This window comes from Manacus candei, unplaced genomic scaffold (genome assembly GCF_025592945.1).
Source record: "Manacus candei isolate 608988 ecotype Guabito, Panama unplaced genomic scaffold, ASM2559294v1 h1tg000069l, whole genome shotgun sequence".
Classification (NCBI taxonomy): domain Eukaryota; kingdom Metazoa; phylum Chordata; class Aves; order Passeriformes; family Pipridae; genus Manacus; species Manacus candei.
In genome coordinates this window covers 5,304,896-5,449,074 of record NW_026138117.1, presented here as the reverse complement: position 1 = coordinate 5,449,074, position 144,179 = coordinate 5,304,896, and the positions used below count along the sequence as shown (strand labels likewise).

The following is a 144,179-nucleotide window of genomic DNA, read 5'->3' as shown; positions in this document are numbered from 1 at the left end:
TTTGTGAGGAATAGAACTTTACAGCCTATTTCAGGTCAGCCAACACCAATTCCATTTTTCACAGCCTGACAACTTTCACCTTCACCCACACTCCAGATGGATATTAAAAACTACTTTCCAAACAAAGCTGAGGTTTGGCTGTACCCATGCTCTACATCTGGGGAGAGCCCTTTGATACTTAAAATCAGTATATAATATAAAATAAAAACAGGGAGCCTGCAGCAGCTGCATGCCACTGACTTGTTTGGTGAACTTCCCAGGTAGTCAAAGAGCAAAGCAAGCTGCTCAGGTCTTACCAGAGGGGTCATAGCAGGAGAATTTCTGCAACTGCAATACTTGCATGTTGAAATTCTGCAGAGAGAACTTGGCATTAGTAAAAATTTAGCACCTGCTTTGTGGGAAATGTGAGGTGTGTGCTAGCTGTACCACAGCAGCTCCATATAGCACCACCAAGAAGGTTTGTTAGGGTTTCCAGGCCACCAGCACTTTTCACTGAACACAGATCAAGACAGCTGGGAACACAGCTGACTACCCTGAGTTGGTCATACTCCCACTTTTATCTGTAAGCATTGGTCCTGAATATACCTGTTTATTTAAAAATAAAAAAATAAATAAAGGAAAACAATACAAAAGGCACTGGGTGACTAAAATGACTACAATGTGTTCTCACCCATACATGTATACGTTGTCTGCACTGCAGGGCTTTCCCCCAGCATCCTCAGCTTCACCACAGATGTACAAGGCCAGTGATACAGCAAGCACACTGCTCACATCAGAACCAACACAGCCTAAGGTAGTTTTAAGCTGCCCCTCTTCTCCTCAGAAGGCAAATTTCCAGCCTTTCAAAGGTAAAGGCATCTCATCATCTGAGCAGCTCTGTTCTTTGCTGCCAGTACATAGGAAGTCTACCTGTCATGCTGGAGAGATGACTTATATGAGACAAAGACTGAGATGGGCAAGAAAGCCTCTCCACTGGAGAAGGGAATTCTTTCTGCCTGCTGCAGTGGAGTCTGAAATGTTCCCAAGTAGCAAAGCCCCAGGGGTAAATGAGATGTCTGCATAGCAAATCACACAGGTTTCCCCAGCACACTGTGAGTTGCTGCACATTGTTGTATATCCCTTGGCACTATGAGACTCTGTACTGTGTGTGAGATGAAGAATAACACAGTGTATCTTGAAATCTTAGGAATGGGGTGGGGTTTGTTGGAGATGTGATATAGTTTCATCAGTGTCATGGTGTCAGGAAATGGCAGATACTACAGGTAACAGCTCACTGGAATCAAATGTATTGCACTCACCCTTCTTTCTACAGGAGCAAGATAAACTTTCCAACCTTTTAGGCAGGCATGAGAAAAAGTTCTTTCTCATCTAGAGCAACATCTTGACTGTTTGCAAATATGTCTCTTTGTAAACATGGATGGGACACACCAGGAAGATACACTGAAATGGGTTAGTTTCCTTTGCTGTTCCCTTAAGATGGAGTACAGACATTTTACCTCTACTCTTTCCCAGTATTCATGTTTCTGTAATGGTAGAAGACACTGAAGACCAGATTATACATTTCACCTTAGCATGACAGACTAATCAGAAAGTGACTTTCAACTGGCCTGAGTCTCCGCAGGAATCCCTGTGGCTGAACCTTTCCCAAGAATGCTGCCAAGAAAGAGGCCTGCAGCTAGTATATCCCCACATGGCACAGATATTCCCAGAAGTGTCATCGCCCACTCCCTTTTCTTCTGCTTGAGGAGCATGCAGGGACAGGGATGCCACAGACAGAAACACTGAATCCCCTGAGGAAAATGAAGTGGAATCATTACAAAAAGAAAGGTTCAAGTTTATATATCTGCAGAAAAATTCAAATTAAGCATGTGAATTTTAATTTTCACATGCTTAAATTTTTATTTCTGAGAAGGTCAGCTAATAAACAAAGTCACCTATTACAGTTGTACAAATGTGGCATCCCCACTGTTTAATATTGTCAGGAAATAAAGTTAAACTAATAAAAATTCAGTATCCCTGGCAAATATCTGAAACTCTTTTATGTGGAATGAGGATACAGCTAGGGCTCAAAAAACATATGTTTTCAGTCCCACTGAAAATTTCACTGTCTTCATATTTGCTTTTATCCCAATTTGGAACAGAAAGTCAAACATTGACTACTGAAACTTCTGAAAATCACAAAGTTCAGAAGTGTCAAAACATGCCACTTTAGTATTTCTGATCTAAAGGAAATGCTGAATATAACAAAACTGCAATACTGAATAACATTTTTTGAATGAAACCAAAGCATTTCGTTTTAGCTAAGTTCAATACCAGTGTATGTCTCCCTGACATGATCTTGATACCTCACAAAAGCTAGAGTTTAGATGCCTTGCATTATTAATTTTTTGCTACGGACAGATTTGCTGAGTGTGCCACAAGGTACATATCACCCGTCATACGAATCACCAGATAAGACCTCCAGTTGCATCTGATGAAGTGTAATCCACTGATGAGATGTTTCTATACGAATCTTGGTCACCAGGGTGTAAGGACAGCTACAGTGCAGGGCAACAGAGAAAAATGTTGAACAAATCTGAAACAAAATATTTAGTTTAGTTCAACAAGATAAAGGGTTTTGAATCACGTTGATCCAACCGCGAGCAAGACAGACTTTCGCAGATTTCTAAAGGTGATGAAGTAGTTGTTGAATGTTATACTGAATGTCGTGTATTTGTACAGTGGTCATTCCTAAAGACACTCTGGACCCCACTGGGCAAAATAATGTGCATTACTAAATAGTTATACTGATGACCAGAGCCACTTTATCATTACAAATTAGAATACTGTAAGTTATTTGACTGAGATAAAGTTAGCTAAGATAATGACAAGTTTTCTGACCACTATAAATACATATTGCTGTCACATTTAAACTAGTAGATAATTAATGCAGAGCCAGCTGCTACTAATATATTGCACTAAGACTTGTTAATACAAGGCTATAATAAAGCTGTTAATACTGCTAATACCATATAGCATTTAAAAACTGTTGCAAAATTTTCCTTAGAATTGTTTCCTTGCTCTGGAGGGTTTCATTACATTTTGGGGGTTTTTTCATAATTAATCTCCAACAGCATGTATCATGTTATCTTTCATAAATTAAGTCAGCCCTTGCCCCAAGGGTCCTGCAGTTTAAAAGGCAACAACAAGTCAAGATGTTTTAGAAATATAAACCAAGTAGGATTCATTATTTGCCTTATAACAGAAGCTGTAGACCCCAACTAGCACAGGACTTCACTGTTTGTACATACATTTCAGACAGATAAGGAAAGATAGTCTTTGTCCTGAAGAGCTTGAATTAAATCAATATAAATCTAGAGGAAAGTATAGCTTAACAAAATTGCTTTTTGCTTGTAAGAGTCTCTTCTTTCTCCTTTTCACTCAAACCCATGAAAATCAGCAGTGGTGGATAGGCATTTAAAGGCACAATCAAAACCTCTTGAAATCTGTGGAAGTTTTGGAGCATGCTTTTAAAAATTCAGCTTCAGTTATCCAGATGTCTAAGAAATATTCTACCATAAGTGAAAGGAAGGCATTCTCTGCTAATTCACTCACTCTTACAATAAAGCTAACTGAAAATGAGAATAGTTCTGATCACCAGTCAGAAATTGGTATTCCAACAGTTTCATAACAGAAATCAGTTTGCCTCCATTTTACTAAATTATACTGTTCAGTAGTTAGAAACTCATTTTATAAGCAAAAACGTACTTACCTATTTTTTAAGGCTCTGACCCACTGCTCATCTTAATGGCTTATAACTAAGAGTGTTCCAACTGGTTGATACCATCTGTCTGAGTCTGCTAGACAAAAGGGTAGCAGACTAGATGTGTGGCTCTAGTTCATTTAGTTTATATTCAAGAAACTGTGACATTAGGCTTTAGTATGGAACTCTGATGAAATATTATGGAAGCCAAATGACTGTTTTTCTTTAACGGGAAAAAAAAGGTAGTGACTAATTAAACAGCAATAAAAAAGAATGACATGGCAGCTGTGGACTGTGTTATTCTCTGGTCCCTAGATGGGCACTGAAATAGCCCGTCTTCTGAGAATTCGGAAGGAGACACAGAAGGGAAAATGTAGGTTTCTGCGTGCCCAAAGTTAAAACTATCTCACTAAAAGAAAGACAAGAAGGAAGGGGAGTAGATGGGTGCTCTGAATTGTGTCTGGGGACCAGATCTGTGGGCTTGTGTACGGGATCTGTGGATGGTCCTGTGGATGATTCCCATGTGAATTCAAGGAATACAGTCACCTCCAATAAGCGGAAAAGACTGTCAGTGATAGATGGAAAAATCCTCTCTGCCGCAGGAGGTGTCAGGAGACTGTTCAGCACGTGGATGCTAACTGCCTTCAGGCATAAGCAAAAGGCAAGTTTGTGTCAATGACCAACACAGTTTCTGACATGCAATGCCCGTGACATTGAATATTAGAAGCAAGAGAGATCAATGCCTGATTTTATCGAACTCAAGGTTTATGTTCTAAACGCCTGCTTAGAACATGATTTTCACCCTAAGAGTTAAACAGCGACTAGAACCTTTGTAACATAAAGGCTCCAATTTGCTAATGATCTGAGTCCATGCACAAATCAACTTAATAGCACTATTTCTGGAAATATTACAAGCAGAGAGTTAAGTTTCACATTCGTCAAAGCTGTTTAAAACCATTAAACCATTTGGAACTGCTTTTTTTTTCTTTTTTTTTTTTTGAGAAGCATTAAAAAGATTTAGCAGTTTAAGGAGAGATGAAGGCTATTTTCACACACTTATTTGAAGTTGTTAAAAACTGCTTCTGCTTTTTCTAAAATGCACATTGTGATGCCATTAGGGTAGCTCTAACAGGAGTGTAGACAATGGATTTTTTTTTCCCTTCCTTCTTTTCTTTTTAATATTGTTTGGAGTTGCTTTAGGAACTCTACTGTGGTCATTTGGATCCACAGTTGTCTTGTTCCTTTGAGAACTGTTAGTAGCAATTTGCGAAGAATAGTATGAAGACACTGGTGGCTATATTTACATTGCAAAATCTTACCAACAAAAAGTTGTCTTTAGAAAAACTTGCTGTTAGCAAGATTTTTTTTCTCTTCAGCAGGAGGAATGATCACAAAGTTCAGATCAGGGTAAAAAACAAAAATTTATTTCTGCCCCCCCCAATTAATTAAATGTATAGTTGTTGCATAACATAGTTTATCTATGTTTTATATGGTTTATCAACACCCTGTGGCAGTTCTGAGTACCTTTGCTCAAAAATACCTATACAATAATGTTTTCCCCCAAATCTCCTCTGTCCTGAATCAGGGAACATAGTTAAAATACAAAGAACAAAGTTTCCATTAATTACATCAAAATTAAAATTTCCTTTTACTCTAATCTAATTAAAATTAATTGAAAGCATATGCTTTAAGCCAGCTTGCCAAACTGTCAATGTAATCAGTTTGTCTTACTGTAGATAAAGCTATACCTGCTTGGTAAAAGTACACACATTCTGGCTTCTTCACTTGCCTTTGAATATTAATAAGCTACTGAGAAGGCAGGTGAGAACAGTTTTCTCACTCATTGCTTTGGCTTTTGGTGAAAAATGCTTTCGGGAGATAAAACAGTGGTCATACTACCCAGAAATCCCAACCAGGTCATGAAATGAAGCTGAAATGATCTTTTGAGGGACTCCTCCTTTAGTGTCTTGAGAGATACACAGTCAGGGTGATTTAACAAAGTGAGTGTTGGAAAACAGATGGGGGAGACAGAGGCAGGAGTGAGGAATGCACAGTGGAAATGTTTAGCTTGCACAGATAGACAACCAACATCCAATGGCATCATAAATCACAAGACAAAACTCCTTTCCTTATCCGGCACAATGACTTCCAGGTAATACTACAGGATTCTGGTTGTACATAATATATGGCTGCTTATTGAATTAAATGAGAGAGTTAAAAATAATGATCTGAAAAATGTTTCTAAAGTATTCAAAAAAGCAAGGAGCCTTCTTTTTTTCCTGCATGTCTAGTCCTTTCCTTTCCCTGCTTATATTCTCCTTTTAATTGACAAATACATCTTTATAGGTGAGATACAGATACAAGTATGCATGCACATACAAACCAATACACATGCGTGCGTGTATGCACACATGTTTTTATTTGATATTTGTTTTAAAGGCTGCTGTGCAAAGTCTGGTGGACTCATAATGTGCATCTCTAGGATAAACACACACAGTGTGTTTTGGAGGCATCACTTTGTCTCAGAAGCAATTCCACCTTTCCCAGCTTCCAATAAGCATGGTAACTAGGGAAAAAACGCAGCGTAAAAATCAAAGACCATTTCTTCCTGGCACTGCCAGATACAGAAGGTATACGATGGGTAAAAAGGAAAATCAGCTTCTCTTATGCCTCTTTCTGGTTTTTTCCTTTTATAAAAGTGGATACTTTTATGAAGAGTTAGTCACTTTGCACATCTTACAACCAGCATTAAGTGTGTAGAATCAATCTGCTAATGCCCTCCATCTAGAGATGTCAGAGGATGCTACTACAACATATAATCCCCACAATGCCAACCTGAGTATTATCTGCTCTTTTTTACAAGTAAAATCACAACTGGCTTTTGGCAGCAGTGCCAATATAATTAACCCCTTTGCTTTCCCCTTCTCCCTTTCCAAGGCCTTAAACATGTTTGTTTGTTCTGACCCCCCACATCTTGCACAAATGCTGGTGAGCCATGTGGTAGACAGGATCAGAGAACTAAATACGCTGAAAAAATACCTTTCTTTAGGCACAAAGGAACCTCTGTTTCAGCCAAGTCAGTCCCCAGCTGTGACTCACCATGTACGTGTTTGTGCCAGTACAGCATCAGGGAAGAAATAAGTGGCCAAGAGAGCAGAAGGGCAGTACTGTGCCTACTAAAGTGACCACTGCCATTGAATACCTACCTAAAATCTAAAAAAAAAGTAATTCAGATATAGTGTTCTGCCTCTTCTAGAATCAGGGTCAAAAATCAAATCTCTAGTTACCCACTCAAGGTTACAGAGAAAGTAAGCAGAGACAGGATACAGAAGTTTGTTTACTGAGTCTGCATCGCCCTGATAGAGAAACACTTTCAAATAGCTCTTAAAAACTTTTCACTTACTTGCTTCTCATGATATATAATTGCACATTGCTGTGGCATTTTAATCACTTCTGAAAGTACTGACTGGAATTGTAAAGTTATTTCAAGACAAAGCAATCTCCAGCAGGCATAGTTTAAAATGGGCTAGAGTTAGAAGTCTGCGTTGTTCATGGGCACATTAGCGAGGCCTTTTTCCCTCTCCTCCCCTAAACTGCATGCCAAAAGATGTATGATCCACTTTCTGAGCCAGGTCACCTTTAAGAGCACAGTGACACGCCACAGAATTATTTGCCCGTCCTCACCAGACATGTCTGCAAGTGCAAAGCCTGTGACAAAGGACTGAAATGACAGCACTTTGACTCACTTCTACATTGTGTTTGTTTAGGAAGGTCCTAGAAATTGTATTTCACCAACCACATTCGCTATCAACACACAATTATCTGGCTTAATCATGTGGAACAGTGGCAAATTCACCTGGGGCTTAGGAACTAATGACATTCTCGTCTGAGCTGCTTTAGTGAAATGGCCTAGCACCTGAAGCAGGAACAGCAAGATTGCTCAAGAAAATTTGGTTTTCTTTTTTCATTTCACAGCATAGGGGCTCTGCTCAAATCAACAAACGCTCCTGATTAAATAGCTGTGGTAGTTGACTTATTTGCACTTGTGTGTATGGCTCTGAATGTACATTGAGGATCCCTAACCTTTACAGGAAAAGAATTGTCTGTGACTTGTTTTTAACACATTCTCTTTTTGACATAGAAAATAGTCAAATAATTTTGCATTTTATAATTTTGGTATGATGAGATCTGTAAGTGTGGGTAACCCCAAAATTCCAAAACTAGCATGGGGCAATAGCAAAAAAACCCCTACCTTTTCTCACACTGAATGTATATGTATCTATTTTTGTCTGCAACCGGGGCAGGGCCATTTAAATTCTGCTTGCTCAACAGATTCTCAGACTCTTATGTTGGCCTCCCGCCTAGTATACCAGAGATGAGTTGGGTTGCTGCTGACTATGCCACTCAATCTCAAAAGTTTAGAGGCTTGCAAAGATGAGAAATTGAATGTTCAGGCTTCTGAATGCTTCAGAAAAAGGAAAAGGAACTCCTCCTGTTTTGGCCAAGGGAAAGAAACTAGCCCCATTTTCCCTGAAAAAGTCTGTAAAAAAAAAACATTCAAAAAGGTACAGTAGGTGAGATTTTCATACTCACCTTTCATAGCTACCTTTAGCACTTCATGCTCAAGGACTTCTCTTCTGAGCAAAACACCCACAGTCTTGCACAGACAACCCCCAAACAAGGCAGCCCTGTGTTACACTTGGTGTGACCCCCTTGCCTGCTATGAAAATCAAGTAGCATTAACTACAATGCAAATATCAGCTCAGACTTATATACAGATGAAAACAAGTTCACATGGATGAGCAGCAAAGCCACCCACTCAAAGTTAATTCTGCTTTTGATTACTACTAATACTGTATCCTACTAATGCAACACAAAACTAGATTTGTAGCAGAAGACCCCCACACAGCCTCTATACCCTGATTACTCCCACATCAGAATGAGAAGCACTCATATAGGATTGTGCAGAAAGCAGATTTTGCTAGACCATCCTATGCAGCCCACATTTGGGAGGCCCAATCACAGGTTGCCTGGCTCATGGTAACAAAACTCTAGCAGCAAAATCTTTGGCAATTTCTGGAGGAGTCAGTGATTCAGGATCCTCTTAGTAAGTGGCGCTGTTGCAGATAATACTGCTGGGTTATGTGAAAATTTAAATTTCCCCTTTTTGGGTCAATGCCTCAACATAGGCAGAAATCTGGCCAAAAGAGTCCCTGAAAGATTGCAAAAGCAAGTCCAGGTTTTTAAATACAGGCATAGAAAACATCCATAGCCTCAGGAGACCAAAGGTAGCTATTCAATATGGTCGCAAATGAAGGGAGTTTGATTTGAGGTTGATCTCCAGAGGAAGTGATTGCTGATATGCCATGTCATTTAGCTGGAAAGAGTTGAAGTTCTGCAGCAGGTGAACTGAGGTGGGAAAGAGTAGAGGGGTAGAATTATTCAGACTGACTTTAATGTAATATGGAAGCATCTCAGGAGGAGCCCAGAGTATTCTCTTGTTTGCTGAGCTACCTCAACATAAAACTAGGTAAAACAAGAATAATTTTGGAGGCTATGAGAGAAATCAGTTCTTCATAGCAAGCCTTCTGTGCTACAAGATGCTGAGGCTTACCTGTTCACTACAGAACAGTCACCAGAATAAGCTGTCACCAGTACCACTTTTGAAGCCCTCAGCATCTTGCATTGTCCCTAGAATTTCTCAATCATCCGAACACACAATTTCTGACATATACCTCAACATCACTACTATCGATCTCACGGGGAATTTGGGATTTCTAGGACCCCTAAAGACATTCACCTATTTACTTAGTAAGCACTGGGCTCAGCACTGCCTCAGTAAATGCATGACAGCCTGCCCTTGGTCTCTACACTGGGCTTTGGTTGATTGCAGGGATTATTTCCCCTTGATGTCTCACTCTGTCATAACTGTAGTTTTGTTAGCACTCCAGATCACGGTGCTTTTTAAATCTTAACTCACCGCTATTATAAATCAGTTATAGCTAGACTGAAGTCTAGCAAATAATATTGACAGAGAATCCAGACAGTAAATCCAACTCACTGACATGAAGACAGTGCTTTTCCAATATATATGTGTCACCGCCTCCATAAGACCCCTATGTGCTCTAAGGCTGTGCTTTAACACCAGAATATCTAACATCTCAGGGGAAAGATCACAGCTACCAAAATTGCTGCATTTTGGTGACAGATAGGGGGATAAATGCAGTCAGCATGGATTTGTATGGCTTCTATGACACAAGTGTGTTGCCATCAAGAGCAGTTTAGTCAGTGAGTTCAACAGTTGGAAGGCACAATAAATTCACCATATGTCAGCAAAAGAATGTCACTGATAATGGGGAAAACTTGCTTCCAATTGGTCTTACCCTATGGTCATTTTGGATATTTTGCTGTTAAGGCTGTAGTAGAGGTTAAATAACGGAGAAGAAGAAAATGTGAGACCAGGTGCATTAATGCAGGTATGTACATGAATCCTATCATTAAAGCATTTCATTCCAGTCCCTACACAGAAGTTACTATACGTACAGTCACTTATCACTAATACTAAGTTTCGTCAGGCATATCTGAATCAGGAAATAATATGGTAATTTTCACAGTCACCAAGTGGAAAATATTTATGGTGCAGAAGTTTAATATATCTGTATTTTATATTTCTAAGATTGTACCTGATGACATAATAAGAGTTTGAGTTTAAATAACAGCTGGATGATTTCAGGAAAAAAAAATCCACGCTGGTAGACAGCTTACTCCTTTATAAAAAATCTTTTCCACGTTCATCAGGATTGCCAGCCTGGGGCAAACTTAATTAAAGTCAATGGAGAAAAAAATTGAATACTTAAAAGTGCTATTTGGGGCTCATACAGCTTGAATGACTCAAAATATGAAATATTCAATTACTAATAATTGTGGGGTTTTGTTTGGTAAGCGTTTTGTCACTCACTCTACACTTCACATCCTCCTCCTTTCTTTTTCTTCTAGACAGAATGGTTAAAAGAGAAGAACATTAGCAGCTCAAGTTCCAGTTCCAGGAGTGAAGAGGAACCCACATTTCACCAACCCTTTGCTCTTCATCATCCTGGTCTCTCCCTTGGATTCAGACCTTATGCTTGCTGCTTGCTCGCTGGCTCCTTCCCTGAAACATGTTCTTTTTCCTCTCAGTTTTTTTTTTTTTTAACTTGTTCTGGGTGTGATCATGATTCATGAGGCAATGATCTGACTTTGAACATGTCCTTACATTTAGCAGCTCCCTGGCTTAGATGCCAGACAGAGTCTGAATTTCTTATTGACTTGAGCGTACCATTTAATAAACCCAAATGCTTCGAATGACAGTTCGGGGGAAATTATACCAGGAGATACTTTTCAAAACAAACTCAGCAGGCCTTGTCAAGGGAAATCTATTGGGCAGGGGCAATGAAACTTGAAATGGTTTTGTTTACTGAGTTGCAATATTAGAGGAGGTGAGCTCAACTTTAAGTATAAAGGTGCATCTGATTCCAAATACTGAGTTTTATATCATGGGAGGCAGAGCTCATTGGGACCAATCCTTCAGTAAAAGAGAAAGTGCTGTGCCAGAGGTCAAGCAATTTTCTCAGCTTTGGAATTAAAATCAAAACAAACCAATATTTAGATAAAGGTATTAAAATAGGACACGAAAGACCTGAAGTCAGTCTGCTAGACCAATCTTAAATGTTTCCTAATTTCAAACACACCCCAAGAACTATGAAAAAAAGACAGTTTGGGTTCAGTTTTGTGCTATTCAAAAATCCCAGAATTACTGAAAGAAATAAGAGTAAGGTTCATTAAGTGACTGATGAGGACAGGCTTTTAAGTGAAAATTTTTTAGAATATTTTGCTTTCTTATAATAAAAGAATATTCTAACCTGGAGAAATGACAAATTAATTAACATATTCTACAGTACTTAATGACACCTCAGTAGAAGGCAACTCTTAAAATTCGAAACCCTTGACATTGCCAGCATAGAAAAATAAAGTGCATGTCTCTCAGTGGGTACCAGAGACCTATATTATGTCCTACTGTTGGTTACAGAATTTTCAATATTTTCTTATCCTTTTTCACTCATATGAACTGCAGCTTATAGCACTGGTAATCATTTCCTGTGTTTGAAAAAGAGATGAAAGCATTCATGGATGAAAGCAAGTTGGATTTAATCTCCTTCTCTCTCATCCAGTGCACTGTACTGATCATTTTCCAAAAAAACAAGACTTAAGCTCATTTTTGTCATGACAAAACTAGTTTCATAATAATCAGATGGCAATTCCTAGTGTACACAATTCTAATATAATTACCAGGAGGAAATGTAGAGGGAGTTGCAGGTTTGAGATAAAGAAAAGCCTGTGAATTTTGTATTAATGTCTCAGACTCTCTTATTTGTGCAAGTAATCAATCTTTCGGGGAGTAGAATAGTAATTCTTTGTGAAAAAATGACAAGAGTCTGAGGAAGAAAGAAGATAATCTGAGTTTCATTCTGTACACAGCAGGTCAGCTGTGATTGACAAAGCTCATCACAAAACTATAGCTCCCGGAATAATCCCAATAGCAGAGTTTCATTTGCAGCCGAAGCAGTGTTAATGACATGTTTAACAGCTGCTTGTTGAAGTTTGGAATCTGCATTAACCTGCAGAGCAGTGAACAGAGAAATGAGGGGAAGTATTGAAATCAAGCCTTCATTATGCCGACAGCCCAGGGTAAGGGGTAGTGAGGGCTTCGTGGAGCGGGAGGGCGGAGAGGCGCAGGTTTGGAGGGTTCAGTGGCAGATAGGGATAGTCAAGGAGATGATCAATGTACAAAAAGGGCTGCAAAAGGGAACTTATGTGATTGACTCTAGACACTGAGGAAGGGGAAAATTAGACGACTGGAATGAACAAAAAGGAAGAGGTGGAAAACGAAGAACTGACAGCATGGCTTGTGAAGAGGGGAACCAATGGCACAGTTCCTTGTAGGCCATCATACTCCTCAGTCAACCCGCTCTCCAGTCTGTAGCTGTTCTCTTTAAACCAAAGGCCTTTGTCTATCCTATAAAGGGAACTAACTTCACAGCGTTCAGTCTCCTGCTGATATTACTTCTAAGATCAAAGGCTATTCCCTAATGAAGAAAAAAAGACAAGACACTGAATGCCTTTCCACACCACACTGATATTCAGCAATCAGAAATTTAGAAATCCTGGTCTGACTTCAATCTTCCTACACCAAAGCAAATATTAGGAGCCTAAGTGTGTGCTTGAGTTGACCACACACTGTACTGTTCTACCCCAACCCCACCTTTCATACTGCTAATACTAACATCAGTGTCACACAGGCAAAAGGTGAAGGCCTGAAGTGTCTGATCCCTATGTGCATGCTTCAAAATGCTGGCAGTGCCAGCAGGCATCTTTTGATGGAGATGACAATTAAATCAGACACATATATACAGTACCTTAGTAGGTTAAATAAAATGGCTTATGCTGTGCTTCGTTACTCCTAGTACTGGATCAGCCATGGGTTTCATGAAAAATCATTGGAAGGCCATCACTCACACCAATTCTACTGACTTTGTTGAGGGGCTTCTTAGTCAGTGTTTTTCATTGGAGTTGCTCTATGTTGCTTCCTGATATAGGTGGGACACCTTTAATCCTTTTGAAAATCATATCACTTAGACCATAAATTGTAGGGGGGAAGGCACTGAACTTCCACCTAAGTCCCAGACTTTCTTAAGGTTTCCAAGCATGTAAATCCAAGAACATTACAGCTTGAACTGAAGAGTTCCTCAAGCGCCTGACATAATGTCGTTTCAAAGACAGGTATTTGAAAATATAGACACATTTATGGTTAAGTTAGGTGTAGCTGGGCTAGATTCAGTAGACCCATCACAGAATCTGCTACTATAGGGGCCTTTACCACTAACCCAAGTGAACATTCCTGGGAAGCTGGAAAAGATTTTTGTCTTTAAGAATATTTGGTATTCAAAGCCAATACATCCCAAGACTAAGCACAAGCCATGAAAAGTAAATCCAAGTTTGGAAGTGTGCAAGTCTGACCCAAGTTTAGACGTCATACTAATGGTAAGGTCTACCATTCAAACCACTTACGATTTTCCTATCATGCCTTCATCTCCAGAGTTCTACTTGCTACCTCTTTTTAATTTTTATTTTTATTTCATATGTCTGTTTCTCTAGTGAGGGTCAAAATCTCTGCTCTGGAACAACATTGCCTGGGAAGCAAGCCAAAACACAGTTGATGCTCTCTGAAAACAACAGGAGAAAGCAGAACAACATTGAATTGTCATAGTCCAGAGGCTAGAGCAGGAGTCAGGGACCAGCGTTATATAAATACCTTCAGAGTGACTTAGGATCAATGGCAATATTTCTTGACACTCTTAGTCAGAAGAGGGTTTGTTTACAGAATAATCAAAATTAGGCTAAATATTGACTGTTCCTGTGGTCATTTTCTCTTAGTTGATTGGTTTCATGTGGTGAACATATTTGAAAGCATTTTTGGGGGGAGACTTTTCACAAGCTTTGCAGACAACCTTCAGATATCTTAAGGCACAGAGCAACTAAAAATCTGCATTAGGGCAAAACTAAAGATAGATACATATGTAAGGTAGAAGTAATATACATCATCTCTCCCACTAAAAATCTTCCACGATCACAGAAAATATATGTGTTCTGTCATTCTAACCTCTTGCCCAGAAAAATCTTCGCATCCTGTGAAAAATTTCACTTGCTCTCTCAGCTGTTCTGTGGACTTAAATTTTAAATCGGCATTTAAAATCAACCAAACTTTGGTATCATTTTCTTATGTTTAAACAACCATTTTCTGATTCACTACATTTACTGAATAGCGTCAGATAGTGCTTGTGGTTTTCTTTATGCATACCTGCTAGCTATTGCATTATCAAAAGACTTAGATAGTATTGTTAAGTTGTCCCCTAAAACATATGCAATGGATTTACACAGATTCTGACGGTTTTGACAGTAAAATCTACTCCTGGGACAGTCTTCTTAATCTGTGTTCCCAAACAAACCTGAGGGCAAAGACTGAATGGTAGTAAGCTATTGAACACGAAAATAAATAACAAACAAAAGGAAATGAGATATATCTACGGAACAATTTGACAGTGTGTTTAAACACTTCTGTTGTGATTTTCAGAGCTACTTTTTAAATAAGATAACTATGCTAGATAAAGAATTTTCTCAGAAACAGCTTAGGAAGCCTTAAGATTTTCAGCTCAGCCTTTAATTTCACAGCAGCCAGGAAGTTTATTATAGAGAATATAAAGTCAGAAGAAGAGTTAGTCTTTGAATCTAAATACACAAAATTTACAGTCACTATAATTAACCACCAGTTCAGTTGCCACTGAGTGGGGAGGGGCATTGGTAGCATCATGTATTGCTTGTGCTCTCCATATTTGACTTTGTCAAGTACTCTGTCTTCTCCCATTTGGTTTCTCTGCAATGAAGTTACTTAATACATGCTAGTATTACACTTCTAACAATAAAAACTCAATTCCATCTTCCTGTACAGAGGTTGGAAGACTGGAATTTGCTGAAACTTGAAGATAGAGTATGTAGAAGTCCCAGCCTCTGGGAGTTTCATTGGAAATATATATTTCCTGCTGTAAGCACTACAACTTTGTTTGAGGATACCCTTTGGGAAACAATACTGCTATTGCCATCTGTAATGACCATGACTTTATATGAAGTCTACTTAATGTTCTCCATTAATATTATCCAGCTTTGCAAGTGTTTTAGAGTATCACAGTATCTGAAGCACAGAGTTGGAGGGATTTACCTGAGACCCCTCATCAGACCTGAGGGATACTCTTTCCTATTTCTTCTGCCACATAGCTTCTCTAATCACAGTATTCTGCAGCCTGACAGTTGAACTAGCAAGTCTTTCAGTCTTGTCAAGGTAAATTGTCACCACTATTCCAGGAAACTGGGGATAAACATGTAGAGATAATGATGAAGATACTGAAACATCTTCAAAGCCAGAAGTAGGTCTTAGAAGTAAAGAATAAATACATAATTTTTGTTGGGTTTACTGACCAACGAGCATCCTTACCAAAAACCCCTTTAAAACTAAAGATATAAATCTGTGGCTGTATTTATGTTTCACCATGAAAAAGTCTCTCCACAGGCAGTGGGATCAAGCCTTTGCACAATAAGGAATTGTCAAAACAGGGATTTCCCTGTAGGAAAAGGAGAGTATGCACAAGTTAGAGAATACATTGATTTTCATTCTCTTTCACCGAAAAAATACTGCAATCAGCTTGTGGCTTTTCTACAACTGTTTAATTTCAGACCAAGGAAAATAACAATAAAATAAAATTTTTTTAAAAAATATACTCAGCTTTTGCCCAAATACATGCGCATTACACACACACACACACACACACTAATTTGGTACAGAAACAAGAAGATTTGACACCTTTTATTGGGAGCATATGCTATATTTACAATTAGCATTTCAGGACCTGTTTTTAATAGCCAGATAAGAATGGGATGGCAGCAACATAAATGAGAATCAAACTCCATACCTGTCTGAACAAATTTCTTGCACTAATGGGTTGAATTACAGGAGATGATCTTGTTGCCATATGCGCATTTTGCTCCTCTTAACCATATGGCTTTACTGTTAAGAAAAATATTTCTAGATTTCTATTTTTTTCATCCTCAAGCTGGGACAAATGTCAGCTTTTTGAAATTTTTCCCACATTGAGAATCAGGGGATAAAATTGTATTAAAGCAGTTAAAATTTTTCCTTTACATTTCAGACTTTCACAAAAGTTTACAGTAAATTACTCTAGCTTACTAAGCAATCACTTATTTTGTGCTGGAAATAGGGATCTTCTTAAGACAGGTAAGGTCAGAATAGACTGATAATCTACCAGGCTTTTGAAAAGTTTAAATTTGAATTAATCAGCATATTTAGCAAATAAATGCTGTTTCAGTTGAAAACTTGTTCAAGTCATGTCAAATAAACATAATGCATGCTTTTTGACTGGAGGTTTTTTTTAGTACAGGAAGTGACTTAGGGAAGTGTGAAAGTGGGAGAGGGAAGGTAGACAGAGGTAAGTTTTGTATAAGATCAGAGGTTTCAAATCAGGCATAGAACAGAACACAGGAAGAAGTAAAATAAGCAAACAGGGAATGTCAAAGCACAGAACACAAAAGAAAAGGAGCTTTGGTAAGGACTCTGACTTCACCCGTGACAAAGAGAGAAAATATGAAGTCCGTACTTTGTCATGACTTAAGCAAATCTCTGCCCTTGTTTTGTATTTGGGTCTGTGATTTCAAACCCGTTACCACATATAATGCACTAGGTCATTCCTTGAGTGCGTCTCCTGGTTTAGTTTTAACCAAAAGGATCAGTTTCACAGACCCTACCCCATGACGTGAACCCAAATCTGCTCTAAGAAAAGCCAGGGACAGATTTGCTTCAGCAGCACACTCCAAGCAGTGAATCAAATGATAATGCACCAAATCCTTGGCTAGCTTTGTGGAGAATGATGGAACCAGTCAGAGCATCTTCCCATTGATACGGCTTACTAACCGGAGGGACAGCTGGTGGAGAGCTATACAGACATTTTAGATTTTCCCACCAATGTCCATCTCTCATTACAATAAGAAAATATAAGTGATCTGTCATCTTTCTCTTGATCATAGGCGTGAAAAGAAATCAAGACCACAGATTGCCTGAAGAGTGAGGATGAGGAGAAAAACAGAAAAATTATGTCCACCACATACCAAGGCAGAGATACTGGTTCTCTGCCAAATTTTGGGGCAGAACACAGCAAGAAATCCTTCTCTCCAGTGCCCATGGCTAGGAAGCCTATTCTCCAGCTACATGATCCAACACTGTGAACAGTTTTCCCAGTTATCTATTCCAAGACAGGGTTATACCATGTTAAGAAAGAAGGCAGCTGGGATGTTCACCTTGCCACAGTTAAAGGGGCAGAGAGGGCATGTTCTTTTTTTAACAAAATCTTCCCATTTCTGATGTGTACTTAGATAACTCATAAAGGGAGACCTTATTCTGTTTAAATTTGCAACATTAATCTAAAAGTAGATGCACTCTCTGTATTAGTGGAAGCAACGATATGGGCAATTTTTTCTTATTTCATAATAATTTTGGGTTTTAAGAAATCAATTAATGCAAAGCTAATGCATGTTTTCCCTGGTATTTTTAAAGGTCATGCACCCTTTTCTTTAAAAGATCAAAAGCATGAACTAATACCATAGTAAATGTTCAAGCCTGTAAAGTGTCCCTCCTCCATGACATGACTTAGGTGTTTGTTCCTTTCCCTTCTTTGATCTTTTCCCAGTAGCATGCAGGTACTGTAAGCTTTAAGTCTGAATTGAACTTGCAAACTCCTAATGACTGAGCAGGTTCAAAACTGAACAGAAATACTCTTTTCCATTTGTTGCTAGTATAGCAATAGAAGAATAGAGAGATCTTCCAGTCTTTACACTGTCAGCATGAAAGAAGATGCCCATGAATGTTTACCTTCAAGTTAAAGAAGAGATTTTCTACAGCTTCTGCTAAAACTAAATTTTACCCAGTTTCCCCATGAGGCTGCTCTCACAGAAAACACAGTTTTTGTCACTATCTGTCTGGAAAAACAAATACTAGGTGAATCCTTCAATGGCAAAAGGAATTGACCCCCTTTTTCTGCCTAGCATGGCAGGAAAACTGCTTGGGAACCACGTTTAAAAAAAAAACCTCTCTTCCAAAACCATAAACTAAGAACTTAGGAGAGAAATCAAAAGATAATTCTGGAAGATAGGACCTGATATAATTTGACCACTACTATCTCTGCTGGATTTTGGAGAATTATAATCTCTAGTGCTGCTCTTGTGTCAGAATCAGCTGCCACTTGCAATGGTAACTATCAGTAAAGGGCAGTTGGTCTCCTTCTACACAAATTGTCTCAGATTAATCACTCCATTTCAAAATCAAGATTTTAAGTAACTGGAAAAAAAAACATTAATATTAGATTTTTTTTGTAATCAGTTTATTTTACTGCCGGGGTGGACTAAGACAGGTTTTATCCTTGCTTGGGATGCAGAGTTATTGAATGGTGAAAACCTGAATATCAATCTGGTCAAGTCACACTTTTAGAACGTGCTAACACCTGTTAGAGGGTATACAAATGTACCAGCACTTTCTTCTTGAATTTAGAAGTATGATTTATAGTTCTGTGCAAAAACAGTCACTCATTACCTAAGTTCTTGTTTATTCGTGGGTAGAAGGTTAGGAACTACATATTCTTGTTTATTATAAAGTGTACAAATTTAGTTATTTAAGAGCCAAATAATGAGCAATTGAAAAATTGATCTTTGGGAGACTGGAATGAGCAGTAAATTGCTCTGTTAAATTTAGCTTTCTTTTTCACAATTCTACCCATTATTAAAATCTCATTTAAAGTATGTGAATTGATTTGAAGTAGAGCTCTGTGGATATCCGACACACTCTCTCCAGGGGAATTTAGAGATTGAAGCATGTTCTGAAAGAGCAATGAATTTACTGTCCCTTTCCACGATGTCAACATGAACTCCTGCCCTAGACACATAACAGACGTATCCCAGTAAGTAAAAGGTATGAGAGCTGTTGTTTTGTTCTGGGGTAGTTAATTTGGGTTTCTTATCCAATTGCCTTTTTGGTAGGGATGGACTCTGATTCCAGTTAAATTTTACATGCAAACTTGGAAAACAGTATTTTACTTTTTGCATATATGTTTCTGTATTTGAAATCCACTTCCCATTAAATTTGTACATGAAATATCAGAGAAAAAGAACACCCAGACTGCAAGAAATAGATTTCTTGGCATATGATCACATCACTGTGCAGGAAGTGGTTTTGGCATGGTTCTTTTTCTTCTTGCTTTGTTTCAATCTGTTATTTTTGGGGTTTGTACTATTCAGACACCTCCAATTTAAGAAATAGTAACTTTTTAAAAATGTTACCCAGCAAAAGCCACCAACTTTGCCACCAACCAGAATTTGCCCAGGAACAATCCTATCAAAAGTGACTGATAACCACAAGTTGTTTTTCTGACTCTGCAATATCATGAAATAAATAACAGTCTTCTTCTTGCTCAGGCAGCCAACATTCTGAGCTAAAGCTAAAATCTTACTTGAGGTTCGGTTATCAGAAAGGAGAAAACTTTGATTCTCAAAGTCAGGAGTAGATGAGTGCACATCATAGCAATGTTATGACCATTTAATTGTTTTTCCATAAGAATAGATTAAAATGCCTTAGTTATGCTAGATTAAATGCTCATTCAATAATTGCAATGGACAGTATGCTTTCAGAGTAGGAGAATTAAATTAAAAGAAAGACAACTAAAGAAAATGTACTAGTAGTAGAATTAGACAATGTTTCATCAGTCCCTGATGTCTCTACAGTAATGAACCTGTCAAAAGATAATAATATTTTAGTGAAGGGTGTGATTGGATAAGTCACGTTATTTATTAACTGTTACCCTAAAATATCACTTTTGTCTTATTATTAAAGAATGGTTAGAGGGTAGCAGAGAAGCCTGACATAAAGCATTAAAATATGGATTATGGCTATAACAGGCCATGAAGTCTATATGCTGTGCTGTAAACTCTGTAGCATAACTGGCTAATACCTGATGACTAGGAGCATTCAAGAAACCATAAACCAGCAGAATTGGTGCAAATTCTTTGGGTTGATCTGCTAATTCAGTAGTGTATTTAGCCACTATTTCTGGAGCTATGTTTGTCAAAACATCTTTACCATCCCATGGCTACATCCTTAGATTCTAAACTTTGATTTTCAAAGCATTGCAGTGAAATATTTTCTTCCTTTGTTTTTTGTTTGCTTTTTATATTTCTGTTAGGGGTTTTATATTATGGTGGTAATGGTAGTAGGCAGAGTGTGTTATGGAAAAATGGACTATACAGCAGCAAACAGCAGAAAAACATTGGAGAAAGGTCACAGCTAAACTCTCCAGTATTTGCATAGCACATGCTCTTTATGGGAAGTCCAGGCCAGGTCATCTAGTTATATGGTAAAGAAGGGATCTCTCTAAGTCCACTACACAAGATAATGAAGAGGGAGGAAATAAGCAGTGATGCAGATGTTATGGATGTGAGCAAAAGAGTATTATGAGAAGGGAAGGATGTGGCTACTATAATGAGGAGACCATATCTAAACCACAGATAGTATGTACACAGAAAGCATCATTCAAAAAAAGCGACAGAACTGAAAAATCAGGAGTCCAGACTTCTCTAGCAATGCCTGACATTTTTACCAAAAAAAAAAAAAAAAAGCAAGGCACAAATAATTTTCTATTTTTTTTTTCTATTCATATTTCCTCAGGTCAGGATCAGCAATTATTACAAGTAGGACTCTGCCAAATCATACCGCCCTGTAGCAGTTGCTGCTTGCTCAGGATATTCTGTCATTCCTGTGGCTGTTAGATCACGTCACACTGATAAAATGCAAGATATGACATTGTATACAGTAGAAACTTTTAAACAGCAAATATAGAACCCTTAACTAACCCTATGAGATTGCCTAAAACTGTACCTCAACTTCATTCTCAGGAAAAATGCATCTTGCATTTCCAGAAACTGTTTTAAAAGAAGATGAAAAGTTACAAATTATATACCAAGAAAAAGCTAGCCTTGTGGAAAGGGAAAAATCTATTTAAAGTGAACCCATTCACTGATAAAAACACAATTACTTCTGTTAGATGCAACCTGACCCAAAGTGCTAAATGTGGGGTTACAATCCCTCCTGCTTCTTGAACTACAAAACCTTCAATAAGTCAGAGGCAGCAGCAAGGTTTTGACTTTTCCCATCATTGCCAGAAAAACTGTGAAATGCACTAATTCAGGAAAAAACAGTGCAATGCTGAGCAACACCAAACTGTCAAAGTCCTGCAAGTACAACTTAACTTTCAAGCCTTGAAAGAAAGGTTACACATGAAACAAACAGGACTTTTATAGTAGGAAACATAAAGGATGAATGACACACCGGGACAAATAGCAGGAGTGTGCACATCACCTTAGCTTCATCAGCATCATTGCACCCTCAGCACACCCTCTTGCCTGCAGATGGGGCATTCAGGGTTCTTTGAGACACACAACACACAGGTGCACACATACACACCCATGGGGAAAGATAAAATCCCACAGAGTATGTATTTACATATATAATTCTCATGCTTTAATACTGAGCAAATTCCATCAGCTTTTTTGAAATTAATTAATGTTATCAAGACCAAAGCAGATGCTAAGTTGCTGAGAAAACCCAAATCCCGGAGATGAAGCTACGTTCCTGTTTGGCTAAATACACCAACCTTGTCCCAGTTTCCTTTCTGTGAAAAACTGAAATACGGAAAGGCTTCCTGACCTGGTTTACATTTACGAAATTGTAGCTGAATTAGTACTCTGGTACCAGATTCCTGCCCTAGTCAGAATGATCATGAAGATCTTTCTCATGGCAAACCAAGGTTCATATCTGCTGGAGAAATGATGTAAAATATTTTTTAATGTTTGACTCTTCTAAAGATTACTGCCAACCTGATATGTCAGTGGGAGTATCAGAAATATGCAGATTATGCATATTTAAACTATAATATAGGATTATATGAGAGCACCTACTATTGCAGTGTTTGCCATTGACACAACTTTATTAAGAAAACATGGCTGTAGCAACCAAGGACAACACACATACCATGATACCCAGTTTCATAGGAGAGGAGGAGTATGGACACAAGTAAAGCTTTGTCCAGAACAAACACACACATCAAAACACAAAGACAGTCAGCATACCCTCTAATTTGGAGACCTCCCAAAATAAACTGCAAATCATGACAGGAACTGAAGAATAGGTTTCTGAGGTGGTTTATGCAAGGGCTGTTAAACAGCTTATTTGCACCTTTATGGTTGGCAATTAGGTGTTGTAAATACCTATCTAATACCCCTACACATACCTCTACACAGTTACATGAATGCTCTTGCCCCAAGGAAGCCCTGGACCACATCATACCCTTTGGAAGAAGCTGCTTCAATGGGATGATAGCCCACAGTTCAGGTTTCTAGAAAAGCATGTATAAAAAAAAAAAGGCAGAGGAAAGATTTGGTTTCATCTTACAGTAGACGGATACTATTTCTAAAGAGGCAAAGCAAGAGTTAATTTAATTCCCTAAAGCTTCTTAAAAAATGACAGTTCTTAAAAGGGCTGTACCTACACTTATAGCTAATGATGCAAGTTGCAAGGAAGTGGAGAATCAGGCCCACTTGACTCTAATCCTACTGAGTAAAATATATATTTGTACATTAATCAGAGTGTGCACAGAAATACCTATATAACAATACATAAGGAAATGAACAGATTAAAGCACAGAAAACTCCAGATGCTGGAAAAGATTTTGTGTCCTTATTTTTAGCAGTCAGCATCAGCAAGATTGTCTTTCAAAGGAAGGAGAGAAACTGACTTCACAAAGACACTTGCGTTTCAGGTCAGCGGTACTTAGAGAGTATTTCTGTTCCCAGATGGCTTCCTGAGTATATTTATAAGATGCAAAAAAAAAAAAAAAAAAAGAAAAAGGACCTGCGAATATTTCCGCACTCACTGCGTTTTAATCTGGACAAGGGATTAAAGGGAGTTGCTTCCCATTGCTTGCATAATAGTCAATAACCCACTTCACATACCGATGCCTGTCTGAACAATTTCCATGCCAAAAGGACAGAAGATACTTGGCCCTTGAAGCCCTGCTGGAAGAGCCACAGAAAACTAAAGGATGTACATGTACATCAGCATCAAGGATCAGACACGAGTTATTGCCACTCTCTGTTATTTACCCTGAAATTCTTTGCACAAGCAACAACAATATACAATGATCTGATAAACAGTACCACTTTTTTTTTTCTTTCAAGGTCAGTTCCAAGAAACCCCTGCTAGAATCAGCTAATTAATTTTTGGCCTCTTTAACTACAGGGTATTTGAAGCCACATGTTATGAATCATTTTCAGTTGAGATATTAAAATCAGATTAAAAGAGAAAAGCCTTGTAAATATTTGCCTTCAAATGAGGCTAAGAATAAATATATATTCAGTAATTCATCCATATTTAGCAGATATTAAAGAGACAAAGCATAGCTTTAAATTCACTTATCATTTTATACAAAGAGAGGAAATATGAAACTTGGCTTGATTAGCTTGTTTCTTCCTATGCTTTGTAATACCTTATTAAAATTTGAACTTTGAAATTGATATTATCAGTCAAATAATGTCAGCAGAAATATTTAATCTGTGGTTAGAGCTTTATTAATAGAACTTTTATTTGAAGTGTTTTATGTCAAAAGAGAAAAAAATAATAAAAAAGAAAACCTGAAATGGACTTGGAAGGCTTATTTGACTTCACTGATTCCATTTTGAAACTCTACACTACGTGCTGCTAAAGAAAAATCCCTAAATCTAGATTCTAGATACACACACTTCAGACTTTCAAGACTACGGTGCTCCCTAAAGGAAACTCTTCCTTTTTGACTGCAAGGTATTCAGATCTTCATGAGGCACAGGGTTCAACTGGCCTTCCACACCAGGCAAACAAAGACTGTTGTGTTCACTGGGAAAGACTCATAGAAGAGGTTTTCTCTTTTCTTCCCCTACTGATAACATTTTAACCATTAAGGAATGTCCATACAGGATAGAAGGGAAACAGGGAAGTGATTGCTCCTTGCCAGGTTTTGACAAATGAGTTGTGTTAACTGATGAAACAAATTTGTAGACCTCTGGCAGACCAAACCCCAAAATTAAATATAATTATTCTGACAAGAATGAGAATGACATTGCAGAGCCTCCAAGGGTGACATTACAATAAAAATCACTTCAGACTTGTGCTTATAGAAGAGCCACATTTATGGAAATCTGAGTGACTGTCATACATAGTATTCCATTTTGTGCTATAGCAATGATATTGGAAATAGATTTCAGTTTCCCTGTAAAGTATCTTTTCATCTCCACTGACACATGTACCAAATACTGCAAAATATACCCTATAAAGAAATATATATGAGAAAGAGAATCATGAAGTCTTGCTGTGCATTCTTGTTTTTCCAGTAAATATTCTAGTTGTCAGCCCTGTCAGTCATGAATTTGTAAGGATAGGGTTTACCTTGAAAATAGGTGAAGGACAGAGGGGAGAGGAAGAGACAGAAGGAAACGGAAAAGAAAGGGGAAGGGGAAAGGGAAAAATAGAAAACCAGAAAGAAAAGTGTGAGAGGAAAGAAATTAAAATAAATGGGAAAAAAAATAAGAAACAGAAAATGAGAAAGGAAAAATGTGTCTAACTGGACTAATTCTGAGACTCCAAGTTTGTTGTGTGAGCAAGCAATAAAATGTTGATTTCACAGTGAATCTAATTTCAAAAGTGTTCAATAATCTTAAACTCTCTTTTAAAAATCCAGTGCCTCTATTCATTACTTTATGACTACTGAAGTATTCCTTATGCAAGGACAAAATAGAAGAATTCTGCATATAGTCAAAAAAATCCCCACTAATGTACCAGACTTTCTCTTTTTCACACATATATAGATCCAGATATTTGATTCATGCAAAAACTACAGGTCACAATTTTTAGGAATAAAGAGGAAAAAGATAATGCTCACCACTTCACCATGGTTTTAGTCAAGCCAAAATCAGTACAAGCCTAAAACCTAGAGAAACGTGCAAACAGCTTAGTTTAACTCTTAGTTAAACCTAAAAACAAAACAAAAAGCCTTCCAAGTCTCTACTTCCCTGATGATTTGCTAATACCTGCCTTTGATAATGTTCCATTTTACCAGTAGAGCTTATGGCATTATCCACTGTGGGAAGTTCATGAAGACAGACACTAAAAGGAGGACTTTGAATTCTCTACCTGACATTTTCTTTCATAATGAAGTTTATGAAATATGTTAGAAATCACTCTATAGTAGCAGGGTGAAACACATTGAAAAACTTGATTAAAACCACACAGCCACAATTGAAGTTTCTGTACATAGCAAAGGACACTAAACAAATTGGTTTCCCAGGACTATGGAAGTAAGGATGAGAAGGGAGAAGAAGGGTGCTTATTACAAGCATGAAGTATTAAAAGACATGATGAAATCACCTAAGTTTGTAACAGGGAAGTTTTACTTTGCTACTGGTGCTGTTTTATAACCAGTCTGTAGGAAAAAAAACTCTCTCTGTCCGATGCTTTTCCTGGCACTTCTCCTTTCACCCCTCAGCCCCATCCACAGGTGCCTGCTGGGTGCCATCCAACGCAGGAGGATCACATGCCATCTGTAGCATCCCTAGGGAGACTCCAGAAGATCACTGCAGAAATTCATTTGGATTTTTATTTCAAGAAGCATTAACCCTTACTTCCCTTCGTAACCTTCCCACTCAGTGACAAAATCTCTATTTAGGCATGGACAAAAAAATAATAACAATCAAAATCAAGGAGAACATAGTTCCTGCCAAACAAACACTGATCAGAGGCAGAAGCTTTGGGTCCAACTGCCCTTCAGTTTACAGAGATGACTTTTCATGCCAAACAGGAAAAAAGTAGAAAATTCTGAGTGAAGGTTTCTGCTTGGTGCCCCTTTAGACCCAACCTGTTTTCCTTTTGGTTTGGGGATTTTTTAATTTATTTTTTTTTTTCATAGCAATAGGCATTGCTTGGTGTGTATAGATAGATGCTACTCTTTGTATCTTTTAGCCTGCTGAGCTTACTTTGTCAGGATGATGTTAGCACTCACACTTTCTTAGTAGACCTTAACCACATGACATTACTAAGTATACTAAAACAAGCCTTGAAATTTTAGCACTTTATAACTAAAAAAAGGCTACCAGATTTGAGATTGGTCACAACAATTAAGATGAGTGCTGATAACTGTGACATGAGATCGACTTTTTTAAAAAACATTCATTACTAATGAACACAGCCTAAATATTTAGATATTATTTGGTTTAATTTACTTCCAAATGCCAAAGAGCTACTAAAAAAACCTGGTTTGTTTAGTCCTGTTTATCTTAATATAGTCTTAATATTCACAATTTTTATGTTATTGCAGGAGAATTTGAAAACAACAGTGACATTAAATGAGAGATTGTCAGAAGGAACCAAGAAATTCAGATCTCAGGTGTCACTGCTCTGCAGAGGAGATTCTTCCCCAAAGAGTAATAGGAGTTTTTCAGAGTGCTGCACCAAATTAACAATAATATTAATGGCAAGTGTTGCATGATTACATCAGCACTTCTTGTATTTTCTCTCCAGCACCCCAGTATACTGCATTAATTCAATTCTTCCCTTGGGATGGAGGCATAAAATGCCATGAAAAGATAAAAATAACAGGTTACCATTTTTAGTAAGTGGACTTATTTGTGTTGTTTTCTTCAGGAGTGCAATCTCCTTAAAAGCCAGAGGGCACAGTTAGTTTAACAGGGTTTGTATGAGACAATGGCTTCAGTATGCATCCTTTGGGTAAATCCACAGGACATAGCAACCAGCTGGTATTATCAGGCTGAAGTGTGCCTAGGCATCTCCCCTGAAAGGTAGCTAAGTTCAGAAAAGCCCACTTTATCAGGAACACAGGGCTGGCTGAGAATCATTTCCCACTGGCAGAGAAGCAGCAGCCCAGTCACGGACCTGACTTGAGTTACCTTACTTCCCCTTCATTGAGCCCGTGGCAGGAGTCAAAGCAGGCACACAGAAGACATGGAGCTGGAGGTTTGGAAATGTGTAAGGAATGGCAAGCAAACCTGAATTATGAAGGAGACATGAGGCTGCTCAGGAAGGGAGGGAGAAAGGCAATGGCTCACCAGGTGAAGCCTTCTGTGCTGCAGAAGAGGAGCAGAGGAGGCTGTGTGTGTACTCTTCCAGGAGATAGGCCAAGCATATGATTACTGCTGATGGGGAAAGAGTTTCAGTGAACAAGCACATTCTTTGTAATGCAAAGGAGACATTTCATTACAAACTGGTTGAGGAGTGTTACTCTGGCTCCGTGGATGCGTGAAACAGAGACACAGCATCCTGACCCATGTGGCATGAGTCAGCTGTTGAGGCACCATGGCTGCATGGGCCAGAAAGCTGGTTTTATGAAAATATTGCACAGAGTCAGAGGCTAGGTTTTTATATTTAAAACCTTGAATTTAAGTGTGAGGCCATTCCTAGAAAGAGTATATCATACAGTTGCTCAGTGGGCAAGAATAGCTATGACCTCAGCATTTAAAACAATATCTGAAATACATTTTAAACAAGAAAGTAGCAAAGTCAGTATATGGTTTAGACAAAAATACAGACTAGGTGGTGTCTTTTTGGCTTATAATACCACCTACATGGCTGCAGTGTGAAATTTGCCCTGGAAAAACCCTGCAATGCTCAGGTTGCAAATGTTAAGAAATCTTTAACCTCCCTGAGGGGACTTTTGTTTTTAACCAGTTAAAAATATTTATATCCAGCATCAGTTCTGCAGTTTTCCCCTTTAACGAATGAAATCAATGCGTGGGGTCTAACTTTTCTGCTGCTCTCCTACCATACAAAAATGATGCTGGTGTGTGCTTCGTGATGCCTTTCCCCATCACCCAGTGGGTGAATTTTGTAGCCTGCCTTGTTAGTGGCACAGCAGGCCGCCAAAAAGAAACCAAGTTGTTTGTATGAGATGAGATGTTGGGCTGCCAACTGTTATAAATCTTGTGCTACTTACAGCTTCGGCTTTTCTTCAAGCCTACTCCACCCCCTGCTGTGGTTTTGACTGTTGGAGCAACATTAGGAGGCACAACTGAAAGCAGTAATATTGACATTTGTGGGGAAAATAAGAGAAAATGCAAGGCACAAATGTTTCATTGCTAGAACTGCATGTATAAGACCTGTAGCCGCAGAGATCTGGGCTCTTTGACAGTGGAAAGGGGATTTGCCCCCTGCAATATTTACCTGTAGCTGTACACATTTCCACCAGCTTGTTTTCTAAGTGTAACTGCTTGTAACCTCACACGTGCTTCCCCACTGTCATATCATATTAAATGAGCTATAATTGTAGTCTATTAGAGTGCAATAACCTAAAAGTGATAGTGCATGACAGCACCTGTCAACACGTCATGGAGGATTGTATGGAATGCTGAATTATACCCATTTTATACCACATTAATGAGGCAGCTCATTCTTATCCAGTCATAAATAAACAGGTTTCAATTTCTTTATACACCATGAGAAGCTGTTTTTCTCCTTCTACACAGAGAGCCACAGAAGTCATGATAAAGTGATCTATTGCCTGAAAAGGAATATCACAGTATGGTCATTAATGACAGTGAGGATGCTATTTTTACAATTATTAATTGTTCTATGAATACATCTTGGTATGACTGCTTCTTTCCATTTTTTTCTGGAGAAGAAAATAGAGAAACACATAAAGAAAAACGAGTGGTTGTTCCTAATAAACTTTTAATATAAAATAAATTACTTGTCTGATTGCTTCAGCAGCACCCATAGACAGAGTGATACAGGCAGAAACCTGATCCCCTTTAAGATCAATGGCTGTGCTGGGGCCTAGTTCTCCTTCATAAACTCTTAAAGTCAGTTTTGAAATGGGAACCAGAAGAGAAAAAAGGAAAATGACAGTAGGGAGAAGAAAAGAAGAGAGTGAGAGGCTTTCAGACTAATCAAAAGAAAAGCAAATGTATCAAAGCACATGTATAGTGCCCATTATTTTCTGTAACCTAACTAGATCAAGGTGTCTTCATTTCGAATAGCTGCTTAGGCTTCAGAGCCATAAATAATCGCCTGTGCTCTTCTGCTGAGCCCACGTGAGGAGAGGTTGATACAGTCCCCTGCGAGCAAAGATCTCACCTCCCTGACCCAGACAGAGGCCCAGAGCACCGAATACACCAGGTCAGTAATTCTGAGAGACAGATGTGGGTAGGGTGTCAGCCAAGTTCTTTCCCTTTCTTGCTCAAAGTTACTGCACTAATGTAAGAAAAAGTGACAAATTTAGGAGCTTTTAAGCGTATATAAAGTATAATGTGAAGAAATAAAGCACACTTAAGAGAGGACCAATAAAGAGTAGATGGTATTTATAACAGAAACTATTTTCAATATAATGAATCTTAAGGGACTGGGAGAAACTAGCTACTAAACAAAATGATTGCTAAATTCTGATCCTTTGCCAGCCATCTCCCGCAGAGTCTGTGCAATGGGTGTCTTTTGGGATCCTGGGAAATAGCGTCTGCTCTTTCTTTGATCTTTGAACTGTTGCAGGAAGAAGAGCCAGCTTGAAAGCACAGCCCACAGGAGGCATGCCAGCTTTTCCTTACAGAGTGAAAAACAGAGATCCAGCCTTGGGACCTGACACCTGGACAGTCAGCATGACCAGACAATGGTCTCACTCATCTTTGACTCCACACAGGAACCCCCATTTTGCCCTCTGCACCTAGGGTAACCACCAGCATGCCAAAGGAATGATGACTTTGGAACTACAGGGAAAACCCATGATGTTTACCTGAATACTCTGACACCACAGGCTATTTTATTCTGATTTATTTCTCAGGACTGGTGTTTAGTAATTTTACCAGTAGTGGTTTTTATGTACTGCTTAAGAATAATTTCCTTCATTTGTCAAGTCTTATTTATGCTCTTTACATATTACTTAAAAATAAAAAACTAAACAATTTCAAAAATAAATAAAAAATTTCTTCACTTGAATATTTTCTATGTAATCTTAGCTTTATAAGAGAGGAATGGATTTAGAATTTTGTTGTTTATCTCCAACAAAAGTGAGTTAAAAATCCTCATTTAAAAATCAAATCATAATTTCCCTCAGAAGTTGTTTGCAACCTATCTTCCAACAAATGCACTGGTCTGTGAAAGAAAGGTGGAAGGACAGAGGGAACCAGTGTTCTTAGGTACTAGGTAAACAGGTCAGGTCAAAATTGAATCTGAATTTTATTTGATTTGGCTAATAATTTGATTTTTTGGCTAATAATTTTGATTGAAAAAACCATTATTTCAAAAAAGATAAATTATTTTCATATTTTCACAATATTTAAACTTTTTGTTTAAAAGTTATTGTTTCGAAACTTCTCTAAATTTAAAATTCACTTAATGAGCATTTCAATTCATCCAAATAAATGAATCATTAACTTTGACTTCAACCCCAAGTCATTTTTCTTAATTTTTTTCCTTTTTCTCATTTTGCCAAGAAAGCCAGTAAAAGTTTATGCTTCAGGTCCATCCAAAATGAATGTTTTTTTCTTCAATTTGACTACTGAACTGAAAAATCAATTATTCACACAACTCCTCTTTAAAATGGCTTGGAACTGTCTAATTGTGCATGTAGGCAGTTACTTACTGTGTGATCTTATTATTGCTCTCCTAATTCTTTCTATTTTCCCACCTAACTTTCTTGTGTCTTGTTCTAAGTCAAACTATAGACTGCTACGATCAGATACTTTGCCTTCCTGACATATGGAACACTAGTCTGACATATATCCTGAGATATATGTGTAGGGCAATTATTCCTATACCAGTGGTATATAAGTGGTACAGGGCTGTGTCCTTCACGTGTCCCTCAGCGTGGACCATCAGCTCTAGATGCCATCCTCATCACTGCAAGTGACATCCGCAGTACACAGGATTCATTCTATTTTCTCAAGAAAGTAATAATTCAATTTTACAGACTAATCTTCTAACATTTCCTATCTGGCATCTCCACTGATGTTTGAACTGGAAGCCAACTCAAGGAAGGAAACACCACAGAAACATTACAAATGTCCATAGCAGAGGGAGAGCTAAGTGTTTGGTTTCAAAACTGGAAAGCAGATGAAAAAAGCAGCAAATGACAGAGAAGGTTGGAAGAGTTTCTTTTCTGCCTTCTCGTCATTGTGAAGAGAACAGATAAACAGATAAGTGGTTCTTGGTGTAGATATAACTACGAGATCATTCAATTATATCTTTATCTTTCACTATCTTTCCCAACTTTTTTGTTGTTTGGTCTGTTTGTTGAATTTTAATTTCTTTCTTTTTAAAAGAAATATGTAGCATTGTTTTCTGGTCTCTGCTTAAACTGCTCTGAGTTTATTTCAGTGGACTTACACCTCATTTACAGTGTGCTAGTAAATGTTTCTTTGCAACCCAAGGATAACACTTTAACTAAGATGATATGCGCTGTAGAAATGTTTGATACTCCCTCAAAACCAAATGAGTATTCTACCTTTACCCGGACAGATGACAGATGCTGCCAAACACTGTAGCAAGCAGAGACAGAGAAGAAAGCAAGGTTTGCTCATACGCTAGCTCCCAGATGACTCTCAATCATTTATAAATAACTCCTGTGTTGTTTTGATTTTGTCTTTTCTTTAATGATTTTTAGTGTCCTTATAAAGTGCCATTGCATCCTTCTTCACCCCATAACTAACAATGCAGTTGTAACAAATCTGCCTTCAAACCTGATGCACAGTCTGAAAAACATGTTTCTCTCTGAAAGGAAACTCACTAGAAGCTTATAAAATAATAACCTTTCTATTTGTAAAGTGTTTCCCATATATCCTCTGGACATACAGCTCTCTGCCTCTGTGAATGACGGAAGCCAACCAAGAATCTCTGCATTAGGTTACTGTGTGCTGTTTCAGTGCATTGAGAGAGTACTGGCGGGGATGACCATGAGTGATGGTCATGAAGCTTTCACAGAAATCCTAATGCTAGCCTAGAAAAGTGACCTTTCTCATCCTATACATTTGTTATTTTCCAACAGCAAAGAACTACCATTGTAGATCTTTAGGATCCTAGTTTAGAAGGTAAGAGCTTGCAAAGACAATGAAAGAAACCCACAAGCCATCACAAGTCCACACCCAAGGTTTTAGTACAAAAGAAGACTTTACATTTTTAGTGCTAGCCACAGCCTCCACAACCCCGGGTGCAAAACAGTCTTGCACAGAGCAGAGAGAAGGAATCAGCACTTTAGATCAGGTTTACAAGGGACAGCTCTGGGAGCAAGAACCTACGTCACTAGCAGAAAACCACACACCATTTTGTACGTAGGGAACATACTATGGAATAAATTGTACCTACTTAATTAACTGTACTTTGCAGTTCTATATTATTAGCTACTGAGGGCAACTGGTGCCTTGGCACTGCAGTCAGTGTGGATTACATACACAGTCTGAACCTGCTAATTGAGTATGAGTGACTGTACGCAGATCAGCTGGCTGGTGTCCCAGACTGTACCACACTGCTCGCAAAGTGTCTCAGGGTCTTCTGCTGGACACCCTGTAGAACTACGTGTGTTAAAGTAGCATCACCTCTGTAACCTATGCACAAGGAACAACTTGCCAAGCAATTGATATCAAATTTGAGCCCTGATTCACAGGGGCTGTCCTGAGTACAGGAGGAGGCTTTCTTTTCCTCTGCTGCATTTCTAAATGAATCTTTATCTGACACCCAAGTACCACTCACATTTGCCAGATGACATTGTGCGTCAGGCTCTGCTCCTGATTTTGTAAATTCCACAGAAACCCCAGGGACAGCCAAAGTGTAACAGTAAATAGATCTGGCGGCTTTGTTTTGGGGTTTAGTGGTGATTTTTTGCTACTCCTCTATGCCAGTGGAACTTAAAAAGATCAGTGCAAATGATACAGACTTGTGTAATGCTTGACATCGATTTCAGCAACATCTGAGCTCTCTACAAAAGAAGTTTGCAGTTTAATTGGAATGGCTTACATCCAGCAACTGTGTTCAGAAGAAACAAAAATTAGAGCACGAGGATATTTTTTTTCCTAATAGAAGCACACTGCTAGGGCAGATGCTTGTTGTTGGAGGCCAAGGGGAGACCTTGCAGGCTGTTAGATGGGACCAATATTAGGCCTCTGCTCAGAACCCTTCTTTTTATGGTTCCAACTCTACATAAAGTACAGGAAAGCGTATGTGAAGCCCAATCGTCTTCATAGATTAATTCCTATCTTTTGAACTCCTCTTGTTGCTGAAAGTATCATGGATAAATCACATTAGCTTTGATCTGAGTCTTCCCCAACACCCCATAAAACACAGCTTTGCACACCAGGGCATAAACAACAGCAATAAAAGGGGTGCACTTAACTGTAGGATTTTATGGATCCATCTGCCAAACATTTCTTCACAAGAGTAGAAACGCACCATGAGTTTAAGCAAGTGCCAGGCCTAACCAAAGTGTTCACTGGCAGCAAAACACCAAGCCATACCCATAATTGCCTGACCTGGTTGCTACACTTTGGAGATAAATCTGAAGAAATTACTGCTGCACTGATTCTGAGGGAGCACTTTGGGGAATGGAGTATGGCAGGAGATGATGCTGAGGGCACTCGAGTCCTTTTCTATTTACTCTTGATCAATCATGGTCCCCAACTGCAGAGTTATCTGAGTTCCTCTCAGATGCAGAAGAAGGAAAGATGTACACAATATTTATAATCAGTTGAGGAGATGTCACAGTCATCCTGATCACAAATCTGATCTCTGAGACTGGCAGAGCAGAACAGGCATTGACACTGCTTAAAACTGGTAAATGGCATGCAGGAAAAATAAGGGCACTGTTCAAGGACATAGATAAGTAAATGTGACCCCACATTAATAGAATTATGGAGTTATTTTAGTTGTAAGGGACATTTGGAGATTACCTGGTCTGATCACCTTCTCAAGTCAGACCTATCATAGCAAGGGGATTCAACCAGTCATGAAGGAGAACATGTTTTTTAGAGCCTTGGCAACACCCTCCAATACTCTTCATCTCCCAGAACAGAAAGATGTTGTCCAAGTTCCTGATGAGGAACCTGGGAGGGACAAGCGGTCCATGTAGTGTTTAAGCTGCCACATAGCGCTCATTTAGGATTACCATCTGGCTGGGACAAAACTTTTAGGAACTGGGTCCACCCCAGTTTTCCAAGCAAGTGAGGCAATCCAAACCAGGTCTAACATTCATGGCACCAGTGTGTTCAGAGCATGCATTCTGTGAGATGCTGAATTCCTCTCTACTTCTTCACATAGACTGTGCTTACTGTCACAGAAGACATACTGTACAAGGGTACTCTGGTGTCAAAACACAAGTGAAATATCTCCAGATGAGTGTCCTTCCCACTCTCTCCCATTCCTCCTTTTCCTCTCTTCTCTCTTACCCCATTGCTCTTGATGTATAGACTCCTGGTATTGCGTGGGAGAGGTGACCAGTTATCTTCTACCTTCCCAGGCCTACAAACACCTTCCCAGCTGCAAACACAAGGGCAGAGCATGGGCAAGCACTTGACAGAAGGGCCCATGCCTAGGAGAGATGTATTATTTGCACAGACAAAAGCTCCCCCTGCACACCTAGGTGCCAGAAAAACCTGACCACCCAAATGTTTGTGCAAAGGGAATAAAAGGAGCAGGAACGTGATCAGATGGAATCGCTAACCGGCTTTAGCAAACACGGGCTCTAATTAATTTTTTCCTCCCATTGTTTACCCAGCTTTGTATGTAACTGAGAGCTGAACTGGGCTTATCAGTAATTACCAACAGTTCTGGAAACTTTATACGTTATTGTGCTGTGTTACTACACAGGGTAGTGATCCATGAAGATGGGTGTCTCTTCATTCATTGCTAAGCAATGCTTTAAAAAAATCCAAAAACTCCTCCGCCCCGCTATTGTGATTACTGCGATGGAAGGGAAAAAGGGAGGAAAAGCAGAGGGTGGCAGCACATCTCTTTCAGATCTAATTGTGAAAGTTTCCCGGACACAGTGACATGCTACCTCGGCGACAGTGTCAGAGGATGCTCTGTCTGCAGCCACACTTCTTTCCCAGCCCTGGAAATGCATTTTCCCATTCCATAGTGACACCTGCTGGGAGCAACTGAGCGGAGTCTCCCCTGCTGCTCTGCTTGGCAAGGGGCTGAGCAGTGCAAAATGAAGGGTCTACGGCAATCAGGCAGATTGATTCCCCTCCTTTCCTTGCAGATTGAGCCAGGCTCTTATCAGAGAGAAAACGGATGTCTGTGGTGTGATTAATGCTCAGAAACACCCCACATGAGCAGCCCCTGAGATGAGACACTGGTACATCAGCTGGAGGCCTGAGAAAGAAAGGAATGAAGGAGATTAAAGGATTGTTTGCATGCAGAGGGCCAAATTTAGCCCATGTAGCAAGGAGGTGAAAGCAGGGTTGAATTTGTCCCCTTTGCAAAAGCTGAGAGGTCATACAAAAGGAAAGGTCATGTTCCACTATCTATTTGCCGACAGTCTTTCTGTAAATATTGCCCACTGTAGGAAGAAAAGCTCCTGGGCCAGTTCCTTTGGTCTGATTCGATACGGTCATTCTGATGGCAGCCCAAACTGTGGCTTCTCTGTGCTTTCTATTCTCCTTTCCTCCTGAGGATTTCACTGCTCCTGCTCAGCATATAGATCCCATCATGTCTGGCATGTGGCTGCAGTGCATGCATGCAATAACCAGGGAAATGGAAAAATCTTGCCCTAACCCTGCAGTTTCCTTTCCCTGACTCAAAGAAGAAGGGAAAAGACAACTCCGGAGGAAAAGTGCCAAAATGTTTTAGAAATAAACGACAGACACCAGAGTCATCACACATTTTCCTAGGCAGGATAGTAATTTCTGTAATGTATTTTTAACTGTGAGGAGTGATGGGAGGGAAGCCACTTAAATCTAATGCAAATGAAGGATTTGTCAGTTACGCAGTTCGTATAATGTCATACGTAGAAAATGTTATAAAAGTGGAGGGATTATGGTGAGGAGAGACATTTCTAAAATTGGAGGCCTCCTTTCAGGTCTTTAGCCCCCTCACTCTTTCAGATCACCAAGGAAGGGCAGAAGACTATCTCAAAAATTGTGACAGCTCTCTAAGCTACACATCATTCAAGAAACTTAGCTTTCTTCACTGCTACCTCTTCCAGTTTTTGCCAACTGCTGCTTCTCCTCATTTCAGCTCTTCAGTGATCCCTAACCACTTTAACCACAGTGGGGCAGTTTCCAAATTCTTCCAGGCTATTTTCTTCCTCCCTTCCAGGCAGTGGCTGCTTCTCTGAGCAGAAACCTTATCTAATATGGAGGCTTCCTGCTGTTTTGGTTTTGGTTCCAGATTGGATTAAAGGTGTTAGAAACGGGACCATTTGTCCGGCTGATGCACAGTGACAGCATCAGTTATGAGCACATCTGGAAATTCCTCACAGCAGTGGTTCGATAGGGTTAATTGCACTGACCTCATTTATAAAACACTTTGAGATCTTATGAATGAATATAAGTGTTTAAAAAAATCCCAATGTATTATAGTTATTAATATGTATTACTCTCACGGCTAATTATTTAAGCAAGACATTATTGAAGCACCCGTTTACAGCAAAAAAGTAGAGCAGCACCGCAGGAACAGGAGCCTGGCAGGCTGAAAAGAGAGTTTAGCCCAGCATTTGGGGCTGTCCTGTCCCATAAATGGGTTTGATTGTAATTATGCAAGAGTCCCGCGAAGGATAAAACGTGCTTAAGTGTATCAGCCTCTACTAGGTGAAGGATGACAGATGTGAGACCCTCAAACTAGGCAGGGAGACCGGGATACCTTTAAATGGCTAAAACCTGAGCTAACAGCAAAAGCTCCGCCGCGGGAGCACAACAGCCGGGCTCTCATTAGCGCTAACAAGCCGCTTTCTCGGGAAGCGACTCCCGGCGGAGCTCCTTTCGAGGGGAAAGGAAGCCCCCCGGTGGCCGCCGGACGCCTTGCAGCCCCCGCCCTCCCCGCACAGCCCGCACCGCACCCAAGGTCCGCACCGCTCCCGCAGCCCGCATCGCTCCCGGGCCCCTGCGCTTCGGTCCCCCTGCCCCGCGGCTCTGCTGGAAAGCCCGCGGTTTTGCCGCGGCCTGGCCGGCCCCTTAGCGCGGGGCAGGCGTCGCCACAGCAGCACACCCCTGGACCACTCATCCCCTCGCCAAAAATTTGGTCGCCGTCTTCCTCCAGCCTGCCTTTATGACTGGCTAAGTGAGAGTAAGTACCCCTTCGGCCGAGGGGATTTCCATCCTGTCTACAGCAGGTTGCACAGGGGTGACATGAATGTCACTCATGTTCCCTCTTACCTAAACAACAAATACAATTTTTGACAAAACATACACAGAGAAAGAAATTGGTGGGCATCCCCGTCTCATGAGGGGAGAGTTTAGTTTTGCCAACCACTTCTCTTACACTGAAGTAGTTCAGAACTCATGTAGTACAAATGTTCTTTCCAAACTTAAAGCCACACCTTTGGCATTCTTCACAGGCAGAATCCAGGTACATGAAAAAACTGATGTGGGCCAAACGCTTTTTTTGTCAAATTGCTCTCTCAAGGCCCTATCTTTTTCTATTTTTGAGCAGTTTTTAGACACTCTTGCATCCACAGATATTCCTGCATCTAGACATACAGGCAATAACTGAACAGGCAGTTTGTTTCTGCTGGAATAAGGATCTGACCCACACATATGGTTGATCAAGGAGTTTCAGATGCCAAGATGTAGGGCATTAACTTCTAACTGGGGCTTCCACTTTGGTCTCTCTAGTTCATGAATTTCCTTCCATTCTGAGTGCAGAAGCTCTTTATTAAATTAAAGAGCCCATAGCTGATTCATGCAGAGTCTTCACAGGATGTATTCATTTCACCAGAGCAGTGGAGATATGGGGACAGATTACCAAGGGCAATCTGAAGAGTATTTCACTGCCATTGAAATATGCATAGAATTTGTTTCGGTTCTTTTCTGCAGAGAGAAAAAAGTCAGACATGCTTTTTTATAGCAATTTATAATTGGAATATACTTACTTCATATTCCCATACATCTGAATTACAAGTAATGCTCCTTAGTGCAGAAAGGTTATCCAAATATTCACTGGATGAATCACAGGTTAGACTTATAAGAGGGTCTCACGTATTAGAACCAGTTGTCACCATCTTGTCTTTGCGTGTGTACATCATGCTTTTGAGTGTGTACATCACAATTTGCCTTGTGACAAATTTCTAGGACTTTGTACAATAAGGTACTACTACGTTTTCATTAGAGCTAGAAAAACTAAGCTGATAGGAGGTAGCTTCTTTTTATCAGGCTGGAACTTCTTTTTCCTGATAGTGACTAGAAGCAGGTACCTTCTGTGGATTGCATTCTCTGTAAGTACAGAGTTGTCTATCAGAAACATCTTCCAAGAAAATATGAAGCTTTGCACAGCTTTTACGTAGTACTGTATCAATCCAGCTGAAGAACTACAACCTACACATACCACATTCTGTTCTGAATCCCACCAGGCTCATTTCCTCAGGCACAACTAACACTGGAGAAACCCACAAATTAATGGTGTATTGTGCAACTTCAAGAACAAAACAAGCATTTGGAGCTATAATGATGGGACCACAGTACTGGTACACTGGGCCTTGTTTCTGCAGGGAAGGCAAAGAGCATAATCCAGTTATTGTTCCACCTCTCTCTTCTACCCTCTCTTTGTCTTGCACATCACAACATAGTCACCATCAGCTGGCACAATATAGTACTTAAGCTAACTTTTTCAAGCTAGTTGTCCACACTACATTACTCATAGACATCTCGTGGGGACTGCATTTAAAGCTGTATCCTCCCACATCTGGACCCTAGTGTGGGTTCATGTAGCTGTGCAGGCTCATCTCATCACCAGGCATGTGCAGGACTGTTGTGTGCATGGCAGGAGCACACCAGTGCCTCAAAGCATGTGGTGCTTCAAGGGAGGCTTAACAGTTCCCTCTCTAAAGCCTGCTCCTAAGGGAAGGCTGAAAGGGTGCTTTTGTACCGGATCATGTGATGCACATGCCAAAGAAACGAGCTACTTAGCACTAGTCCCAGCATATACAGGAATATGCTGATCATATTGCTTTGGCTAGCAACTTCTTATTTAAGTTCAGGGCTAAGATTTAAACCCTGAAAAGGTTTTGTCATAACTGTTGGGAGGGGGGAGGATGATGATGAACAACATGAGCAGGACTTACGAAAATAGGAGTAAAAGAAGGATTACATACAAAACTTCAGCTTCCTTCTTTGAAGGCACTATCCCATATTTCTTGAGAGACGTTAAATGCAAGCTGATCACCTCAGCTTCTGAATTTAATACATCCATCAGAGTTAACAGTGACCTGGGTATGCGATCAGTCACTTTATTTCCTATGAAAAATTCTCCTATTCTCCATTAAATAACTAAATAAAATAACTAAATTCCTTACAGTGTATTTATTAGTTAATTCTTCTTGGGAGTACCTTGTCTTGACTGTGTTCAGTGCTTTGTAAAATTCAAGATTAGGCTCATGATATTAAAAGCAGGATTCAAATCTATGTCAAATCTCATAATGGTATCCTCTCCTGCTACAAAATCTCACTCTGGACTAAATATGGGAAGAAAATATTAGTCCTTTTAAATGGGCAATCATCAAAGATCAATGACCATCAAAGTGCTTTACTTGGGGGGAAAAAAGAAAGAGACCAAATTTCAAGGTAGTGCAGACAGTCAGTGACAATGGAGTGCTTGAAGCTGCTGGAAGTTTTTTAAGTCATTCACAAATACTACATCTACCCATGACAGGTCATTTCATTCTATTTAGCACTTTTTATTCTCTGTGGTTTATAAGCTCTTAAGCAAATGTAAGAGGGAGGAAAAGCTAATGTGTCTGATAATACACTATATCAGGCTGACAACCTAGCCGAATTTCCCCTGTGGTGCTAGCAAAATGCTGTTCCAAAAAGCAATAATGCATACAAAAAAAAAAGAAAAAAAAAAGGAAAGAGAAAAGGGGGAAAAAGGATCATAGAGATCATGCCGTCACATTTAATTTCAGAGAACAAAACCTGAAGCTGATTTCTCTTTAGATCAGTTGTATACCAGTTGGAACATGGGTGCCTAGCACTGCGACAGAGTAATATGATCTGAGCTTTAAATAGCTGCCAAATAACCATGTGGTGGCTGGCAGCATTAAACGTGTTGCAACGAGAATGATCTGTTTCAAAGTAAAGCCACATAACAGAGGATTAGTCAATCTGATGTGGTATAGAAAAGGAGGGGGGAATGTTTTTCATTACCCTTCTGGGTTTCTTTCTGGTTTAAATGTGTTTCCATCTAAAAGATGCATTAATTTAAGCTCTTTTTCTTAACCAGTTTAAAACCTGAATTATATGCAGGTCATTTCAGATAACATCTCCTTGCATACCCGGCTACAAGGTGGGGGGGATAAGAGTGTGACAAATGTGAAGCACCGGCACTGAGACCATTCTCTTGAATTAGCCCAGTACATAGTGACTGCCTCTCATCATGAAAGGCACCTTTCCTATGCAGAGCCCCCCCTTCACCTCCATAGTTGGTACCAAATGCATCCTTGCCAGATTTTAGGAACAGATAAGGAATAGATCTATAGCAAATAACACGGGGTGACTCATGCTCCAAGCCCTGTCCTTATCCTCACAGCAAAATGTGGGGCCTCTCTCCATGAGACCTCATCCTCTCTCCATGAGACCCCTCCGGGTTCTTTGGGATGTAGGGAAAAAAACAGGTGCAGTTTGGAGATGTCTAATATAGGAGACACTGCCAACCCTCCATTCCTTCTTACCTTCATGTCAAATGGCTCTCCTGATCACTACTGTAAATGTGCCCCCTGGGTAGATAAGGCACATAAGGACTGGAAAGATAGACCAGGAATGATCTTAAACTGGTAATGTGAGCAAGAGACATAGAGGGAAAAGTGGTGCTGTAAACACTTGTGATTCTTCATCCCTTCTGTCACTGTTGATTATAGATGACTGACTTCTGTTTTCAATTTCAGTGTCTCCACCAACTTTAGCTGCATCAGTCAAGACTTACTGTAAGTCAACACAGCAGAATTTCATGTGAACATTCTTTATCTACTCTTCATTGCCTGGAAATCACTCTGCCAAAAGGACAGATAGCCAGAGGAGAGCCAGCTGCTTCATCAGAAGGTAAATAGCTTATTTAAGAGGTTCAATATGACTTCTTAAAAGATAATAAGCACAACATACTTTGTAGCCAAGATTTTGCAAGAATGGAGACAGCATTAAATACTACTTACAATTTTCCTACTAGCAGTTGACTAGCACGCTATAGAGCACAGTCTCAGTTGCTGCAGCTAGGCACCCTGAGGAGAAATAAAGCAGGCTTTTTTTGCACTTCCTCAGAGGAGAACATTGCTTTACCTCACCATTGTAAATGCCAATAAACAGCCACATATTTCACGAAGGTCAGCTCCAGTGAAAACTCCAGCAGCAGCCCCAATGAGACCGGAGGCAAATCCTTTTCTGACTGATTTTGTCAGCAGGTGCCTTCACCACGTTGTGACAGTGCATCCCCCAGGAATACACAACAGCTGCACAGTGGGCTGGCAGAGGGCGTCAAAGAGGGACACTCACCTGCCTTTTTCTCCCTCCTTTCTCACCTTCCTCTACTCGTTTTGTCACTGCCTCCTTTGTGGGCAGTCACAGTCCTTGCCATGTTTGCACTGGACAAGCAGATGATTGTAAGATTGAAAGTAATCAGAAAATGTTTCTTATTTACTCTTGTTCCTTTTGCCATCACTTTTTCAAACACATTTCTTAGAAAAATAAATGTCTTTTCTTCCAATATGATCACAAGCTATTAAGCCAGAGAGGCAATTATTAAAAAAAAAAAAGGCAACAAACCAACCAAAAAAGAAAACCCAAAACCAAAACCAACCAAACAAAAAAAACAACAAAACACAAACTCCTATGGATTTGTGGGGAACACATGTCTTTGACCAACTTTACAGAATATTTTGATTACAGTATTTAATTCCCTTTACAATATTTTACACAGCTCTCATGACAATCCCTGCATCGCTGCCAAGGACTTTCTAGACAAAAGCATATCTGGAAGAATGCCACAGAGTGAGTCTCCTTAGCTGGTCTGTCTTCCATGAGTTCTTACAAACTCATTCCCCTGCACACATTTCTTTAATGAAATCAGAAGAACAACAGTTAGACTGTGGGTTTAGTCCATAGAGAAATGCCTCTCCACCACCCTCAATGCTACTCCCTGGTCTGCAGTGACTACCTATTACACATGATGTGCTTACCTACATATATGTTTTGGAGGGAGCAAGCAACATTCCCCACCTTTTCAGAAGGAACCTGACTTTCAGTTCTGCTTCGAAGAGAAGATGGAATCCAATTAAAGCAAATGGATAGAGATACAGACTACTGCCAAAGTGTGAGTTCGAGTGAAGAATTAATGAGGACTCAAGCAATTTCTACTGATGCCAGGAAGGCTTCTGGACGTTTCTAAGGAAATCCTCAGGAACACCTTGGATCTTCAATGGCCATTACATCCACGGTCTGACCCAAAGCATTGCCTCCAAGAGAGGACGTCTTGCACACGAAAGTGCAACTAATTTAGCTGCATAATGGAGAGAGTTCTGAAGATGCACATGGGCTGAATTAAGGGCGCCACGGGAGCCTTTGGCTCATTCCTTGCAGAGTTTATTAGTTGCTGCTGCACACATGGTTAGGTTTGCTGGAAGAGGTCCAGCTCTGAGGCACCACTCAATTCCTCCAGCTTCCAAAAGCTGCAAGAAAGTGGCTCAAGCATATTGCCCCCTCTAAGCTCTTGTGCAGAATGACTCTCCCCTGCAGAGAAGCAGACAGGGTTTGGGAGGGATACCTAGTCAATAACTCTTGATTATTGAATTTACCTTCACAATTACCAGTGAGTATCCTAGACTGTAAAGAGGGTAAATACCAACAGATTGTATTATTTGAGAAACAGTATGTGATTGTGTAATTAAGGGCATGAATATAATACCATATGCACAAGGGCCAGGGTTAATTTCAGCATTTCCTAACTAACCAATGGCATTATGGTGTAACCCTAATGTTCTCCGGATGGCTATCATTTATGTGGACCTCATATATATGCTTATGAATATTTGGTTAAAATTCATCTATCATACTCTCTGACACGATAATTAAAAACACTGTGTTAGCTGCCAATAAAAATATTTTTGTGATTTGGTAATTATTCTAAACCTCCCAGATTCCCTACCTCCCACCCTTGTTGTCTTCCTGTTCTAAAATATATAAAGCTAATCTTGATGATGGAAAAATAAATAAGTAGCAGGAAAGGCTGGAAACCTTCCAATCACAAAAGCTCAAAAATAGAAGTAATATCCAATCTGGCCCACCACATCTTCTATATGGGCATTCCTTTCTTGCCTTTTAGTGATGCTTTTAGTATTCATAACAGCTGTGGAATTAAGCCTTACAAAATAGAAGAAACCAACATGCAGCCTTTACTTTTCCCCATCAGTCCCCAACTATTCTGCACTGAGTTACAAAGTGAAAACCAGCACACTCTCAGATGGATTTAATTTCAGCTTGGGCCCAATGCCAGACAAAGTTTCCCCATTGTTAAAACTCAACCCCATCTTTTCTACACCATGCATACAGTCTCATCCTTATCCCTTCTTCCAAACACATGTGCACGCACACACATAAACACACAGAGAAACAGCCGCTCCTACAATATAGAACCAAATCCACGTCTCCTACTGTCTTAGCTAGGCTCATTGCTTTCCCTAGGAAGCCTAGTAGGCAAGTTGGATTTGGTCTACAATTTTTAAAATTTGGGAAAATGAAGGCTGCATAAGACACACATTTTCATGTCCTAGATATTGTCTTGACAATAAACCTTTTTTAATAAAAAAGTAATTTTACACAACCAGAAAAAATAAAAGAGTTAAAACTTAATTAAATTCTTAATGCTGTAATTCAAAATACAATTTTGGCATAACTGCAGCTAGTGATTGTACTACAGCATTTTGGCTTACAGAGTCATGCAACATATATGGACTTCAGAATACAGAAGTATACAGCTTTCAAATGCATACAGAAAAGAGAAATGGGTAATGGAAGGAGTTAAGCTTTTACACATTCACAGCAATTGTCTTCTCTTATGTCCTCTTCTCATGGATCTGCACTCTATTTTTATAAAGTGCAGACATCTTTTCTTCCATTAAAGCTAAGGCAATTAGTGGAAAATAGGAGAGGAGGTAGAATGAATTCCTGTATTTGAATGCTTACCTTCTCCTCTACTTTGTGCCATTCTCAACAAACAGAAGCACAAAGTAAACGCTAAAAGATAAATGCATAAAATCTTGATTTGGGTCACTTCATGTTGGGCTTTTATTTGCAAAAAATTTCTGCCTTTTTCTGTTTGCAAACCTACAAAAATGCTGCGAATAGTACAATCTGGAGAACCACATGTGTACTTGCTAAAGAATTAAAAACAACTAGTTGGGACTAGAGGTGGCTTCTTCCTGTAGTGAGTTTTGTATCTTTTACCCTTAAACAAGCAATAGAAGAACTTCCAGAAGTCTGCCTGCATACTTAGGATTGCCATAATGGTAATAATGTATAAAATTGTGTTCCAGCTTATACTCGTCATGAAGTTTCACAAGTATTCTTGTATTCCCTTCAGCAGTGTACAACTAGTCTGAATGTAAATAAATGTGACGCCCTACCAATAAGAACAGCATTCCTGCTAATAAAGCAAAAAATACTCCTATAGGAGCCAGCATAAAAGACCAGCCATAACGTACATAAACAGCAAAGTCTGGGCAATCCATTTTTTTCATGCTTGTGTAGTTTTCCAGATCAGCCATGGCCTGGACCCAGATGACATACATCACGACTACCAGCGAAAACAAGACACCTGGAAAAGAAACACCAGGTTTTAACAATATAGTGTGAAACAGATGATGGGTGCATTTACTGTAATACCTAAAAATCCACCAGTGCTTGAGGCCCTGTCTGCAAGGCACAGTCAGCCACCACTGGACAATTTTTGCCTTTGGCTTCCTCTAACTGCCACTACCTCCATCTTGCTTCTGATTTGCTCTGAAAGGCATACTTCCATATCTCCAAAAGGAGATATCTGGTTTTGGTAGGCAGACTTTAAGGCAAAATTCAGGCAGCTATTTACTGGTTTGAATTCAGGGATCAAAGCGGAGGAGGGAGGGGGAATGGGATGGGACAATATGGGAAAAAATATCTACTTTTACTTCCCAAACTCTGACACTGTTTTTATGAGTCTTTTGGAAAGGAGTGGGAAATTTTTCTAGCATCTTCCCCTCTCTGCATTTGCATCTTTATTCTTATAAAAAGGGCTTTGTTTGGAACTTGCAACCTCCAGAGTATTCTACTCAAATATTTTGCAGAAAAATTCAAATGTCTTTAATTCAAAATCATCCACATTTAGAAAAGAAGCTCTTGTTATAGGAAAAAAGACCAACAATAATTAAATAATAGCTATGGAGTAGGTTATTAGTATTAATCTCAAATTTTATACAACAGTTTCCTGCAATTAATCCACCACATAATTCACAGCCTTTTCCCAACTACTCCTCTGGATTGTTTACACATGATAGTAATAGGAGCACTTGTCCTTACAAACTTTGTTAATCTCCTTGTTTCTATATACCAGAAGGAGATATAAGAAGAAAGTGCTTTCCAAAGTATCAGTTGCATTCCTAATATTTTATTTCACTCTAGAGGAATGTGGACACTTGAGAAATGCAAGCTTGCAGCACACATGTTCCAGCAAAACATTTGCTGGAAAACTGAGGGCACAAGTCTAAATTTTTTGCATGCTCCAGCATGTATCCATTTGCTCTGGGAGTTCCAGCTGTCCCAGCATAGTTACAGCAGCAGGACTATCTATTCCAACATTAAAATGTTTGAGGGACACAACCCCATCATGTTTTTATCCCAGGATATTTAGGTGCCTCATTAAAATCACAAGCCAGTGCATAGTCCTGGGAACACTGAACTGCCAGACTTGAGTCTAAAGGCTGTAGAGCTGCAGAGCATAAGTTAAAGGTATTTGTGATCTCTTCACCATCCTCCTAAATACTTGCAATGCAACCTTGAACAAATGTGACATTTGTGGCAAAATCCAGAAATACAATTTGTAAGCACCCATGGCCAGGCATTTTGCTCCAGACCCACATGTCCTGGTAAACTTTGATGGTTGCCTTTCCCCATTCCCAGCCTGAGATGCTGTCTCACAACCTCCTTTCTCTGCCCTTTCTGCCCATTTAGCAGAGAGCAGCTCTTGTCCTCACTCTCTCATTTGACTCAGATAAAACTAGACGGGTTAGATGCAGCAGCTTAACTTGGTGATCTGGTGACCTTCTTGTTGGTGCTTTATGGTCAAAATGTAATAGCTTTACATATATCCTGCACATCTGACAGACGAGAGCTCATGACTCAATGCTTGTAAACACTATCTTTTGAAGCCCACCAAAAAAAGAGCTGAAGTAGTTAACATGAGGCATAATCAAAACATAACTGAAATTTCCAAAGGATCTGCAATTTTTAGGAGGCTGAAAGAAAAGTAGAAAAACTAAATAAAGAAGGAGGCAGACACATTTTCTCTCTGTGAAATACACTTCTGGGATTATATGTTTTGCTAGGACTCAGATTTCTAACTAAGCTTGAAAAAAAACCCCAACACTCAACTCTAAAAGGCATAAATTCAATTTTGAAAGTATTTTACCTAAGTAAAACTGAATTTTGATGGAATTTAGTACTGCACTTGTATTAAACATAAAATTGGTGAAACAATCAGAGAGAAAGATCACCTTAGGGCCAGCCAGACATGAAGAATGAGAAATTAAATTGAAGACTCTCCAAATATAATTCAAATTGAGCAGAAGATTCGTAGAACAGAATGTCTAATGATAACAGATAACATAGGCAATATAAGAAAATTAGAACCAAACACAGTTAGTAACTTTTGATTTAAAAAGTAAAAAGATTCAGGACCAAATTCATAAATGGAGTTATTAGATACACGGATTTTGCTCAAGGTTTCAAAACTTGAACACACACAGAAACAACATAGCCCAAAGATTTGGAAAGATACATTAATAACCTGGCAAAATCCATACAAACATTGGAATTTACCTCTTCAGCTGGCTGTGCCTATGCATTTTCAAATTTGTCCTCTATTTATTCTCTTCATTGGGGAAAACTTAGTCTAAAACAATAATAACAAAAAGTAGTGGTGCATATTCCCTTATTACAGCAGCAGGTAAGTATAACCAGGCCTTGCACATCTGGAATGCCCTCTAGCACCCTGGGCAGAAACAAAGTTAAGTAGGCCACTTAGTTGGAAACATCTGCCATTAAAACAAGACTGCGTCAGAGGTGCTTTAATCTCGAAATGGGCATCCCTTGCTTTTTGGGCAGTCTGAAGAAACACCTAAGTGATTAAACTAGAGCCAACACTATGTAGGGGCAAAACAGCAGGCCAATGCTGCCACACTGTGCTACCATATGTGGTCAAACAACTTCAGGGAAGCTAAGGTCCAGCGGGTGTGATTTCACAGCAAGCTGTTATACTGGCGAGTGGCAAATTGTTGGGTATGGAAATTTGCAGAAGAAAAGTATATCAAGCAGAGATAAATGTCCTTCTTTAAAAGAGAAGAAAAAGAGAGGAAGAGCATGTAAATCCTTTCGGCTAATTAGGGCACTAAAGGAGTATTTAAGTGTTCTCACTGCCTGCTAATGGAGACTAATTAGTAGGTGTATTACTTAGTGTGTTCAAGAAATATCTTGAACAGTAGAATCAGGTTAAGTAAAAACTGACCATGTCCTGTTGTCTCCAACAGTATTTTATTCATTAGTGCTCCTTTTGTCTAATTTTCACAGTTATGATTTCACAAGGGTTAAGCACTTAGACAGGAGTTTAGTGAATATATATTTATTCTGAGAAATCTGTTCCTTCAGTCTTGCACTGACTATCTGTTGGGAATGTCATGAACTCTCAAAGCCAACACAAAAGTAATGAGACTTTAAAAAACTCCAAATTCAATGAAGCAAATATTTTTAGGAAAAATGTGTGCTATTATGTATTTCTACATTTTTGGCATTTAGACCTTTTGCATAGTGTGCGGGAATCCTTTTGCCCTCACCTCTTAGTGAATATAAAATGAAACAGCAGTTGTATGAAACAGGAATGATGGGGAAAATTACTCACAGAACATGAAATATGTCTGAGAGAGATTAAGACACATAAATACTTCCCTACTACTCCTTTTTCTTTCTTTTTTTTTTCCATTTTTCTTTTTCTTTTTTTTTTTATAAACACATGTTTGATACACAGCTCTGTGCAGTGTGATAAGACATGGGACTTCTCTGAGGTCACACTTTTCTGTCTTTTGCATTCATTCTTTTGAATTTCTTTCAAACAAATACTTGTGCATTTTGTAGAGGAGAAAGAATACAGAACCTTTAGAAATGTCTGTGAATTCAAGAAGCAGTTTGCTGGCCTTTGGTACTGATTCTTCCCACGTAGAAATGCCTTTCACTTGTCAGTGGTGAATGGCTGTTTGTGGCATGAATCTTTTACTATGCAGACAAGAAGACAACAGGTGCTGGAAAGAATGATGTGAGCTTTTTACTTGTGCCTAGAAGTTTAAAACTCTTTATCTCGCTTGAGGAAAACTTGTATGTGTGTGTGTGTATGTATTTTTTTTTTCAATTGCATTTTTCTGTTCCTGTCCTTATTTCAGATTCTACCACCTACCTTGGCCTTTTGTGATCTTTATTTAAAAAGACCAAAGCACATGCAGAGGATCCCATTTAAGAGTTATAGGAGTTGGCATATGTCTCTGAAGACAGATTTTTGTCCTCATCTAGGATATACATTTAAAGTATCAGCCTTTTTTCACTCTTTTGGCTGGAAGCAGAAGTCATACTTCTAATCTTGCTTCTTCACCAGGGTGTGATTCTGTAATGCTCTGTGCACATCCTGGAATATTACTGTCCTGACGTCAGTACGTTAGGACAGTTTTTACCACCACACAGGCAGAAAGAGATGCAAGGTAATTATGGACTTTATTGAAGGCTGCTGTGATTATTTTATGGCCACTTTCTCTTCTTTTCCTATGACCTTTGAAGTAACTATAAGGCTTCTTGCAGTTTGCAGTACTGTAGCTGCTCTTGGACCAGCCTCTGATGTTGTAGACCTGAAGGTGAGGCTGCAAAGGTAGCACTTGAACTGTGATATCATTGAACTGATATACACTCTTCCCCCACAGGTATAGCAGCTGTAGTTTCACCTGCAGCCTCAAGTGGTTTATGAGGTTACAACGAATAATAGGGAAAGCTGCACCAAATAATTTTGTGTTCTGCTCCATTTGTCATAGTTTATCTACACCACTCATAAGAGAGGTGAGCAGCCTTTCTTAAAGATCAGAATTAGGAAAAGGCAGGTGTGTGACTCTTCCACAGGTCAGACATCAGAACTGTTCTGTGGGTAGGTTTGTTGTTTTCCTGGAGCCCAGATATACAACACTGTGAAGAAGCTTCCAAGGTTCTTTGACCTCTTTGCAGTTCATCCACCTGGGCACCAGTGATGCTGTCAGAGAGAATGTCAGTGGGCAATTATAGGGCTTTGATGATGAGAGGTAAGGGCCCAGGACCCAGGTGATGATGATCTCAAACCTATTGCCCAAAGGGTAAATGCTATACAAAAGTTGCTATACGCTGTGCATCAGCTCCTGGCTTTGCAGCTAATGTCACAAGCAGGGCTTTGGCTTCTGTGACTACAGGACCCTCTTTGAGATATGAACATTTAAAATGGGGTGGGATGGCTGCAGTCTGCAGAAATAAATATCTTGAATGGATAGGGATCTTCTAAGTAAGAGGAGCTCATGGGTTAAGATCAATAAGTTGGATAAAAGGGTGCTGTCATGGTGAGCATCTCCTACAGGCCACCTAATGAAGAAGATAAAGTGGACTGGAAAAATAATTATGATTTCTGGTTCTCATGAGGGACTCACCCCAATATCTTCTAGAAGAGCAACATTGCAGAGAGCAGGCAATCCAGGAGATAGGTAGCTGGACTACATCAAGGAAAACTTTTTGAAAGCTGTGGAACAGACCAACTAAATAGAAGTGCTTTGCTGGATCTGCTACTCACAAAGAAAAAATGGGTCAGGAAGATGATAGATGGTGTTAGTTGCGGTTATAATGGTCATGGAATGGCAAAGTTTAGTGTCCTAGGAAGAACATGGAAGGTGAGTAAGAGATTAAAGACCCAGAACTTAGGAGAACAGACTTCAGTCTGTGTAGGGAACTGGTAGGCAGGATCCCAAGAGAGACTGCCCTGAAGGGCAAAGGATGCCCAGAAGAACCGGTTGCTCCTCACAGGCAGCTTTCTTAAAGGACAAGAATGCTCCCTCTCAGTGTGCAAGAATTCAATGAGGTCTGACAAAAACAAAAATTAATCTCATACAGAGCCACATTAGCAAAAACACCATCATCAGGTTTGAAAATACTATTACTTCCCTTTATTCAACAGTTGTGATATTGTATATGGAAAACTACGTCCAGTTTGGGGACCCCTGGTGAAAGAGAGGTACTGATAAACTGAGGTTATGACTATCAGAATGGTTAGGGGGATGGAGAACGAGAAGAGGCTGAGTGAGCTGGGGAATTTTAGTGTAGAGAAGAACCCAGTCTTCATCTTTCTAAATAGTTATAGAGAAGATGAGGACGGACTTTTCAGAGACTTGTAGACTTGAAAGGATGAGACACAATGGTCACAAACTGCATCAAGGACAATTTCAGGTGAAAACAAGGAAAAAAGAAAACATTTTTCACAATGAAGTTGATTAATCTGGGACAAGTGCCCAAAGGTGCTGTGGAACGTCAATTATTGGAGATTTTAAAATCTTGACTGGATAAGACTCTGAACTGCCTGATCTAACTTTGAAGCCAGCCCTGCTGTAAACGTGAGATCAGACTTGATTGCCACAAGAGGTCCTTTCCAACCTAAATTTATTTGTGTCACTCAAGATCTCTGTTTAGGCTTCTTCCATAGGTTCCTCTAAAAGGTAAGTCTATCTGCCTTATCACAAATAAGGTGAGGTGTCCCTCTGAGTGTTTCTTTCTATTGACAATAGAAATTTAAGCAGTTGGTTCATACAAAACAGCCTTCAGATGGCTGAACAGTTGGCGTGAATCTCATTCCCAATAATATCTTCAGCTGCTTCCAGAACCCTAAGGCATCACAGCAGACCACACTACAAGTACTCTTCAGTTGAGGCAGAGCTTTTGTCTGCTGCCTAAGTTGTCAATTAAGGTTGCAGAAGGATAAAGATATTTCAGTCCAACAACAGGTATTAAATCTATTTCATCTAACTTCTTTTAATGATATGTAAGCAGGAAAATGAATGATCTTCCTATCATCTTCCTAACTTCCACAGAAAAACCATCTTGTCTAGTTTCATTCTCAGAAGATTATTCTCTCCAGTATAACAGATGCTTGAACTTTGCGGTAAGACAGCATCCAGGCTCTTTCAAAACAATGTATATAATTCCTTTTTTTCTTCAAATCAATCTGCTGGTTTCTGTCTTGGAAGAACTCTAACTTCACCTATAATCTAAGTCACATTACATCTTTTCATTTTGCTGTTAGGTCTGTGTTTAAGTAGATGCATACCCTGGCTGCATCCTGATCACATGTTTGTATGAGTGGTAAATATGCACCACTTCTCATCACTCTCCCCTTCCACACCCTGTTTTTCTTTGGCAGGCAGTAAACAAACAGACTCTCTAGTCCTGAAGGAGATGGGTAGAGGAAGGGGTCAGGGCAGCAGGGACACAATAGAGCACACTGTCCTGACTTCTAAAGGCAGGCTAAAACACTCCTGCATCGTATTCTACCTTATCTTGCTCTCTCCCCATGTTATCCTAGATTTAAGATAATAACTATTCCTCCTATTGTGAGAAATTTTTACTGGGAGAGAAAGAGAGATAGCAGTTTCATGCTGTCATACCTTCGGGTCTGAGAACCCCTCTTACTCTCCATTTCACGTGATGGGCCGTTGAACAGTAACACCCCAGGAAAGTAAGTTGTTGCCCAAAACATCCCACAGGACATAGCTTTAACTACTGAAAATGCAAATTATTTGTAAGAACTTCTTATGTCAGTATGGTCACACCAATAAGCATGATTTTTAATTCATGGTATAAATAAACTCTCTCCTTGGCTATGGGCAGTATCTGTGAGAAGAGATGAAAGCAACAAACTTCTTTTTAGTGTTTTTGTAGGTGATCTGAAGTGTTGGATAGGATAATGATATTTATAGTAAGTACCTTCCCCAAGCAGTCGTGCCCTACTGGTGGGACTGGGAGTAGGTGCAGAAGACCTTGGTTGGGAACCATGTGCCCCCTACCCAAGCCATAAGGCCTGGAGCAAGCTGAATGGGTCCTATATTCTGCTGCCATCACTACTTTTTACCAAAGTACAGCAGGATTTTGCTAAAGATCTTTGCTTTTCAACAACAGCAATAGTAATGGTAATGGTAATGGTAATAGTAAAAATAACATAGCTCTTCTCTGAAGCCCTGATTGAGAACAGTACTGAAGTTGAAAGATACTACATATAGAGAGAGTAAAAAAATCAGGATTTCCCTTAAAGAACATCTGCTCTACAGGGACAAAGGGTGAGGGGCAAAGACACAGACCCAAGGTCACACACTGGGATAATAAAGCTCACTTAACTTCACACACCTAAAGATATAGTCTCTCCAGATTCCCTCAGTAAAGGGAAGAGGGGTGTAAGGGTTCCTCCATAGCACATTCATCTGATCCAATTAGGCCCCTCTTTCAGTATGAAATGAATCCCCAGCTGGGGGAACTTCTTATACACCTGCTATTTTTACTGCCAATAAATGTTATTGCCTCTTGCAAGCCTCCTAGGGAAGCAGAGGGAGGCTACTGCAGACTTGAGGATCTAACTTTCCCCTAAATGAGGGCAGATTAACTGACCCAGAGTGTTGAAGACATACATCGTTTTGCACCTCTGCCCGTCAGTTCCTGGCATCTTTCAAGTGCCCTTTCCCCCTCAAACAGCCTCTGCTACTTTCTAGTGACAGTTGAGGTTTTTTATGCATTACAAATGCAGAGAAAGAGCAGGACTCGCATGGGCTCTTGCCCTGCAAATTAGTGACAAAATGCATTGAAATATCTTAGGATTTCCATCAGACTATGAATATTTTTTGCATGTCTTTTAAAAGCATGGAGGAGCAATTCTCAAGGGATCAAATGCAAGTATGTGCGATTTTCTTCAGCTAAAATATAAAATACTTCCCACACTTCACTGAGAGTCCTTTAGAAAGGAATAATGATCACTAGTTGCATATGAAGAGCTGTGAGGTGCAGTGGGTAAGCAAGGTCAGCAGGTCAGCAGAAAAGCAGAAAGAGAGCTCAGGCCTTTTGGTCCTGATACAGGTGGCTCCTACCCTGTAACATACTGTGTTCTCACAGGGCTGCCTCTCACCAGGCTTTAAGCAAAGGAGAACACTGATGGAGCACGTACTATCATTTACATCCTATACAACTATATCTTACACACCAGTGTGACATCACAGACTTTTCAAGGTTAACCAAAAGCATGCCAGAGAGCTGCCCATATCAGCTGAATCCTGGGAGGGTGCATCCTCCACAGTTCATGTGGGTTATGAGGAAGGAGGGAATTCACTTACTTGTTATCTTTCATTCAGAGAGGCTTAGAGCTCCTACTTACTCATACAACAACTATTTTATTATCAACCACTTACAATACGACAACTATTTTATTTACTCCTATCACATCCAAAACATTTCTCCTATATTGGTCATGTGAATGTGCTCTGTCCCCCAGCTTCCTCAGAATCCACTATAATCATCTTTCACATCACTGATAAAAAAGAGAAACCCCTCTCTTTAGCTAAAGCCCTTGAGAATCCTATGAGGCAACATCCCTAAATATGTATTCTTTTCCTTGATTAGAAAAAGTAGATTAAAATTGCAGTGTAATTTCATTATTTGTCCTGGATTTTTTTTTTAATTTTAACCCAAAAATAGCTTTTAGAACAGCTTCATGACTAAGTAACTGTGGAAAGAATTGTCTCCAAGGTGGGCGCTCCACAAGCCAAAGGACAGAAGCATATGCTTTTTTTTCTTTTAACCATGATTAATATGATTTTTGGTCAAGGAAAAGGGAAGAAATAACTCATCCTTTCTATTCTTTAATTGACTGAGCAAACAGTATACCCACCAGCAATGATGAAAAAGCCTCCTCCTGCTTTGTATAGAACGTGACTGGCAAAAGGAGCTGCACAGATGATGAAGAAACTAGCCATCACAATAGTGAGCACTCCCAGGAGCATAAGAACTGTCCAGAAACCTCGATAAACTGGAGAAAAGGAGAAGGAAAAAAATTACAATGCTTTTTAGAACTTATCCAAATTAGCTAACAAGATTTTTTTTCCCCTTGTCTTATCACTTGCTTTGTTAACAAATGAAACATTTATTCTATTTTTCATAATCATTATATATCATGTGGCCCAAATTAGGTTTGAATGCCAGTCCTTATCTGATGATCACGGAAAATAGGTTGTAAGTTACCATGAATGAAATCCATCTGATGATTATTTAACAGTATCTTGTAAGATAGCAACTTGACCAAATTTACACTCTTTCAAAAATAGTACACCAAAGCTGTAGCAGTGATTCTTTAGGATAAATGATTGGACTGATATTTCACCAAAATTGTCTGGGAGAAGCAGAGAGCTGCAACATCTTGACATTCTTAGTGTTCGGACTATATCACCAATAAGAATCCGTAAGTTCTCTACAATTTACAACTGGATAATACTCCTTATGTATAGTCAAATTCAGTAGACAGAAACCTAAAGCAGGAGCAGGGAGAAACTGAAAAATGTAAATAGGATTGCTGAAAAACAGTTAAATGTTTTAAACCAGCCTATTTCTGCTCTAAAGATCTTTGTATTTTATTAGATTTAAAATGTTATGTTTCAGAAGCCCCTGTTAGACAGTGCCAAGCAGTGCTGAATTAATGAATGCAGCTGGTGATAAATGAGCTGAGAGTTTTGTGACATATTCTGGCCAAAAGAGTCTTTCTAACAATTAGTTTTTAGCTGGTTAATTGCACATCCATTTAACAAAGTCATCATTTTACAAATGCTACAAGAGTGACATAAATTTCTCCCATGAATTTAAAAATTGGTACATTAACACAACCCATTAGTAAAATTACGAGTTGTAAGGATCTTCATCGTCAGATCTGAAAATCTTGAAGCACTGACAATTCAGTCAGTGAAAAACATTTCCACCCAACTGAGGGAAAGTATGTAAGCCAGCTGGCAAGTCAGGAAAAGTGAATCACAAAAGAAACTGCCACTTATCATCTGACAGCACCTACTTACTATTATGGCAAAACACAACCAAGCAGCTATTATACTGGTTCATATCCTGAAAGTTTCAAATTCATACAGCTTGTTAAAGACAGCTATTCTGGAATAATTTGGGTTTGCTCTCATCTGAAATCTGAAGGTACACTAGGTATTAGCAGATCACGTTTCCCACTAGTGTGTTCCAAAAAAAACCCTACTGTTTTTAACTTGACCAGTTTAACTCTTGTTAAAGTACTCACCATCATACTTGTAAATGTATTAGCTAGATCATGTTCACCACATTACATTAGCCATACTTTTCAAATAGCATCCCTTTTAATCCAAGCAAACATTCAGAGACATAATTTTCTTCCGCACTGATGCCACAGCAGATTTGGGCATATAAAGGAGGAATGCATCTGAAAGTAGCTGGCAGAAGGGTTAAAATTGTGTTTTGGTTCATATCCAATACAAGTTTTCACTCCATATAAACAAAAAACTATGGGAATAGTAGGTAAGAAATAAGGCTATGCCTCAGCAAAGCAGTTAAGTGTGCATTTTACTTTAAGTACTCTACCTCTTATGGGGTTTAGGCACCTGTTTAAAGTTAAACACATAGTTAAATGATTCACTTAATGCAAATAGACAGTAAATGGAGACCTAGAGAGGTAAATCTCTCAAGTCCTTCAGTCTTGGGTTTCTGAAGCAATTTCATATTATTTTACTCATGGGGCTACTTTGATAAGCTTCACTGCAGTCCCCAAGTCCATGGGACATTACCTCCTCGTTTAAAGCCTAATCTCACTAAATCAGTCTATAACCACCCAACTCTTTTACATAGATGGCCCAAGGTACTTCAAAGTCATGCTATATAATAGGACACATTGGCCAAAATGGACCTTGAAAAAGCTTTCTTTGATATTATTATGGTCAGTCGCATAAGTCATGCAGCAGTGTTTCTATTTTCTGAATGGATGAGGACACAAGATTCTCCAGCATTACAAAATCAGCATCCACTTTCATTATCTGCTCTTCATACAGGAAGCTTTGAAGTCTGCTTTCAGTGACATTTTATGAGAAAAGCTTGATTTGATACTCAAATGTTCTTAGAAACAGATCACAGAAGGAGTACAAATGTAACTGATGAAAATTTGTTTAAACCTCCCTGAAACTATACAAGAGAAAAGCTGTTTTTCTGCTCCAACAGTGTAACTATTTTATGCATTATATGTGAAATATAATAGCTTCCATTCTATTTCTCTAGAAATAATTATTTACTCTAGAGAATCATGGATAAATTCTGATTATCCTAATACTTGCTTATCAAGCAAATTGTCATTAAACATCAATTAAAAAAATACAGTGTAGTTGACCTGCACAAAGTCTGATCAAAAATCTGTGACTTTTCAAGCAAAAGAGAGCCCCCTCTAATTTGAAAGGCAGTAATCCATTTGAATAATTTGTGGTACAAGTCTGAAGAAACACCCTACGAGCATTTAGACTTTCGTAAGGGAGTTAAAAAGCAGCCATTTTTCTGCAAAGATGGCTTCACTTATTTTACACTCTGATCATTTTTGTTCAGATCAAATTTCCCATCTTCTCTACCTAGATGGGCAAGATCACTTCCTAAAGGGCTAATCATGCCAAATTATGAGTCAGGCCTACTGCTGTCATTTTGCTTAGCTGGCATCTACAGACAAACACAAAAGAAGTGGTTGAAATTAAACCTTCCTAAGAATGAAATTACTCTTCAAGTAAAAGACTTTGCTGCTCTGAGATTGAGGTGAACCCTGACAGACAAAATGCAACAGAAGACGCTGCTTTGAATTATGCTTCTTTGTATCCCATGAAGAGGGCTGACACCACGATCCAAACAGTCTGTTTCAAGAAATAACGGTTCAGTGGACCTATAAAAAGTGTTAATACAAGTTTGCACCATTTCAAATCACACTGCAGTACTTCATAGGATAGCCCATGTTCTGGTCCAGACGACAAGGAGTACCCTTGTCTCTTCCAGGTACTTCACAGATTATATTAGAGTCACCTACCTCAAATACATTAATTATTCCAAGTATTTCCTACAACAGAAGAAATAAAATACAAACACTATTGCAGAGTCCAAAGTAAGCATATCCACAGTGTTTGAAATCTTAGATACCACTGCTCTGTGATGCAAGAGTGCTAAACAGAAGGTTTTGTAACTTGTCTTGGTGACCTGCCCCTTTGTTGAGTACAACATTTGCCTTAGAAATGACACGCAGGCCTACAAACAAAAAATAACACTTAGTAGAAAACAGGAATATACACAATATACTTTTTTTTGAGCTCTGTACTACTGCACCTGTATGGGAACATTACGGTTGCAACATATTCCTCAAAAATTGCCTGACCTGTAGTTTTCCCTTGCTACTTGCTTTTCTCTCTAAAGATCCTAATTTAAGTCCCTCCAGAGACTTTTGCATTATTTGAAAACTAGAAGAAGTATCTGGGTTTGAGCTAGGGACCAAATTTCGGAGAAATGGTTGAAAATTATCAAAAAAAATTATCAAAAGCTTCCCTTTTTAGTACAGTAGATTCCATAATTGGTTACAAACTGAAGTCACAGATTCATATTTTAAAATGTTACTGGTGCATGATATGAAAGAGAAGTAATATTATATTTGACAAAGTTACAGAGCTGTGTCACCTACACCACGCACTTCTTGTGTAGCAGTCATGCACGCCTCTAAAGCTCCACAATGGTTATTCAGAAACAGGATAGATAAAGACACAAAGCAACACCTTCTACTATTGCAGATGCTAACATCAGCCTCATGAAACCACATCATGTATTTTATTGCCCTTGCTGGCTTCAAGTGTTTTCAAAACTCAGCCGTCAGTCCATATATTTTCTGTGGCTTATAAAAAAAAAAACCAGCCACTTAATATTGAATTTAATATCAATACAGATTATTAAGCACTACAAAACCTTTTGAAGCATGTGTGACTGCAGTGCCACACAGACATTACTAAAGAGAGGCAAAATTACTTGGAAAAGTTGCCTTGAATTATCACCCACAAGCTCACGTCCCAAAGGGAACAATCTTGTGATCTGTGGATTGTATTTTAGAATGTCTTCTTTTTTCCTCTCTATTTAATGTAACAGATATCAAAATGCTTTTGACAAGAGTATTGCCACCAAATATAAAGTACAGTGAAAGGTGAAACACCTGAACTGCTCTCGATCAGGAACATCTCTGCAGATAAACAACTGTAATTGAGATCACGGATCTCAGCAGCACCACAAGAGACACACCTGGCAACACATTAAACCTTGCAAGACCTTTCTCAGCTCCATTTAATACCCTTTACAGGGGTATTATTATAGTAAAATAAATACAATATTCACAATATGGATACATTGCTTTCTTAAATACTTCTTACTTTATTGATGCTTGGTGGCCAGAGAGCTCTCCCTTCCTAAATGTACTGAATCTCTCACGGGCAATTATATGACTGTATTACATAACAGCATTTTTTCCACATAGAAATAGACTACTGCTAACATTTCACTTGTACAATTTTATTTTTTTTTTTGTATTTCATTGCTGATATTTTCTAGATTTCTTTATGTTAATTTCAAACCATTAATAAACCTTCCAACAAATTTGATCTCACCATTTTAAATTTAAAAGCTGCTGAATCAGAATTTCTCTTTAGTCCTACAAATATTGTGTATTATACATTATATTAGGCACTACTTCAAGTGCTGGCAATATGCCCAGTAATGGACAAAATAAGATACTAATAGTTAGGAAAAAAAGTATTAGCAGTTACAGATTAGAGTATTAAACCAATGTGTCAGCACTGCCCCATTAAATTGCTTCCACTTTAGCTTCAGAAGGCACTGGGGAGACTTTCAACAGCTAAGGAACTATTGTTTATTTCCAAATTAAGTTGAAAAAAATCCTCTCAAAAATAAAATTAATGACTTAGTGACTAGGTGCTAGATTTTTCATTTCTTTTTCTTAGGAATAATCTCTCAATAGGCCAATGGGACTATTTCCACAAATAAGGACTTAGCACATTTTTCAAAAACAGGCCTAGTATTGCCCTATAGTAAAAGAGTTTTAGAAAAGTGTGATAGTCCTCCGTATTAAGTAATCTAATTACATGATATCATGCATGAATCTAGTTAACAATGAATTAATATTTAAGTAGTATACTATTATGTTTTCAAAATAGCCTGATGGGGTAACTAATCTTGTTATGATTATACAAATTTATGTTTATGTTAGAATGTAGAGGTTGCTACTGTGGCTCTTTAATTGTACGGTCTAATTTAATTTTTTTATTTCTAGGTTGTAGTCTGTTGCCCTTATGTTTGTGAATCATATAAATAAATCTGCTAGCAACACAATGAAGTGCTAAGCTAACTTAAGGACTGCACACTGTAATAGTTGTCACTATAAACCTCTGTACCATTACAGAATGTCACTAGTCAGGCTTCCCCTGAGTTCACTTAGATGCCTGTTTCAGGCTAAGATAAATGACATGGCCTACAAATTTCTTTAAGCACATTAACGATAAATGATGCTTCACACAGCTTTCGACCACACCTTACACGACAGCTAGGTGAAGTCCTCCCCACTTTGTCAAGATACTTAACAAAACCAGTAAATGAACAAAAACATTATAACCATCATTAAAAGATATAACAAGCTGCAATTTCAAAGCCATGCTATATAACCCCTTGAAGGTGATCATGCATTTAATGGTAATAGTTAAAAGAAATCTGATACATTAAAGCATGCATTCAAATCTCCAGTATAAGCATCACTTTAGGTTTTTCTGTCTTTACTTTTCTGTTTAAGGCCATAATTCTTCACACCAAGAGCTCATAGTCTAGGTTTGTACATCAGGATGAACCAACTCTTTGTTCTAAAGATCTGTAAGACATACATTATGCCATGGTATGTTTAGTGTTACCAGCTCACTGTAACACTAAAATTCAAGGTCCTCAGTCTTTTGGGAACTATCACATGAACGTCATAAATTGAACATAGAAAAAGATGTAAATAAGCTAAAAGAGGATAGATGAGGCAGTTTTGAATTCTGTCCCAGAAAAGCTCTAAGCCAAATTCCTACTAATACTAAAGCCAAAGGAGTTATGTCAACAGAGAAACTGGTCCAGACACTGCACTCAGCGATCATTAGAGATTTTATGTTCCTCAAGCAACTTCTCTTTGCCTGAGCTCTTCTAACTGGATGGTGATATGGCACTCCAGCAACAAGCCACGCTTGTGTTTCCACTAGGGAACTGCAGTTAAATTGAAATTCCTCTGAAAGGGTCCCAAAGTTTCTTAAGCCAAACAGTCTGTAAAAGAAGTCACACACATTTGCTTCCTCAGAAACTAACAAACCTGTTAACAGAAAGTTAGAGATTTTTAGAAAATATGTTGCATATGCATGTTTGATTTTTCTAATGAAGTTTAAAGCTTTTTATTCAGCTGTTTGTTTTTCTATGAAAAAGAACGTGAATTATTTTTCACATGAGAGAATATTTCTTCTTATCTATTCCTAATTAAAATAGGACTTGATTAAAATAGGATTTGACTAAAAACATAATGATAAACTTGTGGGGGAGATTTGGGTTTTTTATCATCCCCAAAAGTGAATATGTCAAGAAAACTATGAGCCATGACACATGTATCAAGAAACAGTAGTAGAACTGAAAAAAGGGACAATAACCTCAACCTTTTGGTAGTGCCTTTTTATTCTATGTTTAGCTGATGTGGACAACTGGATATACAAATCATTGATGAAATCGTCTTCTTCTTTATGAAATCAAACCAAGGCCTTTTGCCACTGGCTTTACAGATAAGTATTTCCTCTCTTGTGAATCAAGAAGAAGATAACCTTCTAGCATTTCTTAATTTAGCCACTGCATTTGCAGCGAGGTTTTAAAAACTTGTTTGCCAAATACCACATGCAGGACTGACTGTCAAACTAGACTAAAGGAGAAACAAGTTTTGACCTAACAGAAGAGCTGATGAATAAACTTCTTCATAAAAAGTTGTGAAAGACTCTTGAATAAGCATACCTGCTCTAGTAAATAACTCAGCTTGGATGCTGAAAATTAACTGTAGGCATAAAAAACCCCAAACCCTCTTCAGTTTTAATGAGCTTGAAAGCAATCCAACTGTATCTATTTATATAGAAGGAATGGCTCTGAATATACTCTACCTGGGCCAGCATCTATAGTACAATTCTGCCTATTTTTAATCTTCTAATATGAAATATAGATAGGAAAATTATATTTGAGCAGTCGTTCTTTTGGTAAACATTAACTAAAATTAATTAAACTTTTGATGATATTCCTTCTCCTTTCCTTTTTCTTTGTTTGTCCACTTCTGTGTAATCACGCAATATAATTTGAGGAACCTTTGTGAATGTATGAGTGAACAGTGGAATACAAACTCTGCCTAGACTATTAGGAGCTGATGACTCTGTCACTTTCAAATGAAAAGATAAACTGTTCTAGATGCCCTGTAAAGTTACAGGTTAGATCTCTGAATGGTGAGGTCTGAATTCTTCCTTGACAAACAGTTCACAGTTTTTTAAGACTAACAGAACAATTATAATTCCCATTTATTTTCTTTTTCATGTCTGCAGCATAAAAAATTGGATTCTAAAGACACTTCAAAGTTATCAAAAGCATAATTACAGCTTCAGGACAGGAAGGGGTCACTTAGCAAGGTCAGAGACATGTAGCATCCACACAGAACAGACTGTTTGAAAAGTCATATGAAATAGGTATCAGAAGTGACTAACTTCAAATATATTTGCATAAAGCTCTCGATCTGATGAAATGTGCCCAATATTTTTAAGTAGCTCTTAAGTTTTTTAAAAACAGAGCTTTCCAGGCATTATTCAAACATAAGGTTTTCAATTATTGTATATCTTTCACATGTATCTATTTATATGTTTCTCTGTTACAGCGCTAGATTTTCTCAGTGACGTATATTTGACTTAGTTGAATAAACTCAGACAGCATGAAGGCCCTGTTCCTCCTTCCTCATACAGTAAAAATGCAATATATTTCCACATGATTATTTATTTAACAGAAAAAACCACCTAAACAGTTTTACTGAAATACATGACAAGAAGTACTTGTTTAATGCATTCAGCCCAAGGAAGATACTTAATATGTCAGAGAAAAAAGCACTAGAAAAGAAATGGCTTTTTTTTAGAAATTACCTCAATTCTGCCATCAAGCTAAGCATTCATTTAAGTGATTTGTTAAATAGTGGTTTAAATATGTATGTTGTAAAATTATGAGAAGTATGAAACACCAAAACTCTGTTAATTAAACTGCGCGGAGTGATGGCTGTTTTATTCGGAAGCATCCAAATTGTTTTCTTGAAACTATAGACATTGTATCCATTTGCACCAAAACCAATACTTACTGATTGCAGAGTCATAGGAAGTTGAGTTGTGTTCATCTCGGAGAAGAGGAAATGGTGACAGGTAAGCATGTGTACAATTCTTAGAAGGTGATTGGTTAGCTAAAAATGAAAGAAAGTTGAAGATTAATATTCTACTGCCTCAACAATATTTTACGTCTGTTCTTCAAATGGGCAAACTGGGTTTCATAGGTTCTTTCCTAGGCAACAGCTTTCAGCGGATTTGATTTGGTAAGAGATATGAGCCTTGTTATCCAAACAAGGATATTCCTTAAAGAGCAACACAGATTTGTACTATGGGAACGGTAAATTAGCCACGCTGAAGGTTACACTGCAATTTATATGTTCTGCATATGTACGCTTTTGTAGCCACAGGTACCTTTCTCTTTTGAGGGTTAATTATGTTCATCTCATTACCACATGTCCCACAAAAAAAAAAAAAAATTCAGGAAATTACAGTTCTCTTGTGAAAGGACAATGAAAGTATCAAGCATCTTCAGAAAGTGTACAGTGTCCACAAATATGAGTTTGGTCTATGGAATTAATATCCCCCAGAAAAGGGTAATTTCACCCTTTATATTAAATATTTATAAAAACATTCCCTTCTTTCTAGTTAAAGATAAAAGCTGACTATAACTTAAACCACATTTAAATTTCAGATTTTTGACCACAGAATTCTCCAGATAAATAACAAGGGGAAATTAACTACAGGGAATATTACATTTTCCACCTAAGAGTAAGCAATATATTTTACAAAATATGGTTTATTAAAATCAAATTTGTATGATGGCACCTGCTTTTCACAAGGATTATGGAAATCTTGCAATAAAGAGAGGGAGCTCTCTATCTCAGAGGGAGTGTAAGACAGGAAAAGAAGTTTTGTTTGATTTCTTCATGGGGGATTTTGGTTGTAAAATACTACCTGATCTTCCAGAATCTTGGCATGTAGTGAAAGAAAGCAAAGGGTCATCTGGAGATGGTGTGTCCTACACCATTTTCACATTCCTTCCTTAACCCATTTGTAGAACCTGATGGAGAAATTCTCCAAGCAAAAATTCATAGTTCCTAATAACCACTAAGCTCTTTTTTCCCTACATAACAGAAGAAAACCATCTGTTTAACAGGTAGTGGCAAGAGACTGTGTAGATAAGAATGGACTCAGGTTAACAGAGCAGCCATAACAATCACAGTCTAATTTGATAGTTAAACTTGTATCATTTGGTCCTGGGGTTTCCTTTAGTACAAATTACAAAAGTGTGTGTCAAGAATTTATTTTAGGGTAGTTGAAGAAACTGATCACCAAAGAAGCCATATGAAATCCAGTGATTCACAATATAGAAAAAAAAAAAAGAAACACCACCAAACCCTAACAATTTTGAGAACAAACTACTGTAGATAATGTAAAAAGAAAAATTTACTTACTATACCAGAAACTCCACATGCTGGCATTATTATCTCCTACATTTCCACTAAACCAGCATCTCCAGAAGAAACCTTCATGATGGAAAGTGCCCTTCAGTCCCTATAGGGGAAGAAAAAAAAAAGAAATCCATTATCATGTAATATTTGAATGGCTGAAACAAGTAAGTTCAACCTGAATTAGATGTTGAGGTAACAAAAACCATAATAATGACACACATCTGTGTGCATGTAGATCAGCTATAGCATATCTAAATAGACATACTTTTTTTGAAAGGATATCCTATTGCAAAAGCAGTATCACAAACAAAAAAGTCATTTTAGAGGTGATTACAACTGATTTCAAGAGGTTTTGAAATAGGCTTGTAAGACTCCCAGCGGTCAAAATTAGTATATTCAAAAGTTTATACAGAAGTAAATTCTTAGAAAATAAACACATCCAAGAAACCTATATATATAATTATTGTTATAAGTAAAAAAGTCCATACTAACCCCAGCATCTTCAGGTGCTTCTGAACACGTTCCTATTTCCGTAGCAAGAAGCCAATAATCAGTTCCAAACGCCACCAAAAAAAGCAAAACCCCCAGAGCTGCAAAGAAGCCTCCAAAAAATATCCCCACACTCAGTTTCATTATCAAAGTTTGGGTTTGGTTTTTTATTTTTTATTAAAAAAAAAAAAAGCTTAATTACTTGTGAGGTTGGCAGTAAAGTAAAAAATAAAATATCGCGAAAGTGACTAAAAAGCTGTTTGGAGAATACAGCTCATATCAGAAAAAGTTTCTCTTCACTTGACTTTCTGTCTGTGCCCTTCTTCCCAATGCCCTGTGAGTCGATTTGTGTCTCCGAATTTGTGTTCCATGTGGCTGACTCAAGTCTGACAGATGAAAAGGGCCTTCTATTTTAGGACACTGATGGCAGAGCTTCACTCTGTTTCTCTGTCTGGGCGAGGCCAGTCAGAAATAGCTGACCTTCCCCTAACTAATCAGGGATTGACTTGAAATATTATTGCAGCTGGTGCACCAACATCAGCGGAGATGGAGTTGCAATGGCTCTGTCCATCTACATGAACTGCATTGCAGAGCACATACTAGGAGCAAGGACTTCCAAAGCTCAGACGTGGTGGTGAATGCTTCCTTAGCTGCTAGCAGGGAAGGAAACACCTGCAACACTTTGGAAGTTACTAGAAGCCACATTACAAAATGAAGGCTGAGGTTTTTTTATAGAATTTTAAAACATGGTAGCCAAATTGCAGAGATGCCTTTGAAAAATCCTAACTATTTTTACAAAATAATTCTCTTTAAAAAATTACATCTTATCTTTAAAGTAATAGGTTTAACAACACTAAACATGAAAGTATTTAAATGCTTTATTTATTCAGATGCACATTATCAAAAATGTATGAAGTTAAAAATTCCTCCCAGCACCTGATAAAAAAACTTTCATCTTTTCTAAACAAGAAGACACTTTCCCATACACATGCTTTGGCCATTTTGGAAAGCGATGAGGTAGCACATTTAAATTCTAAATACTCACTACACAAGTAAAAAGGCTTTTTCAACAACTTCACTTCATGGCAAGCAGGCCTTCCCAATCTTCTCTAGTGGCTTACAGGGTATGCTACTACAGAGATTTATTGAGTTTATACCGTGCACCAGATCCTGCAGTCATTACCCAATAAAATTTCATTGGTATTCTCTATCATAAGAGTAGAAAATCCACTGACGTTGCATGCTGGTAAGTACTGGGATCAAGAGAAGAATGAAGCCAGTTTACTCCTGAAAACACTTGTCACAAATCGTATTGCAAAAGACTTAGGACTTCAGAGGGACTTCTACTTCCAATATCCCAATATTGTTTGGACAGTGCAGCAGCATGCTTAAGGAGAGCAAGAAAAATAGTTTCTACCATCTCCTCTCATTTCTAGACAGATGAACAAGTGCCGTGTCCTCAGTGTTTTTATAACACTATATTATCTGCTTAACACTATATTCACATTTTTTACAAGTCATATTTTATTCAAACATGATACTATACTAATTCCATACACAAGCATATCTGACATTTTGTGGCCTTTTTGCATTTCAGAGTTTCAGTGTATGCAGAGAAGCAAATGAATACTCAAACAGACTCTTTTTGCCATATTTGCTTTTCCTGACAGCCACTGATGCAGTTCATTTTGCTATAGAAGAAAGAGATGTTTGCAAATATCATTTTGGAAAGGGATGTTCTATTGTTCTTTATTAAAGAAAACAAAAAAAAAAAGTCAGGAAAAAGAAGAAGACATAGTATATGCTATAAAAGAAAATAAAAAATGATTACTTGCAATTTAGAATAATACTTTAACTCTTGGTCAGCCCTGAAGTGGTCAGGCAGGTGGACTAGACGATTTTTGTAGGTACCCTCCAACAGAAATATTCTATTCTATTCTATTCTGTTCTGTTCAATTCTATTCTAATGTGTCCAAAGTAGCACCAAAAAAAAAAAAAAAATCAGTTCAGCACTAACATGCCCAAATTTAGACAATTTCACGTGAGCTACGTCTTTCCATTATAATCAATAGCAATCACACTCAGCTGAGCCAGAGGGCCGTTCATCACAACCTAGATTAGACTCACAGAGATCAGTTTGATCACTCAGGCAGACACCTTGCTTTAGCCAGTTTCCACAGTATCCTGCTGGCTCTCAGATGCCACTGCAAAGGGCATATTTCCCTCCCTGTTTTAAAACATATGCTAGCCCCACGCTAGCCCCATGCATGGGTCTTATGTACCCTCTTTCACCTTGAACGACACTAGGACTCTACATGATGGTGACAGAATCATGTCTGGAAAGAGGGATACAGTTGCCTTACTGTCATCTCCCACAAATGCTTCAGGATGTCAAAGGCAACCAGGTATGACAAGGGACTTAAGGGAGACTGACACTTTTCTTGAATGACAACTACAGTCCAGGTTCACACCACCTAAAAGTGATCCATCCTCTAGATGGCTAAAGCCCGTCTCCATTAGCTTGTCAGGTCATTCTGGAACCACTGCTGAGTATTTTAGCTGGACCTTCATCAACTCTAATGGCAACAAAGATCTGTATTTTACACAGAGAAGTCTGAATGCACAGGTCTTAATCTGGAACTGAATCCCACTCAGTGAACTGGAGTTCCCAACCATTTTTTGTATGGGTACCTCTAGAAAGCATTGGCCCAAAGTTCAAGAATTTTATTCTGTGAAGTCCAGAGATGTAAATAGTCACAACATTAAAAAAAATCCATGATAAAAAGTTCTTCATGATATCCATTAAAAAATAATTCTGATGCATTGTTTAACACAATGCCATTTAGCTCATCCTAAATAATGGGGGGGTTATAACTTCACAATAGTGAAATGACTTTTTCAATGTTACAACAGAAGTAAAAGGAGAACTCCAGTCACCTGACTCAGTCACTGAACCACAATTAATTAAAAAAAAATCAAACAGCTGTTCCAGTCATATTGCACCTACCTGGCTTCAGGTCAGAAAAGTCAGTAACCATGTGAACCCATTTCTGCCTGAGAGTAGCTTCACTGAAAACACTTTGCATGAAAAGTTTCACTGAATTCAAATGACAGCTGAATTACTGACTGTGCAGGGCAAGTATTTATTTTTAATATACTGTACATGCACTCTGGTCTCAGTTTAGCATGTTCATCCTGAGAGGATCTAATTTAATTATTCTCTTTTATATTTATGGCACATTCTCTGGCAGTGTTATCTTCCAAATACTCTAACATCACCAGTATTATGCCCAGCTATGTCAGGAATGAATCAGAAGCCATGTTAAGACTTGTTATGTCAGCTTAAAAATTCATGTTATCCACTACTTGAATATTCACGGAAAGTCTCAGTGCACTTTTTCTTTAATTAAATTAAATTCTGAAGGTTTCTCAGTAGAAGAGAGAATGCTTCAAGGCAGAGAAAATAGGGCCAGGCTTATCAAGCCAAAACAATCGTCATTCTGAATCTTATACAAGACTTATACAATTTGGTCATTCCCCAAATCTTCCCAAAATTCCTAAATTTCTAGAGAAATACTGCCATTTTAAACCAAAATGACTTAGCCAAATTTATTCCTACTATAATGACAATGAAGTAATGAAATCAGTTTTAATAAGCCAATTAAGCCCAACATTCATTGATTTATAGAGTGAAGATTGAAGGCCCCAACATAATGGATGGATTCCGATGTCATTTAACAAAGCTGGCAAAAGTTTTGTGATTTTATTTCTGCTTATTCACTAGAAGATAGAGCTAAATTAACTCCTTAATCTGCATATTTTATTTATGCATCTAAATAGCTCCACCTTCAATATAGTGTCTGAGCCCCTCCTTGTATTTAAAAACAGAAAAAAAAAAAAAAAAAAAAACACAAAAAACCCAAACATGAAATCGAAACAATAGCAGGCTGTGTCTTTCTTCTTTTTGCATCTGAGGGGGAAAAAAGCTTGATTAGTTTATGGGAAGGGGAGGTTGTTTATTTGCTTGTTTATGTTTGTGTATGATTGAGTAAATGTCGTGTGCGTATGTTTGGAATTGGCAGGCAGCTCCTTATCTGTGCTGGCAGATATGTCCATGATCTAAAAACAGCCTTTTAGAACTGGCTGCATGTCTTGCTGAACACCAAGAAACAATTTCAGCAGCTGCCTCAGAGCTGAGTCCTTCTGAGACCTCAATGTCCATTTACAGCTGAAAGAAAACATTCTGAACAGCAATGGGAGTGTCTCACCCGCTGATACCGATCCTCATTCTGTCCATCTTCCCCAGCTGGGCAGTATCTTATCTATTGCACCTACATGATCCATTGTCAGCAAAGGGCAGACATACAGAATATAGTACACCTTGTCCACTAATTCTTTGGCTGGGATTCATCTTACCTAACACTAGACAGCTGCAGGGAGGCTGTCTCCAACTAAGCTGGTCACCTCGGGTTTCCCCTACAGTCACATCACCACTTTTATAGCACAGTCCATCTGACCTATTTTTGGATGACTACTTCAATGTGCAAGGAATTGTGTGCTAAAAGCACGATTACTTATTGTTTGTTTTGTTTTGCTCACTGACTAAGAGAGGGTCTGGAATAACTAATTTGAGATACAACCACTTAAATTTTAATACTATAGTAAATCAGAAAACAAATCACAGAATCACAGAATGATTGAGGTCATCTTGTCCAACTTCCCTGCTTAAGCAGGACCACCTGGAACTGGTTGCCCAGGACCATGTGGCTTTTGAATACCTCCAAGCTTGGAGACTCCAGAAACTGCCTTGGGCAACGTAAGTCAGTGCTTGGTCACCTTCACAGCAAAAAAGTGTTTCCTGGTGTTCAGACGAACCCTCCTGTGTTTCCCTTTGTGTCCACTGTCTCTGGTCCTGTCACTGGCATCACTGAAAAGAGCCTGGCTCCATCTTCTTTATACCCTCCTTTCAAGTATTCATATAAAAATCCCCCTAAACCTTCTCTTCTCCAGGCAGAACAATTCCAGCTCTCTCAGCTTTTCCTCATAGGAAAGATGCTCCAGTCCCTTTATCACCTTAGTTACCCTTCATTTCACTCTCTGCAGTATGTTCATGTGTCTCTTGTACTGGGAAGCCCAGAACTGTACCCAGCACAAGTGTGGCCTCACCAGTGGTGAATAAAGAGGAAGGATCACCTCCCTTGACTTGCTGGCAATGCTTTGCCTAATGCAGACCAGTATAACATCCATCAGCTTTGCAGCAAGGGTACGTTGTTGGCTCGTGTAAAACCTGGGCAGAGATTGTAGAGATGTGCTGAAGTCCCCTAGAAATGGATGAAATCAAGTCATTTTGAACACAGGTATCACCAAGTCATTCATTTTGCATGAGCTATATTAAGAAAATAGGTAAGAATATGGTAAGAAAATAGGGGACATAAGCAGCATATATCCCAGCAACAGCTTCAACAGGAATTCCAATAAACCAACAAGAAAAATGTTCTTTATGAGGCATTACATCTACACATTTTTATGTATCCAGGATCTATTGTTACACATCTGCAGCCACCCCAATTAACAAAGCTGAAGGAGGTATGTCCCATCTGGATCCTGCCTCATACCCTCTCCATCCTCAAGACTTTGACATTCTACAAAGAATCACAGATTTATTCAGCCACAGAAGAGAAAACTTTAGTATGAATACTAGCGGGTCACTCTTTCATATATTCCATTCTTCATTGTATCCTACATTAAATCTACATTGGATACAATAGTAAAAATATAGAAAAGCATTTTTTATTTTTTTTAATTGTGTCATGTTATTGATTCAAGGTGTGATGAATCATGTCCCTGTGTTGAGCAAGATAACTAGAATCATCAGTGGTACAAGAGGGTGTATCTGAGATCCTTTATCATATCACCATCCTTGGTGAGTGCTCTAAATTTTTATAATTTTTAAAATTATAGGGAATCCAGGCCAACACCATTAATGTCTCCTGCACTGTTTTAAAGTCATGACCATCCCATGTGCACTTTTCATAGAAATGAATGAGTTCCCTAATTTTAGGAGGTGTTCCAGGCAGTTTTCTATGGAAGCAGTCATCCACCTGCACCCCAGAAATAGTCAGAAATTAAGAGTTGGACCTTTCTTAACCATTTTTATTACTGTCCTGCATGGGTCCTTCCACAGCAAGAAGCTATTATAGATCTCACTCTGAGGCTGTAGCACCTTCCACTTACTGCAGATACCTTTTGGTACATATTTTTGGATTTTATTTAGGAAGCCTGAGGAACTAGACTCCATTTCTTTCTGTACCCTTCCAGCTTTTACAGAGCTTCTGAGGAGAAAATAAATAAATAAATTTTAAAAAATCATAGACTAGGTGTGGGGTGATATAAGGGTACCATAATACAATAGGAAATAGTCTGGAGTCAACAGGAGTCATCCAGGCAATCAATAATCCAGGATCAATAAAATCTAAACTAATTCTGGTGTATTCATCTGTTAAACATTAACTGAAAAAAACCACAGAAAACTACATGGCCCTAGTTATGCTGCCATGGAATCTCCAGCAGGGAAGAATTACGCCCAATGCCTGAAATAATTCCTCCCTTTAACAAGTTGTTTTGGTTTTTTTTTAATAAATACTTTATAAGTTGCTCTGACATACTCACCAGCACTTATAGCTTTGAGGGTGGAGTCAATTAAAAGGTTTCTTTCCACATTCCTTAAATCTGCAGGTCTTTTCAGACAGATTACACTTCAAATGTCCTTAAGATTAACAACAGATTCCAAACTCAAGTTCATTTAAGTACCTCTTAAAATGTTCTGAACCACTGGATTGTCACTTTTTTTACTGGGCTCAATTCGTATATGAAAAGTTGAAATGACTGTTGAATGCTACCCTAATGATCTGAAGCAATAAACCCAAATGAAGTAAGTCATTGTTAGATTCACTAAATTTGATGACAAATTGTACATTTGGGGGTCCTGACCTTACCCACTTGTAATGCAGGAATCCAAGAATATGTTCCATTTACCTGAATAAATTGCTGTAGTTGTCTTAGGTCTGCCTTACAAAAGTATTTTACAGACTTTATTTAATAATTTATAACGTTTAAAATTTTCTTCCCTATTGAAGGAATGAAGGGATCTTTCTTAAAAAAAATTAGTTAGATTTCATATGACTCCATCAGTGCTTTCACTTGTCATGGCTCAGAGCACACACAGCCACTGAGCTGGCTGAGGAAGAGCAGCTGCAGACTGCCTCAACCCTAGCTTGGCAGGTGACACCAAATGACTACAGTAGACATTTTCAGTAAAAGGCTGCAGATGTCTCACCCCTTCCCCTCATGACCAAACTGAAGCTCAGACATTCTCTCCAGACTAGTTTTTCCCCCATTCATAATTTGAGGCAAGAATAGTCTATTATGGCTGAGGATAGCCTGATCTTTGGCAGCCCAACACTGTAAGAAACATTCCTTCTGCCATTAGTGTCCCTCTCTAACTTTTCTTTTTTTATTATTTTTTTTTTTTTATTTTAAACCCTCTTCCATGTATTCAAAACTGATCTTCAATTAGGACAGGAGACGTAGGCACAATGTTGTATTAGTATGCAGACTGAAGAACTGATACAAATGTAATTAAGTTTTCCTGCTTTTCTACTTACTGGTTCCTCTGTTGATCAAAAGATGGGAACATGCTTCTTGGGCCATGGAATAGCAATAAAAATTTATGGTCACTGGCTATGTACTGTGACTACCAAGTTCATCTGACAATCACTGACTGTCACAACAGAGAGGTGACATGCTCAGCATGCATCATGCTTTGTTTCTAGCTGTGATTTTACACTTAGGATACTTGCATATTTTGAAAGCTGAGCACTCAGGTTGTGTACTGACTATAGTGTCTGCATACTTTTCTTGGACTGGTGATTTTAATTTTACTGCTTCTACTGGATCATGGAAAAAGGGATGGAAATAAGAGGATCGTCTAGACATACTCCTTCTTCAGGGAAGATTATCCATTCGCAAACAGTTTGGAGACATATTGGACAATTCTGAACACATGCTGTTTGCCATTTCTGAGTATGTACTGCCCTACTGTCTTTAAGAATCATTCAGTAACAAGTCAAACACTTTAAGTAACAGAAGTGTGCCATATTGATGGTTAGTTGATTTTAATCAACCAACTATGTAAATCTGCCCCCAAAGATACCAGACTGGTTCTATTTTCTTTAAGATTCTTATAAATGGTCTTCTTTGTATTTAATTCCTTTAATTGCTAGTCAATTCCCTTATCAGTCACAAAATCGCTTTATTTAGGGACCTTTATCTTAAGATTTCTTTATTTTGGGAACCTTTATCTTGAACTTTGTAATTGCAATGACAGAACATAAGTGGAAACTTTGAAGCAGCTGGGCTCATGTGCCTTCAGTTCAAAGGTAAGAGAAATACTTGCCACATTACTATATATTAATGCCTTTTTCTTACATATTATGCAAAAGTAAGCATGTTAAAATTCTTTTAACAATATGACCAAGTTTGCCAGGACAAAAGCAGTAACAGATCTATTAAAGGAAGAGACATCTAAAAATATTTTCTCCATGAACAGTTTGCATTGGCAATGTTATTGGAATACCATAAAGTTTGGTTACTCGCTGCTTTAAAAGGCATTCTGCATAGAGATAGCTTGAAATAACATACAAACTAAGGATTTTCACTGTCAGAATTCAATATTCCTGCCTGCAATACTTTGTCCCCATTATATTAGATCATTCTGATCTTCAGAATCTGAGAAGAATGCAAAATAGCTAACTCTGGTTTCTCAGACTTACAGAGACTACCATTTACATAAAACCTCAAAAATTTCACTTGGGCTCAGTGTTCGCACAAAAGTCAATGTGCCTTAGACCCCAGGAAAAGTACCTAAATCCTTACAACATCTTTTAATAATTCACCTCTTTAACAGTTTCTTCTGATAAATTTTCAAGCATTTTCCATTTCTTAATTCTTCCATTTTCCATTTCAGTTAAAATGAGTAAGGGTAAAATTAGCGCAATATTGAGCAGACAATGTAGTGGCAATTCCCATGATGCTCTAATATTCAAGTATCCTGTCACCATTTTGCCCATTTCAGAGGAACTGTATGCAACTGTGAGATCCATTAATGTTATATCCAGAATTTTAAAAACCTCACTGAGATGATTTTTTCTTCCAAGTGGCCTCAGAGAGATAAATTAACAGGATGTATTGGTTAACCCCATTATAAAACATCACAGTCACTAGAACATTAAACAACTGAGTTATTCTGGAGACTCTGATAACATCTTTGTCCCTATGCATATACTAGTCTAAGCTTTGCCTTGGTATCTTACAAATAAGCTGCATATCTAGAAATATGTCTTGCCTTACATGTTTGGGTTTTTTTCAGCTTAATTCTTCATAACCATAAGGAAAATCACATTTCCCTCTCCTTTTTTGTGACCTAAATCTGTCAAAGAACCTCAGCCCTGTGATATTTATTTCTTCTGAAAACACAAAGACAGAATTGAAGTCATACTATTGTCAGTTATGGAATGATCATTCTCAAACTTTACCAACTGGTGCTAACTTTTAAAAGTCATCAACATTTTTCAAAAGTTTCTTCTTACTGATAGTTAAAAACAAGTTACAGCACCTCCTGCTCCCTTTTGTGGTTTTTTGTAAGTATTTAAAACTGCAGCCCTTTCACTGATCCCTGGCCTAACAACTATATAAAAGAACACTTCTGCCTCCAACATAAAGGTATTTTGCATGTGACAAAAGCTTCCACCTGTGCATCTGAGAAATTTAAGAATGGTGTTTTACTTCTCTGGATGCAAATGCATTATAACAATTATCAACAATTCCAGCTATCCCTGACTTTTAATGAAGATACAGCACAGTGGTGTGCATGCTAAGCAGAAGGAGGGATGCCCTTCTTCCCTGGGCAGTACCACAACCACAAGCCACATAGCCAGGCAGGAAAACACTTTGCTGCCAGAAACACTTGGTGCTGGCACCGGGCTGACCCTCTGAGAGGGCCAAGCACTAGCACTGGCAGTGGGACACAGCCATTTCTCCCATGGATATTCCCCATGGAGCAGGCAGGCTCGGAGGTGCATAGGCTCAAAAGTCATCTTTCTGCAACAACCTCGAGAACGGTGCAGGGGATCCAGCCCCACGCTCCTACGGCATATTCTGCCCGTCGGCTCCATCTCGCTCTTCCTCCTTCCTTGGGGCCTCAGGCCCTGACGTGACGGGTTGCAAAACTCCCCTGCACAAACACGCAAGAAGAGGCAGGAAGGGCAAAGTCCTGTGGCGTGGAAGCACAGATCTCTTTACTCTTCGTCCTGTTCGCCTGACAAGGAGGAGACTCGGAGAACACGGTGTCCAACGCAAACAACAACACCGACCCCTGTCCCGCCACCCCCGCGCTTCCGCCGCGCCGCCGGCACTGCGCACGCCCGGCGCGGCCGCCGTGCCCGCATGGAGGAGGAGGAGGACGAGGATGGAGGCCAGGGAGCCGCGGGGGCTCCGGAGCGGTCCGGGCGCTTCGTGCGCTGCCTCTACGTGGTGGGATTCCTGGTGAGCGGGGAGTCGGCGGGAGGGCCGCGGTGCCTTCCCGAGCGGCCTGGGGCGGGCGGCCGTGCCCGGAGAAGGGAGTCCTTTCCGCTCCAGATAAAGGCTGCTGGGTTCTGGGGTACATCGCTGCTGCTGCTCCTCGGGGAGTTGGGATGCTTGTAGCGATAGTGGTGTGTAGCGGCTGTGCTGTTTTGTCCGGGCGAACAGCCCTGCAGTTTGATACAGGGGGTGTATTTTTATCCTGTGCGTGCCATGGAATAGCGCAGCGCCTTTAAAGGTGAGTCTTGCCTTGTGCTTATAAGAGAGCTGGTCCCTGTGAAATACCCGTGCTTGACGTAAACTTATATTAAAAAAAAAAAAAAAAACACAAAAAAAAAAAAAAAAAAAAAAAAAAAAAAAAAAAAAAAAAAAAACCCTGAACATGGGTTTTTCTAGAGGAAAAATCTGAGAAAATATAGACTTTAAAGATGGATCATATTCTGTATTGATTCACTAGCCCCAGGAAGGTGCCATTTGAAATTAAAAGGGATTACTTGGAAAGTAAATACAAAGTGAGTACGAATTTGCACTTTGACACGTCGAGATACTGTCTTACCTACCCTTAGGTTGGGCAGTAGAAACAACCTAGTCAGTTTGTGTCCTGGACCAAATACTCCAGGTAAAGGTGTGTTAGAACAAGCTTTGCTTCTTAACTAACTTTTACACTCTCTGGTTCTCCAGCCCTGTAATATCTTGCTGACACCGAGCCAGAGCACACACAGATGTCAACAAAGTGTCCTTTTAGAGGTGTGGAGTGTCCTGATATAATACGGAGCTGTTGCTTGTAATGCAAGCTTCCTGTAGCCAGGCAAATACAAGATATCCGTCATTCAACATAAGAAATTACACATGAAATGAGAAGTAACTACCCATAAGAGGATGGTGGTTAATGGGTCTTGCTCTACCTGCACACTTATGACAAGTCCAGTACTGCCAGGGTATATTCTGAGCCTTGTTCTTTTTAATGTCTCTATTAATAACCTGGACGAGGTCACTGAACCTCCCTTGGGTTTGAGATGACACCTAAGACTGTTACTGCAGGTGTTTGGAAGTCATGTACTCTGTTTGTTAATGCTGATGTATTTAATGATGATTCTAACCTTGTAGTCTCAATTTCAAGCATCAAAAGATAATTAATGACAGACTGTGAGAATTTAGGGATACACATTGTTACAGTTAATCAGGCTTTGGAGTAGTCCAGTTCAAGCAGTCGCTGATGAAAGGTGGTCTTGCTCCGATAGATCTTCTCCAAGGGACAGTAGATGCTGTGTCAGATTGTAGTAGTAGTGGAAGAACTACTACGTCACTGTGGTGAGCTTAACAAAAGAGAAAAAAGCAAAAGGAACAATCAGGAGATCCTTGTGCTGTTCAGGATGGGCAGTGTCCTTTTCCCTCCTCTTACAAAATGTTTTTCACAAATACTTTTCTTTTTTTCTTTCTTTTTTTTCATGTTTCTGTCTTTTCACTACATTTAAGCTATACACAGAGGTGTAAGTAGGTTTAGATCATAGCTTCTTCCCCATTGCAGTTGAGTTGAAATACTGTAGTTTTTCAAAATATACTTTCTTTGCACAAGTAAAAAGTATTTTTAGGTCATTGAAATTACAGACAACTTCAAATTTAAAATACTGGCACCAAGTACTTTTCTCGTTAAATGGGTAAAGTTTAATATATATTAAAGAAATATTTAATGTTTAAATGTGTATCTTGAGAAGGATTGTATCTGGAGGGGGGAGAGGACTGATGTTTTCCTAAGTTTAGCTCCTCCAAGAGGCAATCCTTTATCTTTCAGTTTATGTGTTTTGTAATTTTGTACATACTTGATGCACTGCAGAGGTTCCAACATACCATGTTGACCATGAAAAATTAATTTTCTTTTAACCTTGTGTTGATATGGAGGTAATTTACTTTTTTTTTTTTTGAATGTTGACTGTTATTAATCTAGGTTTATATCATCTTTGTAGAAGTTATAAAACTTTTTCTGCCTTCTTTTCAGGATTTATTTGGGGTGAGCATGGTTGTTCCTTTAATGAATCTTCATATCAAATCTCTAGGAGCAAGTCATACAGTGGCTGGAATAATAGGTGAGTTGTAGTACTTGACTGATTTACCAAAGAATAAGATAAGGCCTGGATTATGCCTTACTGCAAGTTGGACATTGTAACATAATTCTTCCTTGCTAATAGCACAATTCAAAGTAAGTAAGGACAATTTCCTAGTAAAACTGTAAGGGCAGCCATACTGTGTTAGACCCATAGACCTGTCCAAACTTGCATACTGACAGTAGCCAAAAGCACACGCATGGGAAAGAGTACACTTGGAAAGAACTAGGAAGGCTTGGAGTAACATTTGTACAGATGCTTTTCCAGCATCCAAGAATTCACAGCTCAGCAATTTAGAGAGCTAGAGGTGTTGCTTCTAATTTTATTGTTATTTACAGACTCTGCAAACAGTACTTCTGTAGCTGGTTCTCCAAAGGTTTCCAAAGCCCACGATTGCTCCCATTTTGATTAAAATCCTTGCAACTGTCTTGGCAAAATATTTTTTCACTTTAAGGAGTTTTTACAAGTAAATTCTGAAGATTAGGGGTTTTATCTTAACATATTAAGTCGTAAGGTAAGCTCTGTGGGTTTAAAGTTCTTTAAAGTACATTTTATGGTACTGTTTATGATTTGGAGTGATACAAGTATGACATTCTTTATAGCTATGTGTGGTTGACATAGGCTCTGTTATTCAGTTTTTTATTGTATTGCTTTTCTATTTTAGCACTTTTCACGAAATAATTCTGGTTCTACACTGACTTGACAGTATTATTTTAGGCAACAATTAGTTAGAAATATGTCTTCATTTCAACAGTTTGCTTTGATTTTTAACTTAAAAAAAACCTGGGATTTGAGATGTATTCCTATAAATAAGAGAGTCTGGCAGATATTTCTCTCTGCTTCTCTTCGTTCATTCTCTTCTGTCTCTAAGTGCTGATAAACTCCTAGCCTTCAAAATGACAAAGTGGTTTCTTCAAGGTATCTGTGGCCCCTTGCAGTAGGTTGAAGTGCCAAGTGGAAAATAATTAGTCCCTCCCAGTAATGAAATTCTCTCCCAGTTCTGAGAAAGCAACCATAAATGCATGTATCTGTTTTGTTGCTGTTGTATCTGTTGCTTTGTTATACAAAGCAACATCATTCTACCTTACATAGTTTTACAAGTTTTCAGCACTTTTGTTTTGTCATTCCTGAAACACTACCTTTGGTTTGTCATGCTCCCTCTTCCCATTCTTCCAGTAAATTATTCCCAGTATTTCTCTCATTTTTTTATGATTTAAAATTTTGTGTATTTTTGATTAAAAAAAAAGTTTAATTTTTAATACTGGTATTTTGTTTGTTTTAGGATCTCTCTATGGTGTAATGCAACTGTTTTCCAGCACATTTGTGGTGAGTTCTAACACTACATTCCAGAGCATGTTGGTATTTCTATGGATTGTAGGGGGGAAAAAGAATGAGGCTAATAATGATGTTTCTTGGCATTTTGAAAGTGCATAAAGTGCTCTTATAAGCATTTTTGGTTGGAGGAACCAGGTTTTAGTTTGTGTGAAAAATGTTTGTTTCATTTATAGTGAATTGCCAGATTTTTCAGACTCAAACGGAATACAGTTTTTAGACAAAAATTAGAATACAGATTTAGGCTCAGATACGTTACTGAGCACGTCGCAGTCACACAGGGTTTTCTTCAGCATTGGTGCTGGTAAAGCAGTTGCCTCCAGTGCAGTAACCTATCCAAAAACATTGTGAGTCAGCCCTTCATAAGCCTGTTATCTACTTCACTTTCCATGCCTAGTGAGCAGTGCCTTGTAATTCAACATATGGTCTAAATTAATGCATTGTATCTTTGCTCTTTGTTTGGCTTTGTTTTCTATTAGCTATTGGTTTTTTACATCCTAAGATTACCCTGGTACTCGTTTTCTAGCTTTCAGGGGAGCAGATTTCGAACATCTCATGAAAAAACTGTTTCAGGGTTTGTTACCCAGGCCATCTGGGATAATTTGCCAATCTTGTGGCATTTTCTTTGAACTGCAAGACCACTGTCTACTTAAAAAACTATTTCCTTTTTGGAATCATGCTGATTTATAAGCATGCTAAATGCAAGTTTTCTGTTTACCCTTCTCATAACTACTTCTTACCTACGCACTCAGATGACAAACTTCTCATATCTAGGATCATTCCTTTTAGGATGTTCAACAGGTGTCTAGTACACATCAACCATCAATGCAAACAAATATTTGTGGTTGGTTATAATAAGATTTTCAGAAGACCACTACTGCTAATATGTATTGCAGGACTATTTTTAAAAGGGAGAAATTGTTTTTTAAAAAGCTGTATACGTAGCATTAAGTGGAATCATAGTTTTGACAGGTGCACTGCCAACAGGGCAGAACTCTGCTGGGGACTTCCAGATTTTGAGCACTTAGGAATGTTGTGCAATAAGCTTATTAAACTTTAATTGACAGTCCTTTGATCTCTTTTCTCAATTTAATTTAGAAGTACTGATTGTTCACTGTACATAGCTTAGTGTTATAAAAAGCTAATCTTTCTTTCTGCTTTGTAAAAGGGCTGCTGGAGTGATATAGTAGGAAGACAGTATTCCTTGCTTGCTTGTATTCTTCTCAGTGCACTGGGTTACTTCCTTCTTGGAACATCCACCACTGTGTTGCTGTTTGCCATTTCTAGAGTCCCTGTAGGTGAGTAAACACTTGGCATTTTGCAGTTTAAATTCCCTGTAGTCTTAGCTTGAGAGTTACTACAGGAAAAATCATGGTATGTGGGTGACTACATCATCACCCAGCAGCACCAACTAAACCTTAATAATGGAAAAATCTCTACAAATCAAGAATTCTCATTACTTTTTCTTGAAAATAATTTGAAATGTTGTTGTGACCTAACCCACCAGGCAGCTAAACTCCACAAAGCCACTTACTCACTCCCCCTCCCACAGCGGGATGCGGGAGACAATTGGAATTTAAGAAAGTAAAATTCATGGGTGGAATTAAAGACAGTTTAATGGGTCAGAAAAGGAAAGAAATAGTAATAATAAAAAAGAATTAGAATATACAAAGCAAGTGATGCACAATCAGTTTCCCACCATTCGCTGACCAGTGCTGAGGCTGTTTCTAATCAACAACCCCCACACATTTGTATGCTGAGCACACCACCATATGATGTGGAATCTCCATTTGGCCAGCTGGGGTCAACTGTCCTGGCTCTGTCCCCTCCCACCTTCTTGTGCACCCCAGCATACACACTGGTGGGATGGGGTGAGAGGCAGAAGAGTCCTTGACTTAAGGTAAGCACTGCTCAGCAACAACTAAAACATCATTGTGTTATCAACACTATTCCCATCCTACATCCAAGAAGAAAATTAACTCTATCCAGATGAAACCAGGATAAATGTATACTCAACAACTGTCACAACTTTTATGCCGCCTTGAATGGTTGAAATTTATGAGAACAGGAGTGCAGCAATATCTTGAAAGAGGCTGTTGTAAAATTAGTCATAGCAGGTACACAATATACCGGGTGACTGCTGAAAATCTTGGCCTGCAATTGCGATGGAGAATGGAATGATATGTGGTTTGGGGTTTTTTAATGCTGAAAATATACCTCAAAGTGATACTAGAAAATTCGGCTGAAGTTTTAGGTCATTGCTTCAACCAAAACATTTATGTTGTACAAAAGCATGTATGTTTGCAGCACAGAAGTGAAGTTTGTGCCAGGGTTTGTAGCAGAGTTCTTAAAATAGCTGAACACCTACTGGATATATTCTGATACAATAAGCAGTGCTATTACTAAAGGGCACTTTTATGGACCATAGTTTTAATTTAAGAACTCCTAATATTGTTTCTTAATTTAAAGACAACTTGCTAATGAATCGCTTGGTTAAAATTTGATTAGATGAGTAGTAGATGTAGTACTTTTTAATCCTGACATCACAGTGACTGTGACAGCATTGCCATGGTCAGAGGGAAGCCACATAAAAGATTGCATTATTAATATTCTTGCAGTATGCCTAACCTTCTGTGCTATTCTTTTGCCACCCACCACTTTTTCATATGAACTTGGTGTGTTACAATCTTGGCACTCTTCGTATTCAACCAAGTTGGTACAGAGTTATGTCCATAAACAGACAAACCATTTCTACTCCATCAAAGTTCCTGTTTTAGCAGCTATTTTATTCCTAGAGCGCTTCAGCACATGACTTAGTTACTTCTTTCATCAGGGCTGCAGGAGCACTCTTTGACACCAATGCCTGAATAATTTTGATTCCTAAGTCCAAATCCTTAAACAGTCAGGATTATGGTCATGGCCCAGTGTGCTGCGTGGCTCTAGCATTGAAGAATTTGTGATTAATGGGATCTTAAAAATATAAATCGTACAGATTTTGCTCATTGATATTTCTGATAGCTTCTGTCGTCTTTAATCTTTTGAACAACACATGTTTGTTATTTTGTTTATATTGTGTTGCAGGTATTTTCAAACACACGCTCTCTATCTCTAAAGCCCTGCTTTCTGACTTGGTTTCGGAGAGAGACCGCCCTTTGGTAATGGGACGCTTCAATGCAGCCTCTAGTGTGGGCTTCATTCTGGGGCCTGTGGTTGGTGGCTACCTTGCAGAGTTGGAAGGTGGCTTTTATCAAACATCCTTCATCTGTACCTCTATCTTCCTTCTGAACGGTGGTAAGTTATATGTGACATTTTCCATCTTGGGTCCCTTCATTCAGTACTTTCGGGTTTTTATGCCATCTGTAATACCTTGAATTCGTAGTGTATTTATCATGTATGGCATAAATGTTCTGTATACTGATACTACTCTTTGAATTTGAACCTGAGTGGAAGGAATTTTGGGAATTTTGCAAGTTAACCTCTAGGTGCTTCTCCTTTGTTTTGCATATATCCCCTTTACATTCAGACACAAATAGGAACTTTTGATGTGCCTAAAGATCAAGACTAGAACTCAGAATTTTTGCTTTAGTCTTTAGATTTGTTCATATGGTATGAGTGTGGCATTTCATTGTTTCCTTTGTTGCTTTCACTGCATTAAAAATTGAACTGATACTGTGAAAACACTAGCCTTAATGATTACAATTTTTTAAGTGAAATTATTGTCGAAGTCCTTTTTTGATTTGTTACAGTCAAATTAATGTCTTTTATGTAAAGTTGATGCAATTGAATGAAATAAAATGATTTCTTGATATACATAGGTCTTGTCTGGATGTTACCTTGGAATGAAGAAAACACTGGCAACCGGAAACATCATCAAGACAAAGGAACAAATAGTTTCACAGCAAAAGCAAATCATGGCCTGCACTTCAAATCAGCAGCTAATAGAGCTGTGACAAACAATAATGTTTTCCAGTCTCCGTGGATCCAAGTTGCAACAGTGTTGAAGAAGATTAAAGAGATTGCATGCTCTAACTTGTGGGATATATTTTTAGTGCGGTTTCTGATGTCTGTGGCTATACTGCTGTACTATAGCAATTTCACTCTGGCCTTGGAGGAGAGATTTGGAGTGAAACCACTGTTTTCTGGATACTTAACAAGCTATAGCAGTGCACTTGGAGTCCTGGCTGGTTGTCTGCTCGGACCAATAACAAGGCTCTATCAGCATAACACTTACAGAGTTCTGTTGCACTCCAGCACTTTCACCTGTATGCTGATTCTCCTGTATGCATCAGCATTGAACATATGGATGGTCATTTTGTCTTCCACATTCTTAGCCTTTTCAACTACTATAGGTCGTACTTGTATCATTGATCTTGAATTGACCATTGGTGGGAATGAGGCCAGTGGCACACTTCTAGGTGTTGGACAGTCTGTGACATCAGTGGGACGTATAATTGCCCCACTCCTTTCTGGAATTGCGCAGGAGTTCAGTCCTTGTGGCCCTCCAAGTCTAGCTGTTGGACTAGCTTTAGTAGCTATTCTGATAATGAACGCAAACAAACAAAAATACTGTAGTCATGGAAATGTGAAGTTAAAAAATCAGTAGGCACAATTTTGGATTGCATAGATGTATCTTCACCTGCCAGGCTTGTACAGTGGTTACATGATCTTTTAAGAGGGCACACTGTGTTCATGTGGAGGCAAGTATTTCTGCTGCAGGGTGCTGATCTACGGGGAAGCCGTACAACAGGTTTGTAAAAACAAAGGAGGACAATGCTGGTTTTCTGTTAACTCTAGATAAATGTTATTCTAACTGGTACCACTAGAACATTTGTAAGGGGGACCAGTGTTGCTATGTTGCTATATTGTACTGCCTGTGATTTTTTTTTTTAAATGGATTTTTAACCCTTTTTGAGGGGGAAAAAAGAATGTCACGAAATGCACGAATCCTGCTTGTAGCTCATATTTTAAACAGTGTTTAGATTGAGAGACTGTTAAAATACAAAAATTGATTCTTATTATTTAATCAAAGGTGGATATTTGTTATTTAATCAGAAGGAGAATTTGCAATATGCTTGTTGGCCTTAATTTCTTATGCTGTGGTCAATTGCCATTTGTCTTCTGTGACAGTAGCTCAGTTAATAAGGTGTTTGCTTATGTGATTTTTTTGAAGCATACTTTGTCTACAAAACTTGCTGCACACCATGATCAGGCACTTTGGGATAGTCATCCAACCCCTGCTGATTCCTGGTCTTTCCCAGGTAACAGAACTGGGTATATGCTAACTTCGTGTATTAGAAGACCTAAAGTGGACAATTTTAAAATTATACAAGCCGATTCAGACTGAAACTGAGGCTGAATGTAAGTTTTATCGAAATTTGAACTGATGGTTTCTGTTTAGTAATAACTTCTACTGCTCAATTTTGTCATAAATATTTGTAATTATTTCCTGTACAGTTTTCCAACCTTCAATTTAAGAATAAATTTCCCTCTTAATTCTTTTGAATGACTGTAAAGATGTGCTGGAGCAACTAGCAGTAGTTCATGGATCTTGAATAATGCATCCTCTCTTATCTCAGGCATAAGTGACATTTCAGTGACGAGAAAAAATTTTGTTTGTGTTTTAGCCATTGTTTGAGTGCATGGCTTAATTAATGAGAGGTTACTCCCAGAGCTATACTGGAAGTTTTAGCAGTCCTGTGCTATTTACTGTTCAAGCTCATATTACTTGCCACTCACCAGTGTTTGTATTTCATTTGAAACATAGGAAAAATGTATTTTTCACTGATAAGGTTCCATATGCTCTTCCTAGTAATACTTAAAGAAAGTACAAAGTCAACTATATGTAGTTGTTGGGTTGAGGGAGGGTTTGTTGAAAAACAATTTAGTTATCTTCTTGAACACATCTGTACAAACACTGTTGCTGCTTCAGGTGAGTCATAGATGGTGTTTTGCATTTTTTATTTTCATTTTCTTCTTTACCTTTTCCAGTGCCTGCTAGTGTTCAGATATTTGTTGAAATATTCCAGTAGCAGCACCATGGGAATATATATATATGTACATACATATATATATATGTACATACATATATATATAAAATGGAATTGTTTTAATTTTATATATTGACATAATCAGTGTCTTATTAGTGCTATGATTTCAGTACATATCCTCAGAGTTCTATATTACAATAATCTTCTCCCGAGGAACTTGAGGCATTTTCAAGTGTCTTATCTTTTCTTGCCTTGTTTGGTAGATGCCTCAAAACATTGTTGCCCTAATTTTCCTGTTTTCTTTCTTTTCATCTTTTTTTTTTCTTTACCTAAAACTTTTCAGGGACTTCTGTTTTTCATCTCTAGCAAGGGGTAAAGGAAATGAGTAGGAAAAAAGCTTCAAAAATTAATATATATGAATGATTTAGTAATTTTTCCAATACTTGCTGGTTATATGAGGTAACATTTACCTTTCTAAGGTGGTGCACTGAATAAGTCTGACTTCTGTAAACACTTATACTAACACATACAGCTGCCTGAATATTTTTTACAAAATCTTTACAACTTCACTGGTTTATACATAAGTGAAAAATGTGCTTTCCCCTGTAAGCAAATATTTTTGTTTTATTTTGAAAAATGGTGCTCCATATAAGCTAAATAAAAATGAAATTAAATACTAAAATTGAGAAATCTACAAAAGCCTGTGATCTAGGGGGCATGTTGTAATACATGTTACAGAAGATAAGCCTTTAACTTGTAGACCAGAATGATTTCTGAGGTGCCACAGAAACACACCTTCTTTATACAGCCCCAGGATCAGAAAAGTTTCAATAATTTATTTTTTTTAAGGATTAGAAATGAAGTGACATTCCACATGCATCATTTTGTCATTGTGCTTTTTCCCCTCTTCCTCTGCTAAAACTACAGCACAATACAGAACTGTTCAACTCAATATGAAGTGCAGATTTTTTTTTTCTTCAAACCGTGATTCATATGATCATTTGAATCTGCCTACATTTCACATAAAAAGCACAGGAACCAAGGATTCAACCAAGAAGAACTTAGCAATTTTGGGATGAAGTGCTTAAAGTTACTGTTTCTAGTGCCTGGAGACCACATTCGTGTCCCTTGTGTTGCCTCTTAGTTGCCATAACTCTGTGAGTTCAAAGAATGATGACTCAGTGATGTTCCCAGAGATGAGATGTGACTCCCCCTTTCAAGTTGAGGGAGGAGCAGCTGCAGCTATTTTTGGCTACGGTCTAGTGGGCAAACTACTGAATTACTAGGCAGTTTCTTCAATCCAGTTGTCCTATCTGAAGACTGTAACAAAAGAGATCTGAATATGGACTAAAGGAAAAGAGTTTCTACCAGCAAATCACTGCAAATTAAGATTTTTCTCTTACTTGCTGCTACTTTATTTTGGCTTGGTTTCCTTGGGCATGTAGGAAGGGTAGGGGCATGATTTGGTTTTGGTTGTTTGGGGGGATTTTTGCTTTTTGCTTTTCAAAATTTTCACTTTGGTAAAAGTGACTTTTCTGACAGTTTTGATCAGGCCATGTTGAAGACACTACATATATAGGATATTAATTTATATCTGTAAAACAGCTGGTAGCATATGATATGCACTGATTTTGTTGCTTTTAAATGATGAAGCAAATGTATGATTTTTTTTCATGCTGGTGTAGGCTGTATACATTTGAAGAGATCCTTTATAAACATACCAGTTGTGGTGGGTTGACCCTGGCTGGACACCAGGTACCCACCAAAGGCACTGCATCACTCCCCTCCACAACTGGACAAGGGAGAGAAAATATAACAAAAGGCTCGTGAGTTTAGATAAGGACAGGGAGAGATCACAAACTGATTACTGTCATGAGCAAAACAGACTTGACTTGGGGAAATTAATTAAATTTATTATCAATCAGATCAGATCAGGATAATGAGAAGTAAAATAAATCTTAAAAACACCTTCTTCACACACACACACACACTCCCCTCCGTTCTTCCTGCGCTTTACCTCCTCCCCTGCCACAGTGCAGGGAGCTGGGCAAGAGGGGGTTACAGTCAGTTCATCACGTTTCTGCTGCTGCTTCTTCCTCAGGGAGAGGAGTCCTTCCCCTGCTCCAGCATGGGGTCCCTCCCACAGGAGTTGTCCACAGGCTCTTCCAATGTGAGTCCTTCCCACAGACTACAGCACATGAACTGCTCCAGCGTGGGTCCATACCACATGGTGCAGTCCTTCAGGAAGAGGCTGCTCCAGCATGGGTTCTTCACAGAGTCAGAAGTACTATCAGTAAACCTGTTCAAGCATGGGCTCCTCTCTCTGTGGGTCCACAGGTCCCTGGAGCCCTCTCCAGTGCAGGTTTCTCACAGGGTCATAGCCTTCTTTTGAGCATCCACGTGCTCCAGCATAGGGCTCCTTCACAGACTGCAGGTGGATATCTGCTCCCCTGTGGACCTCCATGGGCTGCAGGGGGGATACCTGCTTCACCATGGTCTTCACCATGGGCTGCAGGGGAATCTCAGCTCCGGTGCCTGCAGCTCCTCTTCCCTCTCTTTCTTCACTGACCTCAAGGTCTGCAGAATGGTTTCACATATTCTCACTCCTCTCTGGCCACAATTACTTCTGCACAATAACCTTTTTTTTCTGTCTTAAATGTGTTATGCCAGAGCCATTACTATCATCACTGATTGATGGCCTTGGTCAGCAGCGAGTCCATCTTGGACCCAGCTGGCATTGGCTCTGTTGGACATAGGGGAAGCTTCTGGCAGCTTCTCAGAGAAGCACCTTTATAGCCACCCTGGTACTAGAACCTTGCAATGCAAACCCAATACACCAATTCTGCAGAATTCAGTTTCTTATCTAGTTTTCTTTCCTCTTAATTTACTCAACACAGCACCATCACAAGGGTCACTACCATTCTCATTTTCTGAGAATAGGTTGATTATTGAGCAGGTAATGCAGCAACAAAACAGGACAAGGGTTGCTTATGAACTGGCGTGCTTGTTACTTCAGCCACTCTGTAGTGCCATCACATCCCTGCTGATGGGAACCTCTGTGGGTATGTGGAGGTGCTGCCAGTCCCCATTTGGTTGCGGGTGTTGTGGGATATCGTGAAGTAAATGATCCTTTATAGCTTGGTGATTTGGTGTTTGAAAACCCAAGACTTGCCGGTGCTGTTATTGCTGTAATACTGAAGATTCATTCACAAAGAACTGATCATGAATCTTGTAAGGGAGTATATTGGAGCCCGAACTTTAAGAATCAAATGACTGTGAGTGGAGGTCAGGCTGCTTTTAAAAATGAAAGAGTGTAGAGCTTGCTTTAAAGGGAAGCCCTGAAAAATTTATGTGTTAATTTACAAAGAGAAATTAATCCAAAGTTCTAATTATTTTAAATCTCAGCATCAAAGAACTTTTTTCTGAAATGTGCTTCACAATAGGAAACAGTCTTCCATCCTTTCAAATGTGTAATAGATGAAAAATAAATTAAGTAAACTGCAGTATTTAAAATTACTTTTCTTTTTTGTGGCAAAAAAAAATTACTTTTTGAAACAAAACCTGTGGCAATAAGGGTGCTGTTGTAACAAATGACAAATTTAAACCTGAGCACATGAACCACTGAAGGTCACCAGAGCAGCCATCTAACTACTGCCTTCCCTTCTGCAATTTTTGTCCCCCATATTCTGCCACGTCTCACAGGATGAAAAGCTTTCCAAAGCATGTCAGTGCTGTGTGGGAGCCATATCAGGGTTTGCCATCTTGGGAAAGGAATAATGCTAAACCAATCTCCCCCTGTTTAATAAATTGTCTGGCCATCTAATAGATAAGCCAGGAGGGAGATGAAACTCTTTGACTTGAAAATTTTAGGAGAGTCTTCATAGCCATTCATACAACAGACAATGTCAAGCACAGCTGCAGGTTTATCTTGAAAGTGTAAGTTATATCATGATCTGCTGAAAAAAGGGCTAAAAAAAGGACTGTTAGTCTTTCTAGTAATCTGGATTTAAAAAGCACCTGAATCAGGTAGTCCATGATTTCTCTCTATACTGTGTCCTAAAGTGGTTCCTCCTTCTCATGCTTGGACTTGATACCCCCTCCTCCATGTTTTCTGGCCTGAGCCTCTGACCTATTGTTGGCATGGCTGGAACTGTGTATTGCAGATGTCATGTTTTATGCATATTTACAAGGATATTTTTATAGGATCAGAGCTCTTGTAGTACAAAAAGCATTGCTCCAGCTAATTTCACAATCCTTCATCTTTTCTTCAGAGGCTGGGAAATGTTGGCAGAACTTGGAGAAATTTGGAAATGGCACATTTCTTGCAGCATCAGCTGATGTCTGGAATTGGTGGACTTGGCAACTCTTCAGAAAGTTGGTGGAGGGTAAGTGTGTTTGCTCCCAGAGAGCCCAAGATACTCTTCACAACAACAGGCATATTAGTTTGGCAATTTTTTTAACTATGTTTTTCCATGTGATTTCTGTGTGGCATTAGTGGAGAAGGATATTCTAAAGTTTCTAAATTGTTAGGCAGCACAGTTTTCTTTTGATGAACTGGTTTCAGTGAAGTTTGCATTATACTTTAGTACCAAGTAGGACAGCCCTTAAAATTTTGCCTTTCATGGCAAAATATTGTTTTTTCTTTCATATATCTACCTAAAACAGATAACTGGATGTCTATCTACTCTAGCCCTTGCTATACCTACTTTCTGATCTATTTACTTTCAATTTATAGGCCTCTCAACAGCTGAAGGGGGAAAGAAATTCTCAGAAAACCCTAATTCAGAGTGGAACATATATATTTTCCCTAAAACTGTAAAACTGAACTTGCTTCATCGAAAACACACTAAAATATTTATACTACAAGAGTGTACTGGGTAGTCCATCTGGAAACAAAACATCTGTATGTGGCTTTGGCATGTTTCCCCATCACTGCTGAAGATGTGGTTTCCTGAAAAAGTGAGAAACGTCCCCAGTCAATACATGACTTTCCCCATCAGATGGTGCTCGAGGACAGATTTATTGGGCATTTCATCTCCAGCAGACAAACTCTCATTGACACAAGATGAAGGAAGTGTCTCCTCTGCAAGTTCAAAAACTGCTATCTAACTTGTTTTGATTCTGCAGGAAAAGAAAAAAAAGATATAAAAGGTAAACCTCTGACCCGAACCAGAGCAAGAGTTGAATGAGAAGGGTTACCTGTGACACTGACCGTGTCACCTGCTGCTGTCATTGCTACTGAATAAGAGAACACCCAGGAAATCAGTTTCCAGAGATGACAAGGGTCTGATTCAGCAGTAGTGGAACAGAGCCTGAAAAGGGTGGGAGGAGCAGGAGTGAGGAAGGCAGAGAATACTTGCAAGGACACAGAGTCCCAGGAGATTTGCAATTCTGCTTCACAGTGTAACCATGCTGGAGATGTGCCTTGATGCTTGTATTCTGTGGATTCTAAAGTGATTTGGAAAGGTAACAACATGCTGTGATGTTTTGAAGCACCAAGAGTTTAAGACTATATTTCATAAAAACGACCTTCAATTTGATGTGCTTGTACTATGGGGCAACCACTTTAAGTACCAAGATCTGAGCATGCACGGCACTAATGGGCAACCAGCATAGCAGGAAGGTTCCTGAAACCTGCATTCATTATTTAAAATTGTGCCATAAAAAATAACGACCATTTGAAAAAAAATAAAAGGCAGCTTTCCCCAGATAGAAGCCAAATGCTTGGTCATTACCAGCACATGGATGAGAAAACTCCACAGAGAGTAAACTAAATGTCTATGTGCAACATTTCACATTTATTTATTTTGTCAGATTTCAGATAAGCCTGATATAAAACACCTAATATAAGCATTCTGATCTGCAAGGAGGATGTCTCAAAACTGAAATCCAAACTCGAGGCTTTTTTCTTACTTAAACATGATCCCAATAATGCAGTGACAGAGTATTCACTGACAATTTTACTGATGAAACATACTTTCCTGTTGAAATACAAATTTAAATTTGTTTTTAAAACTTGCTGGCTTTGTTTGAACCCAATTTTATTTCCAAACAAGAGATGATCATTAAAGGACAGGTAAGTATTGATTTCCACAAAAATCATTTGTTGAGAATAGCCATGAGCTTTTGACTGAGATTATAGCATTCACACAGTCATCCCTCTGCAGCATAGACTTTGCATTTGCCACACAGCAGAAACTTCCATAGCTGGAACAGAGGAAAAAAGAATAAAAGAGGCTGTGCCAAGGAATGAGCTTAGGAAGGTTTGGTATTTCAAATACACACATGAAATAAATATTTTGGAAAAGCTGTTAGAAGAAGCAAAGACTTAAATCCCCATTTATCAACCCCACCCACAATCATTTGAAAGAAATCTACCCTGTGATTTTAAAAGAAAACTCTGATTTTTAATAGTTCTTTCAAAACAAGCTTAAATAATAAAAAAATTAATCGTATTGCCCACAGATTTAGAAATGTGCTAATGAAAGAGAACAGTTATGATTTCACAGTGTACATTCTTCAATGACAGTTATCAATGTTGTAACAAGTAGAATGATTTCTGCATTGTGCTGAAATGTGTATCTGTGCTAATGCAAGCTTAGTACGTAGATTAAGTGGGACAGAAAGTGCAAATTCCTGAGAGCTACAGGAGTATTATTTATTTTAATGCACCCTCCCTTCCCATATGCCTTCAAATGGCAGCCATTGACACTAGGATCAAGAAGTCCATGTTATTAAGGTGCACAGTGACTTCATCAGATTCCAGGGCCTCTCTCTGCTACTTTTCTGTAAAAACAAATTAGACGGAACATTTCTGTTCCTTGGAGTGCATAGCTCAGACAAAGAAAAGATTATCTTTCCTCTTTTATAGATGAGGAAACAAAAAGTAAAACAAGTTGACCAGGGTCACAAGCATGAGTGAGCAAGCTTTCTTGAGTCTCAGTGGTCCCTGACTCAAAGAGGAGACTGCTCTCTTTGTCTACGTGCAGTGCTCTGTAACTATTCTACTGCTGTATTTGCATTGCAACCAAGAAACTAAGGTGCAAAAAGCAATTTTGATTAAGAACATTATTTATCCACTTGAAGTTTTCTTTTTTTTAGGCCTTCTGGTGTCCCGCTAGTTGCTCTCAGCTCTTACTGACATTAGTGAAAGCCAAGGTAATTCAGTTTTTCTTTGGTGATCCTTAGTACCTTTCAAAGGTAACATATTGCCAAAAATTCAGAAAGTAAAAATTCAAGCTATTCAGGTCTTGTCTCTGTTGCGAGTCCTTTATATAAGCCGTATTTGCAATTCTGCCCCTACAGCTTGTTCCTTCTCTTCTTCCTCTTTTTCTGCATCACAGGTCCTCGAACAAACTAGGCTTCAGGAATATATTTATTCTTCTTTAGAAGTCTATATGATAGGTGCATTGTGCAATTTTCAGTGTTACTCATACTAAAGCTCTGGTTAAAACAAGTATTATTGGTTATAAATAAAATATGAAATGATACACTTGTTTTTTTTAAGAATCCATTCATCACTGGACTTTCAACAATGATTTTCAATGGACAACTAGGTATTGAACTTCCATGACTTGGTTCCATAAGGCGATAAGGCACATTTCCATACTATCTTAATAGTGGAAATAAATTAAATTAAAGCATTGCCATAAGTTATTTATAAAAGAGATGATTCTTTTTAATGTCTTCAGCTTTGCAATTGTTCCAGTATTCCTTTCACTTAGTTAAAGGCATTGACTTTACTCAAATGGAAGTGGTTAGACCCAAATTGAGGCTTGTTTGGTTATTTTAATGGATCCTGCAGTCTGATCAGATAGTGTAGAATTCTAATTCAGTATGTTCATGATTTATTAGCAATAGTTCTCTTTTGGCTGTGTTCAGTACGGCTGGTTCTCAGGCTTATTTCTCTGCCTTTCCCCTTGCGATGCCTGCCTAACTAACCGTGGTGGTGGCATAGGTCTTGCTGGCCCATGGTCTGCAGTCAGATCTTCCCTGCTTAACGTGCCAAATCTTGGTCTTGTGAGCAGTGGCTGCCTGAACCCAATGGACGGCTGAGGCAAGGTGCTTGGTTCCTGCTGCTCTCCTCGTCCATCCTGGCTTCCATCAACTTCATTCTTCCACTCCACCCTAAACTCAGGCAGTGGCCTCTGCTGTCTCAGTCTCTGGTCTCTCAAGATTTTCCCTGCTCTGGGTCTTAGATTGAGCACTGTAGTAGCAGCATCCAACTCAGAGTCACTGCTGTCACCCACTGTTAATTGAAAACAAAATTACAATTTTAAGTGCAGAATATAACTGTTCCAGGAATATTCAAATAACAGCATACTGAGCATTAGTAGCCACAGAAAAAAGTTTCCCTCTATTTCCTAAATTTGGTGCTTTCTGATTAGACCCAGTAACAACAGCCTCTTAACTCCACCAGTATAGAGGACAGATCTGACTTACAAACACCTCTCCCCTCAAAACTGAGATTTTTAGAAAGGCCTCACTCAGCTGCTCCTTGATTGCCAAGTGCGTCCTTGTTTAAATTGACACTTTCCCAGTTCTGGCTCTGAACCTGGAAAACCTGTCTTTTTCTGAGGTACTTGGGGTCTATTCCTTGCTTACATCCAAGCAGGATACAAAAATTAGATTTCTTACCCTCATATCCCAAGAAATCTAAACTGAGAGGCATTTCCAGACCATAACGTGTACAGGGGCTCTAGAAATGTGACTGGAAAAGGAGCATCAATACCAAGCAAAGGATCTTTCAAGGTCAATGTATAGGTGGGAGGAAACATCCTATCCTTAATATGCCTGAATGTCAGACATGAAAGAAAATCCACAGGGCAAATCTTACAGGTTGCAAGTGGTGCAGACTATTTCTCCTGCTCACAGTAGGGTAGAAAATGGCCAAGGGAAAGCTGGCATGATTGTTTAGGGAATGCTCATAGATGATCACTACCAGGTAAACCAAGCTGGAGATTGCCTGGATGTGCACATGTGCATATATTTCTTCTCAGCAGATTTCTTTAAAATGAATTAACATCTTCATCAAAACTTTCACATTTGAGTAATTTGATAGTTATTTTAACAATAAGTTATGAATGCCTCTGATTTGTTCTTAACACTTAAGTCAGAAATGATATTTTAAATATATCAAAGTAAAGAACTGTGTATTGTGCAACTGTCATAATAACAACTTCCATTAGGAGCCTTCATGTTATTTCTTTTAAAAAGGTGAAGAAGGAGTCAACAAAATATACAACCATGTAATTGTCCATTCACCCAGATAATTATATATCAAGGAAGGTCTTCATCAGACTGTGTTTTCAGGCTTTTCCCCTCCTAAATATGTCAAATAATATATTTTTTGACAGCTGAATAATCTGGAGGCACATTTTCTCTCTAATTCTAGATGACGGTAGGTGACCTCTGCAGACATAACTACAGAATAAAAGGCATCCTACATTCAGGAGAGCAAAGATGTAATTATTAAAAGACAAAACCATGCTCTATTGCTAAATTAACCAGGAAGGGTGGAAAACTAATTAGGGTGGAGATCAGGACATTTAGTAACTTTGCAGAGATTTAATCTTCCCAGCAAGAGATCTTGATGGTAGCTTGTCATGAAAGGAAATGCTCCTGAGCACGGTATAAGCATGGTAATGCAACCAGTAATAATCAAAAGTAATATACAGAATTGGGCAAAGTTTTTGCATCTAATAACTGTCTTCCTCCAGATTTTGTTTTTAATTTTTTTGTTAGAATTCAAGAACTCCAATATAAAACATTTGTGAGTTTATGCAGCGGGAAAAAATTAACAATTCGTTTGTAACCCAGAGCATTTTGAGAAGTTCTTCACGAGAACAATAAACCAGACCTCACGTTCTCATTCTCCTCTCTGTTTTGGTTCTCAGAGCAGTGTCCTCTACCCTGACCCCAGTGAGAAAAGAAACCATATAGCCTCACAATCCAAGAGGGATATCTGGACATTATGGAATAAAGGCAAGGAGAATGAGCCATAGCAGTGTTCCTGGTGCAGAAGTGTTTCAGGCTGCTGCTTGCTCACATGAGGAGATGTGCTGGGAGGACTATGCCACTATAGAATAGGAAGTGAGAAACCCCACAAAATGCTGCTGTCCATGGCATTTCTCTACACTCAAATTCCTGCTTTAGGACCCACTGCTTTTAATGCTCTAATATTCTGATTTCTCTAAATCATTCCTGGAAAAACTTTCCTTCTATATATGCAAAATGACTGCAGCACAGTAAGAGACAGCAGAAAATTTTTCATTACCTCTGGAAGATGTTTTATTTCTCACTCGTAGTTTCTCTGGGAGTTTAGTATTTTTAGGAAGTGAAAGGAATCTTTTTGTATTTGCAGCAGCCTGCGTGTGAAGAAATACAAAAAATGTTAAGTTACTGCAGACTAGTGTACCTGCATAATGTGTGTTAAGATACACATCTGAGGCTTGAACGGGTTTATGTAGCTAAAGGGCTGGGGAGTAGTTTGGGATTAGCTAATATGTGATCTTTTACTACACACTCAATGCTGACTGCTGTGCTAACTAAGGCAAAGACTGTGTAATCTCAAACAGCTTAATCAAATGAAAGCCTAGTGATATGCCCTCTGAGATCAGAGTTAATAAATATATGGTCTCTAACTTCAACCTTGTCTGTACAGGTTTTCCTAAGGAAGGCAAACACTGCAAGCATGGCAATTCATGCAGCTCCATGTTAGAAACTTTTTATTAGTCAGCTGCAAAAATTTGGTTGAGACTGAAGCTTGGGCATAAGAAGTAATCTGTGTTCTGATTCTGCAAGTGCTTTATACATATAAATGACTTTATACAGTTGACTAGTCACACTGAAGTTGATGGGGAAGTTAGGAACTAGCGTGATCATTTACCAGTTCAGGGCATAAAATCCTTGTTTTCCTCAGAATAAGCTTTAAAGACCCAGGGAGCAGAAAGCACCTCATACTTTCTGAAACATGAGAGGTACTTTCCAGGACAAGTTGCTTTTTTTAAAATTCAAGTTTCTCAAGGACATCCTTTCTTAAATTTGTTACAAAGATTTTTTAAAAACTTTATAGTCTAGCTTTCCTCTGATTGTACCATTCATTGTGGCACACTCAAAGCGAACCTGATAGGAAATGTATTTTCTGTGAGATATTTTTCCTCTTCAGGTTTTTCTTCTTTTCCTCTCTTTTCTCTTTTTCCTCTTCCCTCTGTGGTGGATTTATGTATGAATAATTATTTTTAAAATTACAGCCTGTGCGTTTTAAAAAGTTGTAAGTCACCCTGTTTCTCGCCCTGACACAAAAATCATGAGTCTCCTCATTATTCCACCTAGAAATCATGTATTTGTATGACAAAGACAACATACATAATTGTGGTTGAGAGGGAAGAAATCATTCAGAAACAGTCTTATTGTCACAATTAACACCACAGCAGCCCTGGTAATGAGATACAGCAATTTTGGAGGCATTATTCCAGCCTCAGCTGATGGACAACTGTATCCATTAAGACAACAGTCACTAAGTATTCCTGTAACATGAAAATACATATTTATAGGATGGTTAATTTCCTTGATACCCGATATGATTTGGAGGATCAGCTTCCCTGCTGATTCAGCATTCTCCATTCAAATATGGTCAGAAGTTTACGGTGTGGGTATTGCAGGATTGCCTCAGAGAGCCAAATATTATCCTGCCACAGCAGTTCTTGTAGGTAGAAGAGGTGTCCCTATTCTGTGTCAAAACCTGAAGTCCTGACTATATTTTATGACTACTACACCATTTTTCAAGTGAAGAGTTCACTCTGACTAACTCAATTAAAAGCTCTCTTTCCCATATTTTGGAGCATACTGTAAATAGTTTTTCTATTTTAAAGTAATTTTTACCTCAACTATCCACACATCATCAAAACACTCATAGAGAATACTGATCTTAGAAGTACATTGTGTACAGAGCCTGTTCAGCTTCTCTAAGATAAAATTATGTCATCAGATCCCATTTTCATATCACACTCTACAAGACTGAAGCTTTGCTGAAGTGGTCAACACAAATAAGGGGCCCACAAATGTGTGCAACTCAAGGTGGAAGGGTGACATTATATGTATAGTTGTCTTCCAAATTCAGGATTTTTTTTTTCTGTATGTCAGAAGATTTTTTTTCTGCATGACAATTAGCTACAAAGAACTGCTTTCTACATAAAAAAAAAAGAAATAAAATGCAAGTACCGGTCTTTCTCTTGACAGGCTGTTTGTTTTCCTCAGGCTCTCCCTGAGGCTGTGCCGGCGACGGATCAGAATTTCTTTGGCCTGCTTTTCGTTTGCATCTGCAGCCAGGCTATGTCGGTTGTAGGACATTGTCTGAAATACAAAAGCAGTGATCACAGCCTGAAAAGCATGATGACAAATGTGTTGAACTATATGAACAGGGCAAAACAGGCTTTTTGCTTTTAATGTTTTCATAAGCATCGTAAATCCTTGTGAACAAAATCATATTGCAGATGATTACGAACAAGAAGAGTAATTATGCCAGCACTTTTTTAGTCATCTGCTTCACCATCACTTGTTCCATTTGCTGCTTTGTTTTTTATTTAATCTGCTGATATTTATAATGAAAGAGAAAATGGAAAAAGCTGGCTTAATACAGTGTTCACCCACACACTGTAGAAGCTCGGTCAGTATGTCAAGGATGCATATTTGAAAGTGATGAGTCACCTAAGGGGAAGTCATTTTTACCTCCAGCAAGCTGAAGCTTGCTCCATTTTTGAATGTTTTCCAAAGGCTCAGGCATTCAAACTACTTAGCCGCAGGAGGGTAAATGTGAAACGTCCTTTTGCTTTTAGTTCACTATTTTTCCAGCTCATCACCTCTGCTCTTAATACAAACAACTTCACAACTGTAGGCAAATAGGAAATCTAATCCCATATCAAGGAGTGACCAAAATATTGATATAAGTAGATAGTGTTGGGTTGAATTTGCACCTATGATCCTATTTTAATACCATACATATATTGGAGGTAATATGACAAAAACATTAAGCTTTATCAGTAGTATAAGATCAAGTAAGCTATTTACACTAAGGAGTATGGATATGCTACTGTACATATGATAGGACATGGATTCAAGGCAACAGAGGTAAATAAGAGCATTAATTATTATTCTGTGGTAGAGCAGATGTACTAGCCCAAAGATATGTTAGGAAGATAATCAGCATATTCAAAGACCAGTGGGATATTTAAGAACGCAAAACTTCATCCTTACTCGATGTCGTATTTGGTAGAGATTCTTTGTTAATATTTCCCGCATGTTTTCCATTTCAGTGGGAGAAAGTGGCTTTATCTTTCCTTCATGATATTCACTGTTGTAGGATGAAAAAAAAAAGTAGAGGAAAGAGAGAGAGAGAAAAAGATTGTTTTTCTATTTATGACCGGGAGTTACATTTTAACTATTTCCTTTGTTAGAGTTGGAAACAACAGTTCAAAACAACCGAGGAACAGGTGAAAACGTAACATGGAGAAATGAAATCTTGATTTGAGTCAGTGGTAAGACGCAAAACTGAGTCTCCAAAATGTGATATAAATTACATTAAATTGTAAGTGCGATTTAGGTACTTTTCAAAATGCCCCTCAGGCTTCCCCTGTAGCTATTCTGAGCAGATGGGCAGGCACATGTTCAAGACCAGCTCCCTTCTAAATGGCAAATCAATGTTCCAGTGAGCAGCTATCCTGGTAAAACTACAGATTCCAGAAGAGTACAGCTCACCAAGTGAGCTACAGAGAAAATGGTCTTGTTTCACATCCTCTTACTGTTCTGGTGACATTCAGACACAAAGTGTCTTATGTCAAAGTGATTACACTGCCTACAGACCGGGCTGTGAAATAAATTATGAGACCCAGAGGAAACGCTTGGTCATCACGGCATCTCTTGCTTACCTGAGAGACCCCGATGAAGGGACCTTGCTTATCATTCCACTCTCTGCCATTTCGATGGCATGCTTGATTTCTAGCTTCTTGTATAAAGAAACAATGCTGGATTTAGGCTGGTTCTCACGGATTAGAAGTCTTCGCAGGTATTTATTGTCAAACTTTTTAAACCTGTACATGAGGCAAACCAGCCCAACCAGTTAATTTTTATTGCACGTAGTTAAGAAAGCCAGTACGCTTTACATAATGCAACTTTAAAGGAGTTTATTCTCTGGGAATGTGTCTGTTCATATTAACAACCCATGCTAAGTAACATAAGAAAGCATTAATTTCATGTTTACTTCAGACAGATAGTTTTAACATGTGTTTTTGTTAATATGGTAGCGGACAGTCTCCATAGCAGCAACTTTTAACTTTAAGGTATTCTGTGTTATTAGAAAATATTATTTTTAATTCTCCATTTTCCTCAAGACAAAGAGAACATTAAATATTTACTGTAATAACAAATAAAAGGTCTAAATTTGCACCGACTGCTTTTTCTTTGAAATTTTAGCCTGTTCTTGTAAAACTTTGGAAGTTCTCCCTTCCTTTAAAGTTAACTGCGACCCTCTTGGTTGCTTACTGAAAAAATATTGGTTACAGAAGGGGGGATTTTGTTTGTCAGAGATCTCACACAGGCTGGAGGAGAATCAGGCTGAGTAAAGAAAAGTTGTATCCATGTCACACACCTGTCTGAGTTTCCCCCAAGTCATTTGGAGAGACCTCTCCTCAGCCCTTCCTCCTGGTGACATTCCTCTTTGTATAAAACACTTGAATTCTTCTTGGACCAGTGACTAGAAGGTGGGTGAGTGATGCCAACGCTTTGGGTCTAAAGAATTTGTGTCATTTTAAAAGAGCGTGTTTCTGAGAAAAGGGAATTAGATCCAAACCAATGATGATGACTCAGCAGCTAAAGTATGAATTATTCTGGTATTGCCAGGGGTAATCTTCTTCACTGACACTAAGTCTTAAATAATACCATCAAGAACTGTGGAGTTGCCTGACATTAGGCACCTCATGCCTGCTACTGCCTTGATCTTTCTAGAGGAAGTCCAATAGCTTTTGTATGATTACCATCAAACAGGGAACTAACCTCTCACTGAACACTGCTAAGCCATACAATTTGCAGCAGGAGAGCTGGATGGGATGAAAGGCTCACCAGACACACAGGAAATTCTCTGAAATAGTCAGAAACAGGGAGAGGACATGCACACTCAGAAGTTACCATACTTTACCCTGGGATCAGAGGGCTGCCTTTCTTCCCAGCTGGAGATTTTGTTCTACTTGCTTGTGGTTTAGTAAAAAGACATTGTTCTGCTGCTTTTCCTCTGAAACCCACATGTTCTAAAAACAACCATCCGCTTTCAAGAATAAATGCTGAAAATTAAATATGATGCCCAACAGCATTTGTTTCTTGCTACTGAGCCATTTCAGCCTCTCCTGTATAACAAAGAGTTTTAAATGCCACTTACTTATCTCTCCAAAAGTTGTGACCCCAGTGTCCACATACATCTTCAATTCCAGTCTTCACATGGTCAAAGAACTAAAGGAAAACATTGGTTCATTACATAAACTTATAGACATCACTAGGCTTGCTCTTAGATATTACTAGTTTCCAACTTACTTTAAAACGGAAACATGTAGTCACAATTCAGGACAATGCTTCCATTTTACCAAATGCAGTTCAACCAAGCTCAGAGACAGGATCTGTTTTGCTCTCCTGGAGCTTCCTTAGTTCACAGCCCCAAAAGGACTGAAGTTAGTTGCTAATTTCCTCAATGTCAATCTTGCTCAGCTGCTGCATGAAACTAAAGTTTTTTACCATATTTTGACTTATTTGAAATTCCTTAACCACTCTGTGCTATGCCTGGGAGACCTCCCCAGGCCTGACAGTGAAGCAAGTACGATTTTGTGGAGAAGAGAGTCTGAGTAGGAAGAAGCTTCCCACGTCAGCCCCTCAGGATGCACAGGACAGAACTGAGAGAGCCAACATCACGTCCTAAGCTCCTGTTTTCGGGAACTGTGGTCTAGCCTCAACTTAAAGCATCCTGTTCACCTAATATTAGAAATACATTTTTCCTCAGTCTATTATGAATGATAAAAACTGAATCAGTTCAGCTGAGATCTCACTTGATCCCAGAGGCAGCATGTTTCCTCTTAATTCAAGAACCATAGTAGAGGTCTCTCAGTAGGTGTCTCTCTAGATGCCTAGACTGACTTCTTTCCTAAATGTGGGCCTTACTATTCCTCATTTTTGAAATTTCAAACCACTTGCCATAGGCATGCTGCAAGGAGAAATACATTCAAGTATATGCATGGCTAATAATCTGCAACAATTGGAGACACACGCATAGCAAACACAATCCATAAAAAGGCTGATGATGTAAGGGTTAAGTAAGTTTAAGTATGTGTTTAAGAGAAATTTGCCTTTGTTTAATTAGATTAACTCAAATGCAATACAATTAAATTGCCAAGGGTTTCCCAGTGTAGCTAAATTATAAAATAACATGTATCTCATGTGTGAAACAAACTACAGAAAATTAATTTACTTCAAGAGTTGAACTATTAAGAAAGTGAAGATTCCAAAATAATAATAATATGTAACGATAATTTCGGTAAATGCCAAAGGTTAAGTATAAGCTTTACAATTATTGTTCTTATAACAGCTATCAAAAAGAAATCTAGTACAGCACATGCCTCTCCATAATGCTGTATGCTGAATCCTTGTCTTACTGACAGTGACTACGAATTTCATCTACCCAAGGGTTTCATCTATGATACTTAAGCTGCAACGTACCCTATTATAAATTTCTTCACTGACAGCAGGCTGCTTTTTATTTGACCTTTTGACATCAAGAAACTCCACCAGTGGGCGAATTGTTATTCCCTGTGAAGAAAAAGAGAACACAATAACTATAAATGTGAATTCACTCTTTTGATTAGCAGGTATTGCACTTAGCTATGAAGCCCTTGTCAATACAGACTCCACTAATGCAAGAGAAGGAAGGAAGGGGTTCCCTAGAGCTAAGAAGTACTAGAGAGTCAACCTAACAAACCGTATCAGGAATACACCATCTATCCCATCCATAGGATTTTTAAACTTTTTTTTTCCAGTTCTGTGTTAGAAAAACACTCACTTGTTTTCTGAATTAATAAACAGATTCCCCATAATTTCAAAATGGACATATAAAGTCCTCTTCTTTAGTGACTACTTCCAAAACAGGTAGTCAAAGATACGTCAGCATTAATACTAAAATTGCTCTTTAAGAGCATGACATTAAGGCTTTTTGTAAACATGCCTTGCCTGACTATTCTCAGAGAAATAACAAAAAGTTTTGGCTATCACAGAATGATATAATGGTTTTGAATAATTATTTGTGGAAGAATTGACATAATTTGTTTACTTGTATAGGCACAGTGGCACAGGGGAGAGGAATTAACCTTTTGTGGTGTTGAGATCAGTCCCTACTATCCTAGACAACCAGGTCACATTTCTTTTCGTAAATGAATCACGTTTTATCTTAAAAGTAGTTAGGTTTCTTTGCCCCATTGCTCATAATGGAACACTCATCCTGAACCTTATTGTTCTGATAATTAGAAAGCTGCATCTTAATTGCATCATGGTCACTGTGTACCACTTTGTTCTTGTGCCAGCATTTGTCTTTTTAGTTTAAACTGTGTTCACTCCCTCGTATAAACAGTAATTATAGTCCCTCTTCTCCTTCATTTTGCTAAGGCCAAGGCATCCTGGTCTCTTTTCACGTGACAGACTTACCAGTCCTGTGGTCACTCCAGAACACAACACTATGCTCTGATGGAAACACCTGTATCAGTATGTCGTAAGATTAGATATGCCTTTCTTCTGTTCCCACTGCAGTGTTGACTTAAAATCTAGCCCACTACCAACTAGTACACCTGTGTCTTTTTCCCTTTCTAATTTTTTCCAAAGGTTCCCATTTCATAAGAGAAATTCCTAGTAAGAAAGTCCTAGCAAGAACATGTTTGCACTTTATTACTGTTCAATTTCATTCTGTTTCTATCATATTGGCCCTCAATTCTTTCTACAGGATACTTTTATCTCACCGTCACCTTAAGAACACTTTTCAAAGTCTGTCATCAAGAAACAATCAGCAACAAAAACTCCTACATTTATGTGCCATGGTCAATAACGAGAATATTAAAGAAAACCACCCTCAGGAACCATCCCCGAGGAATTCCATTAATATCATCTCATTGGCCTATTATCTGGCCAGGGTGGTTGAAAACTTGAGCAGGTGCCCAGAGAGGCTGGGGTATCTAAGTCCACAGAGATATTCAGAACTCAACTTGACATGGCCCTGAGTAACATGATCTAGCTTTGAAGGTGGCTTTGCTTTGGGCACAGTGTTGGACTAGAGACCTCCAGAGGTCCTTTCTGACCCAAAGGACCACAAGCTTCTATTTCCATTTATAGGAGAGACCGTCAGCTCCTTCTTCATTTACTTTACAGTCATCCTAATGTCAATCTAAACCTCAGTTTAACAAGTAGTTACACTAACAATCTCTTGTGTAGCCCCCTCCCCAATGATTTGCAATAATCCAGTCAGACGAGCTTACTCTAGAAAATAAATTGCCTTATCAAAGAATAACATCAGGTTTTCCTTTGGTAAAACACGTGGCATGTCATAACACATTCCATTTGTCTACAAATTTTAAATTATTCTACCCTTCAAAATCAGTTTTCACAGCTAAAGTCAACTAATGGACCTCCACCTTTTCCTCTTTCTCAAGTATCAGCACAGATACTTGCTACTTCCCACAGCACCTTAATCCACGCAAAAGGTAGGGTAAAAATATATATATATATATATATATATATATATATATATATATTTCCCACAGATATGAAATTTCATTAATATGAATTGAATTAATATGAAATTAATATGAAATTTCATTAATAGCCATTCACATCTCTCTCACTGCTCTAATAACTAGTCTGACATGCTTATTTGACAGAGTTGGCTGCCTCTACACTTTCCAGATTTCAGTCTCTTCCCTGTCTCTTGGCCACTCTTATCCAGGCCTCCAAGGCCAGCTGGTCATCAGAGACAAGTTCACATTCCTCTGCACACCTGGTGCTTTTGTAGCGATGTCCACCTGGTTTGCAGCATCACTTGCCAACATTCAGACTCCAGTTCACCTGTCCAGACCCTCAGTGTCTTCCTTTCCCTGCTCACTGTGCACTGTATCCAACACTGAACTCCAGAGTAAATGCACAAATTTAAACATTCTAAAAAAAGGAATTAGTGCTGGAGCTGTACCCAGAATATCTTTTATCTCTCTTTCAACCTCACGAGGTCTTAAATACTTAATACTACTTATATGTTAGCATAAGTACTTAATATCAAGCATACTTTTGCTACCTGCCTGTGGTATGGATAGAATTTTTTTTATACTACAACTATGGAGAATACCTTCAAATACGTTCCTTCCAGTAAGTTAGAACATTTGTTTGTCTACCCATTGCTTATTTGTAACCTGTCTGAGAAAGAAGAAGCCCAGAAGATAAGAGGTACTACCTGAATGAAAACAGTAAAGAATATCACCACAATAACAGCAGTGATGAACAATTTCTTCCTGGGAAACACAGCAGGAGGAAGCAGAAATACAAGCGAAAAACAAATAGCTCCTCGGAGGCCTCCATAGGCGATAATAAATTGGTCCTTAAAAGTGAGAGGTATTGTCCGGAATACGTTAATGATCTGAGTGAGAACAAAAACACCTGAGGGAAAAGAACATAAATACAAGGAGGAGGGGAAAAAAAGGGAACTTAAATTACACAGAAATAGCCCATGATGATAATATTTGTTCAAAACCACTTTTATGTGCTTCTTACCTTTTATTTGCTTCTCCAACATATAATATTGAAGAAATGAAATATTACTTAGCGACTTGAGAACACCATGGAAGAATAATTACAAAAGCCTAGGGAGCATCATCTTAAACATATTTAGTGAGCTAACCACCTCAGGTCAGGTGAATTTATGACCTGAAGCAGCTAATTGATCTCCACAAGACAGCTGGATTCTGCACTTCTAGAACAGCAATAATTCTCTGTGTCAGTATAGACCAAGACTGCTAGTTGCTTTTTAATAGGATTTGAGGTGATTTTGAACATTTTGGCTTGTCACCTCCATTAATCTGTGCTTTGAACCCTGCAAACTCCTATTCACTCAATTTTACTCACACAGACAGGAAGGATGCAGGAGTGGGGATGGGGGAAGAAGATGCCAGTGCATGCTGCTGTACTATAGGCAAAGGCTCCAGGGATGCGGTAGACTGAAGTAAAGGTATAAAGGCAGGTGAAGGGAGCAAGCATGGGGGGCAGGAGCTGGGCAGCAGTCAGGCTGCTTGGCTGCTTTTCAGTATAAGGTATTAATTGTGAGGTTGCAGGTGCAGTAGAAAAATAGCCCAGATTTCTGCTCTGGGAAGGAGACTTGTGAGTTGGAAATAAGGGTGCAGAGGCAGATCAGAGCATGAGCAACCTTTACACAAGGAAGGACTGAATCATTACAGATGAAGTTTGGGAGAAGAGCAAGTTTAAGACCCTGCCCTGCACTTAGGTCTTCAGGTAAAAGAAAAACAGCTAGTACTGTAAACTCAGGAGGGATGAAGCAGTTTCATATATATATATATAGATACACATTTATTTATTTATTATACCCCTCAACTTATATATATATATACACTTAAACTTATATATATATATATATAAACTACAGCATTTCCTGTTTTGGTACTAATTATGCCAATGACTGGGAAAATCCTAAAGCTAGTAAATATAAATTTAAAAAAAAAACATAACTCTCAGCCTGTTTAGCTGCTGTACTACACCTAATTCTTTTAATCAGAATTTGCTTATTTGTAAATAAATGTTTACTTAAATACATGTATTCTGATTAACAAGCAAAGTGCCTCTCACTTTAGATGGGTAGGATCAGGGCAAAACTGATTTTTAGGTTCCATTTTGGGAGAAGGTGGAAACTGACCCTGCAATATAGGACATATTACAAATATTACTTCCATTCCACCATTCATGATGGGACTTTAAGTTCTGGCATTCTCTATTTGACAAAAGGTAAAACATTTCACTTGCAAAGAATACAGACCCATAGTCTGAGACCTGCTTACCCAGTGCCCTCCAGATTAAACAGAAAAGGAGGGTGAAGCTAACAAAGGCCCAGTTCCACTCATGGTTCTTCCCAACTGTAGACACTCCCATGAAGATGAAGATTAAGGTCTCACTGACACTGCTTAGCATCTTCATGAAATATTTTATTGTCGTATAGGATTTTTGAGAAACATTTTCCTCCACATATTTATTCATGGTCATGGCACAAGCTGTGATCCTGAAAGGCAAACATTATCCCATATTTCACTTGCTTTATTTTTTTTAGCATCTTTCATATCTACATAATATTATTCACTTTTCCATAGTTCCCTTTAAAATGCAAAGCATAACTTACTCCATAACCAATCTCAAATATATAGGCTTGGTGAACCTACAATTTTGGGCACATGATTATTTTTTCTGCACTGTAGAGTTTTCTGAGAAGACATCAGTACATGGATACTTTTGTCATATACTAAATGCACATAATCCGTTCAGTGGTCACTCAGACTCTGTGTTTTGAAAGAGGTAGGGATGAGGAGAGACAGGGACAGCCCTAAAAAACAGGATTTGCTGCATCTATTGCTGCTGAGGGACATCAGACAGGATGGCAACTGCAGGGGCAGGGCAGGACTTCCCTCCTTCCCTACCAGCAGTTGTCCCACCTCAGTGGCAGTGACAGTAGCCAGCTACTCTTTCCAGGCAAAGCAAGCAGCAAGGCTACAATTTGTTACCCTTCACCACTTTAGGCCACTGCTTGCTTTGCCTGCACAAAGGGCTGAATAGGGGAAAAACACCACCAGAAATCATACAGGTGCTGTTGCACATTTAAAGCACCCACAAATGGATAAAAGGGGCATCTCAGCTGAAACATGAGAAAAGAGAAAAGGCTTACTGTAAGTACTCCTACATGTCCATTTTCTGTGTTAGTAAACAGAGTTTGTTAATCAGCAGAAAGAGCAAAGAATGGTATCACTTGCTCAGTATGGTTGTCCATGGTATAGGGATGGCTGAGAATCACTCAGATACAAATTTACAAGTTTAAGGGTAGTTAGCAGACCTGGCTGGAGGATAACCTCAAGGTAGTGTCTCAGTGTAGGGAACCACAGTTTGAACAGTAATTATCAGGGTGGCAACTAATGCCAGACACATTGTGAAACAGCTGTCATGCCTGGTTCTACTGTCTAGGGCAAAAACATGTCTTCTCTGATTTCCCAGTTAAAAACATTATACATACCCATGTGTGGGTTCTCAGTCAAACCCTGTACCCTAAATCTAAACAGAGGGAGTGATGTGTATTTACATTGTCTTTCTGAATACAGCCCACGAGGACTTGTCCTACAGTTATTTATCCCAGTTCAATCAAGTTTTCAGTTTATAATTATTTGCCAACACAGGGGATATTTCTTCCCACTGAGATCTCTACACTTCTCTCTTTTGTAGAAGAGGATGGCAGGTTTGCTAGCATCTCTTTGGAAAAACGTGAACTCTCCCACATTTTGTAGAGATCCCACTGCAGATCTCTGCACCCTCTCTACAGAGAGGGTTTGCTAGCATATCAGTACACCTAACCTGGCTTTCACCCTGCATTTTTGTTCACCTATATTCGGTGACAGAGAGGCCAATCTAGTCAGCACAAAATAATATGTCCACTGCCATGCAAAAACTATCTCCAACCCTAAGCAAACTCCTAGGCTAAGAAGGAAAGTCTCACTAAGACTATCTCAGACTCCCATCTGTATTTAGTACTGAAATAAATGCCTGCTCTCTCCTCATTGCCAGCTGATTTCACCATAGTCTTGAACAGAAAGATCCTCTATAGTCCACAAGCAGCATGCTGCCTCAGAAGCGGAGCTCATCCTGATTACACAGGATCCGCTGTGGAAGATATAATGTAGATTTCAGAAGCATGCAAGCTTCCTCCCTGAAACACCAGGTGGTTTAGGTAACGTTTCTAGTTTGAGCATGTAGCTGGGACAAGAGAAGTCCTGCATTTCTGCCAGCACTGACAACCTGATGATGCCCTTCACAGCAGTTTTCCCTGTTCTAATCTTACAGTTGTCCAGACTAGGGATTTATAAGAGATCCCACAAACATATGTGCCTGAGTATCTTGGGAAGAAAATGGAGAGGACCTGGACCATGCATGGATTTTGTCCTGACAAGAAGCAGTGACTTGGTCAGGACATATACTCAAACCCAGAAGCTGTCAAAACACTCCCAGGCTCCTCGGTTTGCACATAGTTCCAGGGACCAACCTCTAAAGTACATGCGCAAATCTTCTCAAATATACTCTCAAATGTACTTAATACTTTGACCCTCCATAAGTCTCCTTCTCAGTAGCAAACCAGCTCTTTACAAGCCACAGGCTGCACTGACAGACCTAAAAATACCTCAGGTTATGCTATGGGTTGTGACAGCTCTCCTGTGTTTGCACTGCTTATCTACACAAGCATAACAAGTCTGATTCATCCTGGCTACCTCTCGCTGATGGTACACACAGCGGAGCTGGCAAGTGCAGGGGTAGCAAATGCAAAATAGCAAGAAGGCAGTGGGTGGGCTGCAAAAGAGCCACTTCCAGACCCACAGTCATTTCGGAGTCTCAAAGCAGCAGCTCAGTGCCGGAAGCATTAGGGCTGTCAGATCTGCATCAAAGACACAACGAAACACTCAGTACTATTTATTACCTTCTTAAAATAAATCATTTTCATGATTATAGTAATTTAGGAAAGCCCTGCAGCATGGAGAGCAGGGAAACAAGCTCTGGACAGGGTTTGTTTTTGGATCCTGAGGTAATGGAGACACTGTAAATAGATAAGAATCTGTCACCAGATTAATCAGGATCTTTGCAAACTGTAACTTAAAACACCTACCACACTTAAACACTAGAATTTAAAGGGACAACATTCTTATAATATTATTTTCAGTTACACTATGCATTCATTCAATTAGTGTCAAGTAACTCAGGAGTTGGTTCAATGTTAAAACAAATAGTGCTGTACACTATTTGTTACTCTTCAGGTAAGTAATATTCCACAGCTAATCACTGCTCACTTTGAATCTCTTCAGAGTACTTATTTACATTAGAAAAAATACCTCTTGAAGTCTCTTTTGTTTGAAAATTATAGGGGGATATAATGTTAGAATTTAATACAAAATCAATGTCTTTATGCAAGACTTTATGTACATTATTATACTATGTTCTTCACAAACTAAAACTTTACTGTCATGATAATCAAAGCCAAAACTTAGATGAGTTTTATTTTATATTTCTCATCCACATACATTAATTCTGACCTCCAATTTTGTGACCTGAGGCAGTTGCCTTGGTCAAGAAGGGGAAGGGAAAAGCAGTTAATTGAAATTAACCTGCAACATTCTGTACCTCTGAAGAATAAAAGTCTCCCTGTATAAACAGTACAGTTTCTGTCAGGACTGCAATAAACTAGGCCACCGGGTTCAATCCTCAAGTTTCCTTGACCTACTAAATTTAGTTTCAATGTTTGTTCCTTTCAGCCTGCTAATTGTTGCAAAAAAAAAAAAAAGGAAAAGAAAGAAAGAAACCTACAATAATAGTTCTGCTGCTTCACAGCCTTTATGAAAAATTAGTAAGTAGAAAATACAGCATTATAATTAGAAATGGAACCAAGCAAATAAAGTTCAGATTCACATCTGTATGTTTTACACCTGTGATCCTCATTCATGCCCAGCTCTAATTACAGTAGAAGCTCTTCCCTCTTCTTCTGAAGAGGATTTTCTCACTGCAGTTCATAGGGACATGGTTCAGTCCCTTCACTATTTCAGACAAGTAACCTGGTGCAGGGGTTACACAGACGATTCAAGAATCGTTTGTCCTTAGTTATCAGAAGAGTGACAAGCACCTTTTATTCCTTTGCCAGTGAATTCCTACTTGCCCAGGAATGAAGCAATCTGTGTAAGTATCTTATTTACTTGATAACACTGTACATTCCTGCTCATGTCCTTCCCCTAAAATATGGTACAGCATGTAACCACAAGGTCTGAGTATCTTTACGAACCTGGTTATGAAAGAAGTGGGAATCAGTTGTTTAACAGACTCACATGGATATTGGTGAAAAGGGGGAGATCAGGCAATTATTCCCCACAGGCTAAACTATAAATGGCCACAGAAGCAAATAATGCATGAACAATCTGGGTTGTAAGGGACATTCCAAGGTCATTTGGTCCAACTACATGTTGGAGCTGATTTTTAAGTCAGACCCAAGCAATCCTGCCATGAGTCAGTCGTTGCAGAAAACAACAGAGAACTCAATACTGGTGTGTGTTTTTGCACTGTGACACAGAGCAAATTACTCTCTGCAGTTCAAAGGCCAATTAAATGTGAAAATCACAGGGTAGATTTACTCCAAGGAGATGCAGAGATTGCAGGAGCTCTAAGGCTCTCAGAAGCACTGCTGGGAGGGGACACACTTTGTGGCTTATGGCAGCTGAGATCCTACATGGCTGCAGAGAGCCCTTGCATCTTGCCTGGGGGGGTACTGAGGTACCCAGGCCTGTTAGCTATTACAAAGTATGCTTAGAGTAAAAAACATGCAAGACATTTCAAAGATAACTTATTTTCTATTGTGCTGTTCAAGGGAAAAAATACTTTTTGTTTCCTCCTTTGTTTTGAACCCACTCAGGGGCAACTGTTACAAAGGAAAATGAACCAGGTTGTTAGTGCTGTGGGAAGCACTGGTGTGCTGATTGCAGGCACTGGCATGTGGTGGGTCCACTGACCCACCAGCAGACCAGCCATGCCCATTCTGTTGTGTCTTGGATGCAGCAGGTCCAAATCAGTATTTTCATGAAAACTGCCACAATTTTTTCCATGTACAGTTTAGCCACAAGTTTTTGGTTTAGAAACCCTTTAAGTATTCGATCATAGAATGTCAAGGACATTTGGCTTAAGAGGTGGAGGAAACTAAAAACCACACAAACGCTATGAATAGAAGCTATGGAAAGAGATGGCACATTTATGAACTCGGTCAAAGTGGATGCATATGCTGCTTTATTTAGGCTCGTATCAGAGAAGGAAACACATGCAATCTTCAGTTCTTTACTTACATTAAAGTACCAACCCCTCTTGCTTCATGGCATATTTCTATTTTTATACTACTGAAATCATCAGCTTTAAGTTTCCTTGTAAATTTCTTCCCAGCCCCAGAAAACCTTATCCTGGTGTTACTATGATATTAAACCTACCTTCACTTGCCTAAAAGATAATAATCAGATAAGGTATTATCGAGTATTAGTGATCCTAAGAAGTAACATCAGAGCTTACACAAAAAGCTATGTTCCTAATGCCTGAATGACTCATATTTGCCACTAGAACAATATAAAGTCATTAAAGAAGGTTGGCCTTTAAAAATATTACTTGGAACCAGAGCAAAACCTTTAAGTATATTAAATGTCACAAAGGCTCTTTCTAAAGTTGAGGTTGTTACAGTATAAACAGAATAAAGAGAGAGGTTGTGCTCTTTTTTTACTGAAGCCCAGGAGTGAAAAAACACGAGTAAAAATATTTTTATCTGCTGGAAGTGGGAAGAATAATATTATTTTATATAGGGCATATACAGAACATTGTAATGCACAAGCACACATATCAAAATACTAAACTAACAGATTATATCACCATAGCACTGCAAATTTTACATTCAACGAGTCCTTATGGTGCTTATAATCCAGCAGGAGTTTGCCTTAATGATATCTTGTGTTCATGGAATGGTACTTACTGGCCACTCACATGACTAACTGTTAGACATAGTTTCACAATATACTGGCATCGAAAGTGAAGGCAGTTCATGAAGTCCCTACCACTCCTACTCCCTCCCTGCCACCACTACCCCTACATCACTGTGGGCCACTCCTCATCCATGCCCTTACGTCTAGTTCTAGGGTCACATGAGGACACAGGTCACCAAAGTGACCTGGGTTAAAAATAAGCCCCCTGAAAATACAAGTGAATATTTTTAACTTGGAACATTTCAAAGATACGGTTTATGATGTGATGCCATGAGCAGTTTTAGTGACACAGCTGGTGTGGTGGCAAGCTGAGAGAATGGAGTGGAAGTTGGAGGGAAGAGGCCGGAAATCCTCAAGCCAGAATCTCTGCCATGCACTATGGAACAATGCCATATGGCAAGGTCTGCAAAATCTGATCCTCTCTCAAATTTCTTTAGGCATTCTTACTTGAGTGCTATAATTAATGAAGTTTGGGGTACTTACGCCATGATGCCCGAGAGATGAAACATTTCAGCTGTTATGTATGACAAGTAACTGTACAGGAAGACAAAGAGTGGCTCAATCACTCGGATTTTATGGGTGAAACGGGTGGTAAAGGCTGCTACAAATCCCAAAAGGATTCCAATCAATACTCCACCGATCCCCACTATAAAGAAGTTAGCAATCCCAGCGAATATGTCAATAACCTTAATTGTGCGCATCTGGCAGAAAGACTTGAACAAATTGTACAGGACCTAAGAAGAAAAAGAAAGCACATTATGTTTTTGAACTCTTCTTAATTTCCCTTCATGTCATTATGTTCCTCTGCTTAAATGTTGAAGTTTGAATTTCTGTATCTCTCTTGAATTCACTTTTGAGATATGCTGTTGTTTATCTCTGGCATATTATTCATCATGCATATATCAGGGAGATACACAAAGATGGGTAAAAATCAATACTCCCATTTTTGCAAATGGGACAGGTTTCTTAACCTATGCCATTTCAGGAACCAGGAACATAGATCTATCTAATTTTTCTTTCAATTCACTTACTTGCACAGCTTCTAATTTCTCCACAAATGTCAATTTCAGATTTCCCCCAGATAAAAGAAATAAAACAGAAAGAGAAAAAAAGATTGTTTCACAATCAGAGAAGAATCAGGTTATTTTCCAATGTGTTTGATCTACATGACACTGAGAGATGCAGTACTGAATCAGACCATAGATTCATCTAGCATGGGGGAGTAGGGGGGTTGCAGGGGGGTGGGGATGGACAGTGACCACCTCAAGGAGTAAAAGAAACGTTGTGTCCATTAAGTAAGTGCTCTTTCTCTAACTTATTGACCATTAGGAATCCAGTGGTTTAGAGACAAAACAATCTAAAGTCCACATTTCTCTAATATCCAGTATTTTAATTACTCCAAAATAGACAACAATGGAATCAGTTACTCTTAAAGAAACCTTAAAAGGGTTGCCCCATCTGCAGACTTACATGGGAGATTTAAGCATTCTATGGTGCTGCATGTATGCTCCCAGCCCTGCAGTACCATGACAGCTACACTGTCCTCTTGTACAGATCTAAGTTGGGTCACAGGTACCTATTCCTATCCCAGAGGGGTCACAGGCTAAGCCAGTGAAGACCAGTCATCTTAGACTGCTTGCAGGAGTTAAACCTCTGCTTTCTTTCTGGACTTCTTAGTGAACCAAACAGGTTTTTCTATCAAGAACGCTATTTGAGAGAACATTGTTTTATCAGCACTTGCATAGTGCCAACAGCGTAGGTGTTTGAGTAGTGGCTGGGAAGGATTTCTCATGTTTGCAGTCTTGTTCTCTCTCACATGACAGAACATAAGTTGTTCAGCACTTTTTAGCCAAAACTGGATAGGTCTTACAGAGATAGAAGTTTAACGCAAAGTCATGGCTTATTATGGGCCCTTTGAGCTAAGTGAAAGGAAAAAACTGAAACAGAAAAGAAAAAATATTCCAGAGTAAGCATGAAAATAGAAGATTAAATCAAACCTAGAATGGTCAACAATAATTTTCATTACAAAGCAAAAAATACAACAAGAGCAGGATCATGAACTATTCATTTGATAACAATGATGTTCTCAGGATGAGTCCACTTGGGAGAAGTGTCCCTTTTCACCTGGACTAACCCTTCAACTTGCTGCTCTGAGGCAGACTCCCAGCCTTTTTGCCCCATTCCTTGTTACTATGTCCTGTGCAGGACAGGAAAGCATTGTCATGAGATTGACTGGTTTTCCACCTGTTTTAATTTGTGGACTCTATGGATTTGAATGAAGAGAAGTATACCAGAATTAAACCTATTGACAGTAGGAGCACCTTTGTTGGTCACCTTACAAGGGTTTCTCAGTCCACAGTCTCCCAGAACTCTGTGAATCACAGACTGAAGAAAAAATACTATTGACTTGTGTAGGTTGCAAGGAGTTTCCCTGAGTCACTTGTTGAAACTTGGGATGATCCTAGAGTAGTGTTTTTCTCTAAGAAACTACAGAATTTCACCTGGCAGAATACTCTCTTGGAATGTATTAGGGAAGATGATTATTTTCTTTAACTGGAGTTTTAAATAGCCTTTTTTATATTTTAAAAGGTAACTATATAAATATATATAAGGCAAGTCTCCAAAGTAAGGGCAGTGCAAGGTGCTTGTAAAGAAGCAGAGAATTTTAATCTACTTGAGCAATAGTTTTTCCATAACATCACCTCATTCTCACAGCAAGGAATACACCCTGCAAAGAGAATGGAGCCTGTTGTTCCACATAGAGACATCCCCATAAATCTCAAGTCTGTTGCCATAAGTTATTTGAAAGAAGAAAAGCAATGTTCTCCTTTGTACCTCAACCATGGTAGAAGCAGCACCTAGGACTATGGAATGTCATGAACATGATTTTAATCTCACTTGTATTGTCCTTTATTTACACTGTTGTAAATGAGATCAAAATCAGGTTCTCTTCCCTTTTACTCTACAGCAGTTCAGTTTTACAGCTCTATCTAAACTTCCAGGTGTCAAACATTAACTCTGGTCATATTTTTAACACATTTCCTATGAGAGCATGGCAATTTTTTGAAGTTCAAGATTTGCATTTACTCAATAGCCTTCAGTTGAACTCACTGAAAGTTACACCAAGCAATATTAGTCACTGATCACTTTTTAATCTTGTCTCAGAGTATCTCTGAAGCACTAATTGCTTATTTTCATCAGTTCTCAGTTATTAGTTTTTAATTCTAAAATGACTTTAAAGCACTCTAAAGTAATGTTTTCAGCAGAGGCAGAATACAGAGTACTTCTGTAATGTTTTCTAACATGGGAATAATATTATTGTAATGACACTGGCTCCTTCTTTGTGATTTTAAGCCCAGAATTGGAATTTGAACAGCTAACACTCAGCTGTCATTTTACCATTTAACATCACCATGCTAGTTATCTCTGACTCGTTTTTTTGGTAAAGCACCAACTCTGATCAAGAATCCAACTGGCAAACATTGTTCTTGGCCAAATTCAAGCTCCAAAATTCCATCAGTGGGGAAAAAGGAACATTCAAACGCACGGACATATTGCAAAAACTATCAGACAAGAAAGGCCATCTGAGAAGTGCACACTTTTCTTTGTATACAAAATGAAGTTGTGGTAGGACATTGTCTGAAAAGGGAAAGCGCAGATGACACTGCTATTCTGTGAAAGCTTTTATTAGGAGCGGCCAGGCAGTACAAGCAGGATAGCAGGAAGAAGGGCTTAAAGTATTTAGAAAGTACGTTTAGTAAAGCCACTCTGTTTTGCACTGCCTATCTGTGCATCTCCTGGGGTTTTTGATACATAGGAATTAGGTAGCTTTCACAGATGGACAATCTGCATTCAACTCCCCTCCTATTTCATCCTCCCATCCCACTGCAGGTACCTGCCAGAGCAGGTGGGACTCAAGGGCTTCAGCAGATGAAAGCTGAAAGATTCTGAGCTCTGCCTGTTAGCTGGTTTTATCAGCTCCCCCTCTAACACAAGGGCAGAGGAAGGGAGAGTATTTACAAAACATCATCTCCTTACAGCACACAACTGAGTGACCCCAGCAGCATCCCATCAAGGGCTGCTCCAGGAGCACTACTATAGGCAGGGGAGGCAAGGTCCTCTAAGGGCACCCCACCAGGGTGACAGCCTGGGTCACATTTCAAATATAATCACATGATTGCAGGTGTGCAAACACATAACAAGGAACCATTAGCAGACCAATGCCGTGCATTTGGAAACTACTTGATCTCTTGCCAAGTCGTACCTTTAAGCGATAGCTGGGAAGTAAGACCAAAGGTACTCCGAATTCCTTTCACTCCTTCATGAATATATGTAAGGACAGTGCATTACTGGGCTGGCCCTACACTCCTCAGAGTAACTTCCCTGTGTTAGGCCATCTGGGCAGGCAAATCATAAGGAAAGACTACATCCAGAGAAGGCAGTAATTATGCCATGCATTAAATTGCCATGCCAGCCCCTACAAAAAGGATGATTTAGAGTAATTTGCCATTGGGCAATGGCATGCATGAATACTCCTGTCATCAGGATGCAGTATTTTAGTAGCAAATCTTACTGTATTAACTGCTGCTCCAGTGGAAAGGTGGTTGACTTTATGATTAAAAAAAAGTGATTTTGGTTGGAAAAATTCAGCAAAAACCAACTTTTATGTTAACATAAAACCAGATCCTTTTGCCCCAGAAAAACTTGTATCTAGAGAATTCCAACACGTAAGTGATTGTTTAGAGTGAATAGAGACAGAGCCAGCCATGACTGAACTGTTGAGCCTTCTGAAACTCAGTATGTACCCCTACTTATTTACAGGACTGGCTTAAGTACCAAGGCTCAGATTAAATGATGAGATACACATGTGTTAAGCAGGTGAGACAAAGTCTGATAAAAGGGGAAAAAAGGTGAGGCAAAGTCCAAGAAGAGGTGAAAACAGAAGGACAATTCTGCACAGAATAGGACAGAAATAAGAAGCCAGAAACAGGAAAGATACAGATTCAGTTCATCAATCCTTCTGATCCTTCTAGCATATGAAAAACCAGACCACTATGTCTCACAAAACTGAAAGCATACCAGGACATAGTTGGCATGGGCAGAATTTCAAGTAAGTCATGGATAAATGGGAGTAACGTCCCAGACATAGTGTCATCAGGTACAAACAAGAGACATTAGGAGTGTTAATTGAATTTGCAGATTGCTGTCCTCAGGTCAGCACCACAAACCCAGTTCAGCTAGTTAATGATTAGAAATTACTGCCTCCAGGTGGCTGTCCTATCTCATTTGTAGCCTGGGATACATGTGTTGGTGGTTTCAGGGCAGTTCCAACTGGATGGGCACATGCAAAAAGTTAACCTCAACCAGGATCAGTGCCATCTCAGTGATTTGTCGACCCTTCCTGTGAATGCACTGAGAGACTCCACATTGGCCCTTTTCCCTCTCCTGCCCAAAAACGTTTCTGCAGGTGAGGAGAACGAGTTTCAGATTACAGAAGGAATAGAATTACAAAGATACAGAAACCAGAGTGATCAAGTAGTAAAATTCCTACAGTAAATACACTACCATTATACATTACTCTGGTACAGTAAGACTACCATTGTTTCTAAATCTAAAGTTTAAAGAATTACACAGACACTTTAGCACTCTTTTACTTACATCAATTAGCAAACTGTAATAACCAAAGAGATATAATGGAGTGGCATGTAAACAATCCTTTATCATTTTTATCAATTAATCATTTATCAAGTAACTTACCACAGTTATAGCATCATTCAGCAAAGACTCTCCAAACACTAGGATGTAAAGCTGCTCATTGACATGAATATTTTCAAAGACAGCTAACACCGCCACAGGATCCACAGCTGAAATGAGGCTGCCAAAGAGCAAATTCTGCAGCAATGTGATATCAGTCAAACCAAATGCACTGATTTGGCAAATTCCATAAAGGGAAATTCCAATGCCAATGGCATTCCAGAGTGTACCCACCACAGCATACCAGAATATGGTACCAAAGTTCTCAAAGAAAAGACGAGTTGGCATAAAATATCCAGCGTCGAGTACAATGGGTGGCAAAAGATACAAGAAAAACACATCACTGTTCATTACAGGTGGAGACTTCTCCTCTGCTCCAAAAATAATCCCACCAAGAAGCAATCCGACCAGAATGAGGAGACAACTTTCAGGTACTATTGAGGGCAACTTGTGATAGAGATGAAAGCCTTCAAAGGAAAGTCAAATACAAGAAAGGAAAATGGTTATTTGTAGAGAATCCACAAGATTATTCTAGATTCTGTTATCTTAGTTTCTATAGTAAACAAACAGCAATCACAAGCCAAATTCCATTTTCTTTGCAAAGACTGAACTGGACAACCACAACAGGTCAAGGTAAATACGTTGGCTAGCATAGTTAATTCAGTTAATGTGGTGGAGCAACAAATTAATAGCTGGACATTCCACTTAACAGCTAGGCTGGGTGGAGCAACTGTGTGCAACCGTTCTCTGAAACTGTGGGGTTTTTCATAATGTGGAATGCTCCAGAAACACAGTCAAAACACTTCTCTAGGGCAAACTGGACCTAGACAGAGGAAAAAAAAAATCATACTAACCACTCCTTTATCCCTGGACAGCTTCACAAAAGAGTTTAAGGAGTACATTAAATTATTTTTTAGAAATCTTTTAGAATCTCAAGCTAGTGAGGAGAACCAGAACATGTGACTTGCACCCAGTCAGCCATGGTCACTTTCTCCACCACCATGAGAAAGCATTTACAGACATAATTATTATTTTTGGTGGAGCCTCCTAATTAATTTTACAAGAAGCAACATATTCCATGAAGTGACAGTAAGTTGTAGCCTGTATTATTATGTTAATTCTTCTGTATTATATCAAGTAGCAGTGTTGGGATTCTCTCATCAAAATCTGTGCTAAGTACTGAAAAAAATAATTAAAAAAAGGTTCTGAATGAGGACTTAATGATTGAATGTTCCTTAGCCTACTAAAACTCTCAAAGCCATGCAGTTTTGATTTAAAGATTCCAACTACTTGTAGAAGTTGACAGCTTTAAGGATAATTTTGGTAATGAATGGGAAAAGTTTTGAAGAAACTTATTCTGGCCAATCTAATAGAACGATCAACCTCATGCACCAAGGTCACATTCCAGGTCCCAGTGATGCCAATCTTTTCCAGACTCCTCCTTATCTATATTTGGCCTGCATAATTACATAGAAATCTATCCACACCCACAAGATCCCACAATTCCTGTCTAACTAAAAAGCATTTAAATTATTTTAAATGAGAGCTGCATGGAAACACTGGGTGTGGTAATAACGGGCGTCTATTTCAGTAAAACTATTTCAGTAAAAATCACACCTGTAGTCCAAACAGTTAAACTAGTGCAATATTGGTATAGTTTACATCCAGTTTCCCAATTTCAGGCTTCTGTATCTTTTAACACCTCTTTTGTTAAGTCTCCTCTCACCATGGAGTTTTTCCAGGTAAAAGAAAGCCGGAACTTAAACTTAGGAAAACCAAATGGTTAAGAAGGAGTAAGGGGCAGCTGTTTTAATCTACTGACTTTTTACTTATATATTCTATAACTGTTAAAGCTATTTTTAAAGGTAAGCAGCTCAAGCTGCATTTTTATTTCCTTTCTGGATGAACACAGACTGCTTTAAATAATTAGAAACACAGTCGATGTGACTCATTAGAATGTCTGCCAAACTCACTGTCATTCTTCAAAACCAGAATCACCAATGTCCTATACTGGCAGAAGAGGCAATGACCCTGGAAAAGACAAGAATTTGTGGTTGGAGACTTGACTCTTCAGCTTTCAGCCACACAAACATTTTATGATTTATCTTAGTTTCTGTACTGGCAGAACACCAACCTTTCCAATATAGCGATCACAAAGTTTCCCCTGAGTGAGTAGGTTTTGCTAAAAGTTTTTTTAAACTCTTCAGGAGTAAATTTTACATTATTTTCTTAATACAAATTCAAGAGGAAGGAATTTTTGTAAATGCAACTTTTAAGGAAAAAAAATCCTAGACAGTTGTAACGCAAGGGCAATGAAACATCTACTGCGAATACAAAAATAAAACTCTTTTATTTTCTTCTTTACAAGTCACTCTGGAAAGCTCATACCCTCCCAGAGACTTGGGACTCCATCCTTAGAAGTAATGGAAAGGCTCCCACTAAATTAAATACACTTTTTATTCATATAAACAGCATCAAAACTCCTGAAAGACTGCCTGCCTACATGCAAATACATATCATTCCTGATTTGAGGGCAAAGAGCTAGGATTTAGAATCCAGTGCACATCAAGTCATGTGCAGGTGCTCTGCAGGATGAGGGACATCTTCTGTTCTCTGACAGATCCACAGCCACAGGGTCAGGAGCACCCTGGGAGCAGATTCCCTGCAGTACAGGAATTTATGCTGAATGCAGGACTACAACTACTTTCTTCTCCTCTGACCCTGTTCTTAGGCTCCAGACTATGCACTGACCCAACTTCAACAGCAGTAAACATATTCCACATATCATGGCAAAAATGGCACTAGGACACTAGCCTGAAGTACAGGTATGTTTAAAGCCAGAAGTCCTCAGGTTTGCTACTTTTGGGGTGAATTCCAGTGCTTTCTGATGCTGGAAATGCCACTGAGATGAGTATCCCTGAACAGCATAAACCTTTTTTCAGGAGAGCAGTGTTGGAAGGATATCAGCTCAGTTCCCAGAAGAAACACTTCTCATTTGTGCATTTGTGATTAAACGTAATGGGAATCTGAATCAGTTACACAATATTTTGTAGTTTTAGTAGTACAAAAATTAAGCAAAACTGAAGGGTAAGTAGACTAGCTCACTGCTTAGAGATTCTAGCATTCTACAGGTGCAATGGGTCCCACCTAATATACTTATCAGCATGTGAGTAACACACCTCTATGGTATCAACACACAAGAAATAAGTAGAGGTAGTCAGAAAATAATTCCACTCAAGGTAATTTATTAGATTTCAAAATGTGCCCTTATTCTATGCTGGAATAAAAAGCACCATATTTCTAATGTCTTTATGAAAATGTACGTTGTAAAAATGTTCAAGTTCTGCTTGACAACTTCAGGTTTTCCTTTCTTATACCGTCTTTCTTGCTCCCTGTAAACCAAGCCTACAGTGTCATGATCACAGCCAGGGTCGGAGAAACCTCTCAGGTAAATCCCCTATGAAAATTAGAAAATGCTGCAACATTTCAGCTCTGGTGAAACTGTGCTTCTGTGGAAACATATTTGCTAAAGACTCATAACGAGGTGCTGCAGTTTTCTTTGGGATCCTTCAAACACTGAGAGAGCTGCTATTTCAAGTGACCCTATCTTCTTAGCTCCTCACAGCTGAAAAGACCTGAGAGCTCTGTTCATAAAGGTTTGCTACTCGGCAGTGCCAAGCATAAGCATTCAGTGCCTAGCCCCAGAAAGGAATTTGCGATGCCAGATTAAGCACCGAGGTTTCCTGGGCAGTGCGGGAGTCTCGAGGTGGATTTCATGCTGCCTGGCATGACAGAGGCAAGATGCCTGTGCTGTTCAGCAGGAAATTATGGGGAGAGGAATGCACCAGAGAGCCTCCTCTCTCACAGGGCTACAGGCAGTGAGACAAGGTGGAGAACCCCTCTCCATCCCTTTGAATCAAGACACAAGGCTCAATTCTAGTAACCCAGTAGAATGGCAGAGCAACATTTCTGTGTCTTGGTGGTTCAAGAACTGCTCATCTGCTCTACCTTCAACAGAGGAGAAGGCACCAGTCAGTGAAAATTTGATGTGGACTGTGACTTAGGAGCAATGGGAGCCTGACCTGGGAAGGTTTACCTGATGCACTCACTGGATAAGGAAGCACAGACAAAGCTCCAGGAGCAAGAACTGGATGTTCCTAATTCCAGTCCCAGAGTCAGGGCGCCTGCAGATAGGTGTGGCAAAGCTGAGCACTGCCACACCTAGGGCCACTCCTGGATCTGGCCCTCATTGCTCTGCGCACGCACACTGACAACAGCATGCCCTAGATTAGCCACGCTTGCTTTCGTTTGGTGTTAACTGAAGGGATTTAAAAATTATATGCATTTTTCTTCACCTCTGCTGTTTACTTGCTTATTTACTGCAATCAGACTGGAAAATTAAAGTAGTCAGGCAAATTTTATTTTTTTTTTACTTTTTAGATGCCTATGCACCAGCAAAATATCATGATAGTCAAAATGTACTACAGACTATTATTCTGTCTGTATTGTGTTTACGTTTCACATGTAATCCTTTACAAAACAGAAACTTTTTCACTAGTTTTAGCTTATTCAAGAGTTCTTGCTGTATCTAAACTCAGAAGTCATAGCAACTTTACAGTACTCAACTGGCTGAGATAGTTTTTAACCAAACTCCCTATTCTATGGTTATTACAGTTCATCATACACTTGAGTGGATCATATTTGAACTCTGTCCTGATTCTGCAGTCACCTAAAAGCATACTCAAGACTAAGCATGCATCTTTAATGTATTAAGATACATGCATCAGAATACATGCATGCTTAATTGATGCAACACACCGTATTTCTGAGGAAGTAACGATACCATAGCAAGTTGCTTGAGGAGAGGCTCAGGCCCCCAACTACAATGCTAGCTGTGTCAGGGGGTGAGTACCAATTTTTGGTTTTGCAGAATCCTAATTAGCTGATTATTAACCAGAATTGGACACAGTCTTCTTAAATGTCACAAGCAGAAGTTAAAAGTTTTAACTTTGATAAAGGGGTTTAACAGAATCAGCATGATCATAGTTTCTTATGGAAATCTCTGCTGCAAAATCAGAGTTCTGAATCAAACAACTGTAGGGTGGGTAAACTTATTTATTTTGTTCCCACACCTTTACTTCTTACATTATTTTCTAGGTAAGAAGATACAAAGTTCATAATTTGTAGAGACTTACTGGACCTTCAATAGCTGTCTAGCACACCATTATCTGACATTCCTTAGATTAATATGCTGTACTCATTACTCTGTTTGGGACATAGAAAGCTAATTAAAAACACGATATATAAGCTGCATAAAACTCAGTGAAACTATGCAATACAAATGTTTTCCACAGGAGGGAAGAGGCGGCCTTTCTTACTCGTACAGTGCCGTCTTTCTTGTCTTTCTCAGGACATAAATGAACGGTGGGAAAGAAGAGTAAGGAGGAGGCTTACTCTCCCCTCATTAATATTTGCTTTCCATCGATCCGTTGTTCTGTTCTGAGACTGTCATTACACCCTGCGTTATTTTAAGAAAAAGCAGACCGTGCTCAAATGACAGCAGGGCGATCAAGGAAAAGTCAGTCACGCACCGGGTGAACTCCGGGTTTTACGGTCCTCATAGCCCGAGTTTCACCCGGCGCTGCAGAGGGCCGGAGGTAATCTCTTCTCCTCTGCACCTTTCCTAACCGAGAGAACCCCGACTTCAGCCAGCCAAATCCCGTCCGGGAATCCCGCTCCGCGGAGGAGCATCAGTGTCCCTCTGGCCGCCCCCGAGCCCGCGCCCCCCGCCGCCGGGCACGGACCGCACCAGCCCCGCCGTCCGCGGCGGCCCCGGGGGCGGGCGGCCCGGGCGGCTACGGGCAGGGATGGAGGGGGGGGTCGCCCCACGACCCCGCTCACCGATCTTGGCGAGGGAGGCCAGCAGGATCCAGAGGGTGATCTCGAAGGGGATTTGCACGTGGGGGTAGTCCAGGGTGAAGACGTGGAGCCGCGTCTCCTCGAAAGCGGTGCCGCTGGGGCTCGGAGGGGTGCCGGTGCCCATCGCCGCGGCGCCGGGCAGCTGCCCTTCCGAGGTGGCCCGCGCCTCCGCCGCCCCGGCCGCCAGCGCCGCCAGCACCGGCACCAGCACCGGCACAGGCACCGGCCGCAGGGGCGCGGCAGGGCGCGGGGGGCAGCGGCTGCCCATGGCGTCCCCGCTCCCGCTGCCCTACAGCCCCGCGCTGGCCGCCGCCACCATCCCCGCCGCCGCGGGCACCTGCCGCTGCCGCCGCCGCGGCCCCGCCGGCCCCGCCTCCTCCCCGGTGACTGGGCGAGTCCCGGCCCGGCGCCCCGGCCGCCCGCGGCGCCCCGCTCCCCCCCGGCCGCCCCCGGGGCCGCCCCCGCGGGGCCAAGCCGCGGGCTGGCCCCGCCGCAGCCGCCCGGTCGCCGCCCCCGCCGCCCCCGGGGCCGGCCGGCCGCTGTCAGCCGCGGGGAGCACCCGGGCGGGGGCCGCTCCCGGGTTCCGGGTCCCAGGTTCCAGCCGCCGCCAGGTGCTGCGGCGTGAGCGGGGCTCAGGCACCCGGGTACCAGCTCCTGCCCCCCAGTACCCGCTGGGATGAACGGGGGTGCGCAGGTGTAGGCAGAGCTGGAAGGTCTTCCTTTAACTGTAGATTACTCTAAGAGAGATGTGTATGCAGTCATATAAATACAAGTACGTATATGTATATATATTTGTATATAAACTAAAGTGTTAACACACTCTATAGGTATATACACGCCTATAAATAAATATAGTCTCATAGATACATACATGTATCTAAAAGCAATTTAGATTAGAGACTTTATATGTATGCATGTACATCTATTTGCATACGTGTAAATGTGTGTGTGTATGTATACATATGAATGTTTATATGTATATATATTTAAGAAAGTAATTTTTACATATGTATATGTGTATGTATGTATATGTCTATGTCGCCATTACCAAATACAGAATAGGTGCTTCTACCAAATATGTTATAGACACCATTCTGTTCCCACTAATAAGGAGCAAAATTCTGTTAATGTGGGGAGTTAAAAGAACACACTCTGTATACATATATATATGTAGGTTCATGTATATGTATATGCATGTTGTAGAACACCTATTTATTTTATGATCTATAATTATATAGTATATTATATATTCAATATATACAATTATATAGATAGGAGTTTTTCTGCTGTGCCTTTTGGAACTGGACATGTCTATCTCATGTTGGTCTTTTTAGCCACCAGCGTGCTTGTAACAAACGTGGGTAGAGCCCTCCCCAAATCTTCGTTCTCAAAGCCTAGCCATGATTAAATATTTATTTCCACCTATCGAGCATGTGATAGGTACAATCCTGTTACTGTTAATTAATAGATTTTCATTCTGTTAATTCAGAGAGTTAAAATTGCGCACTGTATAAACATATGTGATTGCTCATACATATATTCTCATGTATGTATATATAAATATATGACTGATCAAATAGTTTTGTGTGTGTGTGTGTTGCAAATATTGAACATATGATTGGCAAAATCCTGTTCCTAAAGGCATTGGAAGGTGATTCCATTAGATACTGCTGAGGACAAGCTTTCTGTATTTCCTGAAAGAGTGGAATCTCACCCATGATTTACTCATGACTTCATCACTTATGAGTAAGACAGTATTCCAAAGCTCAAACTCATAAAATCTTTAGAGCACACGGTTCTACATGCCTCTATAGCAAAACATGTCTTTCATGAATTCCAATAAAACTAAAGCAGGAAGTAAGGGTTCTCCTTTTTTCCCCTGATTTATCAGTGGCTACTGTTTCTGTAAGGTGTAAAGCTCAGAATCAATTAGCTGAATACCTGTAGTTGTTACTTAACCCCTAGAACCTGAAAAGAGGGCACTAAGCCTATTGCTTTTAATGACATAACATTAATAACAGTTGTTCTTTATTTTATCTACAATTCAGCAAAGAAAACATGTTCTAGTATCAAACCAGTGTATACACCATCTAACCCTCTAGCTGCATGTAATATCTTCATATCTTCTTTTATTTGTTATATTAGATTCTCTGAAATAAGAGGATCAGATAAATATTGCCAATTCTGAGGACATTTCATTTATATGGAAAAGGAATACAAAAAGAAAATGCTCTTTCTTTTCTGGATCTCCTAGTTCCTGTCAGACCATCCGTAAGAAGAGAAGTCTAACCCTCAGGTGAGAGAGATAGCATTAAATTCCATATGCAAATCAGATTAAAAATCATAAATTTAATTGTCTGAAATCATAAGATCTGTAATTGTACATGTATGTCACATTTTATGACCTTTCCTGCAGATGAAGAAAAATACGGTTATGAAAGTGCCAATACACTTTCTCCTAGTAACAGTGTTACAGATCCCTTCTAGTTATCTACATTATCTCACTGGACTGAGAATAATCTTCAATAATGTCAATGCAAAAGCATTGGCAAGAGCAAGCTGGCCAAAGCTGTTAGAAGTATTGTTATTTATATACTGTCCCATTGATCCTTTAATATCGCTTCACAATCCAGTGGTGGATTCACCGTCCCTGGAGGTTTTTAAGATGAGACTGGATGTGGCACTTGGTGCCATGGTCTAGTAACCACAGCAGTGCTGGATGAAGGGTTGGACTTGATGATCTCAGAGGTCTTTTCCAACCTGGTTGATTCTATGATTCTATGATCTATGCTGGAATTCTTACGCCCATTCAACAGTCACAGCCAAAATACACTGTAGGGCATTTTGGACCATTGTCCAACAGCTCTGGCAGGTGCAGCAGCCACCAGATCAGTGTTTGGAAATTGTGAAAAATTGGCTGAGGGTTTCCCTTTGCCAGAAGAGGGGAATGAAGACTTTAGGTGGAGAAAAGATTAGGCATACAAAAGTGGAGGAAGGTTCCTTCTCACAGAAAATGTTCTTCATTACTGCCCTTTTCATTACAGGCAGTGAGGGATGACAGAGCATGGCTGCTGCATACTGGCAGAGACAGAGAGTTGCTTCAGCACCCAGGTAATGCCCTTACAGTCACAAGGTTTCTCCCAGGCATGGGAAAATGGACCCTTCCTCAGGGCACCATCCACACATTTGCCATTATTTGTCCTCTGACTCATCTCCTCTCCAAAAATAAACGGCCACACGCAACAGAAATCCTTCTTGCTCTGACACTACTGTGGGTCTTGGTACTAGGCTAACTCTCTTTATATATTATAAAAATGAGAAGTTGGCAAATGGAAAGAAAAATAAAATGATGGAAAGATGTCACTAATCCTGAGGCTGGTGACTTACATGCCAGTAATAAAAAGGGAAATAATATATTGACACAGACCCCAAAACACTGGGAGAGTGAAGAAAATGAGAGTTGAGATTAATTATAAGAGTTGATGCTGTCTATTGTTACATCAAAATAACATATTTTATGGATGGATTGTATAGATGAGAATACCCACTATTTGAGTAGGAATTGCCTTTACAGGATAGCACGATACAGCAGGGAAGCAAACCCTATTTGACTTCAGAGCTAGTTGAAATAGATGCAGTGAAGCTGAGCACAGTATAAGGTGCTGAAGGTCTTAAAAGGATTCTCTCAGTGTTTGCAGCACATGCTGCTTTTCACTTCCACCAGACCTGTGCAGCTGGTCCCACAGATGCTGAGGGGTTTCGTCACCAGTGAAAGGTCTTTAAATCTCAGAGATTTGCCTAAGACAGGAGAATGGGGTACAATATTCCCATTATCACTGCTTCACCCAGGCCATATGAGACAGCAGCAGCAGCTTCACTCCCCTCCACTGCCCTCCACTGCCCCTCAAACTCTGCCCAACCCTGCAAGTATCTGCACAAAAAGTAGTTCCACCTGAAGCCATGACCAGGGACATCACCATATGGAGAAAAATATTCCTGAACTTTATTGCTGCCCGAGGAGGGGAGGGAGGGGGTCCCCTCAGCCAGGGAGAGCTATAGAGGAGACGTGAAGGTGTGTTCCTGGCGCCACAGTGTCTCGTCATGGCTCTGCCCCTGACAATTCAATGCATCTGCTCCCACTTCAGAACAATTTTCTGTCGGGTCGCTCCGCACCATTTCAATGACAGCACAAACAGAAAGCACGTACACCAAACTTGCCTGATGGCAACTGATCCATAGAGGACCTTCCCGCAATGCCCCCACCGCTGCCTCCCTGCCCGCACTGTGCCGTGCCATCTGCTGCTGCAGTACTTTCATCTCCTTAATTCTGCTCGCAGGCATTGTCTGTTTTACCAGACACAGTGCTAACAGCATTTCACGTGACAAAGTGCGTGCTATTTTATACATCAAGATGCTAATTCACATGATTCAGTTTGTTTACCTTTTAATCCATTTATTGATTACTACTGGAAATTGCTGCCAGAGCAAGGGACTGCTCAGGGTACCCACAGTGTACTGGTTGCAAAGGAGAGGCATTGACAGTCAGACCACACAGGTTTGCAATAGCTCGGGTGGTTCATACAGGTGTTATGACAGTTTAGTTTTACTTTTGCTGTAGCAGGCAGTGGGACTTTCTCATTGTAGGCATGACGCTGAGTTACAGGGTTGTATGTTGTCTGTGATTATTAATCCAGCTTTATCTTTACAGTAGGAAAGATCTATATTGCTATTATAAAAATCTGTTTCTACAATGAAATGAAAAAAGCAATTTGAACAAATGAGAATTATCACTTTATCATAAATTTAGCTCCATTTTTTAGGGATTCCCTAAAAATAATGACATAATATTTTCATACTTGATTTTCTGACCTGTCTTTTATATCAAGGAAGAATTTCTGGAAAATGTTACTGTGACTATTTCAATAAATAGATCTCCTGTGAGCAATATAGTAGGTGTTCTCTAGTAAATATGATCAAAAACATGAAAAGGGTTAGGGGAAATTTGTAAATATATGATTAAGTATTTGTCCATCATTTTCATTGCTATTCTAGTTTGGCAGATATTTTCAACAGATTAAAAAAAAAAGTTATATTTTATTCCTGATATTTTATTTTTATGCAAATTAACACTGTGCAGAGAAGCTTACTCTTGAATACTTCTTATTTTCCCTGACACAGTTCATACAACAGTATTGTAAAATCTGTGTTCCTTGTTCAGAAGTATAAATTTCACCATTCTTCCTAGTCACTTAACTAAAACAGCCAAAGGCTTTCTCCAGTTTTCCCAAAAAATATAGCACAGGAGATTTAAACACAGACCACCTTGCTGAAATATATTAGGATGTTACTAAAATAAATTTGCTAAAAATTCTAGTATTTTCATTAGAACAAGGGAAGAAGTTTTCAGGCTACATCAGGTAAAGAGGTGATTTGTCTTAAATCTGTAGCTGTATGGGAATCAAAGTACCACAAGGAAAACCTCTGCCTGTTGTACATGCAACTAGGATGTTCAAAGAGTTAAGTGAAAACAGACACCTAAGAGGTGACACAGGGTTTTTTTTACTTATTTAGAAGTAGTCTCATTGGAGATTTAAGGACTATAAAATACAAATATGCTTGACTGAGAGTTTTTGATTTGATAGGGGAGCTGGTCACTCACCTGCATTTATTATGTTAATAAACATTTCTCAAATTCTCTTCCATTTATGAGGGCTGTGTCACTGGGCCTTGACTGTATAACTCTGTCTCTAAATCCATTAATTAGTGAATGAATATCTCAGCTATAGAGTGATTTATTTTCTGGAATCAATAGCCCATTGAGGATGTGTTTTTCCACAGCCTTTTCCAGGACTGCTTAGCAACTGTCCCCATAAACCACATCCACCAGAGGCATTTTACCTTCCTCATATGGGCACTTTAATGGCAGCAATTTAGCCGTTTTAAGGCCCTTGCAATGTTAACTGTTTTGTCTGCACAAACTGGTTTTTTTAGCTGGAAAGAGTTGAGAAAGGGCACAGGTACTGGCAACTAGCTGCCTAATATTCCAGGATTCAAGGAGTGACAGATGCAGCAGTTGCCTGGCTATAGATGTGGAACATGAGGGAAGGAGCATAGCTACTTCTTTAATCTTCAAAAGCAGCCCAATGAATGAAGTACTGAATTCAGAGTGCTGAACTCTGCTTTTCTGGTTTTCTCTTAGGCCTCACTCAGCAGCTGCTGCCACACAGCACCAGTCAAAGTTATTCCAGTATGAAGCCCTGAGGGAGAAATGTATTGCTGCTTCTGTGGATTATAGGCAACCACTTCCCCAAAGCCAGAGCTAATCTGTGTATTAGAGTAATTGCACCCATGTGAACACTCTCCCAAAGACTTCTCCTAAGGCCGTCCCCAGCCAGCAGGTGTGTACACAGGCACTTTGCTCACCATGAGTAAGCATCTCTAGCAGGTTCAGCCAGGAAAGCCTTTTGTGCCTCCTATCAAATAGCAGAGAGGTTTTAGCAGCGTTACGGAGCATCAGAATTAAACATCATCCCCAAGAACAAAAAAGCTGATGGTCCTACCATCAGCTGCTGCAGGAGGACTAAGTGATGTGTCTAACTCCAAAAGGATACTTATAAGCCAGGAAGACTAATAATCCACGAAGTTAATTTTTGCAATTACTTGAAAGTAAAGTGCCCTTCTTCTGTTCATAAGACAGACAAAATTGAGAAGAAATGCCCAGAGTGGTTTGTGCTGTTTTTCCTTTCATTAGTTGTGTTTCAGATGATCTGGGAAATTACATTGTTGGGCACATTTGCTGGAAATCTAGAATTGGAGATGACAGACTCATCTCCCTCTCTAAAGGATTAGAACAATCTAATTGTTTAATAGGTAAGCAACATGTTTAATGTTTAAACTGTAAATCCCTTCTTTAGCTCACTCTGCACCAGGACACTTAGTCATTGAATGATTTCTGAGACTGTGTCCCCATGCTGGCTGTCAAAAGTAGCCACTGTTCTCAAGCTTAGCACCTGTCACTGCCATGAATACAGAAATACTAATTTAAATGTTTAACTTTGGGGGCAAAAAAAGTTAATGACTAAAAGAATGCCTCCAGTTTCAGCCTTCCAATGGCATCAACAACGATGAGAATTTTCCTTTGAAAACAGAGCCTGATAGGGTATGGTAGATATGATAAGCATGTTTTTTAATGCTTTCCCTTGAGTTCAGCTGTTGGAGTTGGTGACTGAAGTGATTCCTTTAGCGCTGTAGCCCATATTTACAACAGTAGTAACCTTTGAAGCATAGAGGTTCAGCCTCTGTTTGCAAAGGGCAAGGTGAAGACTGACCCAATCCTGCTAAGCTACACTTTCTACTTGCTCTTTGCTAGTAGATTAATAGCAAAAGCATGTTTAACAAGTGTTGTTTTCAAAATGCTGAGGGGTTGTCAATTTTTTTCCCTGAAGAAAATTTCATTTAAAAATAAATGTTATAATGTTTCTCAAGTAGTTCTGAAGCAAGTAAAAATGTGTCCAAGCCATGCTCTCTATCACCTTATTCTCTGTTAAGCACAACCTAAAGTCTGTTTTCCCTCTCACCAACTTAAGCTGGGGGCTTTTCTTAGAGGACTTCAGCAGGAGTCTAGAAATGTCTACCTTACAGAATGTCATCCTGTAGCAGGGATGCTGGTCAGTTTATAACAGTAGCTGGAATTGCTGTACATATGTGGGGTGAACAGGGAGCTGTTCACTCCACAGCCCCTTTCTCATCTGCCCCTTGTTTCTGACACACTCTTGTCTCTCCTCTTTATCCCAAGAACCTACCTACAAAATACAAATAAATGCACCCTGTTCTTGCTCAGTCAGAGCTGAGCAGCGCTGGTCTTCATTGAGCTATAGAGAACTATCCTTTAGCAATGGTGAAAAAATCCACCTCAGATTCTCTACAACCCCCAAGGCTGACTCTGTCTAGAGTGATGCTATACATATTCCACTGAAGCCAGGAAAGTGTTCCTGACAGCTGAAAGAGAAGCAGTCCCAATACAAAGAAGATATTTTGTAATTTGCGTTGCCCTGAAAGGTAGTTTGTGAATTGCTACAGTGGTCAGCCAAAGAATTAACTGTCTCCACACTAATACTGTGTATGCAGGGGTTGAAGAGTGACAATATTTATCTGGAAACAGAATTAACCTAGAATAGGTGTTATTTTTTTATACGCTATACACTATAACTTTCTTTTAGAGTTCAGAAAGACACATTTCAAGAGTTGATGAATTCTTTCTTTTCAGTGTCTTGAGTTTGTATTTTGCTTATCTTTCCTTAGTTTTCCTTATTTCTTATTTCTCTTAATCCACTGTATCCACTGAAGTTAATTAGCTATTGCTTTCATCTCTTACGTCACCGTATTTTCATTGGAGAGGGTTAATAAACCTGTGCAGAATCTTTAACCAATGATCTCAGCTGCCTGGCTTTATGACCAGCAGGCTGGTGTGAACACAGGTTTTCCACTTGACTTGGTGGAAGTTTGGCTTTAAATTTTACACAGAATGTTATTTATGGCTTGTTTTCAATAAAAATTAGTCTAGTTCATTGTTCCTATGATTCATGTGTAAAAATAAACCTTCCTCACCTCTTCGCATAATCCTGTCCATGGGAAAGTTAGCACAAAACAATCAGGTAAGAAATTAAAGAATATTATTCATTCGTTCAAGAAGACATATCGTTGGAAAGTCCAACCTTCCCATTACTCCTTAAAGATGAAGTATGTTTGGGAGAATATAGTCAGTGAGGCTGCGAGAGTTAAAAGAAAGGCTTTGATTTGAAGTCCCCTGTAGACACCATTAATTTAGAGTCAAAAGGACTACAGCTGTTAAAGTCTGCCTCTGCACTACAGAGATAAAGGGTACTGCATTCAACTGCATATGAAATACCCCCTAATCTACAACCTGGATTTTAGCACTTCCTAAGTGGAATAATATCAGTATGTGAGGTTAACAGAGCAAAGCTGCAGTGGTTAGAGCAAGCAGTAGTCAAGCATCAACCCCTTTTTTTTTCTAGAAAAAGGTTTCTCATGATCTCAGAGATTATATTATTGAACCCCATGCCTCATTTAACATTCCAATACAGAGTAAAGAAAAATGCACAATATTTTCATTATCAGAGGTTACCAAATTAAAAACAAAACAAAAAAAAAAGAAAAGTAACAGCCCAAATTGCTGATATTGTAAAACTTCTCAAAGAATTTTATATGCCGTTTTAAGTTGGAAAGATGGGTACAGGAGCTTTCAGGGGAAGAAAAATGTGGACTTTTCATTGGACAGCTTTGAGATGAGTGGAAACTTTTAATAAACTAATGGTTTCTCACTGCTCTAAAAACAAACTGGACACATTGGCATAATGAGGAAGATGTCGGATTTTCTTTGTCTGAGTGAAATGAATTCAGTTAGCTTTATCAGCATTTGATAAACATTTTAAATGGAAGATATACGTAACTTATACCACTGGAAAAATCTGATTAACCTTTTCAGTGTTCACAATCCTTTGGTGATCACCAGTATCACTTTGGCTCTCATACCCTCTTAATCTATCTATATTCTGGGTTTGATTGTACTGGAATGATAATAGTTTAGGAGAGGACAAATTTACTGCTTCCACAACAACAAACAGCCAGCCTCTTTTCCTTTTATATATAGATATTTAATTTAATATCTATATGAATACATGGTGTGTGGTGGGGTCCTGGGCTGGCTGGGAGTCCCCCGGGAATCCCCCACCGGCGCCACGCGCGCAAAGCACGTGTGGTTCAGGCCTCAGGCGCGGCCGTGACAGGAGAGGGGAGAGAGAGAGTGGGGGAGCCTTGCCGGCAGTTGCTTCTTGCCTGTGGAGGAGGAGAGAGCAGCTCTGGAGCACACAGAGGTTTGCCGTTCCAGGTTTGGGGGGGAAGGGGGGGAGGGGTACAGGGGATGGGATGGGGGGTACAGGGGAGTGGGGGTGGGGAAAGAGAGGGGAGGGGTATCAAGTGGGCCATGGGGGTCCTCTGATTGGCGGGAGGGAGAGCAGGGCACTCCTGTATGAAGTGTCACAGGTGAGCAGTGCGCCTGAAGATACGTGGTAACACAGTGGAGGAAGGATATGGTCAGGGTGGACAGTGGGGTTCCTTTAGAGTGATGGGGGTCCCAGCCAAGCTGGGGCCTTGAAAGGCACCCCAGCCTTGGATGTGTACATAAGCCAGAACGGTTGGTCGGTTTGTTTGTCTGTTTGGTTTTGGCTCACCTGCAGCTACTGCCCAGGTTCGGCATGTTTTGGATATATTTGCTTTGCTCTGTTACATCCTGAAAGGGTGGGCAGGACAAAGGGTTGTTCCTGGGTATCTCCTTATGATTGTATATAAATAGGTGATAATAATAAGTAGAAAATGTAAGCCTTGCCCAAACCATTCTAACAGGAACGTAGCCTGTGTGCCCCTATGTGGTTGCGAGCTATGCTGGCGATGGTACATGCCTTTGTTAGGGTCACCCATGCCAGACAGGTCAAAACAGCAGGGTCAGACACAATACATCCTTGGGCAGGATGAGCTCGTTAGCCTTCTGGCACTCATCCTAGGAGAAGGACAACTCTAATCCCAAACCCGGGCAGATGGAGCTCGCTTAGCCCCATAAGGCCATCCATCTAAGAGAAGGTCACTCTAATCAAACCTACGTCCTGAGGACCTCGCTGCCACCATCCAAACTTGCTCGGCCCTGGCAGATGAACCTCAGGATTAAAGGGTGGGTTCAGTTCCGCGCATACTACATCTCACCTAAAAATCCATTGCGCAGGCTTGAAGGCTTTACCCACATGCAAAAAGTCCTGTACCGATGGGCGAGAGTCGAAACGGCAGGTGAAAGGTGCACTGGAAGCCGCAGACTCAACCCTGCATGCAGGTGGTTCAGGATATTGGTCATTTGAGACTGACCGGAGATGACAGTCTCTTGGGGCAGCACCCTGAACGACCAAGCAGCCTTTCCAAGGACAGCACTGCTTGCTCCACTCTGAGAGGGGCCTAGAAAAGGTGGCCTAAACAAAGCTCATCTCCACTTTCACCCGGTTGGTTAACCGCAGACCAACAGGCATCTTCTTCCAGTGCGGTCACATGAAGATCAAAAGACAAAGGCATGCACCTGCCTCCAAAGGTGTACCTAAATTAACTCTAGCATGTTGGAACATCAGAACCATGCTCGATTCTGTGGATAGCGGACGTCCTGAGCAACGTTCTGCCCTAATTGCCCATGAACTGGCTCGTCTCAACATCGACATTGCTGCTCTCAGTGAAGTTCGCCTTCACGAGGAAGGCAGCCTTAGGGAACACGGTGCCGGTTACACATTCTTTTGGTCAGGTAAACCCAGAACCGAAAAGCATCTCTGAGGAGTCGGCTTCATGATCAAAAACTCTATTCTTCCCAAACTCGAAAATCTGCCGACAGGTCATTCTGACCACATTATCTCCCTACGCCTTCCACTCCACAACAACCAACACGTCGTCCTCTTTAGTATATATGCCCCAACTCTCCAAGCTGACCTTGCCGAAAAAGATAAATTTTACACTGACCTGCGTCGCCTTACCCAAAAGGTGCCTGCAGATGATAAGATCATTATCCTTGGTAATTTCAACGCCAGAGTAGGTAAGAATTTTGAAGCATGGAAAGGTATATTAGGCAAGCACGGTGTTGGAAACTGCAACGATAATGATCGACTTCTGCTAGAATTCTGTGCGGAGCAACAGCTCACCATCACTAACACTATCTTCCAGCAGAAAAATAGTCTGAAGACAACCTGGATGCACCCCAGATCTAAGCATTGGCACCTCATCGGTTATGTCTTGGTGCGATGGAGAGATGTCCGCGATGTCCTCCATACCCGCATGATGCCCAGTGCAGAATGCCAAACAGACCATCAGCTTGTGCGCTGTAAACTCAACTTGAATCTCACATTCAAACCCAAAAGGCGCAGTATCCCAAGGAGAAGACTCCAAGTTAACAATCTCCAATCAGCCACAGTAAGAGAGAAATTCCAGGCTAACCTTCAAACTAGGCTCGAAAACCATTCCACAGATTCTGCATATTCCTCCCCTGAATCAACTTGACACCATATTAAAAACAGCATCCTGCAATCCTCTGAAGAATCCTTAGGGTTCTCCTTCAAGAAGAACAAGGACTGGTTTGATGAAAACAATAAAGAGATCCAGGAATTGTTGAGGAAGAAGAGAACCGCCCACCAAGCACACCTTGCACTGCCATCCTGTCACACAAAAAAAACAGCCTTTCGTCTTGCATGCAGCAAGCTCCAACAGAAACTCCGTGACATCCAGAACAAGTGGTGGATCAATCTAGCTGTAAAAACTCAATTATGTGCAGATATGGGTGATCACAAAGGATTCTATGAGGCCCTGAAAACAGCATATGGGCTTACATACCAGGTACAAAGCCCTCTACTCAGCGCTGATGGGCAAACGCTCCTGACAGATAAAACCTCCATTTTGAATCGATGGTCTGAACACTTTCAGACTCTTTTCAGTACCAAGCGTGTATCCAAGACCCAGCAATTCAGTCCATCACACAACAACCGGTAAAGTATGAATTGGATACTGCCCTCACTTTAGGAGAAACCCTCAAGGCCATACAGCAGGTGAAAATCGGCAAGGCAGCTGGGGTTGATGGAATTCCGCCTGAAGTCTGGAAACATGGGGGCCTCACACTCCATACCAAATTTCATGAGTTTCTGGTGCGCTGTTGGGAACTAGGTGAACTACCATCAGACCTTCGTGATGCAGTCATCATCACTTTGTATAAGAAAAAAGGTATTAAATCAGATTGCTCAAATTACTGTGGTATTACTTTGCTCTCCATTGCAGGCAAAATCCTGGCAAGAATACTCTTGAACAGACTAATACCCGCTATAGCTGAAGAAATTCTACCTGAAAGTCAGTGTGGTTTCAGAGCCAACAGGAGTACCACAGACATGGTGTTTGTTCTCAGACAACTGCAAGAGAAGTGTAGGGAACAGAACAAAGGTCTTTATGTAACCTTTGTTGACCTCACCAAGGCTTTCGATACTGTGAGCAGAAGAGGTCTGTGGCAGATTTTGGAACGTTTAGGTTGTCCCCCCAAGTTCCTCAAAATGATCATCTCACTCCATGAGGATCAGCACAGCCAAGTCAGATATGGCAATGCACTTTCTGAGCCCTTTCTAATAACTAATGGTGTGAAACAAGACTGCGTTCTCTCTCCTACCCTATTCACAGTCTTTTTCAGCATGATGCTCCAAAGGGCCACGGCAGACCTCAATGATCAGGACAGTATCTACATTCGATATCGTACTGATGGAAGCCTATTCAACCTTAGGCGACTGAAGGCCCACACTAAGACCTTAAACCATCTTGTCCGGGAGCTGCTCTATGCTGATGACGCCGCCCTTGTTGCCCACACAGAAGCAGCTCTGCAGCGTTTAACATCCTGCTTTGCAGACACTGCTGAGCTCTTTGGGCTGGAAGTCAGCTTAAAGAAGACAGAAGTTCTCTATCAACCAGCACCTCAGGAAGTCTTCCTTCATCCCCATATCACCATTGGCCAATCAGAGCTCAAATCAGTCCAGCAGTTTAATTACCTAGGTAGCCTCATCTCCTTGGATGGTAAGATTGATGGAGAGATAGACAACAGGTTAGCAAAGGCATATAGTGCTTTTGGAAAGCTTCATAAAAGAGTTTGGCGAAACAAACACCTGAAGAAAAGTACAAAGATCAGTGTTTACAGAGCCATTGTGCTGTCTACTCTCTTATATGGATCTGAATCATGGGTCATCTACCGCCACCACCTGCGACTTCTAGAACGCTTCCATCAACGCTGTCTCCGTACAATCCTAAACATCCACTGGTCAGATTATGTGACCAATACATCTGTTCTAGAACAAGCAGCAGTCACAAGTATTGAGGCCATGTTGCTGAGAACACAGCTGTGCTGGGCAGGACACCTCTCCAGGATGAAGGACCACCATCTCCCTAAGATTTTTCTTTATGGTGAACTTACCACCGGCTGCTGCAAGAGAGGAGCCCCAAAGAAAAGATACAAGGACTCCCTGAAACAACATCTCAGCCTTGGCCATATTGATCATCATAACTGGTCTACTCTGTCCTCCAATTGGGAGAACTGGAGACACACCATCTATAACACTGCTGATGCTTTTGAGAAAGCACGCAGGATCACTCTTGAGGAGAAAAGACAATGCAGAAAGAATTGTGCCCTGCAGAATATACCATCTAAGGAGTCTTTCTGCTGTGCCATTTGCAACCAGACATGCCTGTCTCATATTGGCCTTTTCAGCCACCAACGTGCTTGCAACAAACGTGGGTAGAGCCCTTCCCAAATCTTCATTCATGAAGCCCAGCCATGATGATGACATGAATACATGTACACACACTCACACATACATGCACATGAGTATAATTTTATTTATATTTTATATATTTTCCATGTAATTAGCTCTGATACATAGTCCTATATTTGAAACTATTTTTCACTTTCTTCATGAATGCAGATATTGCAACTAGAATCTGCTCCTGTATTTTTAAATCATTTCAGCTAGGCATAGATACATAAATGTTAGAGTTCCCAACTTAATTACAAGCATTTGAAAGAGATAAAAAAAGCAGCAGGATTTGATCCCACAATTACATATGGGTATCAAAACGTGAACATACCTTTTAATAAGAAAAAAGGCTGCACAAGGAAGAAAACCAGCAAGCAAACAAACAAAAAACCCCCAAACCCTCTAGAAAACCATTTTTATAAGCATAGCAGAAAAGTACAGAGGAATGGTAAAGTGTGTTCTGATGCCTACAACAAACAAATCTACTCATAGAAGCCATGTCAGGATAGCATCACTTTATTGAGAAGATTGTATCCATTTCCTTGTATTCTAACCTGCCTCTGATTACTTTCTTATGCAACAGGCTTTCTTGGAACATTGCATCACAGAATAAAAAGGTGGAGCAGTTATATTCATAGTCATTAATTACCAGTATTTTTTTTAACAACTCCTGTGTGAGATTCCATAGATATCTTCTGAGAAAGGAATATACTGCCAAAAAATGGAATTAGCAAAATTTCTAACAGAATTGACAAATCTATCATTTCTTGATACATAGAAATAAGTAAATCCCCTCTTCCATTTGCAGGTGCCTTGGGAAATACCAGTTCTGAGGAGAGGAGCAGAGGCTGCATATCTGTCCTGTGCAATTAATCTCTGCTTGTCTTGTGGGGAAATAAAATTGTCACATAAGTAATTTGGTTCTCATCTCAGCTAGACCAGCATCTTGGTGCCAATCCTATAATGGTAGCATTACCCATCCCATAGTATTTGAAATAAGCCAGAGTAGTTAGTAATCAGAAAAACCCTGGAGAGGAAAGAGGAATCTGTCTGACCTGTATTTTCTATTGCAGAAGTCAAATACCTTAAAACTTGAAGCTGTATGAACTCCAGTAGTGAAGGGCTAACAATTTTTTGATCCTACATATAGTCCAGTCCTAGCAGCAGGATTCCAAGACTCAGTACAATGCACATGTGAACAGATGCATTCTTTAGGCAAAATAGCTGGGCTTCTTAGATGAACATGGGCACAGGGCTTATGATATAGGTGATGATACAGCTGTTCTGAATCTGGAAATTGCTTTTTTAGAGTTCATGCAAGTATTTGGGTACAGAACTACAGTAAAAAGCATGCTTTTAACAACTGCTCACAAGTTCAGCCCTAGCATCACATAAAATGTATCCAGATGCTGATCACAGAAAGACCAAAATCTATTAAACCCCCTTCAACTCCTCCTTAAAGGTAGTCATAATTTTATTTTTAGGGTGCCTCATCTGTCCTTTAGCAATGGCACCTTGGGATCTATTTAGAGCTCCTAGAATGCAGCAGGCACTTCAAAAGAGCCTACTTGTTACTGCCCAGGCTCATCAATCACTGCCTGTAGATGCTGCCTCTTACAGCTGAGCATGAAAGACACCCCACCTTGATAAGCTGGGCACACATCTGAAGCCAAATGTGGTGGATTCCAATTCTATGTTTTCTCACTGCTGCTATTAAAATCACAGACCAATCTGAGCAAGGTCCCTCCTCCCTCATTGATCATTGCATGTACCTCTTTTCCTGAATATTTTCTTACAGTGCTGGAATGGAATATGACTTTTGGTCCTTGCTAAGAGACTTGTAGTAGTGTGCATTCCCCAGGTATTTTCCAAGTGACTACTCACTAGAGGAGAAAGGAATCATGGATGAGGGATTGGACTAGATGACCTCCAGAGGTCCCTTCTCAACCATTCTGTGATTCTATCATAAGAAGGGATTTTCCCTATCAGCCTTGCAGTGGTTGCCTCTCTGGGAATTTTTGATGAAGCCTTCTCTCCTGGGATTGAGACTAAGGTTTTGCACACCTGCAGCATGCTAAAAGAGGTTGAACAGAGAGATACAAATTGCCAAAATCACAAGGGTCAAAAGAACAGCAGGTTCAGATGCAGTTTTTGGAAGCGGGCATAATTGGTATGATTCAGAGCTGGCACTGAGCAGAGAAGTTGGCTTCTAACTCAGGAGGTCAATGAAACTCTGGGTTTGAACTGTCCAGTTTACCCCAAGAAATCATTCCTGAATGCTTCTGTGTCAGGCCAAAACCAGAAAGTATGTAATTCTCCTCACTGCAGAAAATCAAGCAATTGACCCAACCAGCAATTACTGCAGGATCCAGATAATCCCCACATACAGAGTGGAGGAGAATTTTGGGGCTGTTTGAAAGAGAAAATCCTACCTTCTTGAACTCAGTTGCAAAAAAATCCAAATCCAAATGTGATTTCACCCTACATTATGCTATTGTGAGTGTGGAGATTTTTTGGTTATAGATAAGGATCAGCCAGGGTTTATTGCAAAGTTTATTTTATAGTAAGCCTGTAGCAGCAATTAAAGTTCCAAAACAGTTTTCACATACTAGTAATTTAAAGAAAAGTACATCTCTGAAGATGTAATTTTCCATTTTTAATCTCTATCCAAAGATATTCATTAACTTTGAGCAAATTCCTGTCAAACAGTTATAATTGTATGAAAAAAGATACTTTTCCAGATGTTAAAAAAGATGACTGCTGACTTTTTCCTTTCTCTTCTATAAGATAAGCCAAAAGAGATGACCTTTGAAGACTGGTACATAAACACAACTCAGGAACTTGTTCATAAATGCACTGTAAGATTAAACTGGTAAAGAGCTAAATTATAAAACCTAAATGCTGGGTATTAAGAATGCACAGTAGAAAAAGTGACAAAAAGGTATTTCGATTTCTTTTGAGTCACAACCTGCTTCCTAAACTATACCTGAGGTCACAAAACTAATCCATGTGGAACTGGGACTCAGCTTTAGCACAGACATCAGAGCATGGGTGATTTCAGCCTCAGTGCAAAAGCTGTAGCTATGTACAACCTTAAAAATGTTCATTTTAGAATTATGTCAAGCAACTTAAAAAAAAATTTCTTACCATAAGGTAAGACAATAATTGGCAGAAAATAATTATTCTTCATATAGAATGATTCTATGTGCTATTGTAACATAGAATTAATTTACTTAATATATAAACTTCCAGGAATAGAGCCTTTTCTTGGATTATATTTAGAAGAGTGAGTGTGTATCTGGACTCCTTTAACATGTAGTGGTCTCTGTAGGATGATAATATACTGAGGAAAAGAAATCTTTTTTCCAACCTACCACCCAGCTATACCTCACATCCTGACCACTGTGCACAAAAATTTGTCAGATGCATGCAGAGAGAAAAAAAACCCGGACACAATTTCCCAGTAGTCAATGAAGATCTTTTCCAGGATAATTAATTATATATACAGGATAAATCAATAATTTCTTCATGCCTGGCAGCATGTAGTTCTCAAGTAGGCAGCTATATTTTGCTTTATGGCAAAAATTGTATAAAGATGCCATAATATTTATGGCATCTATGACATATGCAAACTAGGATTGATTTTAATTCTTTAAATTTGGTGTATCTTGATCTTCTTAGACTGACAGAGCAAGTACACCTCTAATATCAAGTTAATAATATCATAATGCGCTGGTGAATTATTTTGGCTTTTAATTTTATCTATATCAAAATAAGATATTGCTTTATGTACAGCTTTTCATACTTTTTATTAAAAACATAATGAACTTGGTATTTTTCTCTCCTTACACTTGCAGAAATCATTCTCTACAAACCCTCAATTAAGATACCATAGTAGATACTAGTAAAATGTCATTAGCAATATCCATTTGTCTCTTGTGAGAAGGATGTTTTAGGGACAGCAGTGGTTCTGGAAATATACTAAAAATAAAACTTCTCAGGCTTTGGTGGAGGCTTTAACAAACTGGAATACCTGAAGAAGGAAAACTTCCATCTTGGTGACCATGGCCAGATCTGCCATAACAGTTGACACCTAAGGAAAAAGATACCAATTTGTATTGCTGTAGCTCCTAGAAAAGCCAAGCAGTGTGGGTGCCAATTCTTTACTGGGCAGTTAAAAAACATAAAATAACTTTAAGAGCACAAAGCCCTATTCTTTATTTATGCCTTTGTTTAATACTGAGTAGTCCTTAGCAAAGGCACAAGTCTGAAAACAAATACAGACACAATACTCCCATTTCCACATACTACTTAGCTCTTAATAGGAGATTTCTTATTTATTTCAAGAACTTTATTCATATGGGACTAATTCTTAAATGCTTGCCTTTAATGAGACTACTCCCAACCTTGAAGTTAAGCATTAAGGTCCAGATCCTTGTGGGTATTTACGTGTTTAATCATTTTCCTGTATCAGAACTAGACCAAAAAGACATGTTCCAAATTCTTGGTCATAAAGGCATGACAGTTCCTAGATACTTCTTTCTGCCATAGGCAGCCTGCCAACTGGAAAGCTGCTTGGCCTCAAAATTTCAAGAATACCGTGTGTCAGTCTGGCACAGGGAACTGGTCACTAAATTCCAGTCATGTAATATGTAGAGGCACAATGTTTTCCTTTGGTGATATAAACTGGAATGCAGTATAGCACTGCAAAAAACCACATTTCCCCCTGTGTGTTATGTCTTCTGTCTTCATGACAATGTTTTTTAATTCCACACCAAAAAAAAAGGAAAAAAAATTCTAAAATTAGTTTTTAAAAGGCAACTATCCTGATAAGGATTCTGACTTCAGTGGGTGTTGGGAAACAGCCTTTTTCATATGCAACATGAAAGCTGTTCCTTCTTAGCACAGCTTACCTTTGGTTCTATTAATTTCCAGAAGAGGATTTGAATGTGTCACCTTTCCCTTTTGGCTCTTTAAATACATTGCTTAATTCTATCAACAGAGGTCACTGCAGCACTTTTCCTCTTTGGTGAAAGAGTGCCTTTTCCAGCAGACAAAGCAGAATTAATGGTCTCATCTAGCAGAACTTTAGTTTATCAGTTAGACACTAGTACAGGAAGATTTACACATAGTGGGAAGCTGGGGAAAAAAACAAACTGAAACAAACTAAAGCAAAAATCCACAAATAGTAATAACAATAATAATAATAATAATAAGGAGAGCTCATTTCAGCTTTGGAACTTAACTAATTAATGCAAACTTGTTTATAGTGATGTTTTGAGCTTTGTCACTATCTTTCTTTTCATTACCTAGAAACAAGACACGTACATCTGATCTTGGCACCAGCTGTTCTATTTGCTCTGTAGCACTTAGTAAATCAGTATCAGGCATTTTTGCATTAGAGAAAAATAAGAAAAAAAGCTCCTGAAAGAGCTCCTTCAAATTACTAGGACTTGATTAACACATTTGTCAGCAGTCATGACTTTCATTTAAATCTATGTTTGCATACATATGGAAATGATGGGGAAAAATTTTGGGATATTTATCATTAAGAGGAATTCAAGCCAAGGGGTCCATTTGAGCCAGCAGTAATGTGAGCCTCTCAATTTTCTATCGCTAAAGCCATTACAGCTGATAGAGCCAAATACGTTTGCAGACAGAGAGCCTTTTAGAAATAAGCCGAACATAGGAGTTGTACACAGTGAGACACTGTTAAATATATATATATATATTCCCTTTTTATGTGTACACACAGAAATAGCTTAGTTTAATGAGGAGGAAAAGAAGATTCATCTCAAAGCTAAACCAGTCATAATGCCTAGCTTTGAAAAGATGCTTT

General features: G+C 39.3%; 3 protein-coding genes and 3 long non-coding RNA genes across 8 annotated transcripts in view; 3 read left to right on the top strand and 3 right to left on the bottom strand.

Moving 5' to 3' along the window:
- LOC127479649 (uncharacterized) overlaps positions 1-673 on the bottom strand; it is an 18,937-nt gene extending 18,264 nt beyond the window's left edge. The window contains exon 1 of the long non-coding RNA XR_007907629.1: positions 297-673. This is a non-coding gene — a long non-coding RNA (uncharacterized LOC127479649). The remainder of the gene's footprint in view (positions 1-296) is intronic.
- Positions 674-27,429: 26,756 nt separating this feature from the next.
- LOC127479657 (uncharacterized) lies at positions 27,430-30,348 on the top strand. Its single transcript, XR_007907640.1, has 3 exons — positions 27,430-27,634; positions 29,497-29,654; positions 30,021-30,348. It is a non-coding gene; the product is annotated as an uncharacterized LOC127479657 (long non-coding RNA).
- A 14,062-nt stretch (positions 30,349-44,410) lies between these two features.
- On the bottom strand, positions 44,411-65,743 carry TMEM182 (transmembrane protein 182). The gene is made up of 5 exons (XM_051806890.1): positions 65,364-65,743; positions 64,875-64,974; positions 63,456-63,554; positions 54,870-55,007; positions 44,411-45,467 (listed from the first exon to the last, which is right to left on the bottom strand). The coding sequence occupies exons 1-5, from the start codon at positions 65,502-65,504 to the stop codon at positions 45,244-45,246; spliced, it is 702 nt and encodes a 233-aa protein (XP_051662850.1). The 5' UTR covers positions 65,505-65,743; the 3' UTR covers positions 44,411-45,243.
- A 10,021-nt stretch (positions 65,744-75,764) lies between these two features.
- MFSD9 (major facilitator superfamily domain containing 9) lies at positions 75,765-85,357 on the top strand. Its single transcript, XM_051806868.1, has 6 exons — positions 75,765-75,962; positions 77,995-78,082; positions 79,383-79,426; positions 80,601-80,730; positions 82,514-82,723; positions 83,248-85,357. Exons 1-6 carry the CDS (start codon positions 75,864-75,866, stop codon positions 84,033-84,035), a joined length of 1,359 nt encoding a protein of 452 aa, XP_051662828.1. The 5' UTR covers positions 75,765-75,863; the 3' UTR covers positions 84,036-85,357.
- A 6,447-nt stretch (positions 85,358-91,804) lies between these two features.
- SLC9A2 (solute carrier family 9 member A2) lies at positions 91,805-124,334 on the bottom strand. Of its 2 annotated transcripts, XM_051806855.1 has the most exons (13): positions 123,945-124,085; positions 120,017-120,074; positions 118,047-118,510; positions 112,773-113,023; positions 106,548-106,765; positions 104,936-105,138; positions 102,172-102,261; positions 100,847-100,917; positions 99,345-99,506; positions 98,674-98,770; positions 97,642-97,773; positions 95,696-95,786; positions 91,805-93,667 (listed from the first exon to the last, which is right to left on the bottom strand). In XM_051806855.1, the coding sequence occupies exons 3-13, from the start codon at positions 118,392-118,394 to the stop codon at positions 93,297-93,299; spliced, it is 2,034 nt and encodes a 677-aa protein (XP_051662815.1). In that variant the 5' UTR covers positions 118,395-118,510; positions 120,017-120,074; positions 123,945-124,085; the 3' UTR covers positions 91,805-93,296. The 2 variants fall into 2 exon arrangements, with proteins under 2 accessions (XP_051662815.1, XP_051662813.1); XM_051806853.1 differs by lacking the exon at positions 120,017-120,074 and having other exon boundaries at positions 123,945-124,334.
- A 193-nt stretch (positions 124,335-124,527) lies between these two features.
- LOC127479655 (uncharacterized) lies at positions 124,528-131,564 on the top strand. 2 transcript variants are annotated; one of them, XR_007907638.1, is made up of 4 exons: positions 124,528-124,734; positions 126,217-126,258; positions 127,007-127,073; positions 130,162-131,564. It is a non-coding gene; the product is annotated as an uncharacterized LOC127479655 (long non-coding RNA). The 2 variants fall into 2 exon arrangements; XR_007907637.1 differs by lacking the exon at positions 124,528-124,734 and having other exon boundaries at positions 126,118-126,258.
- The last annotated feature ends 12,615 nt before the right edge of the window (positions 131,565-144,179 follow it).

What these genes read in the sequence shown, in the direction of transcription:
- TMEM182 (XM_051806890.1), bottom strand. Translation starts at nt 65,504, where the DNA reads ATGAAACTGAGTGTGGGGATATTTTTTGGAGGCTTCTTTGCAGCTCTG. An exon ending in CATGTGGAGTTTCTGGTATA is followed by an intron (nt 63,555 to 64,874) that starts GTAAGTAAATTT and finishes TTTCATTTTTAG; the next exon opens with CTAACCAATCACCTTCTAAG. An exon ending in AGGCTTTTTCATCATTGCTG is followed by an intron (nt 45,468 to 54,869) that starts GTGGGTATACTG and finishes TTTCTTTTCCAG; the next exon opens with GTGTCTTGTTTTCGCTGGTA.
- MFSD9 (XM_051806868.1), top strand. Translation starts at nt 75,864, where the DNA reads ATGGAGGAGGAGGAGGACGAGGATGGAGGCCAGGGAGCCGCGGGGGCT. An exon ending in TACAGTGGCTGGAATAATAG is followed by an intron (nt 78,083 to 79,382) that starts GTGAGTTGTAGT and finishes TGTTTGTTTTAG; the next exon opens with GATCTCTCTATGGTGTAATG. An exon ending in CATTTCTAGAGTCCCTGTAG is followed by an intron (nt 80,731 to 82,513) that starts GTGAGTAAACAC and finishes ATTGTGTTGCAG; the next exon opens with GTATTTTCAAACACACGCTC.
- SLC9A2 (XM_051806853.1), bottom strand. Translation starts at nt 124,230, where the DNA reads ATGGGCAGCCGCTGCCCCCCGCGCCCTGCCGCGCCCCTGCGGCCGGTG. An exon ending in TGAATGATGCTATAACTGTG is followed by an intron (nt 113,024 to 118,046) that starts GTAAGTTACTTG and finishes TTTTCTTCTTAG; the next exon opens with GTCCTGTACAATTTGTTCAA. An exon ending in AAATAAAACATCTTCCAGAG is followed by an intron (nt 93,668 to 95,695) that starts GTAATGAAAAAT and finishes TTCAATTAACAG; the next exon opens with TGGGTGACAGCAGTGACTCT.